We start from the raw sequence: 121896 nt of genomic DNA on the forward strand, positions 1-121896 counted from the left end.
GCTAGAGCATCATCATCCTTCATCTAGGACGTCGTACAATAGATTTAAAAGCGTTCAATACCTGTGTATAACACACAACCTTTTAATTGAGTGGTGGAGGTCAAAACTATGCCATAAAATATCACTCAAACTGGATCCTTGTCCATGTTTGTACCTGTCGCAAACTTGAGGGAGCGGTTGTAGCTTGGCAGTCTTTTCCACGGCCCTCCTACTTTCTCTCCTGCTGCTGTCTCGACTTCACATTGGCTGGTATAATGCTCATACAGCCGTATCATTTCTGGACTCCAGGAGGAGTTGGGCAGGCTGAAGTCCCGGGACTTGGAGAAGAGAGACAGAGGGAACGTCTGCCAAACAGGGAACATAAAGTAAAGAGTTAGATGTCTTGAGACAAGAGATCTGTACATCTTATTTAAGCTTGAAAAGAAAAAAACCCTGAAACAAACGCTCTCTGAAAGAAGCTTGAACAATAGAAAATGTATGTGGAGTGGCTAATTGCACTAGTGGATTTATAGGACATATACTGATGTGAATACTTTTTTTTTTTTAGGAATTGAAGGAATTTCCTTCTGGGATTAATAAACCATTTCTTTACCATTTATTCTAGTATATCTAAAGGAAGTATGCATGTTCTCACTGTGTGTGTTTCCTCCAGGTACTCCACTTTTATCCCACAGTCCACAGACAGGCATGTGAGGGTTAATTAGTGACCCTAAATTGCCCCTGATTGTAAATATGAGTGTGGAAGAGGAAGAGGCTTAATATATGTAAGAGAATGTGTATGTTTGAGCATATTTTCTGTCGAGGAGATTTCTCAAATACATTTCTAGAAAATGCACAACTATATTACATTAAAGACTTTTGTTTTCAGAAAGGTCCATTGTACATACATTGTTTGTTAAACGAAAAAAGCTTTGTTTTACTTGATTCTAATGAAGGCTCCTGGTCATGCCCCTTGCGTGTCTCTAGTTTAACCACATAGCTGTGTGTGTGTGTGTGTGTGTGTGTGTGTGTGTGTGTGTGTGTGTGTGTGTGTGTGTGTGTGTGTGTGTGTGTGTGTGTGTGTGTGTGAGATCAGCTAAAGGTAAAAGTACAGTCACACCACAGGAGAAACACCTGGAAGGAGAGGAGAGGTCAAACACACACACACACACACACACACACACACACACACACACACACACACACACACACACACACACACACACACACACACACACACACACACACACACACACACACACACACACACACACACACACACACACACACAGAGAGATAAACAGCCATTCATGCAGAGCTCCCACCTACCGCGATGGTCCGTACACAGGCGGGTCTAGAAGAAACGCGGGCGGACGGATAATTTAGTCGAGTCCCCACGAGTGGAAGAGACCCGAGGCTTTGAAAGCCTCTGAGAAGTCGCCCGAGATGTGTTGACATGATTTACAGGACTGTGTGAAAGCTGGACAGAGGCTGCTAATAATAATAATAATAATATTAACGACACTGACGTAACTCCTCACTGCTATGTAAGCTAATGCTGTCCCTGCCCTGCCGGTAAGAAGAGCTATACGATAGTATTATCCAAGCACATGTTTTAAACGTAGTAATTAAATTATATCTTTAAAAAAAACAAAAAAAACGAGTTTTACCGGTGACTTTCATGTGACACGATCCTCAACGACTGTCAACTTCCGGCCACGCGAGAGATACTATGGGAGGCGTCACAGAGCTCACGTGCTTTACCGGGTGGATAATGATTGGCTGTGAGGTAGAAGCTTGCCTACGCAATGGAGACGTTGTCATGGCAACCGCCCCCTGCTATATAACGCATGTGTGGAGGAAAAGAAAGTGATTTGAATCAAAATATGTTTGATTTTTGTGTTGGAACAAACAAGAAGATGTATTTTCCCTATAAATGTACCATGAAATGACTGTGCTGCATATACTGTGCTAAAATAACTAAATTTAAAAATTTGATTACGAATAAAAGAAGCATAATAAAAACCACTGCAAAAGAAAATTATTTTTGATTCTGGAGGCCATTTAACAGTTGATTTATTCCATCATAAAATACGTTTTTTATTGATATATGACACATTGTCATGTGTAATGTCATTTCCCATTTATTTCCATGAGCAAAAAAGAAACTATTCATAATAAAAAGAAATAGGTGAATCTACAGTCTCTTTTTTTAATAGTCATTTTCATGACTGAAATTAAAATAATGAAATAAGTTTTATATTTAAACAATGTGTGTAATAACAGTTGCAGTTGTCCATTTTTTAAAATCGGCTCCTAACAGCACTATGTGTTAAAGATCAGGAAGTCCTGCATTCAAGTATTCTGACTATATAGGATGAGGATGTTGGGGATTTCTGCAGTACAGAACATAGAAAACTTCTGCTGATTGTATGGCACCGGTGTCCCTGAGCCCCTTTTCTGTTTTGATTCCATTAGCACTCAAAAAGTACAATGCTACACTTGAAATGTTCTTGTAAAAACATAGACTTCATAAATAATTTTGTTTTAATGAAAGCCATATTGGACCATGTGAAAGTGCCCATGGGCCAACACGGCCCTTTATAACTTTATTTTAGTTGGCACTTAATATGGAATAACCTTGTCATTTTCCCCACTGAACCTCCAGGGATAATGTTGGGCTACTTTAACAGATTTTTATAGGATGCAGAAAACAGAGGCTTTGATTCATCCACACATTACAAAATTTGCTTGCGTGAAAAACAATCATGCCACCAATGAGTTAAAGATGGGAATTGCAAGTTGCATTTGCTTCTTTTGTTTGTGCCAAAGATAAAATACTACATTTTAGCACAGAGGGCATAGGCAATATGAAGGTGGGCCTTGTGTTATGATTGGCCCTGGGCACATACTTTGGACTTGTCTTATCTCTGTGAATTAGCCTTTATAAATGATTTCCAATGTAACAACGGTGACAGTTGACCTTTCAGCTATATGCTAGTTCACTGTGTCTGTGTTTGGAATAAGAAAATAACATCCTGATACAGCATGTATTAAAACTAATGCTTTATTAACGTCATTTCATACCAGGTTAGGGATAATCTGAAGTGCATTTGATGTTTGTTTTGACCGTATTTAGGCCTCAAGCTTCAATAATCTATTCTGCACCAGGGGGCGGTATAGGAACATAATATATTACTTCTTTTTATTTCATTTTAAATCCCAAACCCAATTAAGAGATCAACACAAAAATGCAAATCGCGCATCTAAATATACAGTTATTGTCTGGTTCAGTAAAAAATACAGTTGTTGATCTGTTGGAGGGAAACAAAATGTCATGTTCATATATCTCACAAAAATAAATGGACAATAATTAACCAAACAGAAATTCCTCAAGTCATTGTAAAATGCCAAGCCCAAAAGATGATGTTCAGTGTTGACTCAACAGATTTTCACACTTGAACATCTGAAATGATGCCATTATTATGTAGGTGCTCTTTCTTTTTTGATGATCTTGTACTTTACTCATCATGGCCGTAACTCAGGTTTCATGAAGGATCAAAGCATCCAAAACAGACATGCCTCAGGCATTTATGTAAACATACCAGTTCAACCAGGAGGAGATAGTTTTGACAATAACCCTGTATAAAAGTGCTTTACAATGACAAAGGACCAGAACCACAAAATTACAACACAAAATTATGAGAAACAATGCAGCCGTTCCCACGTCAAATCTCCACACCACTTCAAATAACAAATTATTAAAAAAAAAAAAAAAAAAAAAAAAAAAACATGCTTCAGTTTGTTAAAAGTTCACTGTGTGTGATGAGCACTTCTGGGCGACTTCATTTGCTTGGTCAGATAATTCCACAAAGCTTCCTGTGAAATGAATAAGAAGGAAAGAAAAAAAAAAACATTATTTGAGTAGTTTTAATTGGAAAAGGTTGTCTTCAATTTGAATTCGCATCCACAAGTCTTTATGTAGTTTGTCTTTTTTTCTGTGAAAGGAATCGGCATGAAGCAGTGATTCATGCTGGGAACACCGAGGGTGTACTTCTGCACACAACAGGACCATATTAAATGAAACTATTAATAAGAAATAAAACATCTGCAGCGGCCCATGAAAAACTAGTTTGCAATAAAGAAGAAAAGCCTGAACATTGAATCAGTCAGTAAGGTAATAGTTTGTTTTTATCTGAAAGTAAATAGACAGTACTTGGTAATGAAGATATTGCTTAACTATTTAGTCCAACATGGCTGAAATACTTTTAGCAGTGGTGTAAATGCAAAGTTTATTAAAGTAACAAGAACCATGTGTGTTCAACTGCATGATGTTAGATTATACCCAGATTTATTGTACTTTGAAACCTAATAAAATAAATACAATTGAAACATAATGGAAGGAGCATTTCAAATTGTGGTTTATCTGGCAGGTCAAGGTGTGTGCAGTACCAAAATGTATTTCCATTATTTACCTTATCGAGTTACAGATATTTTCAGAGACTCTATGAATAAAATATACAGATATCAAAAAGGCCCAGCACAAACACTAGTGGAAGGATTCTGACCAGCATATACTTTGGTACCTCAAGGACCTTCTGAACTGATTCAAATCACGGAACACTTTTACTCCAGAAGAACTGATGTTTCCAGTCTCACCTTGCTTGGTCCTTAGTCGTGTCTGCAAAGGCACAAATAGCTTTGTCTCGATCCAAAATCTGCTGTTTCAAGCTCTGAATTTCTTGCTGAGCTTTACTTTTGGCTGCCAGGTGATCACCTGACAAAATAAGATAAAAACATGAGTACAAAATGAGATTTGAAAAAAATAAAATCGTTAGATGGTGACTTCAGGCTGAAAACAAACCAAATTTTTCAGAAATATCAAGAAGTTAGGAATTCTGATGGCAGCTTGTCATATCTGGTAACACAAGTTTTTAATTATGCGAGTATAATTTGAAGAGAGGCTAATAATCTGAGGAATTCAGCTACGTTCACAGGTACGTTGCTTTTAGTCTTTCTGCCTTCAGTCTTTTCAGTTCATCCAGTCTTCTTGTATTTGACCTGTTCTCCTTTTTGGATCAGTATCAAGCAAAAGCTTAAGGAATAATGGTCTTACTCTGTTGTTTAACACTGGCACTCTCAACTTCGGTCCTCTTCTTCACAGTGTCTTCCTGTGAAATGAGCAAGGAAAACAGATTATTAGAACGCGTATAGAAGACATATATACATAACAGAATAAAGGCAGATTTACTTAAAGGTCAAGTTCATAAGCCTACTGGGAGGTCTGGAGGGACAGAGAGAAACCTTACCTTCTGCTTGTTGCAGGCCTGCAGCTTCGTCTCGTTCTCCTTCATCGTCTTTTGAGCGAGTTCTTGTTTCATCTTCAGATCGTCCACTTTGACGTTGATGGTCGACAAAGATTCCTTCAAGCTCCTGACATTGGTCTTCAGGTTCGTGATGTCGTCCTCCTTCTTTTTCACCTCCTCCGAAGTCATCATCAGGCCGGCCTTGATGTTGTGCAGTCTGAACTCCCGATCCACGGTCTGGAAGAGCATCACGGCCATCACGACCAAGCCGAGGAAGATGAGGATGTGGATCAGCTTCATGTTTGGTTATGAAGACCGACTGGATACGGCAGAAAGGGTCGTGACCGGAGACGTGCTCGCACCGGGAACATCCGGCGTTGTGCTCGCCGTGTTCAGTCGCTCGGTGTGTGCGTTCGGTGAACCTGCTCTACCTGCTCGACCGGCTGGGCGTGACGAACCACCTGTCCCTTGGTAACCCCCCCCCCCCTCGCCCGATGGCATGCGCGTGAACAAACACGCTGCGTGTATTGGATGCGTCTTGAGTTTCTTGTGGCGCAGGAAGAGCGCACAAAGTACAGCGAAGCTCACGCGCTATTTCTCGACAAAGCATGTTCGAAAACACTGTGTTAATATATTCAATGTTTGATTTCACATTGGTGTTTGTTATTCTTGAAGTAAGGTAAGGCAGATATTTATAGAGCACCATTCAAACACAGGGCAGTTCACAGTACTTTAGAAATACAGAAAAGCTTTACAAAGAAATAAAAGAAACATTTTAATTAAAAGAAATACATTAAAGCTTTAAAACTAAATTTAAAAAAAATGAGAGAAACGTCATTAACCACCTGTTTTCCTTTTCTACGCAAGTTTTATTGTTTTCCTCGCATGGGATTGCGCAGTTTATCAACATCAGACAGGGCAATACACATTAAATATTTGTAATTATAACTTCTGAGTGAGATCACCATGTTTGAGAAGTGGTGGGTCAATACTAAAATTGTGATGGTCACCTGTGGGTCACTCGGCATGACCCATCTGCAAGAGGCGCCAATCTGGCCCGCGAAACAAAGTGTGAAAGCGGCATGGCTTGTTTGGTAGAGCAGTTGTCTCCCAAGCAGAAGGTTACAGGTTCCATTCCCATGTCCTTGAGCAAGACACTGGACTCGAAATCGCTTCTATTAAAGTGACTGTGTGAATATGAATAACATCACATTAATGTGAGGAGAAAAATATATCATATAATATTTCTACGACAACAAGTTTTCCAACACTAGCGGACACAAAAGTGAGTCCCGAGTTGGGATATCAGTGATGGTGCTACCTCATTGCAAAAAATACCAAAAAGCCATGCTGTGAGGTGAGTTTGTAAAAACAGGCATAATGCAACAGCTATAGCTGAAGTTAAATAACTCAAATTTGCTTTATGTTGAGATTGCAGTCATTTGTGGTGGTAATTGTTTGAGATTTTGTGAAAATTATAGACGTTTTCGTCATATATACTCTATACTACAGCAAAGAAAAACTATAAAGTTTAAATCTAAAGGTCATTATCGCAGTATTTTTTCCGCTCAAGATGAAATTAGGCTGAACTAACTAGGTGTTTGACACCCCTGATCTAAAGTAAAGGTGACCACTGGATTTGACATCGGCCTCATCAGGATGAGAAGCACAGGTGGGTTGGACTAAAATAACTCCTCTAATGGGAGAGGGCGTGTTTCCAATGACAGCAGGAAAGTTGAATCTCGAACAAGTCGGCTGTCCCAGTGCTGACACCAGGGGGCGCACCTCTCAGGGAGACGCACCTCCTGACTGAGTCTCAGGTGCATGAAGCCGGTGACACCTGGAGGAAGAGCTCAATTTGCACACAACACTTCAGGACGGAGACCTCACATGAAGCAGAACCCAGCAATAGAGGGGAAAAGAAAAATCACAATGAAAGTGTGTCTTATGCTATCCTCTTCATTATTAGTGTCCGTCTGTCTGCTGGCGGTCACGAAAATGCGCAAAATTGAAATGGAAAAGGACGAAAAACAGAAGACGTTTCTGGACATCAAACTTCGTGTGACGCTCGACGTGTGGAGTGAGTATCTGAGGCAGATCGCGGAAATGAGTAAGAAGATCGAAGAGCAAGAGGCTCTCGAGAAATCGCAACTTAACGACCTCAACGTTGTCCAAGGAAAGGCAGGTAGCCTGAACTCGCTCGTTCTGGAATGCAGTGGACATGAGGTGAGAGAAAGACACTGATGTTGAGCTCGTGTTATAATTAATTCACAAAATATAGCATTATAAAATAAAACAAGCCAAAGAGTAGTTCCTCCTTGAACTTGGATCTCAGATGAAGTTTTAACTTTTAAAAAGTTCAAGAAACTTTAAAATAAAATGTACCCTTTGAATTTTCTTTATCTGATCATTTCATGTCATTGTAATATTATCTAACTCACGTGAATTAATGGATGGTTTCATTCGTGAATTCAGACGATTAGATCTGAGTGGCTCACAGAACCTGTTTGACATGCTCAGAACGCAAATGTTGATAAAGTCAGACTTAATGTGAGCTGAATAAGTGGTGACACTGCAGCAGTACTCTGCACCATCATTATATAATTTAACTGCTGATTTCATTCATTGTTATTAAAATTCACAAACTGGGGAGCTAAAGTACACCTGTCTGTTCCTAAAATGAAATAAATGGATCTGCTTTTTCAGCTTGAACACAAGCCACAATTAATCAATTATTATTAATGACTATTAAAGTGAGATTTTCCTCCTTTAAGGGAAAAACTACCAGTTATATGATACATGCTAAATATTAGCTATTATTGGCTTTTCTTACAACGTTTTGATTAGAAATATCACCTGTAAGTTTAAGAATGTGTCTTCAAAACAACACTTCCTTAGTGCAAAAACTCATCATTATGGAGTTAGATAGGACCGTCAAAAATGTAATGCACTGTGGTGGAAATTTGAGCCTCTGTTGATACATTTCCATCCATATTTCTGTTTTCTATACTGATGTGTTCCACTTGGGGTCGTGGGGCACTGGAGCCAATCCCAGCTGACTATGGGCGAAGGCAGGGTACACCCTGAACAGGTCGCCAGTTCATCACAGGGCAAAAAAGTCACTGTGTAGTCTTAGTCTTAAATTTGTGCCTATCTAAATTGTAAAAGTTTCTGATAAATCACTGTTGCAAAGGTGTACTTTGTGGGCATATGCTAGGAAGATTGATAAATTCAGTGTTTTGTTGGTGACATTCTCCTCTTCCACTTGCAGAAAACGTCCGCCGATGAGCTGGCCATAGTAAATACAGAATTAACTTACCGCACAGGTAAATACTGCTTCACTTGTGTTAATGAACAATGTGGCTTTTTTCTTGTTCTTATTCAAATATATTTTGAATCACAACGAGTTAAACAAATCTAGATTTTTGAAAGAAATAAATTGCTTGTACCGTAATGCTTACAATTGCAGCCGATTACAAAAAGGAGCAGGCCAGCTGGGAAAAAGAAAACGCAGATTTGAAACAGCAACTTGCTCAGCAGAGCTTGGTGTGTGACTTTTTGAAACCAAACTCGGAGGCAGTGAGGTATGTCTGCAGAAGCACTTGACTATACTTTAAACTGTTGTGCATTGTGATACTTCTACAGTCACACAGACACACTCTCATTGACGTTTTCTGTGGTTACATTTTCTCTCAAAGGAACTTTTGTGGCAATAAAGTGGTTGGACCGCCCCAGAATGAGCAGCCGAAAGTGGAGGCGCTTAAAGAACAGCCAAAGTAAGAAGCCCCGATGTAGGAGCAACTGTAAGCAGCAGCCCGTCAAGAAGAACAGAAAGCAGGAGGCTCCTAATAGGATATGAGCTACTGGGAGCTGTGGTTTCTGCTCCATTTGCTACCGAAACCTTTTTTGATACAAGCAAGTCAGATTACTTCATGTGGGTTGATTTTAAAGTGTTTATATGGACATTGGTATCGTGGTTGAGAGACTTGTCCTGGTTCTGACCTGATTCTGGATGTATGGTTTACAAAGGCCAAATCTGTGAGGATTACAAACTCAAAGCAGCCGTTTGTCAGTCTGTCTGACAATCAGGGAGTGAGAAGACTGTGATGAATTCACTTAGCCTTAAGGAGATCCTCCGTTCACGTGGTGCAAGTGGTACCAAAGATTGGCTCGTTTGAATGAAGGGGATGAAGGCACTTTCTGGTGTTGGTTTTATGTGTATGTATATTTGTGTAAGATCATTTTTAACAAACTGAAAATATCATGAAATGCTAATATATCCTGCACGCTAAATGTAAGTGTGGAAACAGAAAAGGGTTTGTGTAGATTCTAGAAGATAACTGAACAAATAAGAATCGACAAGTAAGTACATTATTATGTGTGCTATTAACTATAACTCTTAGTATATTTAATTTTTGTCAGTGGTGTAATCACTTGCCCAGGACTAAGAGTGTTCAGAGGGATTTGTGGATATTGCCTCGTTATAAACTATTTTAAGTGTTTTTATGCAGTTGATTAAAACTGATCTTACTTCTGCTTTTACTATAATGTCTTTCATTCAACAGCAGTTTATTGATTGTTTTTTTTATTTAAAAACCATGTTTCCATACCACCACATACAAGAACTAAATTAGTCTTAAAAATGCACCCCAGCATTCATAGCACAGGTGTGGCCGTGAGCACGTTGATTGTTTCACGATCAGGTTCGGCTGCATGTTACTGAGAGCAATGCCCCTATTTTGGATTGAAAGCAATCAACCAGAAAAGGTTTGTCCCATTTTAAAGTGCAAATGACCTGATTTAGACAGTAATCTCCCATATCACCAATGCTTCTTTCAGAAATCTGCTGAAAAATGATCAGTCTCACCACAACTGGAAATTGTTTCCTTTTGACAGCAACTATGTACAATTTTATATTTATGGAAAGTAAAATTGCTTTCAAAAAAGCAATGTAATGTTATATGAAACTGTACTTGCTTTTACTTGAGTGAGGAAGTTGTTGAATCTGTATGTCTTTTTTCCACTTATGGTGCGTTTACACATAACGACAACAAGTCAGGAATGGCACGAATCTCAATTCCTAATCGCGGATCACGATTTTCACCTGAGCTATATGAATTGGAGCAGAGGCGTCATGCGCTGTCACGGACAGTCGCGACCTGTTATGTGTTACAAGTAAAATGACGAAACGGTGGCGGATCACCACGAGTCATTACGCACGGTCACTAATATTATTCCGCGGTGTTGAGCGCTAATGCACACGGCCATGTGCTGCTATGCGCCATTGCGCATCGTCACTTTCTCTCACCGATCTGTCAGGAATGTGGCGAATCGGGAGAATTTGGTTTATACAGTGGTGGATTTTGCTATGAGCGATGTGGGCAGCCACCCGGGGGGCAATCTGTGAAGGAGCACATTGCGCATGAGAGGAAAAGAGAATCACCTCGTCTCTGATGGGTCCCGTGGAGGCGCTGGTGTTCCCCCAGGTGGATGTGATGGTAGAAATGAGCATAAAATTGTCAACAATGGCACATAGGTTGATGCACTTGATGTGTTCTACACCAATGATTGTATTACACTGGACCAGCTTTCAATAAACTGTGTTGTGATCTTTATTTTGTGTTTGTACATGTAAAGCTTTGGAGAACCAATAATCGCAGTGGCATGCGCAGGAAATTATTTAGCGAAGTTTGTAAAGTTTTGGTATTAATGTGTACGCTTAATGGTAATTTCTTACAGCACTTATGTGGTCTCAGCTGTGATTGTGATTGTGAATAAATTATGGGTTGAGGAGAGTTGTTTAATGATTGCGTCCTGTTTTTATCTACATTTGACACATGACCCAACCTTTTTTGAATGTACATGAAACAATTAAAAAAAAAATTTTTTTGTCTGTTTATGTAGCCAACAAGCCTGAAGAGTCTCAGTGATCCACTTTGACCCAAAGCAGGCCAAAATACAGAGCTGCTAAAGGGCGAGAGTCTATATTTGAAGCGAGTGTCCATGATGCTCCTCGTAGTCAATTCAGTTCTATGTTCAGTTTTATTTATAAAGTGCCAATCACAAGGGGAGCGAGCTGATGTTTGTCTGATATCTGGATGCATCCTGAACATGTGACCACCACTCTTTTACTGGTAAAAACACACAGAAAATCACGCACACACGCAAGCATATGATCAATTTAAATAAATCAATTCACCAAATGCCTTAGAACTATGGGAGGGAAATTGGAGTACCAGGAAAAGAAACAGAACTTGAAAACTCCATGAAGGGAAGGCAGGCTCATCAGCCTCTACCTAAACAAGGGAACTCCTCATTGTGAGGTGACAGAGCTTGCCACTACACCACCATCACATCTGTGTCTGATTTACACTGGGGCATACTTTTGGTAAACAAATTTAGAATTTTTTTTTATGTATTAGTACATCTCTGGTGTCTAAGTTAGCTGTGGAGGCTATTAGAGAAGAGAGTCTACAGAAAGCAGTTGTGTTTAAGTCATTTAATGTTCTTGATGATGGAGTTGAAAAACAAAACAAACCATGTTAACATGAAAAAGAATGTCAGCAAAGTAAAGAGTGACACACCCTTGACCAACTGCAGTGTGTTCTCAGCCAGGCGAGCTTCCAGAGAATGAATAAACTTGTGATTTGTACCTTATCCTCATTAATGATTCCAGAGAAATGAAAAAAAGAAACTGGCTGACCTTTAGCAATAATTGTTTAATGATAAATGTGAAAACTGATTCCCAGAATCCCAGATTATGGGAATAAAATTTTGGACAAACGGCTCAGTGAGAGAGAGGGGGGTGCCTGACACAAAAGTCTGCAGGTGGAAAATCAGGTGCTTGAAGAACACCCGTGTATGCACAGGGGAACATGCAAACTCCCTACAGCAGTGGACTCCAAAAGGTCTGATGAACCATTTCACTATAGGTATTATTATGATACGAGTATACGTTTTTTCTGTATATTTTTGAGAAGAAATCATGATGAAAATATAATAAAGTGCAATCAGACTTTTTATTAAAACACACATTTGTATTATTGAATGTATTATAATTGTAATGAAGGTGAATTAAAATAAACACATGAGAACAGTCGCCTTTCATATTGCCTATAGATCCCAGAAGTAGTACGCGGGTCTAACAAAAATAAAAGAATAAATAAATAGTCTGCCCTGCTAATAAAGTATGAGAACATACTATAACACTTGGCCGACAACAGACAGAGGAGAGATTGACAGGCAGGTTGTGAGTTAGATCTACATCTTGGTTGCACAGGTAATTATTAATGGCTGGAGAGACTATCACTGAACAAAGAATCAGTGCTTAGAGATCTCTTCAAATGGAAAACACTATTTCGTCTTTATTTCTGTTGAATGTCTTGCTTTTTGCGTGCATGTTGGAAAATGGAAAACGTCAAACAGGAGAGTGCTTTTTATGATGCCTTCTCAGTGTGACAACTGAACTTACCATCAACTCTGAATTGTCTTTTTCTTTCTTTCTCAGCTCTGTTAGATAACTCCTCCACCTACAACACTGCAGACACAGGGGAACATATTGAATAATCATCGTTAACCTTGTCTGCCTCTCTCTTTCTCCAAGAGACCATGCCTCAGGGAGAGAGAGAGAGAGAGAGAGAGAGAGAGAGAGAGAGAGAGAGAGAGAGAGAGAGAGAGAGAGAGAGAGAGAGAGAGAGAGACTCTTCAAATCACTGGACTCTAAGCTCACTTTGTCCGTCAGTCCCTATAAACTTCACCCTGTTGTCCAGTAAAGCTTCGGCTCCCCAGATCGTCTTTTGGGTGTGTGTGTGTGTGTGTGTGTGTGTGTGTGTGTGTGTGTGTGTGTGTGTGGGTGGGTGTGTGTGTGTGTTCAGAAACCTGAGAGCTCACTGCACCACTGGAGTTCACCTTACCTTGTGGACAACAAAATGTACTTTACCACATAACAATATCTATATTTTAGGGTCAAGGTGAGGGTCAGGCAAGTGTTCTGTGTGTGTGTGTGTGTGTGTGTGTGTGTGTTCTGCATGGATTCAACAGATAAATAAGCTGTTAGTATTCGCGTTTCTTAGTATTGAGTTTAGTATTGACAAGATCCCCTTTCATTAAAACAAATATTCTTCAGAAGAACTCGCCAAAAGGTTTGTGAAGATGAAGTTGGATTCATGAGGTAAACTAATAGAAACAATTATGGACTACTTGAGCTTTCATAAAGCTTCTTCAAATTGACTGATTCTCTGCGTAATGCACATTTGCAAATGAGTGATTTTCTGTCAGAAACAGCTGCATTATTATTTTTTTAAAAGTCACTAAATCAGATATAAAATGATATGCCATCTTGACACTCATTAGATATTAGTAGACAATAAATCATCTATTCAACCAAAGTGAGGAAAAAAACAACCTCTGCGTACATTAGTTATTGATTTCTTTTTTTTATCTTATCTATTGTTCTATCTTTTGTATTAAAGTATTTTGGAGGTATGTTCACCACGCTATTGTCTCTACCAGCGTGACAGTGTTTTGTGATTTCTTGATAATAAAGCACTATGTGACTGTGTCTGTGAAAAATGTTATATCGAATAAAGAAATTTAATAACATAAAACATAGCTGTGAAGTTTGACACTAACTGACTGACTGACTGATTTCTCTGTTTGGAGTCACAGAAATATAAACTCTGAACAAACGTTTTATGGTTAAAAAGTATTCATATATTCTTAAACGGATGTAGTTTCCTGTTTTAATCATTTTTGCCTTACATCAGCCTGTCATCTTTCACTCACACTGCCCTCCATCTGTTGGAGATTAAAAAACTCCCCCCAGGCTCTCAATTAGGCAATCAGAGAACTATCATTCCGCCCCAATAGGCTCGCAAGGTCAGCGTCGTACCAGGAGAGGATACAGAGCTGGACATTCACTCTGACTGATCACACGAGAGCCATTGTTCATGACGCACATTGTCTAATTTGATATGAATGTACATAAATGCATGTACTTGCATTCAAAATAGCATATTGTGTGTCACTGATGACGTTTGATGCGTGCAAAGAGAAATAATAACGCAACAGTAGTTTATCTCAATTAATCAAAAACTGTAAGTCTCCAAACTTATTTCTGGATACAGAGCGCACGCACGCACGCACGCACGCACGCACACACACACACACACACACACATTTTTATGCCCCTTTGTTTTTCTCTCCAGTTAAAAACAAAATGTATGACTCAACCACAAGTTTAATCTCTGTATTCTTTAATAAGAATTATATCTGATGGATGAGCAGAGTTCAGCATGTTGGAGTCCCACACAACCCCTAAAGAGACAAATGTAGTCATAAAACCATTGCTATTTATCCCGACATACAGAAATCATACGGCCAGCCTGCAGTGACCATGATTTTCAGAGTTTATGCAGGTCTGATGTTGCAACTCTTCACAGGATCTGTTATAATGCCCGGATAAAACCTTTAAATATCTGGCAGTTTACTATGAATTACAGAATTAAAGATTTTTTCTGGGGATTTCCATCAAATGAGACTGGCATTCGAAAGTCAAACCAATGCACTTAAACAGATTCCTATGTATAACTATTGTTCTGTGTAAGAGGGACCATGTCTTTCCATTGAGAGATACTGTACTGCACACATCCAGCTACAGTTTGCAGGTTTACACATTAAACAAGTGAAAATAGAATAAGACATGTAAAGACATCTTTGCAAGGTGGAAGATAAGAGGTACAGATCTAAAATGTTTCCATTATTCTCTCAACTGTAAGTTGAGATGCTGTGTTTTAGATTTCAGTGGCTACTCAGCTTAAACCATAAAGAATAACAAGAACGGCTTGAAATATTTGAGATGATTTGAGATATATGTATAATATATGGAAGAGTCTATTTGAAACTAAACTAAACTAACTAAATTAAACCATTGAATAAATATATCAAGAAGCAATGGCAAAACACATACAACAAATAAGTCTCAATCAGTAGAATTAATAAATTGTTATAAAATTCAGAATGATTACTGTACTTCTTTATCAGCATTGATAGTTGTGTTAAAAGTAAACCTTTGACTTATTGTGCAGGGGATTGAAAAAATATAATCATTTGCATTTAAATTTTGTGAAACTGAGACGAAAAGATGTACCGTACACACAATGAGTAATATCAAGTGCAGATTATTTAACGGCTTAAAATGTATCTTGAGGATTAAAGAAGTATTCTAACAAAAATGTTATCACAGTAACTATAAAAAAAAAAAAGTCAAACATTTCTGAGAAAGACTATAAATTTTAAAACATTTTATTATGTGCTTGAATGTTCCGAGTGGACATTGTCAACAGGCTTCATCCGGTGACTTAGTGAAGTGACCGTCATGCTTCACGTTTGTCCTCCCTACAGGCGACAAACCAAAGTCATTGGGCTCCGCATCTGCACTCATTCCTGTGAGTGTGCGAGTTCACAGTAGGATGAACATCACATCTATTGATCAGGTTAATGTGGGAGGAAAGGCTGCAGGCCACCGAAGCTGATCAATATGCCCGTAATTACATGCAGCGCTGTGTGTGTGTGTGTGTGTGTGTGTGTGTGTGTGTGTGTGTGTGTGTGTGTGTGTGTGTGTGTGTGTGTGTGTGTGTGTGTGTGTGAGTAAGGTCCCCCCCCCCCCCCCCCCCCCCCCCCCCAAAAAAAAACAAAAAAAAAACCCTCACAAGATTGTATATAAATGCTGTCCCAGTGAGGAAAAGCTCACTAGCTCACACACATTCACCACTTCATCACTTTTTAAACTGCACACACTGACAGAATAAAACTTTTGGGGGGCTCATAATACTTGTGTTTTTTACCAAGATTTCACTGACGGGACACTGAGGGGTAAACGAGTAAGTATCTTTATTTTTGTGTGTTTTTTTGTGACTTTGGAGTGATTTTCCCTGAGAGATGTTGGTGTTCTTTTTTACCTTCTAGATCTCACCTCTCCTTCTCCTACTGTTACTGTTGTTTCCCCAACAATACATTTTTCCTGAAGCAAATAGAGAATTTGAGCATCTCTAATCCTCTATATCTGAATGACTTTCTGATGTCTAAGGTTACTCCGGTGGTGTCTGCCTCTCCTTTGTACTGAACAGGTTGTTCAAGTGTTCCTCTGTTACTTCCATTGTGACACAAACCTGCTGACTGTATGACGTGATGTTGCTCTTTCATTTCTTTTCTGCTACAGGTTTTTCCAGTCTGCGGGGCTCTCTCCTACTTGCTGGAGGCTGTGTGATATGTTTGATATTCGGTTGTTCTTGTGCTTGATCATGTCAACTAAATATCAGACATATTCCTACAGAGTCTGGCACTGTCTTCTGAACCTCTGAACGAAGGCCTGCAGGGTCAGCTCTCCAGGTAAACGGGAATTAGATGGTAACCTTTACAATCATGTTGTTGGCATGTTTGACGTCGGCCCTTTTGGTTTCTTTAAAAACGGCCGCGCTTTTATATCATGAATAAAGCAATAACATTGACAACGTCTTGGCATTTGTAGTTGTTTGTTACGATTCTCTCTTTATGTTTTCAATGTGTAAAACTAAAAAAGCGACATTCCAAAAATCGTTTCTAGGTTTGCCTTTTATTCTGTGACACACCTCCAGTCAACCTTACACTAAACTGACAGCCGAGGCATATCAAGTTCTTTAAATGGTTTTCTTGTGTGCCGAACCTCCTGCTTCATGAGCAAACAGGTGCTACTGCTATGATGACTGGCCTGATCTGACAACATTGTTCGCTCAACTGGGATGAGGAAATGTCAAATCTGTCATTCCTTCCAATGAGGAGAGGAGAGGAGCCTGTATATCTTGTTTAGTTTATTTCCTTGTTGATCAAATAGATTTTTGTCATATTTTTGTGTGTGTGCAGAACATAAATAAAGTCCGAAAACATGTTTACACTGAGAGCGATTCACTTTTGTCTCCATAAACCTGATTCACATCTGCTTGCACTGGTCATGGTCAGCTTCATGTTTCACCTATCTTCCTGTTGTAATCAATTAGTCTTAAACAGCAACATCGTGCTTTTGTATTATTAGCTGATGAAGAATCCTCCCTTCCACTTCAAAGGATTTCTCAAAGGACAATTTTATTATGTACGTGTCTCTAATCAACAGAAGCATATAAGTGACTTCCACATGTGCACAAGCCTGCAGGAGCACTGGCTGTAAAACTAGTGGCGCTGATGTAAAGAATAATAGGCTTTGTAATTAAATATGTTACTTTTTCATCCGGTTCATGCAACTCATCTATTGAATTCAACCTTTAAGTATATGTTGCAGATTTCAAGCCACTGAAGCATTGCCTCAAACCCTGACGAAAAAAAAATAATACATTTCAAAAATAGATAATACAGAGGATATTAAAACGTGACTGCATGTGATGTGCACAATGTCCTCTTTCACATCATTTACGCCGTCCAAAACGCCGTAGACAGCCTAAATGATGTGAGCCAGGAGGACGTATCAGCTGTACGAGCTTGTTGGAACTGTAGTCATATTTAAGGACACATATTTTAAATGATCGGGAAGTTTGCGTTAAATCCTAAAATAACCTCATTTTTTTGTTCACAAGTATGCAAAATGTGAGCTGAGGTGAATCGTGTGCTCCCAGATGACAGGGTGGGGATAGTACATGCAGATGATGCAATCTTATTGAAAGTAGCAAACAATCCCAGTGTGTATGTCACATACAAGAGCACGTTATCAGAGGACTCCGGGTGGGTTGTTCAAACAAATCCCAACACAAAGAGGAAAGTCGAGCAAACAAAAAGTGAGCTCAGCAATCCCTCAAATATCATGTCTGCTCACATCATTTGGACACAAACCCCATAATAACACACACCAAGAGACTTCTAATAGAAATGGCTAATCAATCATTTAAAACCATGTTTCGACTTTTGCTATTTGCATGATGGGAGCAACAACCTGGCCTTTCTGTGGGGGTCAGAGGTTCATGTATGTTCTCATATACAGACAATAGGCCGCTGGCTGGTTGTCCTATAGATGGTGTTCCCATCCAGATCCACTGATAGGGTCAAACGGCACCTCCTGAGACAAATGTTATCTGAAAGCGTGCACAGTGTATACTCTGGATCACTGTCTGTGCAGCTGTACAGGAGGAACATTCTGATAATATGGCTCATTTGTGTGTATTTGTGTGTGCGCGCACACTTTGTCTGTGTGCCTGCAGTTGTATTAGTTAAAATGAGAGAGGGTGGGGGTGGACAACATGCAACAAAGGCAATAGAAATGAATGTGGAAATAAATAAAAAAGTCACGCTGAAGCAGTATAAATATCTGCGACCACAGGGAGAAAGAGCATCAGTTCAGTAGGGACTCTGAGAAGGAGACACGGGGAGCCAAAAGGGGGAAAACAGGGTGAATGAAAGGAAGAGGAGCAGAAAGAGACAGAGAAACAGCACGTTTTTACACGTAACATCGGAAACTTCAGGACAGGTGAGACCAACAAAATGAATTCTGGAATATGTTCATTGCTTCCGTTTCCCTAACCATTGCACTAATATTCTATTTTCCCCAGAAATGGCAAACACGGCAGCAGTCCTCTTGGGTTTACTCTTGTTTCTGAGTGCCAGTGTGCCATGTTTCTCTGTATATAACGGTGGGGAATGCTTTTTCAACACTAAAGGTACAGTGTGTTTCAATACTAAAGGTACTGTGTGTGTGTGTGTGTGTGTGTGTGAGAGAGAGAGTGTGCGTTATCACTTGGCAATCATCTGTAAAGTACTTTGAATCAAACTAACCAATATTGCCTTTCACTTCTCTGTGCTGGATTTAAATGTCAGTCTGTAAATTTAACGATCAATTCATATCAGATTGAAACTTGCAATTGCTCACAAGCCACTAAAACTCTCAAATTTTGAGAGAACAATTTTAGTAAAAAAAACAACAACAACAACAAAGCTTATATAGCGAGCATCTTATTGTCTTCAATATGTATCATATATTATGGTGACAATAGCTGTCGATTACGCATAGAAAGTAATATCTATTTTACAGAAACAATCCCTGTGAGTAAAATGCTGTCAATGCAGTTTCATATTTCCGCACTCATCTAAGATATCTGAACTGAGTACTTCCTGACAACTCTTGATATTTGCTGTAATGGAGACCATCTTCACAGTGACTGACGTGTCTTTCAGGGAGCTGTGAACATATGGGACAGGTGTATGGGATAGGCGAGAGCTGGACCACCAATGACTGTTACCAGTGTGTCTGCATGGAGCCTTTTGGAGTAGGATGCTGTGACCAGTAAGATTGTCTTTTGGCACTTGGAAAAAAAAAAAGCTTCTCAGCATATTTGAGTGTGTTGGCACAGTAAATTAACTCCAATCTTCCCCACAGAGAATCCAAACCTGTTGATTATCCAGACTGGTGCGAGATCATCCGTAAGCCAGACTCATGTACCAGCGTTGCGGTAATGAGAGTCAATCATAAGCTGCCTTGTCTCTGGGGACAAGGCCGCCTGAGAACGGCTGCTAGCAAACCATGGAAATCTGACAACGATCCCTTATTTTGAGCTCAGTCATGCCTACAAGAAGACAGCAATAGAGCAAATGTGATGTCACTATCAATCCAATAAATAAAAGACCATAGTTTTTTTACATCATCACGTTTGTGAGTGGCAAAGGTATGCAAATCCTGCAAAACATGACTACATCTCTGGAGCATCTTTATGTTTATTATTTCACGTTATATCATATCAGTGTTCATGATTGTTGTCTGCTGCTGTTTAAGATTTGTGTTAAAAAATTAAATAAAAACTTGATGTCAATTATTCGGCTTTGTCAAATGTATCTCTCTTTATTAAACCTCATAGGATTTTTTTTTTGATGTGTTGCTGCTCTAAATTGTAGTTTACTGTGTATAGGCAAGCAAAGTAACTGTAACTAGTGTCCACAACATCAATTCAATTCAATTCAATTCAATTCAATTCAATTGTATTTTTGTAAATACAACGCAGTCATCTCAACTCAATTTCACTGAGTAAAATCCAACACACACACAAGCATAGGCAATGGTAAGAGGGAAAAACTCCTGCAGAAACCGACTCAGAGGTGACAGCTTTCTGCTGTTCTGGTTGGAGGTTAGAGGATGAAAGAAGAGAAAAGAAGAGGCCGACATCAACAACAATAACAGATCAAATTGCACTGCCAGGGGAAGTGGATTGTGGGAAGGGATAAAAACTCTGGACAAGGTACCAGTGGGTCTCAGTGCTGTTCTGTGATGAAAGTCCATTCACTGTTCCACTGCTGTCATCAGACGTGCCCTTGGTGGTGGCGCTACAGTGTGGGCAGGTGTGTCTCGTCAATATAGAACTGACAGGCATTTTTTTTGAATGGCTTGAATTCTCCAGACGTGAATCTAATAGAAAACCTCTGGGACCAGCTGAATTGTCATGTAGAGAATCGCAAATCTGTAACCCAGAACCTCAGTGACCTGAGGCCTGCTTTTCAAGAAGAGTGGGATGTCATGCCTCAGCAGCAGACAATAAGTTGACTTGTGAACAGCATGAGACTTCATTGTTAGGCTGCAATTGATGCTCAAAGGCAAGTTATTAAGAGATTTTCTTTTTTTGTGGTATACCCACCACTGTTGTTGGCTGTGGTTTCAATAATTTTTTGCATGCTTCTACTTGAACGTCCTGGTTTCATATCACTGACTGTAGCATTAAATTTTGTGAGTTAAAAAAAAAAAGAAAAGTAAGAAAAGAAAACTTACACTGGCGGATTTACGGAAGAGAATTAGGACCACTCACCGGGGGAAAAAAATATATAGGAGAACTTTCATACAGAAATGCAAAGATGACAGAAATTAATGAATGGAGTTTTCTTCTGAAGAGCACGGCGCAGGGTGATGACGCAGCGGAAGCGCGCGCAGCACTCCTCCTGCTGATAAATGTCGCTGTAAAAATCTTATTTACTGATAAAAACGCTGCCTTATTCCTGACAGAATTATTTCACACTCGAGAAACAAGAGGGGTTGAGATGTGGATACTGACTCCTGTGCATCCTGGAGGTAACTGGCGGTTTAAAGATTTTACTCGCACTGTGTTGGCTGGTCAAAGTGAAACGAAAGTTAACGAGAACTAAAACACTGAAGGTCCAGATTTATTATCTCCAAACTGTCTCTATACTATATAATCTATAGTCACAGTGTAGATCTGCGTTTAATCTTCAAATGCGAGAGACACGACAGTTTTAATCCATATGTCGATGCACTTTGGTGAGGTCTAAGTAAACTTTCAGATCTGTTTCGAACACATAAACCACACTGGCAGCAGTCGTGAACTGATGTCCATCTCTTTAATAGAAACTATGGCTTCTTTAGATTTTGTGCTGTTATTCGTCCTACCATCGTTCAGTTTGGGCTATAAATTTATCACCTGATATGTTCAAGACACCAGAGCCCTTGTCAATATTTTTAGGTTCTATCACAATATAAAAGTGATCAACCATAGTAATTATGCTTTAAAAAATGGAGTGTTATATGAATTTAAATTAGTCACCTCAATAAATGTGGTGGTAACTTTAAAAAGATTGATATATCCATATATAAGTACAGCATGTAACTGTACGTTACAGTCTTGTCAGTTAAGTTATGGTTGAACTTTCAAACTATTAATTAGAATGGATTATAATTACAAAAAAAGAGTATATATTAAATATGGAAAATGTTTTTGTCAGCTGATCATATCTTTGCCTGTCACATTTAAGTGTCCGTTTAGATTTATGTCTTTGACTGTTACTTTGTCTGAGTCATCACAAATAATTTACCCTCTGTAACCTCATTAATAAAAACTATAGTCTTTCACTTTTTTGTCAGTGTTAGAAAGTGTTAGTGAAGAGGAAATGTTATTGGACAATAGCAGACTCTGAGGTTTTTCCCTTCTGATGTAAACCACATGTAAAAGTACAATGCTTGCTCTGAAAGAGCTGAATTGTATTTGCATGACAGATCTTACATACTGCCTGATAATTTGTGTTGGTAATATTCCACATGCTGTACTGGGCTGGACTACTCAAAGATGTTGGACTGTTTGTTTTGTCAATATTAAAATTGAGCTACACAAGTAAACAAGAATTTTGATGAGTTATTGGGGCTAAGTTGTGTAATTATATAACTTCATAAACTTTATATCGTCCAATACTTTGAGTTGTGGAATATCAATTTGAGTACATATCCATTCATCTTCTGTACTGTTTTATCCAACATAAAGCTGTGAGGCAACAGAGTGTATCCCAGCTGACTATTGATGAAAGCATTATACATCCTGGACAGGGTGTCCGTCCTTCAAAGGGCAATTAAAGAAAGACAGAGATCACACATTCCCATCCACAGGCAATTTAGAATCATCGGCCAGCTTCAAACGTATTTTTTAACGTAGAAGCAAACAAGAGTCCCTGGAGAACCCAAGACACACACAGGGAGAACATGCAGACTAAACACAGAAATACGGTGAAGCTCACAAAGTAAAGTTTCTTTTTAACTAGTTCCTCACTATGCAGCCCTTCAGTACTAATATAATAATTATATATTGATCACACAATGTAACTATATGTACTTTCTGAAATGTTTTGTCAAAGTCCCAGTAGTAATGTCTGCAATCGTTGAAATATTAATATCAGAGTGTTTGATTTTCACTTATGTCGTGCTATGTTACACATTCTGATGATTAAAAAAAAAAATGTTTAAAGACAAAAAGCACTCTCTGGGATTCCAGATTCTGTCACAGAGAGCAGAAATCATACTTCATAGAACCAACATATTTACAGAAGAATTACTGACTTAGAACATTTCTGCTGTGGCGAGACGTTTCACCACATTTCCCAGTCCTACAGCTAACACATGTAGATAAATCCACAGGACATTCATCTGTGAGAACGTAGATAACGTGCTGTGTGCCCCTCACAGGTGAAACCCACTACCTCCTCTCCACTAAAGAGTATGTGGTTGGACGCAAGAACTGTGACATCCTCCTTCCCAGTGACCAGTCCATCAGCCGGGCCCACGCTCACCTCACCGTTACTGACCAGGTGAGAGAAAGATGGGAAATACACGAGTGCTGTGTCAGAGGAGCCACACCACACACATTAATATAGTATAAAACAGAACAGCTTGACACTCCTCTGTATGATCAGTTGCAATGTTAATGGACAAAACCAAACCCGCAAATCAAACATGGCTGAGATCAAATATCACCTTTTCACAAATTTACCTGGAATTTCATATATACAGTATATTATCCATCAGAGAAATAATGAAATTAATTATTTATACTACCATGTAGTTAAGAAGGTTGCACATCACCATAAATTGTTCACGTAGTAAGTTAACGTTTTCTCTGTATTACATAATCTTAGTAAAAATGGTTGAAAGAGATAAGTGGCACATGGGATTCATTGGGAGTTACATTTACCTGTGTGGTGACACCGCGACACTGAAGGTGGCGCTGTTTATAAAACTGACACCCACCTGCATCTCCAGCTGTAAATAGAGTGTTTAATAACAGACATACAAACAAACAAAATAAACAAAAATTTAAGTAATACGTGCATGAAAAGAAGTTTTCCATTTAGAATTATCGGTGCGTGATAAAACACAAACATGCAGATCAGGATCAAAAGTGCTTCACAGAACTTACAGACATGAATGAACAAGAAAATGCATTTTAAAAGAAATAACTCAATGAAAACTTAACAAGAATAAAATGAAATATATAAAAAAAAGACAGAACATTGTGATTTTCAATTTCTGTAAGTTTGAAGCGCATAAAGTACTTAGAAAAGTGTTAATAAGACAAAGGGAATGTATAACTGACTTTGAAAACAGGTAGTCTTGTGTGTTTGCTCTCATGCTGACAGTTTCATTGGTTTTTCTCATCAGTGATTGCTAATTGAATAGAATAATATAGGACGGTGTGTTTTGTCTAATGGGCTTCATTGTTGTCTTTTATGTATTCTGCTTTTAGACGCTGACATTAAAAGACACTTCAAAGTATGGAACCTCTGTGAACGGCAAGCCTCTAAAAGAACCGGTGAACCTGAAGTCAGGGGACGCCGTCACATTTGGTGTTTTCGAGAGCAAATTCAGGTTTGAAACAAGATTTTTCAAAAATAGTATTCAGATCTTTCACCAATCTCTTCAAACTTTTTGAAATCACAATTTTTATTTTTATTTTTAATGTTTTCACTTGGCTTAGTGTGACTCATCAGAAGCCGGTGGTGTGCTCCTCGTGTTTGGACAATGACGGGAAGGCTTCACTCTCTCAGGCTCTCTCAGCGTTTGGTGGGAAGGTGGTCAGCAGCTGGACTCAGGACTGCACCCACCTGGTTATGCCCTCTGTTAAAGTCACCATCAAGGTTTGACTTTATTTATTCGTTTATTTTACCACTGATGGATATTTTCTGAAAGTCGTTTTTTTTTTTTTTTTTCATTTTCAAAGCAAATTGAATCAGGTCCACTGGACTTGGACATGTTAGATCTTCTCTTTGTTCAGAGGTTGTTTAGTTTCACCAATATAAAGGTAATTCACTGTTGACGGCATCGTACGGCAAACAGACAGCAGAGAAACAGAGTGTCTCAGTTTCCCAGAAACACCCGACACATCAGCAATGACAGCGTTGGTACGTTTGTTTTCTCTTCGCTCTTTCTGAAGCAAGCTCTTCTTTTCTTTAAAGTACCTCTGGGGGAGACACAAGTTTTAAGTGCTTCACTCAGATGCTCCGGTCTGTCCCAGGACGTCATTGTCATCACGTGTACTCATGAATTTGAAGTTACCTGAGCTCTCCTACAGTTGATTAACAACAACTTAGACTAGCTAAATAAACAGCATGAGCTGATGAAGCTCCTTGGAAAACGGATCAAACATCCTCAAAGACATATGAGACACATTGTTTGTGTTGCATACATGCTCCCTCATGCTCTTCATTTTACTCTACTCATGTTGACAATGCATCACCTTCACTTCTACAAAACACTGTTTCAAGAAGTTTTCCGCTCCTGATCATGTGTTCATGCAGTTTCCTTTTCCTCGTATTTAGACAATTTCTGCTCTGTTGTGCTGCCGTCCCATCGTGAAACCAGAGTTCTTCTCGGAGCTCCACAGAGCAGCGCAGCAAAAGCAGCCACCTCCCAAAGCTGAGAGGTACAGAATAATGCTTTGTGATGATCACACATACTCACACACGGATGATGCTGGGCTGGACATCACCTGGTCTCCTCTTTTATTTATTTTTTAGCTTTGTGCCTGAGATTGATGAGCCCAGCCTGACTAAAGAGGATGTTAAACTTGAAGTGATTCCAGGTCGCAAGCAGCTTTTCAAAGGAAAGACGTTCATTTTCCTCAGTGCCAAACAGGTTTGTTACTTATTCTCTTTGTGATAATCCAAAGTGCACATTATGCTTCCCCATGCTCCGGACTCCTCTGTCGAGGGGAGATAAAAAAAACATGGATGAACCAGAACCGTCTGCAACTAAATAGCTCAAAACCATATTAGTTGGCACGTCCGGTCAGATGTGATTATCTTTTCGAGTCACGACATCCCACTCTCTTCAGCTCCTGTTCAATTCGACCCCCAACTCTCCATTAAAGGCCTCTGCAAAACATATTTCTATCACAAAAACATTGTGCCTCGGTCCAACACTCACCCTACCTGACACCAAGAAACCAAGATCTCCTCCTGCCTGGGCTGCTGCGATTCACTCATTCACATCAGTCAGAACAATGCTGCTTCCCTCCACTTGCCCCGTGTTCCTGTTCGAATACAGTACGAGATCTGCCACATGAGCGTCCACAGTAATCCCCTCATTACCTCATACCACCACAAACCACAACACACTCCCTTCACTCCAACAACTTACTTCATCTCCACAAATTAACGATTAAGGCTGAATTTTATTGAACTGTGTCATGTCGTTTATCCTGTTGTCATGTCACTGACTGCTGCTCCTCTCTCATGTTTGCAGTTGAAGCGACTGAGTACAGCTGTGAGTTTTGGAGGCGGCTCAAGCCATCATCTGGAGGAGGGCTCGTTGCCCCGCGTCCTGCTGGAGTCTCCCCAGAGCTGCGTGATCGACTTATCAACAGCCGCCTCGCAAACCCTGCTGTCCACCTCCACAACCGAGTGGGCAAACTCCGTGAAGAGCATTGTTCAAAGGTTTGAACGTTGGTTCCTCTGTGCGAAAGCACTTGAGAATCAGTTAGTTTCTGTAAATACTGTAAAGCTTCCTCCTTGTGGTCATTCTTTTTTCTTTGTTCGTTATTCCACTGACACAGAAAAGGTCTTCGAATCATCACAGAGTCCGAAATCGGTTTGGCTGCCATCTACGCTTCCTGTGACAATTATTGCAATCCATCCAGTCCAATGGGAGAATCAGGTATGAAGGCAGAGGCCATTCTATTGTGTATGACTAATGTTTAATATAACACACACTCTCAATTCAGCCTGTTTGCCTTGATGTTTCTACCAGACTGTGCAAAATACTATGAATGTACCACACACAATGTGATTTTCAACATATAAAAGTTGTTTACCTTGTGTCTGTGTTTACAACGTTTGATTATTATCAGATATTATGTATACAGTCTTGCCATATTTTCTTCAATCCTTGTTTTTCTTCACATTAGATTTTGCTGTAACTCTAATATCTTTAACTTTCTCCAACGACTCCTTGGTACCTGCATCCGATCTTTCCATGGCAGACCCAAACAGGAGCACTCTACAAACCATCATTGAAATACTTTTATTAGGATGTTGCTCATGCTATTATTTTTAGTTGAGCACCTGAAAAACACCGTGATAAAGCAATCTCTTGTTGTGATCGCACACATCAGCTCTTTTTATTTGAAATAACAGTAAATCAGGCCTTAGAAATTTTTTCATTTCACTTTTTTCTTTTGAACTTCATTATGCTTTTTCCATGTTTATATCTCTTTTTCTTAATTTTTATAGAGTCTTTAATAAAAGTCAACCCAACAATCCCGAGTGCGTCGCTGTCACAGAGCGTTGCCGTGAATGAGACGGTGCTGCCTGCAGCAAGTCAAAACGCCACAGCTTATGCAGTGAACACAGAGGCATCTCAGAGGTACTGAAGGATTCAGACACTCTTCTTGTCATCATGTCATATCGTTGCTCAAGCTTTGCATTGTTGTGTTTGATCCAGACGTACCATCTGATGTCTCTAATCTTGCTCTGTTGCCAGGACTGGGGTTTGTGACGAGACCGAGACGGTGACGGTAGCAGAAACTCCTGAAAAGAAGCAAAACCCGAACACTAATCCACCTCCCAGATCCAAGTTTGAAGCTCAGGGGACAAACACGCCGTGCGTCGTGGCTGATACATTGTGCTCATCAGTGAACTCTACAGAGAACATCAACGCACACCATCCGACACTTGACTCCAAGCTCCTGGGTTGGTCCATTTAGATATTGAAACTTCAATTATCTAGCATCTCTTTTTCTGCACTCTTTACACAACTCACTGGCTGATTCATAGTATCAATCCACTGTTATTCTTCTGTTTTCTTTTTGCGTGAAAATCAGTCTTAATCGGATCAGATTGAGTACTGATACAGAGTACTCATTTGTTAGTATTTAGTATTGATAAACAACCTGTAGTGTCATTAACTCTGAGTATTTTTATTCCATAAAGGACTACACCTCGCATGATCAGTGCCACTTAAAGGCCAAAACAGGAAAGTCAGCACACACCTGCGAGATAGATAGTTTGGTAATGGGTGCACATTATTTAATTGTGTCAACAGGTTGTTTTAGGTCCTGGTATAGGCTCACAGTTTCCATTCAGGTAATTGTTCACAATAATTAAAAGGAACATAAGTACATATCATTGATGTTGCTGACTCTTTCATTTAATGTTAGATTCCGTTAATTTAGATGAAGTCTTCTCATGTTTAATTCATACAAAGTATCCAACGATGCAATACGATCAGTGATCAAACTATTTTAGAAACATTTTCAGTAAGAGGGGCTGTTTTGACCTGTATACAGGAGCTTATTTTCACAGGTATTCAGAATCACATAGTCTCTTCATGTAGTGTTGGCACAGTAATTAAATCTCACAGTTCTGCCTGTATGCCATACTGTCCTGCACTCACTGTGCACCCGTCACAGTGAAGATGACCTGGAAGGAGTTCTGGAGGCCGAGGGTGCCGCCACCTCTCTGTTCTCCATACTGTCTTCACAATCCAATTTTAAAAAGTTACAGTGAATTACAGAAACAGTTTCAGAAAGTTGGTCTGCGAAACTATGCTAAAAACATGGATAATCTATTTAACATGTAACCTGCTAATGTTCTAATGACTTTATGCACAGCTATACTCCACAGTAAGACCTCGTCGTCCTGTAAAACAAACTCCAGAAAGTCAACATGGTGCAGCTGTCTGTGTTTGACGTCATCGTTTTGTCTTTTTCAGGTGGAGGAAGTGGAGAGCTCAAACGTCAGTCATCCGCCTCCAAGACCAACAGAGGCACCAATTCATTATTTTTTAAACAATCTCTTCAGAAGCAGAAGAGCTCCTCACAGGCCTCCCCACAGAAACAGTCAACCCTGACTGCTTTCTTTCAGTCTGTCAACAAGAAGAGGTAAGCATCTTGATCTTGATCTTGAAGAGTAAAGTTTTTTCTTATCTCACTGAAGTGAAGAGAAAGTAGTGATTGTACTCAATTCATATTAGCTGGAGCTATGTGATAGTAAAGTTTATTTCACTGATCTCCTAGTGCAGTGATTCCCAAAGTGTGTACGACTGCCTCCTTGTGATCGGCAGAGGTATTGCAGGTGGTTCGTGACAGATCGTTTACATTAAGTTACATTAAATACATCTGACTGTATTCACCAAGTTGTGTCTTGAAGTTGGTTTTCCACTGGATGGTGAGGTGCCCTCTGACCTCAAACCGACATCTACACAGCACAGTATGCAGGGTGTAAAACTAAATGAGTCGCTCAACATATTCATTGAAGGGGACAGTCACAAGGCGAGACATTGAGTGCTCCCCTTGGCATTAATGGAGTGTTTCGATTGTAAATCCTTCATATATTTTGCTAAATTTCTTCATGATGTCCGGTGTGGATACTGTGAAATTGAAGGCTGTCATATATGTATTTTCTAGACGGTAATAAACTCTGTGAACACTGTTTGCAGATTTTTAAGTGAGCTTGATTTTTGGAATGGCTGCTGTAGTGGTATATGGAGCTGCGTGTCACCAGGGGGACCAGGGTTTGAATCCCGGTTGCAGCAGGGAGGATATCTGGCATCAACATTGCAAACACTTCGATGCTAGTTTCAATGACTTCCTGTGGCAGCTAAACAGATCCGTCTTTGTAAGAGGAAATTATTAACATTTCGCAAAGGCAGTCTACTCCCTCTCGTCACATTGTGCCCCCACAACTCTCACATTGCACCTGCTTTGCAAACATTATTCACTTGATTGATGTTATTGGCTGTTCGATTACTCAGCTCTGTTTTTCTCCTCTTCTTCAAGGCCTTTAGATGACGAGCTCTCTGCTGTCATGTCGGAGCCGAAGCGGCACGTTCTTCAAGTGCCCATAACTGCACAAGCATCAAACTCCTCAAGCTCATTTAAACCTGATACGGCAGCAGATTTGTTCAGGAGGCAATCAGAAAGTACCGCAGAGGAACCCCAGAGTAAAAAGAGGAAGGAGCTGGAGGAAGAGCTCCGTATGGAGGAACTGGAGTCTCTCATGTCCGTGGATATGGACTGCTTTGACGAGCCGCTTGCTGATAAGGATATCCAACAACCAGAGGAAGTTTTGACCAGCTCAACTGAACAGGAACAAGGTTCACACTCAGAGAAGTTTGAATCTTCAAGCAAGAGGCAAAGAGTCCACCCAGAAGAAAATGGATTGACGAAACGGAGGTCGCAGGTCGACCTTGAGAAAGAGTCAATTTTCCAGAAGGCCTGCAGCAAACAGCTTCCTGTGTCTGTTAAATCCGAGCCGCTTCATGTGACTGATACCATGACAACTCGTTCAGAGTCCTCGAAACCTCCACAGAAGAGCTCTGCTGGCACAAATAAAAACACAACACCTTTTGAGGATGATGAGGCATCTTTCGTTGAGGTGAGGAAAGATGAGAAAATAAAAATAAAAATAAAACTTCCTCTGCACACAAGCTCGCTTTTTATCTCCACCTATGTTTCAGTGTTTTTGCTTAATTTTCACCTTTTCTTTACCTGCAGGACTTAGAGCTCCTTCAAGTTGAAAATACTCTGCTTAAGGAGGAAACCAAGACCCCATTGAAACCTGTTCAGCTCAAGCAGGAAGTCCAAGTAAGGCAAAAGAAAACCAAAATAAACTTTGACAGCTTCTCTTCTGTCTTTGATCCACATTTTGTCTTCAGTATCTAAATGTCCATAATATCTCTGTGTTGTTACTCTACAACATGTATTACACAGTTCATGTGTTTATACATTGTAGTGTCGAAAAGTTCCATTACACTTAAACAAGGCACCAAGATATCTGAGTCAAGCATTTGCACTCCATTGAAACCTGTTTAGAAGTTACTGCAACCACCTGACCCAGAAACAACAAAGTCAGAATTGTGTTGATTTAAAAGATCTCCATTATTTCACATCTTCTGTGTTCGCTGAAGTGTGTGAAGATATTCTCACGAGAAATGACATCTAAAATATGTGAAGATATTTTGAGTTTTTGCCCTGCAGCGACTTTGATTAGTTCTGTGCAGCACGTTGTTTTGTTTTTTTTCTGTTTTGTTTTTTGCAGGAGTCAAATATTGATGAAGGTCTTCCAAAGAAGCTGGTGTTGGTGGAGTTTCGCTCTCTCACCATCGCAGCTCCTCCCAAACACAAACCTGCACAGATGCACCGCAGCGACTCCGCCAAGAACTTCAAACGTTTCCGCAAGGTCAGAGCAGAGTGAACCACACGCAGCAAAGGCTCAAATAAATAAACCTAAACTTTCAAATTCCCAAAACACCAGAGGGGTTGCTGCCACATGCGGACAAACAGATGCAGCCTGAATATTCTGGCTGTTATTCCTTCATTTGATAACTGAAAACACACTTAATCTATCATTGACTAGTTTAAAAAAACAAAAACAAAAAAACATCAAATAAGTAAATTTTTATTTTGTTTTCTTTGTAATGATTGAATTTGCATGTATTTGACAGGGTGGAGCGTCACGAGCCTTCGCACAAGTCATCGGCGGATCGGACCTGCTGGCTCACAGCCGGGACAAAAACTCTGACCTGGACGAATGGCTCAAAGATGTAGTTGAGGTACCGGAAGACCACAATTAAAGTCGTCTTTATAACTCCGTGATTTAATCAATCTTGACTTTAGTTCACTGTTTGTTACAGGAGGAGCTTCAGAAGAAGCGTGATGAAAGCGTAGGAGACGACCTCTTTAGGTAAGAACCACCATCTGTTCAAAAACACCTCAGAGTTTTTTAGAAGTTTTTAATGCCAAATATGTTTTAACTCCAGATAGTGCCAATACAGTACATTCTGATATGATGTCGCGAGACAGCGTCTCTCCAGCTAAACTGATGTGTCATAGTGGAGTAGATCGCAGACTCACATCTGCCTGCTCTCTGCACTACATCGTGCTCAACACCGAAGCCAACTTACTTCAACATCCGTGAAGACTTAAATCACTGACTTATCACCTTCCGAGTGAAAATTACGGACAAAACCAGCTCAATTCAACATTTTGACCGTTTGTTATTTTTATTATGGTTTGTGAAATATTATCTTAAAAGTAATTTTAATCTTTTTAATATTTCTACTTTTTTTCAATAACATCTCTTCAGATATTACCCCACAGGAAACACAAATTAATAAACTACGAAACTCTACAGTTACAATTAATTATGTTGCTTTTCTTATGCAAAGTATATTTTGTGTTGATTGTTCACATCTTGCTTTATTCACAGTTTGGTCACATAGTTATTCTTCCTCTGTGAATTCAGAGGCTAGAAATAGCCACAATACTTTAATACAGTTAACCACCGAATGTGGAAACATTTAAGTTACTGTGGATTTTTTTTCCTCTCCTAATATTTATGTTGAAATTTACCTAAAAATCCATCACATTCTTGCTCACTGAGCAGTTGCACGCGCTCCATCACTTCCTGCACAAAGACCCAATGTACCGGCTCAGTCGTTATGATAAAGTGAAGACCACATAAATTAACTGAGCATTATGAGAATGGAGCCACTTTGGCTCTGCGCTAACCAATCAGGTCCTTGCAATTCCTCCGTCACAGCGGTTGTCGTGGCAACGGCAGTGATGTAAGCCATCGCTGGCGTGTTTTCTTTGACTAAGCAGAAAAGAGACAGTCTGAGATTGATTTTGTGTGTGTCAAGGCTGAGCTGTTTGATCACTGAGTCATGCTCAGTCAGTCATGCGTAGCTGGAGAACAGACTCTGGCGCTGAGACAACAGAGCGCTCCTGGTTTTTTTTGGGAGGTCTGAACCGCGTTTCCAGACGTGGTTTTATAGGACGCTTGTTTGCTTTAAGCTGTTCAAACATCATCTGTGTTTTACAGCTCCTAATTTGGGCTGTTTTGATTGTTTGTTCAAAATGCCTCTAAGGACATTGAGGAATGGTCCATGAGGAATGTTAAAAGCTCGTCCTGACAGACAGACGTATGAGATGCCCTCTTTTCTGTGTGTGTGTGTGTGTGTGTGTGTGTGTGTGTGTTTAGGTACAACCCCACCAAACTAACCAAGAGACGATGAAATGCCTTCATTTTTTCATCCTCCAGAAGAAAATTCATTTCAAAGGCTCAGGACTCCAGAAATAACTTCATTTATCACTGCTGATGTCTGCGTCCGAGGTGCCGACCCTCGTTTTGCTCTTTACCGCGTTCTGCTTGTAACCGTATTCTTATACTAACGAAGTCACTGACAGCACGAAATGTAACACAGGAGTCCGAGTTCAGGTTTTTTGTTTGTTTTTTCTCAAACGTTTTATTTGTCAATAAAAAATATTGCATACAAAACATTAAAAACTCTACATGCTGAAAGCAGCTTTTCCTCTGTTTTGAAGCTAAGACCCAAGCGAGTTCCCTGGTTTTTAGCAGAACTACAAGCTTGAGGGGGATTCAAGTGTTACCATATTGTAAGCGATCTCCAGCAAGCCCGTCCTTCAGGCACTTTACTACATCAGAAACTGCTCTGATAAGCAGTCCTTATGCCTCACAACTATTGCCCTCTCTGTGGAGACTATCCAGGTTACCCTGCTCCTTCATAAAGGTGAGCGTTAACTCGGCATTAAGCATTAATTGTGCCGTAAAAGAACTCTTGGGGTTTTTTTTGTTTCTTTTTTTCTCCTAATGGCTGCAGAGTGACCAAAGGAGTAAGGAGACTGGCAATTCAATTAACCCCAAGATTATTGAGTGTGTTACACTTGCACACACTTGTACGTGCAACTTAAATCAGTTTCTAAAATTCTTACGCGTGTAAAAGAATTTTAAACCATGGACTGACATAAAATAAAAAATTGCAGGAACCAGTGATATAACTGGACACTGCCTCACCTCCATGTAAAACGGTCATATTTTTAGAATTTGGAATAATAATCTGAGGTTTTAGTGTCACCCAGTCCCCTGTGGAGGCCTGACTATTCCCACATTCGCTCCTTATAGCACTTTATTGTCTTCTGCTCACAGCAGCTGCTGCTCGGCCATGGGCCGTGCCTGCATGCATATATTCAAGATTTTTATCCAAATGATATTAAGAAGTCAATGGAAGCAAAAAAAGAAAAGCATCAAGATATAATTCATTTGAAATTCAGTGGTTAACACCCAAGTATCAACATTTTCAGTAGTTGTGTGGTTAGTAAAACCTAAACAGTAAAGCGCTTGTTTATTCTGTTAGTGGAAAAAAAAAAAAAAAAAGAAATATGACTATGTAACTTGTTAGAAGAAGATATCCTCCACACAGAGATAAAATTGTCACATCACAGTAAACAAAGCAAGAGCGGCGCACGGTGAAACGATGCATTTTGCGTCACGTTTGCTTAAAAGCCTGAGAAGGTGGTAGGAATGGAGAGTAGATTGCTACTGCTACTACGGTACTCACAACTTCTGTTATTTGGCACTTGACAGAAAAGCCACTGCTGTTTACTGTGACAATGTGTTAAAGAATGGCAAAACAATTCAAAAGATACACACGTGAAAAACTGGAGCTAAAGAAAACAGTCTGCTTGGGGAGTTTCAGAAATGACTGTGGAAGAAATTGGAGTCATCTCTCGACTATTAAAAAATTGCATTTGCTCAGTGACAAATCTGTGTTTATTTCTGACATGAGGTGTCAGACTTTTATAAAATTTCACGATACAAGAACAAAAACGGCATGTGGATGCTAAGCTCTAGTTTAAATGGTTTCATATCGGACACTGAATTGTAAAAAGGGCAAACTGGGTTTCCTGATTTGCAGTTTAAAGCCTCTTTTCACCGTGTGGCTTAGATTTTTCACGAGTTGGCTCTGATTCTACCTGAAACTGAAGCAAGACATTCTGCACCAAGCATTGTAGTCCTAGATTTACAAGGCATGAAGTTCATCATTTTTAGAGATCAGCATTAATAAGTAATATACAATTAAACTAAAAAGCTATAGATTAAAAGAAAGTAACTAGTGTTTCACCAACAGATTCTTTTTACTACCAAAGAGCTGTCACAGTGAATGTCCATTTTTATGTATCTATTCTTTTATCTATCATTATGAAATAATAAAATGCTTATAGTTTCTCTTATCAGAAGTTGAAATTGACCAGTTTTGCCTTTTCATTAGGAAAAGCTGAGAATAAAGAGTTAAAAGTTATGACAGTAAGCAAAATTTACTTCCTAGAGGTAATGAAGTCAAACGAGAAAATATAAATAAAAATAATATTCCTGAACTTGAAGGAAGCATCTACTTTCAGTTACTAAAAAGAAGCTGGGGAGAAAAAAATGCAAAAACTAAAGTTTGTTCGGGAAATTTAACCGATAAATTTGCAACTGAAGGTGAAATCGTCTGATCTGCAAGTAAAACAATTTGCATAGAAAGCCTTTCAGCTTCCATATAACCAAAGGAAAGGGTCAGGTGTTGCTTTGGTTAATGGCTTTTTCCGATTTTATATTCATGGCTCTAACTAGCCTCAATAGCAGCTAAAAGTAGAAGCTTCCTAAGTGAAAACAAAGAGAAGGCTCAATAATCAGGAACATCAAGTCTCGTTTGTCATCAAGTTGTTGGTTCACAGGTTTTGAGATGATGTGATCTGTGTCACATTGCAAATACAACTCAAGTCTGAGTTACAGGAAGGTTGTTTTCTCTGTGAGCGACCATCACTCACCCTACAAACACATTATGTTTCATGGATTTAAGGGGAGTAGCAGGATTTATTCGCAACTGCTCCCTTTCACAAAGGCTACAAGACTATGTGAAGCATGTTCAGAATCAGGATAAGTGTTATTACTAATGGATTGAAGACACATGGTGAAAGAATAAATACCCCTGATAAAAAAAAAAACAAAGGTCCCGTTCAGTATAAGGTTACAGACTGATGAGAAAACATTGGCACACAGTAGCTTGGACAGATGGAGACTTCACTGGAAGTCAGACAAAACTCTTGAAAGCTGTATTTTGTTTCTTTCGAAACTAATTTATACATCCTTTGTCTTTTTGGTCTCGAAAAGTTTAACAATGAGGAGATGACACTGCATTAAACCTTTTGAAGACTAAAACCCCCTCCCATATTGATAAAAGACTTTTAAATCGGTGCTTTAAGACCAGCGTGTCAATCTTTCCTCATCGTTTCAAATGAAGTTGTTTCCTCCATTGCTGATGAGCTTCCCTTTGCTCTTGAGTCTCTTCAGCAGACATGAAGCAATGCCTAACGCACCACCCTTTAAAAAGCGAACAAAGTTGTCTCCCACCAGTGGCCCCATGGCAAACAGACCTGGTTCCTTGCTACACTCAAAAGTGTAGGGGTCTATGTCAATGGGGTTTTGCTTGCAGGAGATGGGTTTTGTTGGATCCTGACCGAGGTACTGGCCCTGGCCCTTCAAGAAAAACAAGTTTGGGTTGGTCCCTATCAGTACCAGGGCCATGGAGATCTTGAAGGCCTTGAGGGAGTTGTTCCCTTGCAGCAAACACTTCATGTCAGACTGGAAGGACACCACACAGTGGTCGGAGAAACTTGTGTAGTCAGGAAACAGGCCGACACTATCATTGCCGGCCAGGTTGCCTGTGGCCAGTTGGGGCTTTGGGCACATCTTGGCACAAACTGAAGAGGCAATACTAACTGACTGGGGTCTGTTTGGAGCAGAGGAGGGAGCCACGTTGTTGTAGGTCTGGGAGCACATCATGTTGTAGACTTTGTGGTACTCTGGGTACAGTGTTTTGGGCAGTTGCTTAAAGATGAGGTCTGGGTCGTCTGTGCCCTTACGAAACACGTGCAGAACTCTAATGTTGCTGTTGCAAGCACACAAAACTGCATCAGCTGCACTTAAGCCAGCACCTACAATCAGAACCGGATCAGAGTTCATGTCCAGTTTTCGCCGGCTCACAGCCAAGCCAAGGTCAGAGATGCTGTGGAACACAAAAGGTAGCTCCTCCCCCTCTACACCCAATCGAACTGGTGCATCAGATGCACCAGTGGCCAGGACTACGTTTTCAGCAAACAGGGAAAAGGGCACATGTGTGTCATTCTGCACCTGCTGGTATCCCCTGACCTCCCATAGAGCCGCCCCTCCTCCACCATTTACACACTCTCCTCTATTTCCCTCAAGTCCCTCATTAACGCCATCTCCCACCCGTCCATCTCCTTCAGCTGGGTGCCCATTCTCCACACTTTTCCCCTCATTCCCCCGGCAGAGTTTCTGGACGGAGGTCACATAAGTGTTGTCAACAAAATTCTTTTGGAGCCCCTTTAGCTTCACATAGTTACGGTAATAAGAAGAGATCTCCTCTGGGGTGGCCCTGTCATTGGTTACATCCCTAAAGAGGAGAGGAAGACAATGAGGGAGGACAGTGCAAATATAAACTTGACGAGGAAGCCGTACCTACCTGCGTTTCCCACTGGTCAAGTCTCTGTAGTTGACCCCAGGAAGCTCCATCCAAATGCCAAGACTTATAGTGAGCATGGAGCCCTCCATTGCCTGAGAACATACAGAAAGCAGAGAAAGAAAATGTAACTTTAAAGTAGGATAGAAACTTTTAGATTTGATTTACAAGGTAGATTACTTGCAAAAGTATGGCCGACCACACATGGTCACTTACATGCCACGCTCCTCCAGGCGTTGCCCTCCCGAGAACCAGATGTGGGATGTGCTGCTGCTTGTCCCTCCTCCACTGAAGCACAGAAGGAAACTCGTAGCCAAAGTCAGCATTTGGGTGCAGCAGTGTATCGAAAAGCACCGCCACTGGGTTTCTTGACCTTCCCTCAAGCCCTTCACTCAAATATTCCAGATCCTACAAAAGAGAAACACATCCACCATCACATCTGTGCACCGCTGCGATCAGGCGACGTACGCAAGGGAATTGGAGGTTACTTGTTCAGTGATCGGGAGTTGCTTGGTCTCCTGCAGTTTTCTGTACAATATTGGGTTCGGGTGGACAGTTGCTGAGTCGAAGTAGGGCTTGTATCCACTCAGCAGGTAGGACAGACAAATACCTGATGGCCCGTTGCCTAAAATGACCCCAGGTTCAGGGAAATGCAAGTTAATATGTGAGAGATGCAGCTCAGGTGGCATATAGGGCATTTATCAAGGTGACTCATGAGGAGGGTTACAAACAGGTTGGAGGAGTGACGAGGAACTTTGAAAAGGCGGCAGAGTGAAGGACAGACGTTTACCTATGATGACTACAGGGACTGTAGGAGGGTGGTCTTGTGGCAGAGTTGTCTCTTCCAGGAGTGGCATGGCTGCAGCCTGGGCCAAAGCCGGCACTAAAGAGGAAGAGAAAAACTGAAATGTGAAGAAAGCTCCTGGTGCTTGTATAACAGTCTGTTCAACATCCAACGCCAAGCAGATCTGGTTTGTACTTTGTCCCTCCAGTGTTTCCATGTTTCTGGGTCAGATTATTTGAACAGGGCCAGACTGGCTCACTGTCTTTGTGTCTGCCAATGTTGTTGTCTCACATTAGCTTACATCCTGTCTCCATTCACTATCATCAGCTGACACACACACTCTCTCTCTCTCTCTCTCTCTCACACACACACTCTCTCTCTCTCTCTCTCTCTCTCACACACACACACACACACACACACACGCACACGCACGCACACGCACACGCACACGCACACACACACTGAGAGAAAGAGAGAAAAAAAATCCTTTATTCATTTTGTTATTGTGCTTCCACATACAGCCATGACCCTCCCTGTCTGTCTGGGGCTTCACACACGTGGAAACACCTCGCCACAACACAGCGTGCCCCCAGTTTTTTTCTCGCCGTCCCGCCGACGTCCACACGCCCCCTGTGCTATCACGCATGGCCCGCGGCGGGACAAGCCTCTGTTAACCCCGGTGCCGCTTCCCACACAAAAGGGAGTTCTAATCAGATTTATGTAGGCTTGGGTCTGTTGTGAAACGTTGTCGTTGAGCATGTGTAGTGTGAGTATGTGTGTTACGAGACAGTGCCATTGTGTGCCCACTGGGCAGCAAATCCCCCCTGATCACTCCTCCGAGTGGGCCCTAATCCCACCGGGCCTGTTTATGTCTTTACCGCCCTTTTCAACTGCAGCAGGGTGAGAATGTAGTCCTGGCATGCTGACAAGCAAAACCATCACAGCTCCTACTTGTCTACGGACCGACACATTACACACACACACACACACACACACACACACACACACACACACACACACACACACACACACACACACACACACACACACACACACACACACACACACACACACACACAACACTCCCGCCAAAACATCACTACAATAGCAAACAGTGCCCACTTGCCCCACTTTCACAAAAACACTGCTTGATAATCTTTGTCTGACATCCCAAAACTCTAGTTCACCTCTCGCTGCACTCCCCGTGACCAGTACAATCCACTTCAGTTCCCTCTCTCCCGCTCCCCCTCTCCTCCTGTCTGACCTGTGTCTGTGGTCTTTGGTGACGCCTTGTTTACCTTTTTCAGTGAAAGCAATGGGATTCCACACTCCACACTGCCTGCCCCATTGGGAGAATGTCGTGCCCCCAGTTGGCAGGCTAACCCATTGGTCAATTTCACAACTGCCCACAATGTGTACAGTTGGAAAAGCTGTTTGCTCAATTTTTTTGTTCTTTCTCTTGCTAAAACCTTTGTATTGTTTGTTTTGTGCTTATTTAGCTCGACAATTGCTGATCTCTCTAAGTGGAGTTGTTTCCCTTTTCCATGTGTTTCTGCCACTGCAGTTCGACTAGTAAATTGATCATTGTACTGAAAATAATCTTTATTGTACTGTCAATATTCTTTAAGGCGACATGTCCAGCCTTTATTAGCAGGCAGAATAAAACCAACCCATGCAGATTTATGTGACAATGTTATGCTGTATCATGAGACTGAAAACTTCCACGAGCAGCGTGAACTGGATTATTCCAACTTAGCCTCTTTGGACAGATTACATGATGTAACAGTGGTGCTGTTTGGACTTGAGTTACAACTTATGAATGCTCACTCATACGCTTCACCTGACTAAACAGCCACTACCATGAACACATTGTTATTTGATATTGATATTTTTCCTTAACTGGACAGTTTTCTATCAAAATGACTGCTAAACTGTAGGTGATCATACTCATTCTGTTGTGTCTTTTCTTTTTATTGATAACTCCAGGACCCCCTCACATCATTGTGTTTTGTTTTGTTTTATTTGTCTCTCTTGCCTTGTTTATGTAGATATGTTTATTCACTCACAGCTTTTTTTGTGTTCAGTCCATTTTCATAAAAAGTATTTGAATACATATATGTCACTTTTGCGTTAAACAAGACACCAGTGATGACCTCTATCTGAGATATAATCTGAGGAAACGGGAAACTGGGGAGTTTAAAAAGTATAAATAATGAATATATGTTTCAAATAACTGCAATTAATGAATCTGCAGCTGTTTTTGATTTTTCACACATGTTCAGGTGAAAACAAATTCAGCGCAGATCATGCAGGGTCGTTTACACGAAGGAAAAAAGAAAGTATTATTTTACAATCCAGTTAAAAATATGTGACAACAGCCTGGATCAGAGGTGATTCCAGTTCCCCCCTTTCCTATTTTCGTTTTGCAGCATGTAGACGCACCACAGGCTCCCTTTCTAGAACATGGTGCACTCACTGGAGGTGGAGGCTGCACATGGTAAACAAACCGGGCTCCTCGTGAACTGTCCAGCTTTTCGTTCAACAAAATACCAACTTCTGCTTCTGAGAGGATCAATTGTAGTTTTGTTGGTAATCTTCAAATGGTGGAAGGAATGGTCACAATTCAATTAGGGTTTGTTTTTTTGTTACTATTTAATTGTTCTTGTGTGCGTGCTCTGTTAAATGAGTGCTACTGTCTTCTTTTTCTTTTCTTTTTTTCGCAAAGTGAGATCGTTTGCACGGAGCAGCCTGCAGGTCAGTCATGAAATGAAATGAGTTTGAATTAATCGCAGGATGCTGCTGGATCCACCATACACCCTCCTGACTCCCGGCAGCCTGCGTCCAATAAGGCTCAAGGAGCACATGCGACCGCCACCGTGTCACCACCACCATCACCACCATCATTGCGTAATTTAGGTCAATCACACACTCACCAGCATCCATCCAGAGCAGCGTGTCTTACCGCTTTGTGATTTATCTCTTGTCTCCAAGCCGCGTCCTCTATCACGACCCACGGCCGCGTGTATAACCGTATAAATAGGCAGACGGCGGTGGGAGGATCTACCCCGAACTGTCTGGGGTTTTGTATGAGATAATGAGCCAACCTCTTTCTCGTCATCGTCACGCACGCAAACACACACACGCATCTGAACACACTTACCCTCCTACGTGCTGTTAGACCCGCAGTGTTCGGGTCTGATCAGCCTGTAAATGTCGAGTCGTGATGGAGGTAGGGGGGCAGATCTTCTCTTGAGTCTTGACGGCAGAGTGTGAAAGACACAAACCGGGTCCCGCGACTGCTTTTGTCGTCACATGCGCATCTCACTCTGCACCGGCAGGCGTGAGCACGCGCTGCGCATGGAGGAGAGAGCCGGAAGAGCATCTCTCATCTCTCAGCATCTCTCATTTCTCAGCATCTCTCGTCTCTCAGCATCCTCACTTCTATGCGCACTGCGTGGGTTTCTACACTTTTATTTTTAGAGCTTCCCCCAAATGTACCGCGAATTGCGCATTGGACAGTACATTATCCAATATGTGTCTACTGGGCCTGATTTCACACAGACATGCAGTTGTCTGCCCGTTTTATCAGGGACACGTGTCAAAAATAAATCAGCTCTGCCTTTTAATGTGAATGAGTTTTGCTTGAGATTATCAAAGATGTAATTCATCCGCATCAGATGTAGACAATGGGTGGCTCGTGGACTACACCAAGTCCACCACCACAATGTTTTGAGGCCCATGGGCAGGGGTGGAGCTTCAATTGGAGTAAAATCCCCCCCACAGTTGCAGTTGGCTACCGACATGACCAGTTATGGACCTGGCTTGTTTTCCGCCCTGGGAACACTCGCACCACCGCCGAATTACCTAAAAGGTAATGTGAATGAGAAGTGTGGGATTCATATATTGTGTTTTTGAGTTCACAATGAGATTATTCCTGTTTGTTTTCATCACAACAAACTAAATGAGTATTATACTGACAATATTATTGTGACTTTCCCCACGTGCATGAATAAAGTATACATCTATTTATCTAAACAATGGTCGGACTTATACTGATCATGGTAAAAGTACACAATCACAATGATCTAAGATGCACACTTATTATTATTATTATTACTATTATGATCATTAGTTGTTGTTTTTTTCATGTTAGACCTGCCGCTGTGGAATAACCCTGAAACAAAACTGTCACTGTGAATGTACATCTAGCCTACGTATATTATTGAATTTAAATGATCATCTACGCATACGCTATGATGTAAATACTGAAAGTCAACTACCTCATGTTTACCTCATCATCCTTTTGCACTATTCATCACTGCACTATTATCTATTCTCTTGTCTTGTACATATTAGTCTTTAATTACTTGTTTATATATTTTTAGGGGTTTATTGTTATTATTTAATGTTTACATTTGTACAAGGAGAACACGGTCTACCCAAGTCAAATTCCTTGTATGTTAAACATACCTGGCCAATATAGCTGATGAACTGGTTCTGATTTATTTTTTTCGCGACTGTGGGAACACCGGAAGCTGAGTCCAATAAAGTCCCGCCTCTCCGCTGTCTCGACCAATGAACGAACATGGATCAATAACTTCCGGTCCTTCACCAAAACATTTCCGCACATGTGTGCGAGCAGCTAGCTGTGGTTACAACTCAAAAACTGGCAATAAACGCCACTGACGATGGTCCACCTCAGCAGGATCTGCCTCCGGAAGGTTAGTACTGCAGTAGAAGATGAGTATATTACAAGATGGTTATTTTTTTATAATGTTTGACAGCAGGAATTGTAGCCGTCAGTGTAAACATCACCGCTGTGTGACATTGTAAAGCTCAGTCTGTGATGGTGTCAGTTTTCTTACTGTCAAACAGTATAAATTAAGCTGTTGCTGTTATTTAAGGTGCTGTTCAGGTTTATGCTGTTTTTTCTTCTTTTTTTTACCAGTTGTGTTTATGCAAAGCTCAGAAAAGATTGACGTTGACATTAGTTTTTATGCAAACATGTAGAATCAGCCAGTCGGACGTATGTATCTTTCATGCAGGTTAACGAAATTCAAAACCTGTACTAAGAATGATAATTGAATGGAAAATGAATTACAGAAATATCTTGAGTGCAAATCAAATGTTGCACACAATTAACACATTTAAAGCCGTTAAAATAGTTCAAAATAATAGACTTAATCATAAGAAAATTAAGTTTCTAATTGATTAAAAGGCAAGCCAAGAAGTCAGATAAACCTTTTTTTAATGTGTTGGTTAATGACTTTGATTTAACTGTCCAAACGTGTTGTTTTCATTCATCCCTACAAAAATTATATTAGTTTTATTTTAGATTCAAGTATTTTATTATTATTCTGTTTGATGCGAGTCTCTGGCTCCTGTTGGAGTGATTGCTGGAGTTGCTGATGTCTTATGTTTCTGTTCCTGTATAAAGTGTATTATTTTCCCACAATTAAAATAAACAAAATAAGCTTTGTATACAATATGAATAGCTTATCTTACATATCTCTGCTCGCTTATCAAGTGCCTCTCGAAATCAGATAGCTTTTTCCTTTTGGAGTCTTTCTTTTCCAAATATCCCCCTACCTTAACGGGTCTCGCTGTTTCTTCTCAGTATGGAAACTTGGTGGATAACCTGCGACTGTTTGCCCGTGGAGGCAGTGGCGGCATGGGTTTACCTCGTCTTGGGGGACAAGGCGGGAATGGCGGAGATGTTTGGGTTGTGGCGGCCAAAGACTTGACCTTGAAGAGGATCAAGGACAAATACCCAGACAAACGTTTTGTGGGCAGAGTCGGAGCAAACAGCAGGTTTTATACAAATTCAGCATTTTATTTAAAATCTTGCAGCATTATTGACATCACCCGAATTTCTGAGAGATTCTCTTAATGTTTTGTACTACTTTTGTTGTCACGGGTTAATCAGAGCTCCTTTTTTCTTTTCAACAGCATTCGAGCTCTGAAAGGAATGAAAGGGGAGGACAAGGAGATTTCAGCTCCTGTTGGAATCACTGTCACCACTGATGATGGCAAAGTTATTGGTATTTTAAAAAGTCTGCTGCAATATTCTCTTTTGTGTTTGGATTCTCTCACTCTGGATTGGTCGAATTATCCAATGACCCTGATCATTAGATCACTCCTGCCTTTAACAAGGCTCACATTTTTCCAGAACAAATGAAAAAAAAATTGTATTAGTTTTTTTGAAATAAAGACAATAAACATCTGTAATAATCAGCTGATGCAGGTACCTGCATAGTGCTGCCCTGTTGAACTTTTCAGATATTTACTGCTCACATACAGCTTCATACAGTCTCCAGTGACCTGAACCTTCTCAGTTTAGCTCCTCTTCCATTTTCTTCACTGCCATTAAAGCAGTTCAGGTGGAGAATTATTAAGCTTTTGAACCGTTTGTGAATAAAAACATCCTGCACCTTCTTGTCCCATGATCCCTGAGGCCTTATTTCTGTTTTAATCTGACTAATATGAGAAAAGTAAAAGCCCTTTTGATGTGGTGAAAACCCTTTCTTTTTTCTTCTCTCTACAAGGTGAGCTGAATGCTGTGGGCGATCGCATTAGAGTGGCAAAAGGAGGGTCTGGTGGCTGTTTCCACTCTGCCTTTCAGCCCAGCAAAGGGCAAACTAAACACATCAGGCTGGACCTCAAGCTCATTGCCGACCTCGGCCTTGTGGGGTGAGAACAGAAAATGTTTTTATCCTGAAACATGCAATTGATATATGATATTACATTCAGTCCGGCATACATTGCCTCATTCCATTTCTAAAAACAAAATGTAGTTGTCACGAGACGAGCAAAATTTTGAGAAAAGTAATAATTGGGGAGAGAAAAAAGGGTCAGGTGTGGTGGGTTCACAGTCATCCAGGAGGGATATTACAAAATTTCTGATTTGAAGGTATCTTAAGTATTCATTATTTTGACAGTAGAATTTGAGTAAAGTAATGTAGATGGCATTTGGGAATTTTTTTTTTTTTTTAACATTGCATATAGGTAGGGGACTTCTACACAGTCAACAGTATAAAAAATAAAAATGTATAAATCTCTCTTCAGATGTCTGAGGGAGCATAAAATATTAAAGAGGTGCCAGACAGAAGAACGTGTCTGTTTTGGATAAAGTCAGTCTGATCGTGCTGTACGAGTGTGGTTGCAAAGGGGCTTAATCTTGAAGCTCGAGTTTTAGATGAGATTTTGAGATCAGAGTTCAGTTGTGATATTGGTCTGGAAAACCTCACCAGCTCTAAGTCTTTCCCTTTTTTTTTGAGAAACTCACATGAGCATCCTGATTTCAGGCCCATATTTACAACCACATTCACTTTCTTTGTCTTTGTGAGTCATCACCAGGTTTCCAAACGCAGGGAAGTCCTCACTCCTGACGGCTCTCTCGAACGCCACGCCGCAAGTCGCCAGCTACGCATGTAAGAACGTGACACTACACATGTCTGGAATGTGTTCCCGGTTGTGCTTCTGTTTCAGCTGAATATGTACCAATTCAGCATTACTCTTACTAAAGGATATTAACATTGAAGTAAAAACTCTGGGAGATAAAGGTTTTGGAAGTAGTTTTGTTTTTGGAGTTTGAGTTTCTGCTGCGCATGCCAGGTTGCTTTTCTGCACTTTCTGAAATCTGTGTTACTAATTTCAGTCACAACCTTGAGGCCGGAGATCGGGAAAGTGATGTATGAAGACTACAAACAGGTGGAAATACTCATCTGTGCTTCCATCTCCTCTCCCATCTCTTTTTAAATGTGATTTATCAGATTTTAGTGGTTTACCTTTATTCTGACAGATTTCTGTGGCTGATCTTCCCGGACTGATTGAAGGGGCTCATATGAACAAAGGCATGGGCCACAAGTTCTTAAAACACGTGGAAAGGACCAAGCAGCTATTATTTGTGGTGTGTAGTGACCGACCACACACACACACACACACACACACACACACACACATGCGTGAGTGTCCGTAAATAAAACGTTCTGCGGTGGTTTGTATCTCTGCAGGTAGATGTCAGCGGTTTCCAGCTGGCGAGTAAAACCCCGTGCAGGTCGGCCTTCGAAGCCGTGCAGCTCCTCACCAAGGTCAGTCTGAAGCTGTGAGCCGAGACTTTTGTACTGCTCTGGTGACTCCTGGAATGATTAGTGTTTTTCATCCTCTGTCCTCTGTGGCTGCTGCCTGAAGGAACTGGAGCTGTACAGAGAGGAGCTGCTGAGCAAACCTGCGTTACTGGTGGTGAACAAGATGGACCTGCCCGACGCCGAGGACAAACTGGCAGAGCTGAAGGAGCAACTGCAGAACCCAGAGGGTATTTCCGTGTTCTTACTAGGGCCCGGCCGATACTGATTTTTTTTTTTAGGGGCCAATACCGATTCCGATGTTTAGGAATAGAATAATTCAGATAACTGATATATTGGCCGATTAACTTTTCTAGTGCTGAGGTGACGCGTCAAAGTAAATACTGTGATTAGTCACGACGTGCGTCAGTATGTCACATCAAAACGGTAAAAGCATGAACACAAGGACATCAGAAAAACATTAAATTTCCTTTTTATTAGTGAAAAACCAGTGTGAACCTCGTCAATCACCCAACTTTTGGCAGATTACAATAATTCTCTAACGGCTATAATCGGTCAAGCCCTATTCTTTTCTCAATCTTTAATAGATTTTTTTTTTTTTTTTTTAAATAAATGTTCATTTATTAGATGTGTAACTTACTGGTTTAGTTATGATGCCAATGAGCTGATGGTTATTGTCCAAAAACACCTCTAAACCTAAGGATTAATCTCCTCATTCAACTCTGTATTCAATTTAAGGCTTTGGACTATAATCCAGGTCGCCAAGACATTCAACTTTGAAATTATTTGAAATTAAGTTTTCTTTTAATCTAGAAAATTTGTGTCTCAACAAGAGAGAAAATATATTAATAAACAACAAAGGAAAACATAATGTTGTAAAGCGTCGGCGGTCATCTGATCAGTTGAAAACATCACAAATCAAAAGCTAAACTCATTCTATATAGTCTAACTTACTGTGGGTTATTTTCATATAAATAAATCTAATAAACCCAATGTAATCATCTCAGTGACTTCAAATTGTTGTGGTTCTGGATGTCCAGCTAACAGCCACTGCTTGCCGCCTTCTCGGCTTGATAAGTCATTGGAAAGAAAGGTTTTCGGAGCCAACGGTCTCTGTTCCGCTACATGTCGGCTTCAGTTTCTCTTCTTTCTCCTTTACAGAATTTTCTGACCTGCTGCCTGATGACATGATACCAAAGAACTACTTGACCTTCAGACACGTGGTTCCCATCTCCGCCCAGACCGGCTTCGGCATAGGTGACTTAAAAAGCTGCCTCCGACAGTCTCTGGAGCAGGAAGCGTTCACGGAGGTTAAAGGGCTCCATCAAGAAAAGCTGCAGGCGCTGAGGAGTCAGTCGCACAAGCGTTTGTGATGCACGTGGGCAAAGTCACGCAGCTCAGTGTGACATAGAGAACCTGATGTCAGAGAGGCCGGAGTCTCTGTGCTGAGTAGTTGAAGGAACCGTGAAGTGCTGGATAAATATTGTCTTCTGAGTGACGGTCTGGAGTTTAGGCGGCTTCGCATGAAAAGAAGACGAGAGCGGCCGTAACGCAAAGTGACACTTTATAAGTGCAGTTAGAGGAGCTCCTGTGAGCTGCATCCTGCTGTCTTGTTTATTCAGAGAGGATCAGGCCTCTAAAAGCAGCGTGATGGTTCCTTCTACATCAAGTGAATCAGAAGAGAAGAGGTGCATCTATCATGCTCTTACATGAATGCTTTTTATACCTGCTGTATCCTGATTGGAACCTGATGCCTTCACAAAGGCCCCGTCTTTGTTTTAATTATTTGTGTTGTTTAATAAAAGAATTATAAATATACATTTTCCTGCTTATTTTAACCAACAATTCCCAAAAAATTTCATCCGAATAATTTTTTGTTTTTTTTCCTTTTGATTACAAGAAGAGATGTTCAATCTCTTCCAACAGTTGATTGTTTGATATCAAAAGTTTCTCATGATGTGGGTCGGGGGTTGACACTCAGATGTGACTGTTTACTTCAGAATTTTTTGAGTTATATTTCACTCTGTCCATATATTTCAAAACGTTCTATAAATATACTGTAGTTTGAAAAAAGTTTCTCATGATATGGAGGAACTTTACCACATCATAACGTGAAACACAATATGTTTTCACATTTTATTTCTTTACATTAGGATTATAAACACAATTCTCAGAGTGAAACTTATTTTTTCATTACATATGAAATGAAATATTTAAAGGCTTTTTTTTCCCCAATATCAAAATTTTTAGCTTATGAGCAATAAAAGTCAAGTATATCAAACTATTACATACAAGATCAGATATGTTTCCTTTTTGTTGTTCAACCAGAGGCTATAATATGACAATTGTTTTGAAAAGCTTGAGCTTAAATGAAATTAACTTTCTAATATTGTAATTTATAATGTATGTCGACTAACATGGCAATATATTATCAGTCGTTGCTTTGAAATCAAATGATGTGAAACATTGTCGCAGTATTAAAAGTTTCAGGTTGTAATATTGTGTTTTGTACAGGAGCAACACACCCACTTTATATTTCACATAATTAAGTACCCATATGACACACCTTCCTGCCTCAATATCATAAATTCAAATCTACAAATTACTTTCTAAAAGTGTAACATTTATTATTTGTCTACCAAACAAGAATTTCTCACTATTTTAAAAGGTAAATCACATTTTGCTAATTAGTTAATGCTCAAAAATCTGACACAAAATGGTGTACCCTAAGAAATTAATTTGTAACATGGTAGAAAGCCCAGGAACATATGAATAATTAACTTATTTTCTTACCGTGACTTCTGAAGTTTTTTTTGCTGCACCCTGAGTATTTCCTTTAGTTTAAGTAATGGCAGTGCACACGTGTGTTGATGAAAGTTTTATTTTATATTAAATATATTACAATACTGAATGATTAAGAGAAAAAATATGGGCGTTGATTTTTGCATTGTCAGTCTGTACAGCATACAGGCAAAAATAAACAATAAAAAAAACTACAGAACTGCAGTATTTGAATTAGTACAAGAGGGTTGTTTTTTGGGGTGGGGGTTCCCGGAGCAGAGTGCCGATGGCAGGATGGGAGCACAGGGCTGAGACCGGGTGGTCTTCCTGCTCCAGTTCACAAATACATTCAAGTCTCTGGCCTGGACGGAGCTGATGGGCCCGTCTGCGGGAAGGTGGGACTTTTAGCAGAGTCAGTGAAGCTGCAGATTTTTTTGACAGATGTATAATCACAGCAATCACCGCAGCCTCCCGTCCTTCCCTGGGGGGTCCTCAGAGTGTTGTGCAGTGCAATGTCCAGGACGCCGGGACGAGGGCCTCGCCGTAGCACAGTGTTACGATGTTAAAAACATTTCTCAGGAGTACAATAGGGGCCGCCGGACACTGACCAATACTTTTAGGAGGACCAGAGCGAAGGCAAAAAGCTCAGTCGAAGGCAGGTCTCATTCACAACATGTGTCCCGACCTGACATCATACAGATCAGGAGATGCAGGGGGAGAAACGTGTCACAAAGTAAACTCAACATGTCTCCATTCAAACTCATCAACACATATAATTACAATAATGCACTTAATTACTATTTCAATAGTTGCTGTACATAATGCTGAGGAAAAGAAAAAGTGAACATTACAAAGGTACTTAAAAAAGATACTAGTAGCAATATTAGTCCAATATTGTGAAGTTCATATTACCTATACAGTCCTAATGCATACATGAATTACAAATGTAAAAGTGCCAACACTGGAACGAAAGCTAAACGACGGTATAATGACAAACAACAGTTTTCTACACAAGGTAGTGTGATGGGGCCGAACTGTACAGAGAACTTACTGCCGGGGACTTTAACTGGCATGACATCAGTCAAAAAATATGCAATTTTCAATAATCTCTGAACCCCGTGGCCTCCTGACATGAACGCTGGAGTCTGTGGCACACAAGCCAGACGGGACATCAGGAATAAGCAATGAGTCAGGGGGAGGAAAGTCTTTCAGTGACATGCTCGTTTCCTGTTATGGTCCCACAAATAGCCTACCGGAGAAATAACTTAATTTTGATATAGAACTGTCATGCTGTTGGTCTCCACAAGCTCAAACAGCAAGCACTGTACAGCATAAGTTAATCATTTACAAGGCTAAATATCTCAATCATCACAGCTAAATCCAAAATGCACAGTTTAATCACAACTTTTCCAGATTCTGGCTCCGTTCTCTTTTTCAGCCACATTCACCTCATCTGCTCAGGCTCAGGTCGCTCCCTGAGCAAAACAAAGGGAGCAGATTGGTCAGATTTATCCAGAAGGAACAAAACAAATCCTCATCATTGGAAACATTTTTGCAAAAACCACATGAGTGAAAAGTGGCATATCTATACCTACACCAAACACATCTCAGTCCATTAATCTCACTCAGCAATGGCACCGAAAACTAGTCAAATTTGGCTAAATTAATACTCATCAAGATTCATCTCAGTCACGCTCATATGTGCCACAATCAGGACATCTGCGTGTGTCTCACACAGATGGATGAGAATGTGAGAACAATAATAATTAAAAAAAAAAAAAAAGAAGATCACTTACATTCTGCATTGGATGGAGAAAAGCTATAGAGGTCACAGTCACAGAGGAGGAAATAATACAAGACAAAAAAATAGAATAGAAACCCAGACAGAGCAAAGACTGACAGGTCTCCAGGATAAATTTACAGATCCAGCAGAAAAAAAGAGGAGAGGCTTTCCTCTCTATCTTTTCATTTTTTAAAATAAAAGCAGACATACTCTGTGTATTTTACTGTACATATTTACACACACACATACACACAAACCAACCACAATGGGGCGGGGCGGGGCGGGGCAGGGCGGAGTCCATGTGGTGGGGTGAGGAGCTATATGTGGTGATACACGACAGGTTTCAACTATCAGCCGACAGAAGGTTTTAAAATCACTGCCCCTCGCATGCTTCCCCTTCAGATCAGACCGCCGCCCTTCTCGTCTTCTCAGTGGGAGGAGGACGTGGATCAACGGTTGTGTCATGCATACAGTGTGGGAGTTTTACGGTGACTTGCGTGCGTCAAAATGAAAGCCCACCTTGTAAAAAAATAAAATAATAAATAAAATAAGTGTGACATGATGGGATGCTCCTGGCTCCACTGCTCTGGCGGTGGAGCTGATGGATACAGTGTGAGGAGGGTAAAAGGTTCCAGGGTGGGTGAGAAGGAGAGGGTCTTTCAGTCTCTCTGGTGAGACCGGGGCAGACAGGAACAGCTCAGTCTGAGCTCCAGCTGGTCTGCAGTGGATGTGGAGCTGCTTCTTTGCCGGCGCGCCTCATCATCTTTTAGAGATCCACTCAAAGACGCCATGTGGCGAGACAACTTCAGAGATACTTGTACACACTAACTCAACCACACCTGTGCCTGTTTCCTGTCCGGTAGAAGGGGAGGGGGTGGGGGTTGGGGGGGCTCCCTTTCTCTCTCGCTTTAGTTGCTTAGAGTCAATTTTGCTTCATGTTTGTGTTTGTCATTCGTAGAAAAGGAGAGACAAGTGTAGTTCTTTAAGGTCCTTTTGCAGATTGTTGTTATATTGAAGTCTCCCACAGCTGGAAAGAGAAGAAACAGACTTTGTTCCATTTGGTTCGTCACTTCATACCTGTTTCTCGAGATGTGGTTCAGAGGTGTTGCTTTTTCATAACACTTTAATCGATTCAAACTTCCAGCAGCATTTTTGTAATTCTCTCTTTAGATCCCCCCAGATTGTTTTTAAGTAAGGCTGTAGACCCCCGTTCCAATCACTAACTGCCCCAAAACATTGTGGCAGAGATATATACTGGTGTACACACTAAGATGCAAAAGCAAGACCCTTCAAAATAAGAATACTTGTCAGTTCGCTGGCTCCAGATTCTCGAAAGTGTCTTATTATGGTTATTTTTCATAAGTGCAAATAATTTTGTTGACAACCACGGGATCGGGTAAGGCCATTTGAATTTTCAAAGCATGCTGGAGGGAATTATAGCTCATTATTGTGACGCACACCTACACACTCCTCTTGTCTCTTTAGGCTGAAAGAACCACAGACAGACAGCCCATCTGCCTGTGGTTCCATGTACAGTCTCCCATGTTTCTGATCCAGATCACAGCCCGTTCATCTCTTTTTACAAAGAGTGATCTCCTCAATCACATTTACTTTGAACATAGGACACTGATATTTCTGTTTATGGGCCTACTCCAAGTGTATCCATGAAAGATTAAATAATGAATGATGTTTTGGAAATTAATATTGCCATCTGTCTGATGCGTAAAGCTTTATTTCTGCCCACTTGGATGTCTCAGTCTGACCTGGCCCAGTTTGTGCAGGCCAGTGAAGAATATCCAATGAGTTTTGTTTATTTATGTTTAAATGATCTAGCCTGGTTGTGGGTGATACTTGCCCTGGCGCTCTGCCGGTTGGCTTTCCTCTGGTCGTCGGGGAGAGGGGGCATGGGGTACGGGTATCTCCTGCTGGACGCAATGGATCCTGTGGAGGAAGTGGGAGACTTGGCAGGCGATAGCGTCCTGAGGAAAAACAAGAAGGACATATTATCCAACTTTTACTGACGAGCTGGTGTAGGATTAAGTTGGCCAAAGACACAGATAAGTGAATGAGGTTACATCCAGGAAGTCGGGCTAATGATAGATCTGTGACTTTGGGCAACATCCTCCTTCAGCTGCTCCAGTTAATCAGTTTTTAACTTCCTAAAGAGAGAGGCTGCTCTTAAAAGCTCAGGCTGCTGCTCACTCGAGAGACAGATAAAGTAAATCCGTCAAATTAATTCAACCCATGCTTCGCTTTTAAGAACGGCCTCTGTGCAGTTTACTTGGGTAAACGGGAATACACAGGTCCCAACTACGGTGTGGCTACAGTCACAGTTCCCTTTAGCGCTTGTGTTCCATTCGTTTCATCAAGTACCAACACAACACCAGCCAGCAATGTGCAGGTATGAAACTCTCTTCCATCAGCTGAGCTGGTGCGTTGTTGTGTTGATGCTTTCGTGTGTTTAAAATGGTGAACGCTGGGAGCAGTGGGTGTGATCAGGTGACTGAGACAGCAGATCAGACCGGAGCTGGGTGAGACCGACACGTTGAGAACCAGAGCGAGACGTCCTGTTCAGTCAAACAGCCGCAGAAAACCTGCTCCACGTGTTCCCGCCGCTGCTGAGCAGAAGGTCCCAGTTTGGTCAAAGTAATGGAGAGAATGGAGCAGCAGGGCAACTGGTTCCAGAAGTAGATCTGGGAATTATTGATATTTATTTTTAAAAACCTGAATAACAATCATCTGGGCAGGCTGGAAGCATTTTCTACATATAACTTGGAGATGTACATTGTTTAGGATCACTGTTGTCTACTGCTTGATTTAAACCTATGAACCTCTCTTGTCTCCTGCGTTTGCTGTGCTGGAATGACTCATGAATTGAGAGTTTGAGTACATTCTGATCACACTGTAGTTCCCTGCAAAGTGCACCGTGTCGGGTGTTTAGCCTTGTTAGGTGAGACTGAAAATGTAGGAAGCAAAGCAGGTTCAGTCCACAGGGAACTGAGTAATGTCAACCGAAGAAATGAACAATATTGTAAAAGGAAGTTGATAAGTGAGATTACTTGTTAGTCACCTGGGCCTCGTAGAACCAGGAACAAATTGAGCTCAGAATTTAATCAGTGCCTAAATAGAGTATGAGCACATATTTGGAGTGAGTAATGACTTCCAGAAGATTTCGCTTCTCTTATTACACTTATAATAATGTCATAATGGGACAAACAAGCTAAAGCTGTGGGGGGAAAAATCTGTGGTGCTTATGTTACCATGGTAACAGAGGAAGTAATTAGGCAGCAAGGAACATGTCTTGCAGGAATTAAGAGTTTGTTGGTTCAAACAGAAATTTGGCAGAGAAAAGTTTTCTAAATGGATATTTTGTGTATATGCCATATATATATATGGCATATATACACAAAAAAAAAAAAAATATATATATATATATATATAGCATCTCCAAACACTTGGATCATAGATTCAGGTGTGAAGCTCGACTGGAAAAATGAAGAAGAGTAATAAGGAAGATATTTGTTGAAAACTGTACTGAAATAGTGACATCAATGAAAAAGAAATGCTAAATGCATCGTAACTTACAATCAGCTAAGATTCAGAGACTGATGCAAATACATGTATCTAATCAGTCTCAATTCTGTTCTGCTAAATTAATCCTGTAGCTTGCTTTAAGGTGGTTGTTTACTTTATTTTCTTTATTATTATTACGGACTATTTAAAAATCAAATGAATAAACGAGTCATGCTGCATTGCTGATGACTTCTGTAACCAGCCTCCATGTCGCTCCATCATTTTGAACCGTTTCCGCCCTAAAGTACACGTATTAACACGGGGAGGGTGAAGTTCAGCTACTGAACACAGTGAAGGTCTATAGAGTCCAGATTTGTTTGGTTTTCAGAGGTAACAGCGTGGGAATGGTGCACTACAGAGACAGCGTGGCCGTGACCTCGTTAGCAGACGCGGCGTCTGTGATTATCTATAGACCTTGGACACGTTTGGAGAGTCGACCTACAGTTCGTCACGACAGCACAGTGATGTCAGAGCAGCTGCGTCCGTAACGGCGGGCTCGGCCGTGACATCACACTGACGCCAAGGCACACGAGGTGAGCGGGGCACTGACACTTACTGACAGAACAACACTCAACATGCAGGCGTATAGAGACTGAGGGGGGAGCAAAGAAAGGGAAAAGGAGAAATTAGGAAGGAAAGGGCTGGATTAGAGTTGTAACACTAGCACAGGCAGTTATAGCGAGATTAGATTGCGTCAATATAATGAAGCAGGAAAAAAAAAGCAAATTAAAATGCAACTTCAATTAAAAAAAATAAATAAATAAAAGGCTGTTGTCATCTTATTCCAGGAGGCAACCCCATATATGGTTTCAAGGTTGCAACATGCCAGCTGCTGATAAACCTTTCTCCGACATATTATTCTGAATAAAATAACCAGATTGACACTAAGATCTTTCTCTGCAAACCACAAATCAAACCAAAAGTGAGGGAGCCTGAGACAAGCGTGTGGGGAACGGCACGTGGTCTGAGGTTATACCTAAGGAAAGGTCCTTGAGTGTTTTTATTCACATCTTCTACCCATTTAGTTACATCATAAAACTCAGTTTTGAAGCGAGGGGTTAAATACCTGTGGGAGGGGGGGAGGGGGAGGTCAATGGACACAACACAAGGAGAGGGGAGAAAGGGAAAAGGAAAGAAAGGAATGAAAAACGACAAGAAAATATCCAGAAATAAGCGAGTGTTGGGGAGGAGGAGAGAGGAAGAGGAAATATTTTAGGAGAGCAGAGCAGAGCAAAGATATTCTGAACAAGAGAACATGGTGAGAAGATGGCGGACAGACCTGCGTGTGGTTTCAGATGGCAACAACACCATGAAGATCACAAACAACTGAGTGGTGTGTTTACGGGCTCAGCAGCATATCGGTCACATCATTCCAAGCAGGCAGCTTCTCGCCAATCAGTCAGTTTCATGCTCATAATGAGAACAGGTGCACTACACACTACTTCTTATGCCAAGACCTTCAAAGCAACAGACAAATAAACCAACAGGTCGGGAGGCAGCCGACGCACTCTGCTCAGTGCTCATTCACAAACAAGTTAGTTTTTTGGGTTTTTTTAACACAGGAAGGTTGTTGTAGAAGTGCAAACTATTTAGAAAGTCAGCATGATCTCAGTGCAGGGTCTTGTGACTTACTGGGCTATTTGTGAAATCCGCTCTCTTTGTATCTCTTTTTATCTCAATGTACTTGAAGTAAATGTTTCCTCCTGATTTGTTTATGCTTTACATTAAAAGGCGAAGGATTGTTTGATTAAAATAGAGGCTGAAAGCAACAATAAAAGGATTTTCCTTCACCACTTAAGTGGTAAATACTTGAGTTCAGGGTTTATCTCTCAGTGTTTTACACTTTTATAGAATGACATATGTCCCTTCAGGATAGATAACAGTGTGCTTTGCTTTTGACAGCTGTAGTAAAAGTAAATCTTTATATCGTGTCTGCTATCGTTACCCTAAAGACTATCTTATCATTTGAATTTGGCTGTATTACAATTACAATTTATTTAATTCTAAAAATGCATTTGTTTTTTCAAAAAATCCTTTTTTTTTTTTTTTTTACCTGAACTCATTTCTTTTAATCATGACTTAAAAGTTAGGCTTTACACTGACCCCCAAATCTTGTACTGCATCGCCCGCACAATTCAGACAGCTTCCCACCATGAACTTACTCTGTGGAGTTCGAGCGAGCACGGAACTTCTTTCCTTTCAGTTTTTTACGATTACCGCTCAGGTTTCCTGCAGATAGGTATGACATGAACACACACTTCAGAAGCAAATCTCTACAAGTACATGCAAAACATTTATTGAAACGGTATTACAGGAGACAGGATTATAAATAAAGTGGTTTTACCCGCAGAAATAACATCGGTGAGTCTGTTCACACATCAAAACTGATTCCTCACAAGGTGAAGCACCGGATTTATTTTTCTCAATCTACCACCCACCTCAGCATTGTGCAGAGATGGAAAGAAATTACGTAAATTTCGTAACGGGAGAGACTGCAACTGTGCAAATCTAAGATGCAGAATAATTTCTAATACATTTTGAGGCAGTGAAAGAAGGCAGTATATGTTTTCTCCAAGATTTTGATATTATCTTACACAGTACCTTCAACCCTGCCATTAGTCTTTCTCTTAAATTGGCTTGCAGACGTTGTGCTGTGTGTGTCCATGTTTTAGTTTATTTAAAGTATACATTTCTATTGACAGCTCTATTAAAGTATAATAGTAGTTAGAAAGGATTCCTGAAAATTCAACTCAACTACAACTACTGTTATTAAAGATGAATCAATATCTGATATTTACATTAAGAGTCTATACTGTTATTACACTGTGATGCTTAAAGAAATGTACACATAAAGAACAATGTTAAATTCTAAATACATTCAATCGAAGGTTATTGCAACAAAAATGCTGAACGAATTCTATATTGCTATGGATGTACTCAATGGGAATTGGGTTAAACATATGATAGCTACAAATTACAATCATGTGTGTAGTTGCAGTCACTTCCACTGCTGTATTATCCGTGTGTAATGCCTGTATATGATGTGCATTCATGATCAAAGATTTTGTGTCCACATAGTTTGAGACAGTAGCTCTGTTTTTATTTTGGAGAAACTCCACACTGCTCTGAATCATTCTGGAGTGCGTTTTTGGAGAACAGAATTCGCAGTGTGCCGGAGTTTGAGTGTTACCTTGCCATGAGTTGCTCCTCGGTCGCCCATTTTCACAGATGTCAGCTATGTGTTTGGCATCTGGAATTCTCTCACTCCATGAGTGGGACAGACCATTAGATCTACACGCACGCACGCACACACACACACACACACACACACACACACACACACACACACACACACACACACACACACACACACACACACACACACACACACACACACACACACACACACACACACACATTAAGTGTAAAACACACAGTTCCTGTCAGATGATGAAAACCTGATGCATACATGTCAACAGGTAAGTGAAGAACCAGATGAAATAAACTACGATTCATGACACAATATCATCCAAGCATTAATTTCTTATATTTCATCCATTGTAGGGTCACAAAATACAGTATCAAGACAGATGATTATGACATGAAATGAGAATATAGATCATTTCTTATTCAACAAAATGCTCACAAATGTAGACGTTTTGGTTTATCTCCCTAAACAAGTACAGCACAAATGAGATGTTGAGTGAAAGCATGATGTAAACACACACCGAGCTCCACTAGATAACATGAAATTCCTCCACATCTCCACACAGACACACAAGCAGCTGCAAGCGAACAGATGAGTGATGATGAGATGAGAGGCACACCTGAAGCCAAACACTGAGATGTTCTGAGAGATGGATTGGATGGAGGGAGTGAAGGACAAGGTGCGAATCTGCAGGTGGGACAGGCAGGCTGACCTCTTCTTGGAGCTGCAGCCGGAATTGGTGCTGACGCCTGGTGGCATGTCACTGTAGAATGAATCTGCATCCCCCGGCTTGGTGACATAATCACCAGGGGGCGTCGGCCTGGGAAGAGGAAAGCTTTTTTGATGCTGCAGAAGTGAACAATAACCACCACCAAAGGAAGTACACATCTTTGCTAATCATATCTCATTGGCTGCATCTCATTTAGATTTGTTGAGGGTCCATGTAGGGAAGAAATGTAAATTATTCTTATTCTGCACCTTTAAGCATTGAAAAGCATTTTGTTGAAAGCATCAGTCTCTGAAGTGTGTGTTATGATAAAGACTGATATGATTTTAGTAGAGAGAAAAAAACGTTTGAGGTATATTGTTTTGTTTCTGGGATTATCATAACTTTTATATTTCTTCATCACATGGATGACATGGAGTGCACGGGTGCATCACAAAACATTACAAATATAAAAAATAAAAGTTAAAACAGTAAACACTGTATGCCTATGTTTACTTTTAATACTTAGCTAAAGTGAGTTTGAAAACCTGCTACTTTTACTTAAGGTTTTAGACACATGACAGAAACTGGCCTGTGGCACTATTGTATGATATTCATGGGTAACAATGATCTATAAAAACAGTTTTGAGGAAAAATATTATAATATCAAGAGACTACCAAACCTCGAAATGCACTGAGATGACCCACAATCCTAACGTGATTTAAGAGAAACAGCTTTCTAATACTACAAGTAAAAAAGAGAGTGAGAAAAAAAACAGTGAGCAAACCGGCAGAATCTTCGATGGACCTCAGACTCAACGTAACGTCTCTGCTTGTAGCTCCTGTAAAAAGAGGAATCTCCTTTTTACCCCTTATTATTTACATTTCTTTGGCTTAACCGTGTCTGTTTATTTCTGTATCACACATCCAAGTTGCAGATGCACTCACTTGTAGCACCAGGCAGTCGCAGCCATTATCAGGGCGAGGACGAGGATGGAGCCTGCTATGGCCCCGATGATGATGTTGGTACTGGTGATACCTGAGACAGACGGGGGACAGGAGCCAAATGTGTGTTAACTGGATGAGTGGTCTCTTTCTTCCTGAGTAGTGAAGACACATGGGGATACACAAACCACAAAACACTGCAGCTGAACACAAACCACAGTACATCCAGCAGGAAAAGATCAAAAGGAGGACAAAAAGGGGGAATAAACTGAGAACCACCACACTGCTGTCCCTCTTCAGTATCACTGAAGGGAACCCACATGTGTGTTAGCTTAAAACTGAAAATAACCATCAGAATTGGTTGTTTTACTGTTTACTGAGAGTCATCATCAACCGAACGAGGCGGGCGGAAGTTGGCGAGAGAGCGAAGGAGGAGCACGAAATGACATCAAGGACAGGACAAGTACAATGAAAAAAGAAACTCAAATCTGACCTCTAGTCACTCCGTCAAAGACATCGGCCTGTCGACAAAGAATGAGCGTGAAAAAAAATGACAAACAAAAGAATGACGTGCGTGGTTCAGAGAATACAAATGCAGCTGGTTTTAATGAGCAGACAACACGTGTGCTGAAATAAGCTGGAGTACAACAAACAAACAAAATGACAAAGAAAAAAAAATTGAAGTATCTGTAGTGAATGCCAGAACAGGAGAACTGAAGGCGATGAAGTAGAACTGAAAGAGTGGAGAGATACAAGTGTATCCTGCATGGTGACAGGAGAAGAGGCTGGAAAATGGACGGCAGAGTGAAGGGGAGCAGAGGAAGTAGGCAGCGAGAAGCTTCACAAATAACCACCTGAAACAGACGCAGTGGGTCCAACCACCAGGTAGCTGAACGGGGACATGGAGCTGCAGTCCTCTCCAGTCCATCCCAGGTAGCACACACACTTCAGCTCACTACTGCAAACCTGCAGGACGAAGAACAAACAAAAACTTAGTTTCACAAACTGGGCAGACTGAATCAGAGGAATCTCTTTTACTGTGGTGAAAAATGCCATTCAGAACGACATAAAGGACCACTTTGATTTAATGCAGCTGGAAATTATGATAGGTATTAGTTGGGAAGATCCAAATTTATAGTGCTCGCAATCATAAACAAACAACATGGCCGCCTCCTGCAGGGCTGCTTTAGTGCAGCTGTCAGTGTGCACCGAAAAGAGACAAATAAATATTCATGAAATTGAACCTCAAGAGGTACAATCTAATTTCCCAATATGCACATTTGGTGTAAATCAGTCGCTTTGTTCTCTGCCATGAAAATATCAAGCAATTAATAACCGATGCTTTAAGTGTTTGGAGTTACAAAACAACTTTCAAGTCGCTAATGATGGCACCGTTGAGTTGCGAACAGCTAAACAAATGGTTGCTGGTGTTAGTGTGCTGGATGCTGGTGCGCACCCCGTGTCCAGAGCAGATGGTCTTGTCAGTGCTCCCGGGGCAGGTGCTGAAGTTAAACTGTTGAATGTTGAGACACTTGTGATTGATGCAGATGCTGTCGGTCCCACAGGCCGTCCCATCCTCCACGTATCCCAAGTCAGTGTCTCCGTCGATCAGCACGTGAGCGCCGCTGAACAACAAACATGAGATGCTCAGTGGAAGAATGATTATCATGATGATTCTTATTCTTATTCTTATTATTTCTGATGTCCACCTGCAGTCCAGAGAAGCACTGTGTCGGGCTACGGAGAAGGAGGTCAGACCTCCCTGCAGCTCCCCCAGTCTTGGGGCAGGTGAGATATTGGAGCACAGCAGGTAACCGCAATGGACATCCCTGAAACACAGAAGTTCAAATACAGATAGTCTGGTGAGGAATACAAACTCAGACTACCTGCCATGACTAACGCAGAAGACTGGCTCACTGTTTGTTACACTGGATCCAGGTGTCCTTGTCCTTCCCACAGTTTCCTTTCTCAGTCCCTTCAATGTTCAGCTTCTCGTAGCAGAACTTGTCAGCCGCTGTTGCCTCTGAAGGAGACACAACCACTTTTAATTAGAACACTTTGTGAGCCTTATACTGTAAGAAGTACAAAGAACGAACAAAGATTAATGGAAGATGTTCGCTGTCTGCAAGGCAAGAAACTTACTCTCTCCCCAAATGTACTTGCACTGTCTGTCTTTGGTTTTGCACCTGCCATTGAAGCAGCGACCCTGTTGAGAAAAGAACGATTATTCTCAGTACAGTGTCAGAAAATAAACGTTTAGGCTGAGTCACAGCTTTCAGTTTTCGCTAATGAAATATTGTAAAAATCTCATAAATACGTCAAACGTCTTACTTGGTCTTTCTCACATGTGTAGCCGTCCATTTTGTGCACGTTTTGTGGACACTGCAATAAATGAAAGATGCGTCAGAAATGCTGTGAAGTCAATACGAGTATTGATGCGTGTTTATAGCTGTAGCTCTACAGGACTGTGTGATGGACTGGTACCTGGCTGGAGTTGCCTGTGCAGTTTTCCGGGATGTCGCAGTCATTCACTGCATCTCTGCACACGACTCCTGCGTACTCCATCTGCAGCAGCAGCAGCAGCAGCACAAAACACAGATCAACACTTGTGTTCCATTTGCAAAAGTTTAATCTGAAAAGTTCTCTGTTCCCGCGACTTTCTATTGAGACGGTTAATACATTAAAAGTTTTATATTTAAAATTTTACAGCTTGGCTACTTTAAAATCATATAAGTATATAATTGAAGATCAGGTAGATGGAAGTTTCTACATGGCTGAGGCGTGCTTCAAGAAGCCTCGGCTGTCAGTACTAAAAACTCTCAAACACTTCTGTATATTATGAAGTAACAAATTACAAATACTCAATTTAAGCAGTATTTTTGGGTACTTTTTCATAATTTTACTCATACTGAAATCATGAGTCGCCACTGACTACCACAGTTACAATTTTCACAACAATGCGTTTTACTTGACTATGTTTACTTTGACTACTAGAAATATGTAGCCTGGCCTGTTTTGTACCTGGCAATTGTTGCAGCAGCGTCCATCACTGCAATTGGAGCCTTGAGTCAGGGTGCAATTCTTACAACAGTTCTCTCCTTCTTTGCCACACTCCTTAAAGATAAACACACAGAAAAGAGCATATTAAAAGAGAAAAGAGGTCTCTGTTGATCATCTCCAGGATCACATTAACTTTGGGTGACCTGTGCTGTGATTTCTCCAGTGGTGCTTAAGTGCATCAAATTACCTCCTGTTAGATCAAATCTGGCACAATATCTTGTTTATTTGTCGGGTAATTAGCACATTATTTATTATAAACTCATCCTCCTGCCACCGAGTTGCACTAATCCATTCATCTACAGTCCATTAACTCACCGCCGGACTTCCACAGTCACACTCCTCTCCGGGCTCCACAAAGCCATTGCCACACTCAGGGGGGTCCAGCAGCTACGAAGGAAAAAGGCAAATTCAAGATATTCATACATACGTGTGTGTGTGTGTGTGTGTGTGTGTGTGTGTGTGTGTGTGTGTGTGTGTGTGTGTGTGTGTGTGTGTGTGTGTGTGTGTGTGTGTGTGTGTGTGTGTGTGTGTGTGTGTGTGTGTGTATACCTTCAGAGGTTTGTTAAACAGACAGGATCCGCCACCACTGTTTAAAAAGTTGTGGTACTCCTCCACATTGCAGTCGGAGAACTTCTTGGGCAGGTAGTAGCTGTTTAACAATATCACATTGAACAATGTGTAAAACTACGAACAACAGCCTCAATAGATATTAGTATGAGAGAAAGTTTCCTCCTAAACATCACTAGAAGAAAAACACTTAACGACTGGTGTGGAAAAAAAACAGTTTTGAGCTCTTTTATTCATATAAATTATATTTCTTGAACCCTTACACTAAACTGTATGTTATAATTTTTACAATGTCCATAATCACTGGTACATATATTGAAATGACAAGTTTGTTGTATTGAGGTATTCTTACCATGAAGATTTAAGGTTTTGTTACAGGTTTACTCACAGTTCAGAGGAGATCCATACAATAACATGGGGACAGATACACAGTACACCTAATATAGTGAGGATCATATGAAGGTGTATGTGAGATGTGAATGGATTGAAAGATGCATCGTTTTTACTCTGTCCCGAAAATGAAACTTAAAAATGCAAAAGATAAAATTTTGAAACAGTTATTGCATTATCTTATGGAAGTGTGGCCAGATGAATATTTTACTAAGCTGGTAAGAGCAGAAGTCATCCGTTTTAAAATGCTCCACTATGGTATAATAACAATAACCATAATAATAATAACCACAACCATAACCATAATAATAATAATAATAATAATAGTAATAATAATAATAATAATAATAATAATAATAATAATAATAATAATAATAATAATAATAATAATAAGAATAATAATAATAATAATAATAATAATATATTGCATTGATCTGGTTCCAATCAAATACCCGGCTCTTTTTTTTTTAATTATCTTAAAGATATCAACCCAACACTGAATGGCACTTTGAAATCATGTTGATTATTTTTCAGGCACATGTCAAACTGTAGAGGCTCTGACGCTGTGGTTCATTATGACTGGCAGCGGAGACAATGCAATAACAGAGAGACTCATTCAGAGACGGTCGGGGGCTGTGAGAGGCTTCTTCACATTGTAATGTGAATAAATGAAGCCGCCTACAATGATGATGGGTTCATAAGGACCCAGTGATGATACCTTGATGACACATGAAGTGCACTACAATATTTTAAAAAGATTTTCCGAAATAATTTGGGCTTAAAGTTGTCCCAGCTGTGACGTGGGATTTAAAAAAAAAAAAACTCTTTAGCATCTAATTTTGTGCCACTGCTGAATCTTATCAAAATCTTGTAGTTCGCAACCACTTTTGAACAGTAAGAAGGAATAAAATAAAGGTGAAACATGCTTTAATGATTCTATAATCAACAGAAAAAGTACAACTGCTTCCACATAAAAAAATACTATTAGTCATGGTAAAGAGGATTTGATTTCACAGTTTAAGACCATGGAATCAAAATATGTATCAGAAGGCAATGCAATATTTGCCATTATTGCAGTATTTCTTAATCAACTCGCTGTTCTCCCTTGCTCCTACACTGCTGATTTAAAAGACAGTTTTAATGTTCAGAGACTTGACAACAACCCGCTCACCGAGATGTGCTGGGAAACATCTAAAGCCTTTTGCAGGGGGCGTGACAAAGGTAGAACCAGTATCAATAAAGTGCTGTACTTCCTACTGGTCTCATTTATTAATATGTACTCAGCCCTACATACGTCCTTCACTCCTTCGTTCTTTGTTTTACACCCTGCAGACTAATCATCTTGTTATAAATGAAACTGATGAGCTGAAGTGTCTAACAGTTGGAGATCTTTTCCATGTTTATGTTTTTTTTTTCTTTTTTGAAGAGTCGTCAAAATCTGCAAGAATAAACCTTTGCCCGTATGCCAATTGCTTGTTCCTAACTTTTTTGTTTATGTATTTACAGTTGTTGGGTTTGCTTCCTCCATGGACCCTGACTTGGTCAAAGAGAGTAACACTCAGTGAGCCTTGCAGTGCAGATATCAATATATTTTCAGGCCTCTAATAGGAGATTAGGAGAATAAAACTATGGAACTGCTAAATGACATATTCCTGCTGCACAGGTGCAGCAACTGAAGACTGAAACGAATACTTGGCTCAATATTTCTTGGGTGCTGCTCCCAGAAAATACATATTTTGTCCTGGTTTCAAATAAAGGTATGAATATACAAAACAAAATGTAATAGTTTCCAAATCCTAACTCGACCTTCATGCACATTCAGCCAACAAAATCTGTGTTGCTTTAAGACCGCTGTGTCTTTCAAGGTCATCCAAGGTGTAGTTAGGATTTTTAGATGTCCAACAGAAAGCTGCCACAAACATACTGAGTTGTACACATAAACATGTAAATGGACAAGTCTAGTCAGATGCACACTCCTGCACAGACAATCGCACACAGTCGCTACACCCTGTGAAAAAATGTGACAGCAGTTAGTAGCATTGATCAGGTTGCGTATATCAGTCATGCATGTGCTGAGGGATAAAAACAAAGTTCTGTCATTGGGTATGGCTGAGGTCGCTCATTGAATACAAACGTCTGAAATACCATTAATGTGATTTGAGGAAAGCAAATGGGGGCTCAGTACATTTACAGGTGATCAGCTCATAGAGCAGCATCACCTGTCCTTGGTCATATGACCACTGAAGCGGGTTTGTTATGGTGAGCCAGTAGAAGAGGATCTGCATGTGGGACAACGGGGGAGTGTACTGTTACAGAGAAATGAAGAGACAAATATTGACTTAAGATGAGAATGACATTGCAGACTGTATCAATCGGTTCGACATGAACAAAAGAAAGAGATGAAATCCTAACTTTTGAATTGCAGAATGGAAGAAAATTCCAATAAAACCCAAATAAATCACATTTTCTTTGCTGATCAGCTGGTGACATCAGCCCAAAACTGAAACATACACATTCACTACATGTGAAATCATACAAAGTGATTATGAAAAATACAGCCTGTGTATTACAAAGAGGACATCAAACTGTATTTGTTCATTATCATCTAAATAAAAGGAGAAGCTAGGGCCAGAGAGGGCGTGTTGCTGTTAGATGAGATGGGAAAGGTTGTGATGACTGACAACCTCCTCCGAGACAGCCATTTGGTTCAAAACCAGCACAAGCAACGCTCGAGCAAGCTTCTGCTCACCTGCTGTCCCATTCGGGATAGAGGAGGAACGCAAGAAGTATTTAAGAAGAGGTGTATTCATACACACAGCACACACATACACACACATTCATGTGCTCACATTGGCGCAATGCCAGGCAAGCCTTGAACACATTTAACACATATTGATACAAACACTGCTGTGATTTCTGCATGACACTGAAAACACAGAACATACACAGACTGATAAATAACTCCTAATCGTGGTAAGAAATATATTTAAAAAAAACATTTCTGCCGAGAGGAGATAAAATAAAGTTACATAAAGAAGATGCAGTGGGAAGATTTGACCTGGACTGACACCTGGTGGTGAATCTTAAAACTACAACAACATGCCAATCAACATGGGATACATCATTTTTAAAAATAGGAAGAAGAATTTCAGCAGTTTAACAATTTCAAATGTAAATGTACATTTTAGAGATAATTATACTTATGATTAAAAAATGGGGGGAAAAAACTGATATAATGAAGTGTCATTTAAAAAATCACGAAACATAGTGATTACAGATTAAATTTAAATACTGAATGTTTTGTTTTCAGAACTTAAAAGCTAAAGCTGGTATTAAAACAGCAAAAGCTTTAAATATTTCAATTTATGTGTAACAAATCAAAACTATAAAGGCTTACATTTTGAAAATATGAGATTTAAAAAATTGTATTGTATTCTAACTTTTTTTTTTTTTTTTTTTTTTTTAGATTAGCCAATTTGTCAAATTTAATCACAGTATCATCGCTTGACTTGCTTTTAATTACACAAAGAAAGGACTAATTACCCACAGCCAGCCCTAGAGTGGGCTGGATGAGATGTAACATTTATATTCATACCTTGTACTGACTCAACTCTGTGGTGACAAAAACAACTTGAAGTCTGAGGAGGAAGTGCTCCTAATACTCAGAGATTGTTTGAAAACTGAGTAAACAACATCAGTGAGGGATGGTGTGACTCTAGCTGAGAAGTGAAAAAAAAAACTTTTAAGCAAACTTACCCAATGTCCTCCATGATGCAGCCTGCCCAGCGATCGTCACATTTACATTCACCTGGGAAAAACAAAGCAGCAATGAAAATGTGGCTGTGAAATAAACGTGTTTCTAGATAATAACAGGCTCATCAAGGTTTAGCTGGGTACCATTGATGATCTTCTTCTTGTCAGAAAAGATGCCAATGTTCTGTCCAAGAGACTGAGCGAGGGTTATGGCCATCTCGTTCGCTTTCCCGTACTAAGAAGAAACAATAAACAAAATGGGAGAGGAGGGAAAAAAGAGAGAAACAGAGGGAGAGTGTTAAAAGCATTCTGGAAACTAAAGGAGATCATGAAAACATTTCTCGTTGAAGCACACAAATTATTTAACTGACTCTTCAGATTGTAGGTTTCCCTCCCAAGTTTTCGACGTTATAAACAGTTGGCACTGTTATAGAACAGATGTATAAAGTCTTTATATATTCACTGAAACTACTGACTGTTAAACTTAATGTTACACCTTTCCATTTATGTATATTGCGATGTAATATTATTAAATAGATATCAGAATAGAGAAGGACAGAAACCAGATGGGTTTCTGCTTAGTTTCCATCTGCAGTTGTAGGCAGGCAAGAAAAAAAGATATAATATTAAGATAGTTAAAAGAAATTAAGAACAGGAAAGCAAAGTGCTGAAGATTTGTCAGTAGTTCAACACTTGAGTTAACCTTAATTTTACACAACAAATGTGGAGGAAAGAAACACTTAAAATGCATAACCTCCACAACTACATTAAGACATTTGAAGAAACAGCAAACTTTTATCTGAATAAGATTTGTTTGAAGTTTTTCTAAATATAAGCTGGTTATAATTCTAAATGTTCTCCATCACACCTACAATAAATTCAGTTTAAAGATATTTTATTTAAACCAAAAACACATAATTTTGCCCAGTTTTTTTTTTTTTTTTTTATCATTATTTATTATAATGATTTTTAGTTTTTGTTCCTTCACTTTTAAGGACTCTCCAGATGTTGCATGCTCTGCGCTTCAAAACCACAGTTAAATATATACAATTGAAGGAGTGATAATGCATCATATGACAGGAAAACATGTAATAAACTGAAATGTAATTCACACAACTCACTTCATTAACTCCTCCTCCTTTAGTGAGAGAACAAACTCCCCCCATGTAAGATGCTCCACCCAAGCTGCTATGAAAGCGATTCCCTCTGAAAAAAAAATGGACAGCTTCAATTTAAAAAGAGCATCTAAAAAAAAAAAAGGATTAAAAATGTCCATTAGTTTAGATCCAGACTTACGAGAAGAGGTGAACGGAGTCACATTTCTCCTTGATGAAATCTTTTCTGTACTTCATGAACTCCTTCAGGGTCACCATGGGATCGTCGTCGATGTTGAACTTGTTGTCTGCTGACCAGGTTTCCATGGCAACCAACACAATTCGGGTGTTAAGTTGTTCCTTGAAAATCTGAAGAATGAAAGTATTTTTGCAGTCACACAGTCATCATTTAAAGATCAGTTGGATTGAAGTTTTCAAAGTGTCTGTATGACTGAACGGATCACAAAAAAAGAATAATGAAATGATGTGATCAATATTTGAAAACATTGTGAAAACTTGCTTGCAGAACAAAGAAATCATGTGACTTGACAATTTTCAGGACCGATGATACCAGATTGCATTTTTGAAAGAGAAAATTATAGGCTTACAAAACATGAATAAAAGTGAACATTTTCTGGTTGTGCCGGCACTCCTTTTCCCCAAAACAACATTTTGGCATTAAAATTGGTCTGAACGTGGTCCTGAAAGCAAACTGAGGTTGACACCCCGAGCCGATATTATTCTGCCACCTCACAGCCACACATCACTGGGGCCCAGACAGTCAACAAGGTAACAGTCTGAAGGACAAACCAGCCATGATGCTGGCAAATAAAAATGTTTGCTTTCATAAGATGGGAGTCTGCTGGGGCCTCGGGCTGGAGGAGAGAAAAGCATCCACATTTAAACTGGATGTCGATAGTCTCCAAAAAAATAAAGCTGACAAAGCAGAGGGGCAGTGGTCAGGGATATGTGTGTGGTTCAGCGTCAATCTGGCCACAAACCCCCTCTTAGTGTCTGTCTCTGTCCACTTGCGTGGGGAGTTCCTGACTCTAAAAACTATCAGTCTTACAGAGGACCGTCCTGGTCCTGCATGTTTTCAATGTATTCCAGCTCTAATACACCCAAAACTTTATTAGTGTGTTATCATGAAGCTCTGCACGAACCAGCATTGCAAGCTGCTCATTAAAGTTATAACAAACGATGAGATAAAGCTGAAACCATGCAGGGTGGAGGCTCTCCAGTACCAGGACTGCCCTCAGACGGTGATGACTCTGCTGCTTTCCATCTTACTCTGTTTTGATTTTATGATGTTGGTTGTTCACATGAACTCTGTACTTTCAGTCAAGTGCAGAAAAAAAATTCAAACAAAACGATATTATGGAAAGTCCAATCTGCAGCTTCTCTGACGATAACGGGTGTAACAACTGCCTTTTGAATGAAAGGAAATTGCTATTGCGATTAGCTGAGGGAAGCAATGTGTCAAACCCAAATACAGCCGGCTTCATATGATCATTTTCAAGGGCACTGCAAAACGCATGACCTCTCCGCAGCCTCACCAGACGATCGGCTTACAGACCTGACCCTGGAGCAGGTCAGATTTCAGTAACACGGCGACACGATGCGGCTACACATAATCAAACACTGGAATAACTGCAGCAGTGGGAAGACATGACTGCTTCATTTCTCTGAAATCTGAAAACTCTTCGCTGGCTGGTTATTGGGCCGCTCACAGCAGAGTAGAGGCCAGATGAAGAGAGAGTTTGGTTAAATGAGAAATCAGTGCAGTGCGTGCTCAGCTGGAGTACTCGGGAGTGCTTGTGGCAAGCTTTCCAAGAAGAGGATCAATACAGTTCTTACCACGTCAGCTATATTGACCACTGTCTTTGCATTGTTATTTGTGTGGCCCACGGAAATCCGATGCTTCTTATACTGTAGAAGTAAAAAACAGAGAGACACAGAAGAGTAAAGAAAAAACAGATGTGATTCATAATCGGGAACAAATACAATTTAAGCCGTTAAATGTATAAAGGTACACTTTTTTTTTTGCACAATCAGGTTGGTCCAAATGTCACTTCTATTATGCGACAAACAGAATACTTTCAGTTTCAGTGGCTTTTAGTCAACGGAATTTGATCAAAGCTGTGTTCTGAACAGTAAAAGCACCATTTGAAGTGCATACTCCTACTTTGATTATAAAGCAGAGGCTTCCATTGAAAGCTTAACTTTACATCTCATATACATGCAAATGTGCACATATGAATGAAATACATGTATTTCCTTTTATCAACTTGATTTTCATTCGAAGCCATTTGGACGTCTCAGCTGTCAACTTGACAATCTCATCTCATTCAGACGAGAGGTGAAACATGTGCAAGAATATAAAGCAGATCCAACCGTGATTCAACCAGACAAACTGGAAACTGAAAGACTGACAATCTTCATGGCCTGTCTCTGATAAATCTAGAATGAAGCCAGAACGAAGCAAAAGCTCACCATGAAATGGTCGTTGATCACCATCAGCTCAATGTATTTGGTCTCATCTTCAACACTCCGTGACAACCAAGCGGCCTGAGAAGAGATGACAGTTTATTCATAATAATGACAGACTGACTTTTCTTTTCATTTTTCCTCAACCAAGATGGCAAAGAGTGAATATTTCAGAGCAGCACTGTAAACAAAAAGATTGCAATGACTTAAAAGAAGCAACAAATCAATAAGTATGGACTTCGCTGAGCTAAACCTGGTTTGTCTGTTTGCAGGATGGGAGCAGCTCTGAAGGCTGAGAGACAAACAGCTGCAGACATCTGACTAACTCTGAGGGAGACAAGGATGGAAGCAGCCTCTACTCATGTGATAAATGATTTATGAAAAAGAAGAAGAGGATAAGATGAAGAGGAAGAAGAAATGTATCGGGTGGAGAGCTGTGGTGTGGGAAGAGAGGTAGACAACCATGCAGCCTCTGTGTCTTTGGGAATAAAGACTAACATGTAATGAGGTTCTGATAAACTGCATCATCAGCACAATTATCACTTTATCTTGCACTCACATAAGCACACAGTGGGCCCATCGGCTAATGATTATGATTTTCCATCTGCTGTGGACACGGCAGACTCATCATACCTGTCTCTTTTTCCTCCTGTGAACATCTCGTGAGCCTTGGAATGGTGGGCTTGGAAAAGGCGGCTCTGGTAGATCACCTAGCAATCAAGACATTAATTGCTATCAGAATTCAATGTTAAACCAAATGGATTAAAACACAGCTTTTATAAACAGTCCTAATTATGATTCTATAAATAATAATTTCACATTAAATTTGAATCTTCAGCAATCATCTTACCAGTGAAGAGGTCATTGACTCCATCTTTCCTTGCAGATTTGTAAACCATGTGAATGTGAACGTCTCCCTGGAAGGTTAAAGCAAAGAAAGAAATCCCAGAAAACTCAATGCTGTGTATACCACAAAGCAATACAATTATTTAGTTCATTTTTCATTATACCCATGAAGTAGTAAACATTTGAACACATGAAAGTCCATTTTTCACCTATATTTCTGATGTACTGCTTATAAACAATAATTAAATTTTTTTTTTCAAAGAATCCAAGCGTTGTATGTTTTAGGATTTAAGATTAGCTAATAAGGTATGAACATCAAAAATAGTACACAAAAAAATATGAAATATTTCATTGTACCATATGTTTCACCTATTCTTTAAAAAAATAAAAAGGTTTAGTATTAGTATAAAAACATTCAGCATATAACCTTTTTTTAAATACAGAATTGTACCTATCTTTAATTTGCTCTGTACGTATTTTCAAATCATTTCTACCCCCTTTTTCTCTCAAAATGAGGTTTATTTAAATTTATTAGACAAGAAAGCGACGCCCAAAGCGAGGGTTATAGACCTGTGAGATCACACCAAGGGCACAAACACCCGACAGCCTCAGCAACGCCCAAAGCGAGGCACCTGTGAGGCATCGCCGAGGGCACAAACCCCCGGATAGCCTGTTTACGAAGTCGCCTACTGTAAAACAAACAAAAAAAATAGACCGACTTTAATCGCGTTTAAGTATGTAAGGACATAACGAGCTGAAATGCCACCCCCCGCACTGTAAAGCCACCGGAATAACTGCAAATATCAGGTATTGTCCGCCTATTTTAAATGTAGTGAACGAGAGGGGATGCAACAGGATAGCTCACTGGAATGCTAACTCTTTAGCCACCTGCTAACAGGCTAATTAAACATTTCTGCTTATCCCTTTGACTCGGTCATTCGATCGTGGATATACAAATGTTAAAGATGTAATGTGTTTTGTGCATATATGGACGATTTAAAGAGGTATGAGAGGTGTAATTTAGCACAGCCTGTTAACCTGCTATCTTGGGTTAGCATAGCCGCCTGGTGAGCTAATGACTCAGTCACAACAGTAATGTCTGTTTTTAACTAATAACTGGTTAAACAGCTGTTATTACACATCCACGATGTCTGCTCTCTCTCTCTCTCTCTCTCTTAAAGTTGGATTGAATACAAAGCGTGTCTAATCCCTGCATGGACATTGTGCTAAAGTCATATAACCGAGGTTATTTGTAAATGTCCATCCATTGGTTTCAGCCACTTGATTTATTAAACAAACAAGAGTCAGTTTACCTAATCAGACTTTTTAGAAATATAATGGACTTTTTTTGAGGCGAAAACGTGTTAAAGAAATACACCAGGCTTAGAAAAACTGATATTACAAAAAGAAATTATGATTGCCTAATGTAAATAGTTACAATACATAGAAGTGTTTACAATCTTAAAGACCATACAAGTCATAGTACTTACTGAGTTTCAGTAAATAGATAAATCAGTCATGGACATACTGACACTACGCCAAAGAAAACTTAATCCAGCTCCAAAAGTGACAATACGCAGCCAGAAAATGCTATTAATATTCTTGTTTTTGGGAATGTGTCGAAAGCAAAGCAGCTGCAGTCCGTCTAAAAGCAAAATAAAGTAGCATCGTCATGGCCGGTTACAGTTGTCAGTTACTCTTGCATGCAGTCAGAAAATGAACGCTGCAGCAAACCTCTAATTCAATTGCTTATTGTTCAGTTTACAGTCTATGTAATGCACTGCTGCATAGACACTCTTTACTCTGCAAGCTCAGCCACCAAGTCATTCCCACATTGTTTGCTGATGAAATGAGAGCATTGTTTCTCAGGGACAGCAGATATTGGGTCAACTGCTCTGTGGTGAATAGAAATACAGCGGGGTAGCCCAGAGCTGGGTCACTCTGTGGCACAGTTAGCGTTCATCTATTGGAATGGAGCCACTTGGGTAAGCTTGAATAGCCATACTTAGTTTTTTTTTCTGGAGTTCTGTTTACAAAACTAAATATCTTGAGTTGAGTGTCATTGCTTGCTGGTGGGATTTTCCATGCATAGGTCTTCATCTGACTTATTCTGTCTATCCAGGAATAGGAACTCTCCCTGCAGCCTCAGTTCCTTCGAGCAGCGGCCAGCCATGTCGTGCCGGGACATCCACGCCACCAATGCCTTTGCCTTCATCATTGCCTTTGTGTCGGTATGTGGGATTGCTGTGGCGGCGTTAATCCCTCAGTGGAGAGTAACCAGACTCGTCACCTTCAATCGCAATGCCAAGAACGTGAGCGTGTATGACGGGCTGTGGTCTAAATGTGTGAAACAGGATGGCTACTCAGGATGTTACTACTATGATTCAGAGGTATTATTTTTTGAATTGTCTCGGTTTCTTTTTTGACGTCCAAACTGGCCATAACAGCGATCATATCTTTATTTATTTTCAGTGGTATTCTAAAGTGGACCAGCTGGATCTACGCCTCTTGCAGTTCTGCCTTCCTACAGGCCTGGCGTTTGGCTCTCTAGCTCTGCTGCTGTGCATGACGGGGATGTGTAAGACCTGCTGCTGCTCTGAAAAACCTGAACCGGACATCAAGACCCTCCGATTCCTGGTGAACAGTGCGGGCTGCCACCTGGTGGCCGGGATGTTCCTGTTCTTGGGCGGAGCGATCGCCATCGCACCCTCAGTGTGGTTCCTGTTCCGCACCAAGGAGATGAACATCAGATACGACAACATCTTCTCCGATGGCTTTGCTGTGTATGTGTCCATAGGCTGCTCTGGGGGGCTGATGCTGGCGGCGCTGCTCATGTTCATGTGGTATTGCATGTGTAAGAAGCTGCCTTCACCCTTCTGGTTACCTCTCCATTCAATGTCTACCTCTCCGTCCACCCAGCCACTCACTGCCAACGGATTTCCGCCGTCCCCAGTTTATGGTCAGCAGCCCTTCCCACCACAGACGTTTCCTCCCACAGTGATCGACACTCAGCCGTTTCTGCCCACGCAGGCTTACACGCAAAGTGTAGTAGCCCCTGCTGCACCACAGGTGTACATGTCTCAGCTCTCTGCTCCAGATGGGTACGGGTCAGAGGTGGGAGGCACTCAAGCTTACAGCTACGCTCCGTCTCAGAGCTACGCTCCGTCTCAGAGCTACGCTCCCTCCCAGAGCTACGCTCCATCTCAGAGCTACGCTCCTTCCCAGAGCTACACTCAGTCTCAGAGCTACGCTCCCTCTCAGGGATACGCATCCAGCTATGCTGGCCATCGCTACTCCACCCGTTCACGGATGTCTGCCATCGAGATCGACATTCCCGTGCTGACACAGCCACAGTGAGATGAGAGAGGCTGACAGCCTCAACACATTGAAGGCCTCTGCTCATAAACCTCCGTGAAATTCACCACTGATAAAACTAATAGACTGTGATGGATGGAAGTTAATAATATGAAGGCTATTTACAGCTTCTGGAGTGATGGCTTCAAAAACTAAGTCAATCCAGGTCTGTGTATTGCTGATTATGGAAGATGAAAGTCAGTCAAAATAAGCCTGGAGATACAAATTGAAGGATGAGTTTATCGTTTTTAAAAAAGGAAGAAAAAAAAAGATTATTGTAGCACTGGTGCAAACACACACTGCATTCAGCTTAGTACAAATAGAAAAAAATAAACATATATTTACTATAGTAAGAATTTAACCACCTGCTCTGTGCCACTATTTAACCTTCATTTTGCCACCACTTGTTCCAATGGACCAGCTTACACAGCAGCTACAAGCAAACAGGTAACAATCACTTGAGATTGAAGGTTCCCAGCTGGTCCATGAAATACTTCACTACTGTTACGTCCATTGTCGGAGCCATTGCCTTCAAATTCAAAAGACTTCTGCTTGTTTTAAGAATAGGGTGTGATGGTCCACTGTGATCACTACTGAAGACACAAACACACTAAATCCTGAAGACAACCACTAAGTGACGCCTATATGTGTTGTAACATGAACTGTTAATGTCAAAGCGGCCTATGAAGAGCAGCTTTTATAGTTTTTTTAAATGCACTAATGAAGTGAATATTGTGCCAGTTTACATTGCCTTTGTTCACCATTCCTGTTAACCTTCAGTATTTTTTTAATGTTTTTGCATATTTCCTAACCTATTCACTGTATATCAATACATTTATGTCTTACGAAGGAAGCACTAAACCAACGGTAACATCATGAACACTAACAAATCATATCAGATCTTGTGTTTGGTCTTAAGAGATGTTTTTTTTCTTTCTGCTATCTTGTTGTAATTTTGCTTACTTAGCGGGAAGCTTGTTGGATCACTAATGAAATGATCATCGTTCTGATTTGGCCAAATTGAAGTTTTGCCGCTATGTGTGTTTTTGAGCACTGATCAACATTTTAATTTTGTCTTATATTGTGTGGTTCTTTAATGTTCAGGTCAATTAAATTGAGACTTTTTTTTTCTACAGAGTCTGTTTTAAATAAAAAACAAACAAATCACAATGCATATGTGTGCCGGTGTCTGTGTATGAGGCATCAGTCTCATTTATGCTGAAGGAGAAATGTGGATAGTCGGCTGGTTGATCCTGATCATCAAAAACTAAGAGATAAAACTGAATTACAAATTGTGGATGTGATTAAATTAATATTTTCAGTTGGAATAATTTTTTTTTTTTAACTCAGAAGTCTGGGGTTCCACCAGCCGATGCCTCTTCAACGATCCTGACATTTTAGGTTACTTGGCAGTAGTGATGTTATTTGTCAAACTTAGACCAATGTTGTAATAGACATTAACACAGGTTTTATCAGGACTTACACTACACTCAGTGGAATCAATAATCAAATGTGCATGAGCCTTCAAAGTAAAAGTTGGTCTTTATTGTGCAGCAGCCAAACTGGTCCAACTTTTGAGTCTAACTTAAAAAAAAAAAATAGGAGAAAGTATTGTCCACCCTTGTTTATTGCAGGACTTCCTAATGTTTTCATTCCATATTATCAGATACTATTGTTATTTGTCGCTGGGATCAACCAGCATTTAAAATCTGAATTCTCCCCATGTTAAATGTTCAATCTGAAATCTTTTATAAGTCTTTGCATAATAGATAAGAGGCACTTGCAGTTCTTGTCCCCTCGGGGAAATGTGTCTGGAACGTCTGTGTTGTCACATAAAGCTGCTTGAGAAGAAAAAAAAATCAATTACAAACAAGGACATTAATAATCCTCAACAACTCTTGTGATTTTGCACTAAAGCTTATTTTATCATTTAAAATCTTTTCTATGACCCCGACCATATACAAAGTTTTAAACGTGTTTAGACTCTCAGTGCTGTGTCTTGTCGTTAATGCAGGTCGAGTGAACAGCCATGCTATTATTGGAACCGACTCCTCCTTTGATGTGACACTAAAGACTTCAGTGGTTGATGGTTAATAAGAACCTAATTAAAAGGAGCGTGCAACAGAGCTGTGTCTCTATGTGTCTGTGTCTATATTTGGAGCACGTATACACTCTGGTTGTCTTTATCAGAGCAGCAGCCGATGAGTAAACTATTGTGATAAAGCATTTTTCTTTGTTCCCCGGATCGTCACTCGCAGCCAATAATCTCAGCTTAAAAATACACACACACACAATGTACGGAGTCGGCAGGGACGGTGCACTGACGGAGATTAAGGGTCTCCACAGATGGCTTTCATATGTCCTGCTGGAGCGACTCGGGGGCGGGGCCTGCGTTGCCCAGGGAGACAGTACCTCAGACCCAGACTGCTGGCTCATGAATACTAAGCAGGGAGGAGGGCGAGCACGCCTTTCATTCCCGATCCGTCTTCTCATGTGTGAATGAGCTGGTCCAGGGGAAGTAACATGAAGTTGGCTTCAGGCCACAGGGAGAACCCCCCCACCTCCACCCCTCCTTTTTTTTTTTCTTCATCCTACCAGTTCACACTGTCAGGGGTTTCCAGCATCAGCTACCATAAAAAATCCTCCCTTTGGCATCTAATGCAAACACCCCCACCAAAATAAAATCTGCCACCACCCCCCACCATCCACACACCCGCCTCAGTGCCTGGAAACTCCCTCCCCCTTAAACCCTCCCCCTCATCTGCAGGTTTAAGCAAACAACATCTGAGCACTGGAGCAATAATAATAAACAAACAAAAAATATAATTTGGAATAGCTTTTTGAGACTTTAACAATGTGAAACTCAAAGTGTTCAAAACGCAGCGAATTTCTCCATTTGGTGGATTTTGATCTAACACACTTTACAATCTGAGTTCAGATGTACCCATTCAAGATCAGAATAAAACAGCTCATTTTATTAATAACATCTTTACGGTGTGAAGTTAAAATATTACAAAAATATTTCTTCCAACAAATTTGTACTACTTTGACATTTTGACCTGTTAGAATGAAAGATTTCAGATTTTATCCATATTTAAGTTGTGATACTAATTCAGTATACTTTTTGTTTGGTGCTAGATATCAAATGTTTGCATTAAACTGACAGCAGATGCAGCTTTCTCTCAACAGCAGTGCTGGCTTCAGATAATTGTTGGAGGTGTGTAAAATACATCCATTCAATTTGACAATTTATTTTCTATTATTCTAAAAATGCAGTATGTTTATAAACATGGACATTAACTCAAGCCTTAAACATTGCATCTTTCATGTGTTATCACAGTATTAGCCGGATTCCAAACAGTATCACCATATAGAGTGTATTTTTGTATTTACTAAATATAATACCCATATAACAAGGGAGAACACAAGTCTTCTTTAGTGGCACAGCAAGAGACTATTAGAATTTACTGTGTATGTTGTATTGACTCAGTTTTAATTATAAGTAATGACAGGGTAGTCAAATAGGCACTTCTCTTTAATAAACAATACAACCTCAACAAACGCCTATGAACATATAATAATTACCTTAGTACAACAATGCAGAAAACAATGTTTTTATTCATTTTAATCATAGCTTTTATCAGACTTGGATCATGATGCCACACTGAACACCCACACTAACACTGCACATCATCCTCAGACAGTGAAAGGTGGGTGTAGCCAGAGTGGCTGTCAGGTGCAGGCGGGTCTGCAAAGGTTTCTATAAACAAGAGGGCTAAGACATATGGTGTTTCGTGTATTTGCAAGTCAGCATCACACACTGTCCGCACGCACCGTGCTCACACTTTACACAGAGCAAAATGCACCGGCCGCACAGCACCCGGGAACATCACGTTCTCTGCTTGAGAACTTTCATAATGGCAAAAAATAAAAAATAAAAAAATAAACCCCACTTTACTCGCCATGGCTGTCGACTTACATACAAGCCAGTCTGCATAACATGGTAAGATACTTTAAAACCAGTTCAGCTGTGTGACGTGACAAGATCAGCTTGTACAGGACACATTTAGTTAATGTCCTGCAGAACTTGTTCTGCCTTGGCAGAAGAAAGGCAGATGGATTTAACATATGGCCAACAGGAGCCGTGCTGATCAGCCTCCAACGGATCCTTCTTCTCCCCACTTATTTTATTTTCAACATCAGAACAACCACAATTAGCATTGCAGGTACATCAGAGGACAAAAAGCCTCTGCATTCAGTCCTGCTACTGTCTGATAAAGAGTGACTTGTGGCTGTTTGTCTACATCAACAAAAGCACAACTGAGGACACAACCTCACAAATAAGGAGCTCTATTGAAAGAGCCCCTGACGCACTCAAGATGAGGAGAGCTCTTAGGTTTTCTAGCAGAGCTTTATGTGTTTGGGGGTCCGCATGGAAACCAAAGAGACTGTCGTCCAAGAGACAAAGTGAGAGAGAACAGTGGTGCACTGAGAGGAATTCAGAGGGGGACGACAGTCCGGAAGGACCATCCAGAGCCGACTGAGGAGAAACCAGGACAGAGCTGTCCCTCAGCACTCTCATGCAGACGGAAAATATCAGACAATACCAATCCCGCCAGAGGAGGTAAACCACCACAAGAATCAAACGTCAACAAAACATATTTGACAAAGTTTACAATGTAATGATTTAAACAATAGAAACATGGCCAAAGATAATAGTTCAACAAATATTGACATTTTTTGTTCAGATGAGACAAAAACCTGCTCTGATGTCTATTTGTCAGATATTAAGTACATTTTTAAATCACAATGTGACGTGCAACAGATCACTGTAGTATTCTGTGCACACTGGGCATGCATGGATTACAATGCAGGATGCTGGAGATATGAATTTAATATTAAAACTAAAAGAATTTATTAAGCACAATAGTATAATCAGTGAGTGTTTTAGAATAAAAATCCATTTCCGTGGCTTCTAATATTGCCGGCGATTGAGGCAAAGTTCGTTTTGGCGTCTTCTATTTGTTTCATGCATAAAATGTGTAAAAACAGATGTGTTTTATTTGTTAAGTCTTGAAGAACTATACAAACTGAAGCTAAAATCACCTCAAAATGTAAATATTGAGTAAAAGTGTTCTTCTATTAAAATCACCTGTATGCTTTTATGATTCATTTCTCTGCAAACTACACAGTATATTGTATTTGTCAGATGAAAGTAAAACATATACCACTCAAACTTGAATAGACTTTTCCTACATCATTAATTTTGCTGAATTTTTGAAGATAAAGAAAACAAGAGTCTATCAAGCAGAATACAAGTCTAAACAGATTCGCGATTCAGTGCACAATTTATTTGAATTGTTGATTTGTGAAATTAAATTTAGCTTTGTAGTTGCGATTGATGTCTTGCTTTCAGCTCTTCATATGCGATAATAAGTCATGTAGCGCTTGCTGTATTTTTAATATTTGATACAAAGCAGCGCTCTGACCCAATGTCTGGCATGATAAACTTACAAAACAACTGTGCATTTTACATCGCAGTGTTTGTGTGAATGACCAAAAAAAGGCGACTGAGACACTGAAACTGTGTAGAGGAGTGCTGCTGCAATTTCTGAGTTAAGATCTGTGTGTGTGTCTCTGGTCTCTTGAATAATTCAGTCTTTCCAGAAAACTCTGGAGAGGAATGTTGGAGGTAGAGGAGAGATGAAGAAGAAAAGATTGAAAAAAGAGAAAGCAGTTAAAAGAAATTAAATAAACCCAGTGGGCTCAAGCACTGCTGTTGCCCTTTCTCTGTATTTCTAATTTTTAAATTAATTTCTTTGAGACATTCCACACCTCCACACTTATTCTGATGCGCATAAGTGTCCATCAATCCATCTTCAATAGCAATTCCTCCAGGTCAGGGAGGACACATTGGATCTGATCCCAGCTCATACACCCGGGACAGATTGTCAGCCCATCACAGAGAGACAATCACACATTCTCACATTCACGCCTGTGGATGATTTAAGAAGTGCCAATAAACCTCAAATGCATGTTCTGGGACTTCAGGAGAGAACCAGAGAGTAGCCACAGAAAATACCACACACATCATGCAAACTCCACATAGAAAGGATATAGCGTCACTGTGACTCAGTCGTGCTAACCACTACATGACGATGAAACAGTAAAAAGGATTTGTAGTTATTTCCCTTTCCTCAAATCTTTCGTGCAAAAAATCCTAAAAACGAACAAATTTTCCTCATTTATTTTCTTTCCGGCTCTTGAGACACAGCTGGCACCGAATGTGTCACATGGTTATAAAACTTAACTAGGTCTGTGTGCCAGGCTGGAACAACACACACACACACACACACACACACACACACACACGGAGGTCGTGACCTCTCTTATCTGGTCCCATTTGTCCCTTAGTGATTAACACCAGACACTCTATTTTTCTGGAGGTTGTAATAAGACCAGGAAAAAAAAAAAGCCTCACACACACGCACATGCGTGCGTACGTACACACACACACACACACACACACACACACACACCCACACACACACACAGCATCAGCAGTGTGTGCGTTCCCTCTCATGCTCAAGGCGTCTATCTCAGATCTGTCCCTTCATTGTGACCATAATGCCGGTAATTGTTATCATCTAATTGTCTGTGAGCTCGTCGGCTGTGTGATGGCTTTGTGACCCTGCAAATCTCCCTGTCCTGAGACCCGAGGGCTGTGTTCTCTGCTCCGAAAGGAAAAGTGGCAGCAAATGGTGCGTGATCTGTAACGGACTCTCATTTGTCTCAATCTCATCTCTGCAGACAATAACAGACCCCCGAACAAGTCCTGCAGTACTAGGAAGAGTATTCTCACCAATCATCCTCTCCACACAGTCCTACTGTAAAGAGTGCTGTTTGTAAATCAGCTGGTTTGTTGACAATTAAAAAACATATAGACGATGGAAATGTGCACGTTATTAAGTCAAGTAAGAACCACGTTGGAGTGATAACATCCTTACATCACCAGAACAATAAGTGGAATGCACCATGTTTTGCTCTGACCCAAGTTAGTTGTAGATCTGTGAAACAAACAAATGGCTCACAGTCCTAAGGGATGTCCTTGCAAAGCACCAACACAACAAGAAGAAATTACATTCAATAAAAATAATTGCTTTATCTAATATATTCACAGGGGATCACAGTGCGAGAGTAACAGACACAACACAGCACTGTTGCCTGTAAGTAGAGTTCAGTGATGCAGCAGGAAGAAGTAGCATTTTTCTTATTGCCAGATTATTATGCAATCATTTTATTGGTCCCGCCTACTCAAGATTATATTGACTATATGTAGCCACAGAACCGAAATTAGTTTGACACTGCTGGCATCTTAATACAAATGTAAAAATACAACCCCAGCACTCCTTTGACTAGTTATATGATCATGCACATTCCAGCAGGGTCCAGTAGCAGCTGGGGATGAAACAATATGGGGTTACAAACTAATACCTGCCCCCCCCAGCAGAAAAAAAAAAGAAAAGGAACATCAGCAGCTCCTTGAAGGTTGATACACAGGTTTACAGAGTACTTACATCACTGCTGCCCTGTCCTCCAGGTTCAATCAGGTAGGTGTGATTGCCATCGAAAAACATTCCACTGACAGAGAGAGAGAGAGAGAGAGAGAGAGAGAGAGAGAGAGAGAGAGAGAGAGAGAGAGAGAGAGAGAGAGAGAGAGAGAGAGAGAGAGAGAGAGAGAGAGAGAGAGAGAGAGAGAGAGGGAGAGAAAGAGAGAGAGGACAAATCAGGTTTCTGTTGTTTTATTCATCATTGAAAGAAATAATGCTCCCCCTCAGCGATCACTGTGATAGATTAGTCACTTCAGCTGTTGCTCGGGGTCTTAGTGTATTAATGAAGCATTTGTCAGGGTAATAACTGTAATATCCACTGCCCTTCCACCTGAAACATTTTTGTGTTTCAGGTGATGATGGGCATCATTTAGAAAAATAAGACTTTATGTGCACGACCACTCACTGTGTATTGAAAAACTGAAAGAGGCCGCAACACACACGTTATAATTGAGGAGCAATCCTTTCTGAAAGTCACATCATCAGCTCTTCTTCAAGCAGCTGTTTTGCTGAAGGTCTTCTCGTGGACGCTCGTCCGCCCGCGAGCACGAGCACGTGACTGGATGTCATCCATTAATTAACTTTATCTGAAGCTTTTAAAGAGATTGTTCAGGTCAAACTGTGAAGTCATGAGGGTGAACATGGCAGGAGACACACAATCCATCTTTCTCTTCCAATCGTCTCTCTCTCTCTCTCTCTCTCTCTCTCTCTCTCTCTCTCTCTCTCTCTCTCTCTCTCTCATCCTTTTTGTTTCAGCCCATCTGGCCTTCAACGCGGAGGCGTCACCTCCAACACACCTGGTCCGGGTCCACCAGAGCACTTACAGCAGATTACAGACGCCCACATGTACACAGACAGAAAACACGGGCCAAAGTTTATTTTAAACGGAGCGTAGAGGAGAACGGAGCACTTATTAAAGTACTTTGAATGTCTGGTGATAGTCTTACCTCTCAGGAGTGAGGATTTTAACTGCACAAGGTACAAAGTTTTAATTCTGTTTTCTATGTGTGGAATTGTCCTCAAATCTGGCTGGAAGTTGGACAGATGTCATGATAAAAGTGTCGATCTGTTCCAGGTCAGTTGAATCGAACCAAGTTTATAAACCTTAAGTGTCATTTATTTAACCCATTGAATAACATTCAGCTGTTTATTTAAAATCTGCAGATAATGTCTGACCTGTACATTTACTGTTTGGTTAAAAAATAAAGTCAGAAAATTTCAGGGTCCTTCGTCAGAACCCAGTCAAAGATTTGGTAAAGTTTGAAAAAGAGGTTTTTAAAATGACTGTACATGTTTTACAGTTCGGCTCATCTGTTGCCTCCTGGACAAAAACATTAGCTTTTAGCTTGTATCAAGTATACTCTTGAGAAACAACTTGCAGTGAAGTATTCAGGCTCTTAATATCCAGCGTGAGTCTCTTCCAGTCAAAAATCTCAAACTTGACTAAACGGTTTCAATCGGGAACCGGAGTTATTGACGGAGGGACTTCATCTCACATGATGGATGAAGCTGTGAGCAGAATCCCTCAATACGCCGCTAATAGCCTATTGCATTGCAGGGTCAGATTTCTGTGTGGGTGTGTGCATGTGTGTGTGTAGGACAGAGACAAGAGAGACAGAAAAAGAGAGGCCGGGGAGAGCAGGATGCATATTATGGTAAACACCTGACTCAGCATAAGGGGAAATACTCTCCCTGTAATGTCAAACCCTCTGACACCACGATGAACTCTTGTGACTCCCTCCATTCTCCCACGTCCCATCCCTCCTTCACGTCCACTTCTAGAGTCTGACTGTAAAGCAGCAGCCATACTGTAATTAACGGCTAAACAATACGGTTTAAATATAACAGATAGAAACACTGATTAATCTCTTCTGTCGCATTGCAAACTACTGTGTCCAAACCACATAATTTCCCTTGCATGCAGCACACTCATCTCATTTGCACTGGATTAATTAATTTGCTCCTTTTCATTATTCTGCTTGCACCACTTCTTAATTTGCTGTGTTGACAACTTTCTTTTCCTATTGCCTCAAACCCACAGAATATGCAAACTGCATTAAAAGCCACCAGTTAGATGAGCTTATGCAGCAAGTATCAGTCTGGACTGAATATTTGTTTTTATTTAGCCTGGTAAAATTGAAGCAAGACATATTAAGGTGGAGACTTATGAAGAATAACCACTTCCATCACAAATACTTGTATATACAAAACTGTTTACGTTCTTGTCTTTGTCCAATTTTTGGGGGTAAAATTCAGTTTCTTGTTCAGGAGAGTGTGTGAGCAGCTGTGAAAAATGTTATTACATCTGCTTAATTATTCAAAGCTTCTTTATTTTCCCTCACTCTGGCTTTCAATACATAATAAATCACTGCTCTCCATGACTGCTCCAGCACCTCTATTGACTTTGTATATATAGATACACAGACTCCAAATGGAGACACACAGAGCTGCTGTGTTTCTCCCAGAAGGCGTGTTTTTGACCCGTCAAGCTGACAAAATGCTGTTTTGAAGAAGAAACTCTAAAAATATCAACGTTAGTAAAAAAAAAAATACAGCCAAGACGGGAAAGGTAGACGAAAAAGCAGAAAAGAAGAGAAGACATCTGCATGTGTGGACGATAACCTGTGTGACGAAAACCGCATAGAGGCAGGGAAGTCTGGCTAAAAACTAATTATACTGACCTAATGAATAAATGGGAACAAAAGCCTGGAATCTGAACACACCAAGGCAACAGCAGTAGTTCAGAAAAACACCGGCAGGCACATCGAAACAGTCACATCCATAGTGTTTGCACTTACTGAAGTCCATGGCAGGTCGACAGAGCCACAAAAGAGTGGGGGATGTCTCTGACCTTTCCGTGATAGTAGCAGTGCTCGCCTCCCTGGGTGCAAAACAGAAACACAATCGGATCAGCTTCAAACACACGGCCGCTTTCTAAAATGTGAAATGTTTCTTTCATTATATATTCCATCAGGAAATGAGTACAGAGCAATGAATCACACACAGTTCATTGGTTGATACACTCAAGTGCAAGTATGATCTGGCGGATATATTTGCGTGATTTGAGTGGACTGTCCGTGTGTATCTGTGTTATTTTGCACTATGAGCTTAACCCCTTCACGTCCTACCATCTGTGTTAACTCCTCTGTGACTTCACTCTCCTCCATCACAACTCCTCCGCAGAAGGAAGCCACACCATCGGTCACAAGAAGAAACTTTCCATCTCTGTCGACCACTAATTCTCACTTTCTGTGTGCGTGCGTGTGCCTGTCTGTATGCGTGTGAGTTGCATCTCTTCCTCTTCCTACAAACACACGGTTATTGTCTATAGACGTGTATGATGTCAAAGTGTATAAGTGCTCTGCAAGCATTCCCTTCCCTGGTCCATTTCTTGCTGCCTAACAGCCATTAGACAGGAAGCAGGTCTCCCCGAGGAAACGCAGCTTTTATCAGAGGATCAATTTCTGCTCTCTCGTCTGACGCAGCGCACAGCAGCGCACCGCTCCGTCCACTTCAACATCAGCACTCTCAGCGGGCCTCATCCTCCTCCGTGCCTTATAGGTGTGCCCACAGGGATGCATGTATACAACAAATGTACGAGGATATCTAGAACTATAAGGGTTATTATTATCCTGCTGCTACAGCCTCAAGTGAGAGTTACTCACTGGTTTGACTTCTGTGGAGCGAGTTCTCTAAATGTTTCTTTATGTATTCTGGGGACAAAGATGCAGTTATGTAAGAAACGTTGGCCAAAGCTGGAAACAGCTGTCACTGTATTGTATAATGTATGATCAAGTCTAGCCACTATCAAGGGGTCAAGCATACAGCGTTTTGGCCAAAACTGGCACACCAGGCAATCCCAACTGCAAAATATAACCTTGCATGATGTGAAGAATTACACAGACGATATTAACTGTACTTCATAGAGATCAAAAGTAAGAAGTGTTTTCAGCTCGTCCTGGGGGCTGTGACTGTTTCAGTCAGAGCAGATAACTTAGCACAGCACTAAGACTCGGGACTGAACAGCAGATAAAAGCATTGACAGTCGTGATGCTGCAGTGAAAGCCAGATACTTCACTACTATCAAAATAGCATGAGCCTGGAAGAGACACTGTGATGCCGAGATGATGAGAAAACATTCACACTGTAAGCTTTAAAAATTGTGCAGACATGGGAACGACGGGCTGTCACCAACATTAGTCTGGAAAAAACACTTTTGGAAATTACATTTTAAATTGCAGTTACAAAAAAAAAAAAAAAAAAAGTGTTTTATATTTACTAACATTATCAGAATGGACTCATTACATCTTGCTCTTAAAACACAGAAACCGATGGAGTTGCCATTACTTACAGGAATTATTTTACTGATTTGGCACAAATGACAATCAATTTAACCCCTGAACTGAAATTGGTTTGACGTAACCTTTCACCCTTTAATCCTGTCGGACTGTTTGTTTGCTCTGGCTCAGCTGGTTGATCCATCCTCCAATTCCAAGGCTGATGATTTAACTGCAGCTCTGCCTGCTCATGTCGAGTTACTCTGTGATAAAACACTGAACATCAGGTTTGCTCCAGATGCAGGGCGGCGCTGTGGGCATCCATACAGTTTGTAACTGGTAAAGAGATTATATATTTTATTTCATTATTTACTCTGTGTCTTGTTGTTTATATAATTTGTATAGCATATTTTTTTTTCAATAATAGTTGTTTGTTGTAAGTTTTTTTGGGGGAAAGTTCTTTACTGTTATTATCAAGAGATGCATCATGGAAAACACCATGAGGTTATGTCCACCTCTCAAGGGAAAACTGTGTGAATCATTTGACATTCAAGGAATTAGATTTTATAACACTAAGTGACGAGCAGCAACACTTTTTCTGTCTAAACTCATTTTCTGAACCTTTGGACCTTTGAACCCTCTGGAACAAAACATAGGTTCTGATTTTCTATTTACTCTCGTATCCACTTCTCTTGAAGATTAATACTACTCACTGCTGGAGCAGAGAGATGATTAGTTGTATACAAAATTACGACTGAAAACTGAAAGAATCAACTTATCTGGTCCGTCATGTTAACTCATTCTCATATATAAATTTTCATATTAAAATCCAGTCATTTATAATTGTGGGATTTACAAACTGAATGATGTCAAGGTAAATATCAATGAGGTAACTTTATATATGAAGAACGTATTTCTCATATTGCATTTCAAATCTACTCATACAGCTTTCTTATAAATCGTTCGCCCAACATGGTGTTGCAGGCTGAAGGTGATCCTGTATGTCCACAGTCGGCTGGGCTCTGCTCCAGCTCCCAAATCAGATCAGAATAGAAGGTGGATGGATGGAAAAATATTCAGGAAATTTTTAAATCAGGTTATAGGTAATATCTTTATTCCATTTTTGTTTTAAGGTATCTTCTGCTCTCTAACGTGACACACGAAAGAATTCACATATGATCAAATGTTTTATTTCTTGTCAGGGGCGATTTTCTTTAAAAAGTCGTCCTGCTTTTATGAAGTCAGACTGAACAGTTGTTGAAACCTAAGTCTAAGCATTCAAACTGAAACTGAAAGTGAGGGCATTGGAGTGTATACTATATGAATGTGAGATAGTGTGTAAGGAGCTCCTTTACATAATTTATCATCATTGAATAACGGGAGCAAAATTGCATCGGTCATGCTGAGGCTGACTTGTCTTTTTTCGAGTCGTGCTGTCACAGTTATCTTACTCCTACCCTGTCTCTCAGCAACAAATAAATCCTCATTTAAATCCTATTCTCACAAAATAAAGAAGCACATCATAGCATATCTGCTTGTATCTCTCAGTATTGTGTCGCATATCTAGGGGTGTTGAAGAGTGACACATGAGTAAAGCACATTGAACCTAAGCAAGCACAAGTACTGTGGCGTAAAGAGAATCAAGATGTTTGTTGGATAAACCTAAACGAAGCTGCAGTTGACAGAAAAATGGTTGGATAAAGAGACAGAGAGCGAGTACGAAAAGGAGAGACGGAGAAGGCTATTTATAAGTGGTGCTGTGCTCTACTATCCCAGCGTCTCTGCTCCTCCCGTCGCCCTGAACCTTCTGCTCCACTTCTCATCAAAAGAAGAAGAAAAAAAAAAAAAAAGGAAACACCCAAAGCCAAGCACTGTGGGTACATCCTCGGCCAGGGTGTGTCACGAAACTGGTCAGATCCGCGCTCTCCGAAGGCATAAACAAGGCTAATTAATCATCTGATGGAGGCAACACAATGCACAATGGAAACGTTGAGGTGAGACACTTGGTAAACAAGTAGGACACTCTGTCCTCTGGATGTCAGGAAAAGTTAGGATAAGGAAACTAGAGTGAAAGTGGGGAGAATGTGTACAAATAACATGCTACAGTGGTTGTTTCGCTTCATTTTGATCTACTTCGTTCTGATTGTTTTTACTGAGTCGTTCTATTTTATAAAAGATGATGCACACAGTTCATTGATGCGGATACTGGATTCTTCTCTTTGTTAAAAATATTGTGATGTTGGTTCGTCGAGCACGTCTCGAGTCGGCCTTATTACTAATAACAGTGCCGCACTGTGACGTGGTGGATAACGGTCTCACCTCACAACAAGGAATATCCCCAGTTCAAGACCAGTTGGTGAACTTTCTGTGTGAACTTTGTATACATTTGAGGCCAACTTGTCACTCCAAAGTGCCGTGGGAGAAAATGTGAGAGTGTGTGATTATCTGTCTCTCTGTGTTTGATCTGTGATGGACCGGAGTGTACCCTGCCTCCACCGATAGTCAGTTTGGATCAGCTGCAGCCCTCCACAGTGTAGAACTGGATAAAGCAGAATTGATGGATTTATTCATAGGGTTGGAAGAAGCGAAACCTCTGAGTCCAGAATGTTTCGGTCTTCATTATTTTACATGGGAATTATTTAAGGAACAAAAATGTTTTTTTGCACAATAAAATATATTACTTTGGGCAGCTCATTTTCCTGATGGGTATATTATGGATTACTGTCACCAAAAAGAGCCAACAAATTATCTCTCCATTACAGACTTACATTTTCTATCACCGAAAGCCGTTGCATTGTGTTTGCTTCAGCTGAAAGTTGAGTCGTGTTTTATTCTGAATGTGAATGAGGGATTTGTGCTGCGTTACCTGGAATAAACCCAAGTGGAAGACGACAGACGGCAGAACTTCCACCACATTTAGCCCATTAATATAACGTATTTGACTGTTACGTATGGACGACATGAGGGGATAGGATTGTGACCCAGAGAGTGTTACAGTGACTTATCTTTTTAACCTCAACAGGGAGCAGAGTAACAGTTAGTCAGATTAAACTTGCTGAAAGGAGGCGTTGATAAATAATAAAAATGACAGGTTTGTATTCTTTCTGAATATAACAGACAAGAATAGACAAATGGACTGCAGTTGTAATCTTTGAGGTGAAGTGATTCAAGGTTTGCTTTGTAACAGAGGCTATAATTACAAGTACCCATATCATATCATATAATACGTGGTGTCATACTTTGAATAAGTCTCTGTAAAGTATCTAATATCTTGCTAATCTCCTTATTAGTGGTGTAATTCCTCACCATTATAATCTCTCCACTTATGTAATGTAAGACGACACCCCACGGGGTGTCCGGTAACTTAAAGTGTAGATTTCAGAGGATTATCACGGCAATCTTAATCTCATAGTATCTGAAATTTCAGGCCACGCCCTCAAATCCACCAGAGTTCCCAGAAATCTGAAAGGAACAGACTAAAACTGGTTGGCCGAATGGTGTGGGGTTTGACTCAGCATGAAAATCAACTCATTGATTAACCAATAAAAGGCTCGGAGGGGGAAGAAGAACAAGGAAGGTCTACAGGAAATTGCAGCTGCGAACAAATCCTCTGAGGTGCCGGTTAAGCCACTTTATGCTGTCAGGTACACATTATACCATCACAGCATGTTATCAGACATCTGTATCCCTGCTGTGCTATTCACCTGGTTTCATTGCTCAAACTGTGTCTGGCTATGTTATCTCTGTAATGCTATCTGATGGGAATTTACAGTTAGAATAAATAAGAGTTTCTAATTTCTCAATGTCACACACACTGGAATTGAATGTCCAAATGCAAACAGATTGGTACATTTGGTGAACAACAAGCATTTCACGTCTTAAGAGCAATAGTCATTTTCATAAGCTCTATTTGTATGGACCATGCGTACATATCATGCTGTGTTGACCTGACATTTATTGTGTGATTGCTGCATCCAACAGCCGTGGAAAAACTTTGGAATGATGCTGTGGAATGTAAACATCTCCAAATAGAATAACTCAAACGTGAAGCGCCTAAACATTCACTCTCAAGTGAGCTGAAGCATTAAGTAGAATTAAAGTGACTTAGGTGTTGTTTTAAAGTTGAAATGAGCTTGGGGAATTACTTCATGTTAAGTCAAACAATGATCTATGAAAAGCAAATTAACAGATTTGCTACTTTAAACATTTCAGCCAGAATCCAATGAAAATACTGAATCACATAGTACTGATGTTTGAAGTTATTTTGTTAAACAGATTCTACCTATTAATGTTTTCACATTTTTGGGGAATGTAGATAATAATGGGTGGATGATGAATTGAGAGAAAAGCTCAACTTCTGCTTAATTTGATGAGCTGTGGTATGTTCAGTTGGTTAGTTGAGTTGCAACTAGTAAATATGTTGCCTTTACAGACGAAAAAGTGAAATCACAACTGTTAAGAGACATACATCTTCAAGCAAGACTACCAACACAATAATTCCACAGGTAATTGGGGGGTGAAAGCTATATAAAATAAATACAAAGTCTACCAGTGTGCCAGCTTGAGTGTTGGGTGCACGAGAGATTTATTGAATCTTACAGTGGTGATGACCGTCTCCCCGTTTTTTGACAAATGCCTCTCCTCATAGCTTGAAGACAGAAGATCACTGGAAAGAAATAGACAAAGAAGAGGGGAATTAGAATTCTAAAGTGCATGATTTTCACTCAAATGTCAATCATTTGACCAAGTATTCTTGTGTTTGTATTCTGTCTTGCAGAACAGAGCTTTAGAGAATCAGACTGGCTAATTATGTCCAGCATACAGGAACAGAACTATTTCCTGCACACAAACACAATTATACAAACCCAGCCTTCCAACAGATCTGTGAGAGTGTGTATGTGTGCGTGTGCATGCAATGAAGGACAACAAAAGGTCAGTAAGTAGTAAAAGAAGCCACACTGGCAGAGTTGGGAGTAGGCAGGAAATAAATAGAGACATAAGGGAGAAACGAGTGGCATAAATTCGAGCAAATCAGTGAGTGTGTGCTTGCTCAGCAGAGCTGGACACTTGAATCCCAACGGAGATACACACTGCAGGCCCAATCTGAGACAGAGATGTATGAGCTCAAGTGCCCAAGCACAGCGTATTGCACAGATTTGCACCCAGCAGTGTTGTAATGAATGGTGGGGGGGGAAGGATTTACACTGTGATATGGCTGAAAGTTTTAGCCTTGTCATACACATACATACACATACATTCAGAAAGTGAAGGTCTTTTTAAATTATACATTCAGCGGCAAGTAACCTGAGTATATACACACAGAACACTATAAATAAGCTACGAGAGCATCCCAGGCATAAAAATCAATCATTGCCATCATCTTCAAATCACATCATTTTGTTACATTTAACTGAGTTTTTATTGGACGGATTGGATCGCTTTTCGAAACTGCTGCACCCCCGGCAAGACTGCTCGGAGTATAGAAACTGAGATGGAAAACGTTCAACAGAAACAGTATGTGGGATCCAAACAGCCCATTTCGCCGCACTGAACCTGAGAGCCGTCAACCTCCTCCAACTCCCCGTCAACAACCAGACACTGACAAGAGACCCGTAGGTGGGACAGACTTTCACCTCGTTCCAGCCGGCGGGCCACGGTGATATGAAGAAAAATATGACAAAACTCCACGGACAAAGACGTGTGTTTGTTCCCCAACTCTGCAAAGGGTACATGCAGTATTTGTATAGAGATTTAGGACTAACTCGATATGAGAATAAAGGTCATGTCCATTCCTGACGTACCATTAAATGAAAATCCTTTAGAAAGGCTGAAACCACAAAAGCAAATGAGTTTTTTTTTTTTTTTTTTTAAAGGCCCTGCCTTTTTTATGCTTCTCAGTACTGAGCTTGTTCGAAGTGACTGAAGATATCATCTTAATAACATGTTTAAAAGTTAAGATCAAGTTGTAAGTAATTGCTTATACTTTTAAGCTGCTGGGTGATGCAGTTTTCATGAAACTCTACTGAAAAGCAAAACAACAAAACTAACAACAACAACAAAAAACTCTATGGATATACACACTAAAACTTGTAGAAGGAATTGGTACCATATGGCAAAATAAACTTTGCTAAACCTTAAATTTTTAGAGCTTAAATCTTTATTTTGTTCTCATCAGATAACTGAAATCTGTGCAGTGACACTCTTTCCCTTTTCTCTGCACTCTGCTAATTGTTATCACTACGACCATGTTTCACTGTAGACTGCCTTTCAATGGCAGAAACAATCCACCTCGTTATCATCCTGAGCTGCTTCAATTCGGTTGTATAAAATATAAAATATGGCGCAGAGAAAAAATGCCGTGTGTCATCCTGGAAAATCATTGTCACAGAGAGCAAAACAGCCAGTGATAGTGGACATTTGACGAGATGATCTCAACTTTAGGCCCTCATGATAAGTTTTTCCTAACTTGAAACCATGTCTATGTTCATTCTGGTTTCCAACCATTAGCATTTCCAATCAATTTCAGAGACACCGTATGTTTTGTAGGCAACCAAACGAACTTGAATCAATCAAAACATCTGTAAAATTACTCAATACGTCACTCAAGTATTCATATCAATTTGACAGCAGGAACTGAATAGAAAAACATTGTTTTCCTCCGCTGATATACTGCATATATTATGGGGATGAAAGCCCTGACAACACACCGACACTCACAGGGGAGGTAGGTTGCTTTTTGCAAAGACTAATGGGCAGTTTGCTGTTGCAAAAAAAAAAAGATGTAACCAAGGGGGAGCGAGCAAAAAAAAATAAAAATAGAATAGCTATCAATAGAGGGAATAATGAAACAGAAATATGGGGCAGTGAAATTCAAATCAAAGATAAAGAAGGTGAGAATACAGAGCACCGAGCTCTGACCGAATTCCCCATCATGCATTGCTGTGAAGCTCAATCCAAAATGAAAAAAAATTCATATGCTTTGACAATGTGTAGAAAAGGCAACCCCCCCCCCCCCCCCCCCCCCCCCCCCCGACCCCACCCCAACCTCGCTGTACACGCCTCACACCCTTTAACCCGAGTTCACACGTCACCCCTCTGCAAATGTTCACAGTACAAATTAAACACGTCAGGACTCCTGAGACACGAGTTATGCTTCATCAACATTTTACATCAAAAAGATGAGACTTCAACTTATTCATACGCTCCTGTGATGAAGACGTTGAAGGTGCACGCCAGTCTCCGGGTCACAGTCAAGCGCAGTTAGCCTTTGTTCTGCCGGGATGTGTGTTTAAGATTCAGAGCTTGTGATCTTTATCCGGGCTCACGCCGAGCCCAGACGGGGGGAGCAGGAGAGAAGCATACTGAGGCAGCAAGGCAGACACACGGGCCTCTAATGGAGGACGCTGATAACAGATTCCAGCTTTAATTGTTGCGGGATTTAAATAATTTATTTGACAGATGCAAACTTAGCTGCGGACCCATCCCCCATGTCACCGACACGCAGAGACTTCTCCACCAGCACGCACTGGAGCCTCCCTTCATGTTAACACGGACTCATTATGTAAATATGTTAACTGTAAGCACCTTCCCTGAATCTTCCCTCTGATGTGCGAGCAAACAGAAAACATCACAAACATGAACTTAACTTTGATCCTTAGTTTAGCCTCCTTGAAATACATTTAGTTAACTTTCAACATAAATTTACTCAGTAAAAATGGAGGAATCACATCATCGAAGACGTCAAGATAACAGAAGCATATAGTGGCATTGGTGACCAGATTTGAGTCAGATATATTTGTGGGGCATCTTTCTGTGCATGGCAGATGTGTGTAAACAACAGAGACAAAGAAAACAGCACCCACAGCTTTTGCTTATATCACGTCTCATTTTGAGTCGAATGTGCTCTTTCTTGTGGCTCATGGCTTGTTGAAATAGTCTCCTCTTTCTCCACTGTACTGGAGGAGAGTTTTCTTGGCCCCGTTGCCACGGCAACATCTGTTTGAGCGCGAGCGTCCAGCTGTCAATCAGGCCTGGAGGAGATGCTGGAGGTTGATCCACAGACACGTCGCTTTCAGCTGGAAATAATGTGTCATAGCCGACGTCAAACGACCATTTACATGGTAATCACATTCCCCCACCTCACTTTCTATACACTTTAATATCAACCTACCTACACACACATCCAGTGTTGGACAGCCCTCCCCCAGGAAAGAATTAAAAAACCTGGAGATTAAGACACGTCATATTTCCAGCATTACGTGATGATTTTACGGAACATAAAAACTATGTTTTATTCTCTTAAAGGAAACATTTCTAAGACTGAATTCACTTGAAGTGGAGCCATTATTGTAAAGGTTATGACAGGTGCAGACTATATAACCACATATTTCAAATCAAGGCATCTCACCAGCCAGAGAAGATATCAGCTTTATCTATCTATTGCTGCAGATCCCAACAGCCATTACGAGGAATATCTCATGTTAAAAATATTATGACGTCAGACGTTCAACTGAATTCTGCTACTCAGCATGAGCAGCATGAGTGTTGAAGCAGCTTGACAAAGCAATGTGGGGGAACTCATATCCTGTCACACTTTGAGAATCCCTGCATAAAAGCATTTTGGTGCAAAGTTGCGCAGGCAAAATACGTCTGCTGAGGCAGCCTGGTTCGATCTGCTGAAGTGAATTACACTCAGAAACTAAGTTCCTGTGTGGTCCAATATTCCCGTCACGATCTGTGTCACCAAGCACCACTGCAGCCTTGGGATGAAAATGAGCACAAAAAAAGCAAGATTGGCAGAACTAATGTTTATGGGCGTGCATATGCGCGTGGGTGTGTGTATGTGTGTGGATTGGCAGAAGTATTGAGGTACCAGGCTTTTCATTGCTTTCACACAGTCCTATTCAAACACCCTTCCTAATACACCCGGCATCACAAAACAGAAAATTAACATAAGTAGACACTGGGACAAAAAATCTAAACATTTAACTGGATATATTCCCATATCCTTACATTGCGGTCATCGAATGAACTTCTGCTCCATATATGGATTTGCCATTTAACCCGGTAATAAAAGGGCACCGCCACACAAAGGACTGAACATGTGCTGCGTCAGGCGACCGTAATGAGGATGGGGGAGTGCTGAGGAAAACCAGAGGCAAAGCCCGAGAAGGGAAACGGATAAGTGCAGTGGATAAAGCAGAAGGGGATCCACTGAGATGTCAAGGTGAATAAGAAGAATAAGGAAGTGAAAAAGAGCGAAGCCAGTGGGAGGGAGAGGGGCTGAGGTTTCTCTTCAGGGAAAGCTGCAGCTGCTTTCACCTGCCCACCAACCCCCATTCGCCTGCCTCATCCCTCCCTCCCACCGAGGCCTCATTAAAGGTCTCCAGGCTATAATTCATTCACTCTCCAATCACTTATCAGACGTGCAATTCCACCAGCAAGCTCGCAGGGATCCGAGCTTCTATTGCACAGGGAATACTGATGCTCACAAACAAGAAATGTTGAGACTAATAAGACAAAAAAAAGAAAGAAGAAGAAGGAAATATCCAACAGAAAGCTGAATTCCTTCCCAGCCATCTTGGGCCCAGGATGGAGTCGATTCCATGGCACGCAACATGCCGACCGAACAGAGTTGACTCCTAAATTATGCAGAGACTTGGGATGTTGTGGGCACTAAAGAGAACTTAAAGATCTGAATCTGTGAGAACTTGTGGATGGTTAGTGAGCTCCACGTAGAGAAGGTTCACAGAGACAAAGAGACAAGCTTTTCATAAGATATCAACATGGGAACAAGCAATCGTGATTACTTTCACTGGTTAAATACTGAAATAATTCCCCTTTTCTGTCCATCTGTAAAGTGTTTGTTGGATATTCTGGTGGCCACTAATTCATCAGATTTTTTGGGAGGGGAGATCAATTTTGTTAAATAGTTAATCTCTTGACAGTAAATCAGACTTTGAAATGGTTTTTAGTCAGCATGACAGAAGAAAAGCAGTAAGCTTTGAGAGACAATAGTCTTTAGAGGGGCATTAGTATCTTTCCCTGCTGAGCGAACAACAGTCTTCCTCCTGCTTCTGTCTTCAGGAGGAGCCGGCTCCAGGATCTTTGTCTCCACTAATCCTCCACACCGAGTGAGACGGCTCGACGGTGGAGGGAGGGAAAGAAAGGGAGGGAGGGATAGAGTGGGGAAGAAATGAAGGATTATCAAGAGATGTAGAGGTAGAAAAAAGAATGATGCAACAACAGTGGCGTTGCAGTATCTTCAACACAAAGCCTGACCCTCAGGAAACAATCCACTTTACACTTTCCCGTATTGGTCAGACTATTTGAAAACTCTTGTTGGTCCATCTATGGAAATGGCATATTAAGGCCCAGTCAGCCAACTGTAAATGAACAACACGAAGCCGTGCTGCAGAATAAACGCTGCAAGAAACAGTTTTCAGACTGTTTGATGTCTCATTACAGGCCAGATATACGCATTGTGAGGGAGTTGTTGTTTAGTTATAGTTAGGACCCCATAAACACTTAACACAAGAAAATATCAGGCACGCTTCATCGATTCACATATCAGCTTCAACTCAACTTGAAACCAGGAAATTTGCCAAATATTCCAACAGTGAGATAATCAGAGGAACCATGTTTCATCTCACTGACCAGCATTTCTGGTCAGTGAGATGAAACAACCAAAGCCAGAAATATTCCAAACATGAATACAATTCAACGAGTCGTGGGAGCATTGGCATGAATTAAAATCCCAACAGTTTACAACCGATAAATACCGGCAAACGTCTCCAGATTAAGACACCTCAACACGTGTGTGTGTGTGTGCGACGACAAGCAGATAATAAACAGAAGCCCTTGTTGAGGCGATAGAGGGAAAAGATCGATGGCGGGGGGGGGGGGGGGGGGGGGGGGGGTACTTTGATCATGCACTTGTTGTGTATTTAGCTGGACATCCTGCGCTTAGTTAGTCAACCATCCCAGAAGCAAGGGTGGATGAAGGACATCCTCACATCTTAGTCTGTCCTCTTCTTTCCCTCCATCGTCATCTCTGTCTTTCTGTCCCTCTCTCTCTCCTCTATTTCTTCCCTCTCTCATGCACACGCTCCAATCTCTGTTTTTCTCATTAAGTTCGCAGTAAATCAGATCACGCCTCTCTGCTATAAATTACAGACCAGGCAACAGAGGCAGGGAGACAGAGATAAAGGTGGAAAAGGAGGAGAAGAGTGGAGTTGGGTTGTAGCAATGTCAGGATGCAGGGAACGAGACATGGCTAGATGATAGATGATCCTGCGATGGGACATGAGAGGGCGTTAAATCATTCACATGTAGAGACGCAAGGTGCATCCACATGTACGGGCAAGCGGCGAGCACATAAATACAGGCAGACACACACACACACACACTCGCACAATGCTGAGACACACACCAGTATCGCAGCCGCATTAACACCTTTCATGTTCCAGAGACAGCCGGGCACTTCTCCACATTTCAGGATTAAATGGCAAATACCACAAAGTCCATTGAAAGTCAAACAAAACCATAAAGAACACCACTAAAAGTCATTTTGATTCTTGTTTTTGTTCACTAAGAGATAATTGTTGGGTAAAAATACCAACAACTCCTCCCACTATGCAATCACAAGTGAGAGGAGATTTTTTTTTATTTTTTTTTAAAGTCTGGAGTTCCAGAAGGAGAATCCCATTCATTTGACACAAAAGACACTGTCAGATAGCTGCAGACAGCTGACATTTACAGCAGTGCCAAGTGAGTCTGGATAGGCAGGAAATTCTTCCTGTTGGATCATAGATGCAAACAATGAGCAATATGTTGCAAAATATCTGGTTCTCTTATGAAGAAAAAGGAAGATTGTGATGATTCACTGCACATAAACAATTAAAGGGAGACATCCAGGAAGCAAGAAATATCAACTCACAAACTCATCCTCAGTGTTGCAATAATGATGCTTTTCCATTTCAAACTGGTACAAGTAAAAAAAAGAAGCATGAATAGCAGGTTTAAAACTTGCAGGATTGCCATGGCAACAAATCAAAGTGCATAGAAAGAAATGTAAAGGTGTCTACAACTTGTAAGTGGACTTTCAAGTGGAAAACCAGCTTCCAAGAGCAACAGCTTACAGTTCATGTCTCTTTACAAGACAATTAAACCTGCAAGGAGAGTTTTGATAAACATTAGGTTTGGAAATTTCAACCTCAACTATGATGAGCTTTTACGATACCCTGTGGAGCTTTGTGACCATTAATGGTGAGGGTTTTTAAGAGAGGGCCCCGATTCTGCTTGTATTTTGGGCATGCAAGACGTCTCCAAGGCTCCAGGCAGCACAGCAGAGGGAAGGTGAAGAGAAAATAAACGACAAGAAGAAGGGTGCAGGATGCCGCAAATAAAACTTCAGAGTGATCAGACTGATAATCACACATGTGCCCAACACTTATGGCAGATCACACGTGTGCTAAAATCTGAATATAGATTCCCTCAATATGACCAAGGAAGCTGCCAGTTCAAACATGCTGCTGACATTGGTTGAGAGGTAAACTGGACCCCAGACAGATCGCCAGTGCATCAGAGGGTGAAGACGTAAAAGACAGACAACTGGTCACTCACACAAATGTGTAGAGTAGGACTCGTTAACAGCCAGAGTTCATCCCTGAAAACCAACACAGGTACAGGGAGGAGATCCAATTCCATGCTGTGAAGCAAGAGTGCAAGGCACTACAAATAGTTCTGCCCTGAAGGCTGTCTGGTGTAATGGAATTAAAGATCCAACAGATGAAGACATAATCATGATCCTCACTGCACTTTTAGAAGTGACAGTAAAACTGATATTCAATTTCAAATCATCAGTGTGTGTGGATGAAAATGAGAGAAAGACACAAAGTGTTGGCCTTTATTTGTTTTGTCCTATTTGCTTAATTTTCCCCCTACTCATTATTGATCCTCCCTCTTTCTGTCTGAGCCTCATTTCTTCCAATCTATTCTTGTTATCTCTAATTAAGACAACACTTGACGTGCCTCTCGTGCACCTGAGACCCGACGAGACGAAACGCACACAAACACTCAGCAGCTTTTCAGGGTTTACGTCTTACTGAAGACTGCAATGGAGGCGACATTGACCACCCCCCCCCCCCCCCCCACACACACACACACACACACTGTGGCCAATGCACAGATGCACCAATGCATATGTAGACATTCATCAAACCACTGAACCATGAGATGTTTGGTTCGCTGAAAGTGCCCCCATGGTTATATCAGCCCCCACCTCCTCGGTGCATGAACACAGTGCCTTCACAAAGATGAATAATCCATTTAGCATTGCCTGTAATTGACCCATAGCATTAACATAAAGAATCTGTCTGCATGCAAGAAAAGCTGAGCGACACAATAGTATAAATAATTCCTTTAGTGCCCGTCTGTGTGGACGTTGCACACGAGGAGAGAGAGAAGCCCTCTGCTCTGTATGCTGCTCCAGTGGCTCATTTCATAACAGTGTACAGGTTATGAAACTCTCTCGTCTCAGTTGGGCCTGCCCACCTGTTCTTCTCACCGTCTGCACTCAGACACTACTGTCATACGTACATAACCTACATACTGCGATTATACTAAATTACACAGACATGTTCTCATTCACTCTTTAATTTTTCTCAGGCACACACACAGATAACCACACACACACACACACACACACACACACACACACACACACACAAGCAGAGCCAGTGTTTAGCTGTCGGTTGTCATACAAACACAATCTTATCACAGATATAACGTAGTTTTTTGCAAAATATGATGAGCAGAGCTTGAATGGAAGTAGCTGTTTGTTTGTTGTTGTTTTTTTATTTCACCAGAAGAATTCATTATGTGATATCATAGATTAAAGAAGTCATATACACGCAATGTCTGGCTTTTTGTTAGTTTACTGGCATTTTAATGATCACTTAAGAAACTTCTAGACACTCCCAAAACTGTTTACCTTATTGTGAAATTCATGGTTTCTTTTTTTTTTTTTTCCATGTTTGTTCATGAGGTTTAGGCTTGTACTTCTCTGGTAATAGAGTTATATGAAACATTGTACAAGTTCACCGGTCAACTATTTCCCATCCGCTACATGATGGACAATGCACCAAAACCATTAAGCAGACACACGTGCGCACGCTCCTCTTTAATGTTACAGCACCATCTATTATTCAGCGAGAGCAGGTGGGAGGGGTGGAGTAAAGGCATAGCAGGGGCAGGGTTGAATGGAGAGTGGGTGTGGGGCGGTCTGGGGTGATGACGTGTGCACGCATGTATGTTTCTGGGTATGTGTTGGAGGTGAAGATGATTAAAAAAAAAGAAAGAGGAGACGACCCCCTCCCCAACCTTGAACACATTTTCAGTGCACTCTATGAATGGTGAACTGCAGGCAGCCGCTTGGCTGGAAGAGTGAAGGAAGACAAAGACCGAAGGGGAGAATAAAGACACACACGCCCCCTTCTTCTTTACACGCCGTGGCACACTTCAGATGGGAGGCCAGTGTCAACGTGGGATGTTGCTAATGAAAAGAGTCCACACTGACATTATTTTTTTTTTTGCCAAGAAAGGCAATTTTTCAGTTAAATAATTGGAGAGTTCTCTCTCAACCCTCTTGCACAGATTTGATTGGTGCCCAATATTCAGAAAAAGAGCATGAAAGGGATGAATGGTCCAAACACAAGAGGTCACATCTCAGAAACTGTATTAAAATTGGTGAAGCCACATTCGAGCACAAGGTAATTGGTGCTCATGGATAACATCAATAAAATAAAATAAAATATAAAAAGGAGTAATGCAGAGGCAAAGCCAATCTAATAATAATATATACTCATTTTAAAAAGAAAATGCTATACTGTGAGAAAGGTAATTTTTCCCATGACTGAATTCAAAGGGTGAAATATTCACATATTTAGGGTTTATTGCACATATATATTTTAAGTCATTTGGTTGTTGTTTGAGCTTGTAAGTTATGAAAATTAGGAAAATCATTCATTAGATAACGAGATTATTTAATGAGATCTGATGCTTTTCCTAATTTTGGAAATAAATGCCACAAATGTTGAAACTTTTGTGTTTATATGAATGAGTTTGCAGTCATGTTTGCATATCTATGAAGCCACATTCAAGCACAGCATCATTTTGAACTCAATGTTTTAAGTAAAGTAACACAATAAGGCCGACATCCTGAAGCTTGGCCAATGCATACAGACACATCTCCAAAAAATCAACCATTAAACAGATATTTGATTTGTCACCAGTTTCTACACTCGAGGCATATAAAGTCCATTATACTGCAAAGTTTCAGGCATATTTTTAATGATCACTGTGATAATTATGGCCTATGATTGTTAAAATTTAAAAAAAAAGACTTTATGAGATATTCCATCATTTTGAAATGGTGTAGTATGGAATTTAATGAATTAGAAGTTAAAAATATAAAAAAAATGTGACAAATAATAAGAGAATAAACTAACTTTTCCACTGTATTCTATTGTTTTGATGTACAGCAAATCTGCCGTGTGAGTTTACTATGTCAGCATGCAGATATTTGTTATCAGCAAACAGCATAGCTGAGGGTGGAAGAAATCCTTCCAAACAGGAAAAATAAATTCCCTCATGATGATATCAGCCAAAAAGCCGGATGATCACCAAATCATCCTGTCCACTCAATACAAGTGTTTGCATAAACATTTATTTTAACAGCATCAATTATGTAACATCTTCCCTTCTGAAAGTTGAAACACTAAACTACACATTTACATATAACAGCTAACATGTGTCCCAAAGCCACAGAGCATATGAATCTCTAACGAAACACCAACACTTCCAAGTACAGTCATTGTTATTCAGAGTCTGAAAGCAAACAGTAACTCCAGGCAAAGAACAGGAGACGGTGATGATAATATGTAATGTGGCACTGGAGACACGGTTGCTTGTGGCAACAGTACAAAATGCACAGCAGTGGACTCACTCATTGATCAAGCTGGGAAAACCAAGTTTTGGTACTGGGAGCCAAGAATTCCGCTACAAACCACCTCCCATGCCTGTACCCACACACACCCATCAACTGAGTTTATTCTGTCTGGAATGAAAGCCATTTGCAAACAAAATCCGTGTGGCTGTCAAGCAGGGATCAGTTCACAGGGGAGTCAGGTGGAGAAGGGACAGAGGAGAGACAGCGGGAGGAAGGATCTGGGGCGGATTTACTGAAAAGCAGAGAAATGAAGATCTTCCCACCTGAGAGGTGAAAGTCGGAGGCACCAGAGCAGTCACACACACACTCACACACAGCCAAAACCAACAAAACATTCCTACAAATTAAAGAGATACACACACTGCACAGCAGAATTACCCAAGTCATAAAGCCAATGCCAATAAGTATATCTTTGAGTATGAAGAAGAATTAGGAGTGCTAGACGTGATGGCATGGCCCCCACAGAGTTCTGATCTGAACCTCATGGTGTTTGCTCAGGATTACATGAAGAGACAGAATAGATGGAGCCAGAGTGACATGTGCAACACAATCACAACAAAAACACAGACCTGACGAAACAGCTACCGGCAAATACATCCTATCTAGTGCCACAGCAAAGGGGCATCACAAAACCATTTTATAGAGAAAAGTAGAGGTCACGGATAGCTGTCGGCTTTACATGCAGATGACCGGCTGGCCCGTGTGATTTTGGTAGCCTTCATTGTAAAGAGGCTAGAAATAGGAAACCCCTGATATTTACACATGACGGTTGCAATTGTTGAATATTGATTCCATAGGTTAATAAAACTCACACAACATCTCTCAGATGCTTAACTGATCATTATTAAATGTTAAAAAAGCTCCTGAGAGTGTGTGTGCATGCTTGACATACTTATATATACAGTGTAGGAATCTGCATAAAGTTTATATAGACGATGCTTTCATAGCCATAGTGGAGCAAAGCATCGTGCAGCGAGCTGCAGGCAAGCATGTCCTCAAAACATGGGAATTCCTGCAATGTAACACTTCACTCCGCAGGAGAACAACTTGGACTGTATGTGTGAGCTCAGACAACCTTTTGGTATAACTGCGGTGTGAAAAAGTGCAGAAGAAGAAAACAAAACATAGAAACAGGCAAATTGCAAGAGAAAAAAAAAAGTGGATAGGAGAAAAAAAAAAATAGAAGAGAGGAGCTCGTTTTCCATCAGCGCAACTGTGATCAATATCAGTGTCTGACAGGGCAGCGCTCCAGCCTTTACCGTAAATCTCATCCTATTATGATGGGAGCTCTAAATCACACACAGACACACAATAACTGACCTGCTGCAGACATACAAACACACACACACACACACACACACACACACACACACACACACACACACACACACACACACACACACACACACACACACACACACACACACACACACACGCACACACACACACACACACAGACACATAATCTCAAACAGCAATCCATGTTGGTACAAATCAACCTTTGATATTTATGTGCTAAGTGCAGTCAAAAAAAAGAATAAAACTGGACATGAGGAGAACTGTAGAAGTTGGAAGGATATTACATTTGTCCAGCAACAAAACAATGATTAATTTCAAGTAAAACACTGGAGTCAGCGCTGGTTTGCTTTGCAATGTGTGCTTTGAGATTTACACTGAGATAGTAGAAGCATGTTATTCAGACATGAGAGAATAGCCTCTGGCTCCTGCTGGGTCTATTTCTATAAAAACATGAACATTAAAGTAATATCATGAGCTTTACAGAGGAAAGCATGTGGCCACACAGAACAATAAAGCAGTCAGAAAATAAATAAAGGCAATGTTACAGCCCTTCATAAAACAGCAATCTAGTAGAGCAACGCAGTACGACAGATACACATGCAGTCAAGAACCAGACAAACCGATTTAACAAAGTCATACTCACTGGTTCAGTTCCACATCCAATATGAACTTTCTACAGAAAGCGTCAACTTGAAAGCTTGCTTGGGCCACATGGTTCACCTAAAATGTAGAGAAGACAAATTATTTACCATGAACACATGTCCTATCGTTCTCTCATCACTGTTCATGATCACAACATGAATCAATTCTGAGCTACATTGATGGGCAGCTGGTACGTCGTTTATAAGCATCATTCCACAGTGAGAATCAAACATTTAACATCAAATACCGCCCACTTGGGCTCAATCACTGTAACACTTGAGCTACAAAACATGAATTCTGTTCAATTGATCTCAATCACACATGTTGACAGTACAATGTCACTATTATAGAATAAAAATAGATTCTCTGTAGAAAATGTTTGTTGAAATCAAACTATTTATTTTATGAGTCTCCTTGACTTTGGTCTGGCATGCAGTACACAGATGTACATGTCTGACTGGATGCACCAAATGTGATTGATTTAGTTGGAGGGGGGTCAGATTCATTCCAAGTGGTGAGCACATATGGTACAGGCTTCATTGCACAACCCTCCGGTCACAGAGAACTCGCCATAATAATTCCTGTAGGTGCAGGGAGAGTCCCAAAGCCAACCTTAAAGACAACCCACCCTCCCCCTTAAAGCACAGCCCACAGGCCACCTTCATTATGGATTGGACCCTGCATGTAAACTAGTGGAGGAGGGGTGTGTGTGTGTGTGTGTGTGTGTGTGTGTGTGTGTGTGTGTGTGTGTGTGTGTGTGTGTGTGTGTGTGTGTGTGTGTGTGTGTGTGTGTGTGTTTTGTTTCCGTTTCAGGAAGTGGCCCTGTGCTCACCCAAGGGTGACCTTAGCCCGTGATGTCCCCAGTGACCACAGAATCTATTGTTTGTCTGAGTGTGTCTGCGCGTGGTCAATGCATACATGAGCAGTTAAGTGTGTGTGGGTGTGTGTGTGTGTGTGTGTGTTCGGTCCCACATTATGAAGACATCCAATATGGCAGATTGGATGCATGATGGAAGGAGGTACCAATAATTGTGCTTAATGAAAGTGTATCCCAGCTTCCTACATTGATTCTTGATGTACAGTGGACTGAACTTTCCACTCATGATTGCCTGAGTATGACAGTAAGTGCTATCAATGCTCTGCACACAGAGGCAAGTGGGAAAACATACAAACCAACACACACACACACACACACACACACACACACACACACACACACACACACACACACACACACACACGCTACATCAAGAGTTAGTTTTTGTCCCACTATCTCCTGAACTTCGCTTCGCTCCTCGAACGGCGTTTTTGTCTGAGACTGAAAATAGGCGCGGCAACAGAAGCCTATAAATAATCTCCACCGTGTCACACATCTTCAGAAGTATCTGACAGATTTGTTTTTAGGCCGTTGGTCTAAAAACAGCCAATAACTGATCAAACTTTGTGAAAGTGACAGCACAAGTTTTGACTCCCCGGAGTAAAGAAGATTCAGAGCAGCATTCAAGTCAAAGATGCCATCACTTCTGTCTACTCTCCCTCTTCCCTTGGATGTCTTCCTCACATGCGATGTGCATTTTATAGCGCCAGTAGATCTTTGAGGTTGGTCCTGACTGCCTGTATGCAAGCTCTTTATAAACTATGAGTTAGCAGAATCCCGCCCTCGCCTTCTTTGTGGAAATAAACACATTTACACGGCGATATGTGGGACATCAAGGGAAGGAAAGCGACTCATATTTGAGTTGAAAGTGCTCTGTTGTTCTACAAAAATGTGTTTCCTGGCTTTACAATCAAATTAACAGCGAGCCTGTGTTACAAACCTGTGACGAAACTAGCATTAGCATCAAAATGAAAATATTAGATCTGCTGGCAGATGGTTCCTGCTAGGTTGTTTATCAATCGGGCCGCAGCTCTCGGCTGAGGTGTGAGAGAGACAAAGGGTTAACACCTCCCTGTTCGCAACCATCTGTAGCCCTCTCCAGTCTCCAAACCCTGAATAGGCTGGCCTGCACAAGCCCAAGCTATACACATTAAAAACACATGACTGGTTTACACAACACTAATTGACTCATCGCTCGAGAGGAACCCAGCAGACACGCCGTTTCACAAAACTGACAGTGACCAGTTAGAGTGGTTACCGGTACTCCTGCACCGTATCTGTTCTCACTGATCGGACCAATTGGTCGTGGTAGGCCCGCCTACTGCTGGAAGTTTTTATTTATTTATTTTTGACAACTACCAACAGTTTTTTGCATAATTTTGTAACATGATTTTGTGGGTGGTCAAGCTGTAAAAGCTGTAAAACAAGTTTAACCCATACATAGCCGACCTGCAGGAGTGCGCAGTGTTGTGGCTGTGAGAAGGTGGGAATTAGATAACTGAAGATCCAAGAATAAATGTATGTCCTTAGCTAAATGAATGAATTATTCTGCGCACTTCCTTTTCAAACCACATTCCCTGCAGAGTTTTGGAGTAAATAATGAGCCATTCATGAGACCTATATAGACACAACTTGTATTACATCTGTGTATGGTTTTGTTTAGTTTACAATATAGTAGCCTACTAATACTACTAAATAATAACAAATTGATTTGTGATAATAAAAAAAATATATTTTGGCTGAAAAACAATATATTAGGCACCCTCTTGTAGAGATTGTTTTTGTATTGTAAACTATTCTGTTAGAGAAATCTTGTTTTGTCTCATAAAGAATGAAATGTAATTTGCAGTCTGTGTTCGAGGAGGACCTGTGTCAGCACTCTTGGAACCCCCGTGCTATGTTTGGTGTCCTTCCATGCAGACTCAAAACAATTTTAGCCTTTAAGAAGACGCCGTCTGACTTCATAGTTGGACAAACTCCTGGACAATCATGCAAAGGTTGCACAGTGACATTGTCTCTTCTTGCAAGAATAATGTAATGAAATTGTCTTGAACTTTTTCAAATCGCTCTCAATCTGTTTCCTGTGTATTCTGTCTCCCTGAGGTTTTGTCCTAGGAAACTTCTCCTGACATATTCTTAACACGGAGTGTATTTAACATTTTCCAACTCATGGACAGTCACACTATAATCATATCTGACACAGTAATAAACAAGGTTGCTTATTAGGAGTTGTATATTATTCATAAATGAAAGGGAAATGCTGCTCAAACAGATAATTGTGACAGCTGTCCAGACAGAAGTTATTCCTAAATTATTAATGTTCCTGATTGAACAGATGACAGTTTTTGAGGATTTCCTAAATGCACATTGTGCTCACTGCTTTTAAATTAATTCACATTTGATGCTGAACATACAGCTAATGACCCATTTTACACCTGCAGACAGTGTAATTAGTGCAGGCAGTCCCCGTCTAAACGTCTCAGTGCTTCTCTTTGTTTTGTCGGTTATCAACTAATTTTTCTTTTTTTTTTTAACACCACCCTCTGAGGACAAGCGGGGCAGGAGGATAATAAACAGGCTGTAAACAGAGGAGGCTTCCTCCTCCAAGCATGCAGACGTACCTGCGTGGAGACTGATCCGGAGCCGGAGCTGGCTTTCACCCTGGTGCTGATGTGGTCCTGGGTGATCTGGCTCAGGTTGTGTCTGCTGTAGAGCAACCGGAGAGGCACCGTGTCCTCCTTCCCCACGAACCTGCCCGCATCACGAAGAGCCTTCCAGCTCGACGAGGCGTCTCCTGAACAACACACAGGAAAGCACATTATTATCCCACCTGCTTCTTCTCCTGACATGAAAACATCTCCATTATAAACACTCAAATGTCGATCTGTTCTTTGTTTGGGTTTTTTTTGTTTTGTTTTTCCTTTGATAACATCAAACATCTTTCAGGCTGCGCGCATAATGTAGATGGAGATTATAAAAGCAAAGCGAAGCGGTGATTGGGGAAATAAACACAGGCCTTATTACTGATTTCTGCACAATAATAAACGATTAAAATATCTGGAAATTGTATCGTTTACCGTTCCGGACATCGGCGCTGCTCTGGTGACCGACGTGCATCAATTGATAGACGCACAAAAGGGAAATCCACCATCGCGGGCGCATCATCGGCATCATCACCTTTTCTGCTTGGAAATTATAAACAATGCGGTATTCCAGGAGGAGGCTCTCCGGCAGGGGGGGGGAGTCCTGCCTTCGCTAGGGGAGCTTGAAGCCGGGACTGATCGTCTGGTTAGCGCAGTCCCACTGATGGGGGGCCATCGGGGTGCGTACGGGTCTGAACGCGGAGCGCGTCTGAGCGCAGCGAGACCCCGCGGATCAGCCGCACGGAGGAGGCGAGGAGGAGAGAGAGACACCGGGAGGGAGGGGGGAGGGATGGAGGGAGGGGGAGGGCTGGGGACACCTCCTTAAAACACATCCATGTCCAGCGGCTTACTGCAGAAAGCCTGTGCATAAATATGAGCGCAGGCAGGACGGAGGAAAAACTGCGGGCCCGGCCCTCCGTAGACAGGACCGACCGACTGAAGCGCTCCCAGCGTTCAATTACAGCAGGAGCGCCATTTCTACACAGTTCTGTTTGTTCCCGTCACCGTGACTCACTCCATCATCTGCCAGGGCTCCCAAAAAAAAAAAGCTAAAATCCCACCCCCATCCTGGGAGAAACGAGGAGCTGACATGTGATAAACAATCTCGGAAACTGGACCAGAGAGAAACGGTGTTTTTCACTCCCTTAAAATGAATATTAATTTGTCTTCACTTGGCCTGTCAGAAAACATCATCGAGCCCAGTTTTCACACTGCTTCCTATTTCTTTTCCTTTCAAATTCTTACTTTACTGACATGGAAGAGGAAGATTATTAAGGATACCAGAGGTAATGAGGTCCGACTGTTTAGGCCAGAAATGATCATCAATTGTCAGGGAGAGACAATGACATTTAAATAATCCTTAATACCAGAGGCAAGGGAAAGCAAGGCAGGATTATTTGTATGGCATTTCAAGGATGCCATTCCAGGTGCTTTACATCAATAATGTTCATGCACAGTTGGCAAAAGCAACGAAAGATGAGTGAACAGATAACAGGAAACAGGAAACAGGCAAAGATCAAATTATCAGGTTAAAAAAAAGAGGAGAGTGAAAAATAAGCTAAAGAGTTCAAGAGTTAATGATACAATAAATACTTACTTTTCATTTGAAAAGTTCTGCTTGATGTTTGCCACATAAAAATACAAGCAGCTTCTGCATGTTTGGCTCTGGCCTGAGAGGTCTGCATGGATCATAAAACTGTATTCTAGGCCTAAACCAGATGTCAAGTCCACTGAAGACATGTTGATGAACTGTGGGGGGGAAATGGGAGTTCTCAGAGAAAATGCACACACCCACTGGGAGAACATGCAACTCTGCACAGAAAGGCTTCCCCTTGACCAACCCAGGATCAAACTCTGGACTGCTTTACGTCTCATTATGAAAAACATTCACGTTATACCTGAAGCTTTCATTTAAAGCTTGACAAAGATATATAGTCCAAACACCATCCTACAGCCGTTTGTGTTTACAACAGTTCCATGCACACAGGTTGTATATGCACCTCTTTTCATTCATCAGAGATCTGATCGTGAATGTTTAATGTGTGTGCAAGCCTTAAACATACTTTTTTTTTTTCTTTAAAGCAGAAGCTATGTGGACATGGCAACAACTGCAATGTCTGCACTTGAGTGCTTCACACATTTAATTTGCAGTATTATGGTGCTTGTATGACAGTGATGTTTCCGAATCTAGAGATTATCTCACCAACACTAGAACTTTAACTGCACAAGTGACTCATTTGAAGCCATTACTGTTTTTCTAATGTACACGCATGTACTAGTCTGTTGCTTGTATCCCATATATTCACAACTTCATGATATTTTGGGACCAATGTCTAGTTATTTTACTTGAGCAGTACACATTGCGGACGGAAGACACCACATACTGCTTTGTTACTCAATTGTCATTGATGTGGACAAAACATTTCAGCGCCCTCTGGTGGACAAACTATGTAAAGGCGTTTCAATGTGGAAATTGCCACATGAAGCACCTGTTGTTGGTTCCTACCTGAAGTATAGATTTGTCATGCCAGAACCTGCAGCTATAAGAGAGAAAACTGCTTTAGTAAAATAAAGTTTGCAGGATTTGAAGCAGACTGCAAATCAAACTGGAGGTAATGTAACTCTATCTGTATCCAATACCGCCTTACCCTTTTTATTCGCAGTATCGATGTGCTCATACCATCATTTTCTTAATGCCAGTGGCAGAGAGACTCCCATCTGACCCAGTGCATCCATTTGAGAGGAGTGATGGAGAACAAGGGCACTATGCTAATGCACTAAAAGCAGAGGAAGGGAGATGCTGAGCTAATGCATCAGAAAGCGTGCACACATGAAGGGAGGTCATAAAACTGCACTTAGGAAGAATCCTGAAAATGTCACATTAAAATGCCAAACACCACGCGCTCAACCTGGAGGTCGTTCACATCAACACACATGCACAGAAACTGCATGTTTTTTTTTTCAACAATGAAATAAATGAAATTAGTTCTTTCTGTCTGGAAGATTAAATTAATCTTAAGCTGCCTTTTATTCAGACGTTAATTTAAATATACATAGTATTCAGGAGAAAGACCGCGCGACCTTAAGTAATTAACAAAAACAATTTGGAAAAATCAAAACATAAATATTTTCCCCCAGTCGTGGAAATGAAATCCATCAGCTCAGTGACATTTCTTTCCTGTCACTTCAAGAACAGGAGCATCTTTTCATATTCAATACAAATAGCTAAAACTAAAGAAGGGCCACTTTGTTAAACTATGTCAGAAGTTTAGAATTACAAGGTTATAATTACAGATTTCGCCTGATGAATACTAACCCACCAGAAAGTAGATGAAGAGAACAATTACAGAGGGAGTTGAATTATTGTAATACTACATGTAGCAGATCTCACTGTCAGATAAGTGGAATGGATTCACTGAAACGAAGGCAGACATGTTGGCTTTCAACTCAGAAATAACGTCGGCATTTCATTAACCACAATAAAGAAAATATCAATCTTAGCTCAAAGTTTTCTAGCTAAAACATACTGAATCCACAAGCAGCTGCCACTGTTCTCATGCGATGGAAAAGTGGACGGATTTGTTTGCCAAAACATATTTTTACACAGTTAGCTTGTTTCCTTTCGACCACAGAAGTTCTGCGCAGGAAGTCCGGTTTATCAGATAAAATTATTTGTCAACTCCTCATCCTCAAATCCACGAAACTCCAAATCCATGTCATCGCTGGACTGAAAACATTCCCACAGATTGAATATGGAGGCCACAGGTTCAGCGTTGGTCTCAACTTTCCGTCTTTTCTGCTTGTAAACTCTGATTTTCCTCTTAAGTTTCTGCACTGGGGAGATTTCTGCAGGAAGGCCGCCTTCTTTGTTTTCTGAGAGTTTCACTTCAGTCCCTTTGTCTGGAAATAGGTTTTTATTGTGAATAAAATCCAACAGCATTGCATCTGCGTTCGCCTGAGGTTCTTCCCGGCCATTTGCTGCACCACAGATTCCTCTTGACGACACGTCATGGACATGAGAAGTGGAGCTGTTGTGAGGTTTTTGGTCCAGCGGGTCAACATGACCAACTCCGGACGGAAGAGTGGAGAAAACATCACCACTAGGGGGAGCCGTTTCCAAATTGGACTGGGAAACTTTCTCCTCCTCAGCTTCTTGAGTGCAAGAAGTCAGCGAGTTCTGTCTGCAGGGCCGTTTACGTGCAAGATGTTTCTGCTTTGAGTTGTGAGAGTGAGCATAACGATTCCTCCGGTCTTCGTATCTCAGCGGAGGAGAGTCAGAGGGTGATGCCGCTTTCAAATTGTTTTCCAAATATGACGCTGCACACCCACCAGCACCCTGCAGGGTCTCTTCTGCAACAGTCTCAGGTTGCTTACAGGGTCCAGGAGCCATGATAACAGAGGAAACGCTACACTTTGGCCTGAAAAGAAGCAAGGCAGTGTTGAAATACGCACAGAGGAATACACATATACGTACGTAGATAAAAACAAAACGCTGATGTAATACCCTCTCGTTTTGGCATTGATAGGAGTGAAGTTGTAGGCGAGAGTTGAAGTCAGCCTGTCCACCACAGCGTACTCTTTACTCTTAGAAAAAGCCTTGTGATGTTGACTCTGCAGATGCTGGACAAACAGTCAAATGACAAATCTAAATTCATCTGCTCAACAAACACCGACACATGGAAATATGCTAAATCAAAATTCAACACAGGAATTCTTCATTCATTTTCAAAAGTGACCACAATGATTAACTGAAGAGAAAATCACAAGAGATCAGTTGATATCAATTTGCCTAATAACAATAAACATGTGAGACTACGACAAAAATGTAACACCGGAATATACAAGAGGGTAAAAAATACTGAATAAAATAGCTGAGCGATCAACTCAGATTATTTCAGGTGGAAGAGTGGGATTCACTAATCTTAATATATTCAATTGAGAAGAAAACAGGTTAATTAAAACCAATATGGACTTTGACAAACAGCCTTGGAAGTAAAAGACTAAACTAAACTAGAGTTTTTTGAATTGTTCAATGTCCCAAACAGTTTTGCTTAGTCGAATTACTGAGATTGATTTATATGTTCCGGACAGAAAACATTAACTTTTAGCATCTCTAATGAGACGACTTACCACAGTGAGGTTGTCAAACTTGATCAAACACCCTTCGCAGTAGCCGGCTCGTTTCTTATCCTTGTTCTTCTTTCGAACTTGACCTTTGACCTCATTGGCTGAGGCTTTCACACGTCTGTTGGCAGAGGAGCCCAGAGGAGGTAATAAGATAAAATAATAAAATGAGGTAAAAACAGCTTTCGGACACATTTCTATTCAGTTTAAACGATGAACCATGTGTTCGTTATGGATTCTTGGTATCACTGTTGGAACATGGAGGAAAACACACTGGAGGGACGGTAAATTGTAGTATTTAATTTAATCGGAGGGTCTTTGGGTTCAAACACAAAATGTGAGCCGATTTCTGGAATGAAACTGTCAAAATCCATTAAGTTTAACCACAAAGTCTTACATTCCTAAAAGCCACTTTAGAAATCATGAGATGAACAGAAGCATCCTACCCGTGTCCACGCTGCTTGTTTCCAGGAGGATCTTTGTCCTCCAGACAGAAGGGACTGCAGGGAGCCTCAGTCTTCAGGCTGAACTCGGGAATGCTTTGCACCGTGAGGTAAATTGGACGATAGTGTCTGAAAAAGGAAAAAATATATATATTTTTTTAGTGCCAAGCTTCGAGCAGTTCAAAACGAATATATCTTCCTTCACAAACTTTGGCTCTCTCACCTGCTTGAATCCTCCACCTTGATGAAAGGTTTACTGATCTTTCCAGCTGAAATCACCATTACTTATCAGAGCGTGTTTTCACAGAGCAACGAGATGAACAGAATCCAGGAAGATGTTTTACCTTTGCATTTGAGAAGGCCTTGCTTTGCAGCTGACTCGGCTCTGACCTGTTACAACCACAGCAAAGCAAGTTCAAGAGAACTATGTGCCAATATAAAATGAAGGCCAAACAAACGATTGGAATTTGAAGAATAATGTATTGAAAAGGTTAAACTCACGTTCGTTTTCACAGACACCTGACTGTCAATCGTCTTTTTCTTCTTGTGAACATACGCTATTACATCTGCCAATTATCAAAGAAAACAAAAACATTAAGAGAGAGGACTAATTAAGTATAATGGAACTATTTATTTTTTATTTTTTTTAAAGGTGAAACTGGTCCTGCATACCATCTATGTAGAGGATTTTTACACCCCACTCTAAAGCATTTGACAGGATCTTGTTTATTTGTACCCTCTCCTGAAAACAAATAACACAACATTAGCAGAGAGGTAATGAAAAGTGCTCAGTCACTCATTGTAAAACTGGATACTTAATTGTGTATATGTGCTACACCCAACCACCAAAATTGTTATTAAAACATATAAAATAAATTAAAAAAGAAAGTGCTCAGTAAATAACATTAGTGTTTATTTAACAAACCTGCTCTTTCACAACTCTCTCCACCAAAGACTTTCCTCGGCTTGTGGCAAACTGCTAGACAAGACATGGAAACAAATAAGATTCACGACTACAAAACTACTCGGCAATAGAAGTGTACAAGATAGAAACCCGGAAAATAAAACACTGTGGACTCACCGTCTCGGTTTGACCCTGAATCTTGCTTTTAGCGTTCTCTCCATGGCTGCCAGGATGGCGCTGGACTGAGCGAGGGTGTGGCGAGCTCGGTCCAGACTCCGGGCTGGGGACCGGAGACTCGTGTCTGAAGCAGTGCACATAGCGGGCCTCGCGCTTGTTGGACACCAGATACCGAATCTCTTTACTGAAAAACTTCTCCACCGTCTGAGTAAAACACAACGACAGGGTGAAATATTTGGAAAGAAGCTATAGAGGTGCATGAAAGCCATATCGACATTCACTGAATCGTTTTCCTCCAGTAATAACCACTGATACAACTCAGTAATACATCATTTTCTATTTTTATATTGCATATAATGTACCAATGCATACAAATATTGGAGAGGTTCAGCCTAAACTTTGGGTTACACGCATCATGTCTTCCTAAACTTGGTATCAGTGAAGTTGCCACAAACAAAATCAGTTTCTCGCAGGGACAAAAAGAAAGAAAGAAATATACGTTGTCTCACCCCTCCCAGTTCTTTGATGTCTCTCTCCAGTGTTTCTGCTGTTCTATTTGATGGTAGGTCCAGGTAAAACACTTTCCCAGCAAAAGGTTTGACTCTTGCAGAAGAGGACAACTGTGATTTTTGCTTTGCTGGATTAAGCGCAGTCTTATCACCCGTGTTTACAGCTTTTCCTAAAACAATAAACAAGGATTAGTCGCATGACGAAAGGAAACATAATGTTCAGTGTTGTTATTTGCTTGTGTGTGTGTGTTCGTTGGCGAAGGTAAAAAGAAGCAAAGCAAGTTCACTTTGAAACCCTGAAATAATTCTGTATATATCCTGCTGCTGAAATGTTAAGACTTAGATTTAATCTTGATTACAAGAGTTGTTCTTTCTGTGACAAAGACATTAAAACAAATATTAATTTGACTGTAAATTTAGTCATTCATTTTGGGTGGATTTGTAAAACTGGTTGTTTGGGAAATTCGACAATTGTTCTGACCTTAAGAATATGTTTTATTTGTATACTTGTTAAGGATTCCATTCATGATTTGGCCTTTAACACAATTTTAATTACTGTAAGACCTTATATACACAAAAATAGATTTTCATCTTGGAGATGTATGGAGAAAAAGAATACGTACTGTCAGACCGTAGTAGAGGACTTTAACCTTACAACGTGACTGTGCCATATATATTTTGAGAAATTTGTAATTAATTAAATTTATTTTTTTAAAGATACTGTACCTACATCCATCAGGAGTATTAAATCAAACAATAGAAAACTATTCACAGGTTAAGAACATTTAGACAGCAACTGTCAAAACTGAATAAGAAGGGATTCAAAACAAAAACAAGAAAAACACCTGGATATAATTTGGTCATATATTTAAAACCGTTAATAAAACTTTACCGTGCCATTGAGCTCCTGTTTGTCTCTGCGTGCGTTTCGGCTTCATTTTCAACCAACATGCCCCATAAAGTCCTTATTTGCGCCTGCATTTAAACACATATTATTACGAGGAGGGGGAATAATACGAAAAAACAAACTTTCGCCAACAAATAAATGACTAATGTGACACGGGTGTGGACAGAATAACCCGGTTTAAACGTTTAAAAGGCAGACTGGACTTAACGTACGTTTACGTGCTCCTCGTTTCCTGGTTGAAACTTATCCGGTGAAGTCGGGGTGTTTACATTTTTAAGATAAAGTTGGTAAACGCCCTCGGAGCTGTACTCCCATGTTTGTTACACACAGAAGAGCTGTTTATCGACAATATGGATCCTATCGTGACAAACTTTTAACTCTTTCTGCAAACGTCTCTTTCCCGCTTTAAATCCAGCGTTTGCTATAGACGACGCTGCCAGGTTGGACACTTTCCGCACATACATTTTTTATTGATGGAGTTCAATGTTTACTAAAACCTCATCGTCGGTTTGCTATTAATTCAAAAATTCTTATGAATCTTATTGTATAGTTTTAAAATAAGCTGTGTCTAAATGAGTTTAGAGAAGGTTTAAAAAAATACAACGAATTGTTGCATTTTTACGGAAAACGCACTTATATGGCAACTGAGAAATAAGTAAACACAGTTATCACGTTTTAAAACGGTGTTTCCATATTGTGTGAAATTCGTTTTTTATGTAACAAAGACATATGACCGATATTTTTGTTTGAAAAATATCAGTTTGCTCAAAGCACGAAGTCATTCTTTTATTATTGCGTCACGGACGTAATTTTGAAAAAGTGAGAGAAAGTGCTCTGCTGAACGCCACGTCGCTACACTGAGCTGCTCAGCGAGTTACGTCTCCTTCCGTCACACACGTGTTTCAGTTATGTTTTAGTTTTAAAGTCGCGGGACACTCTTGCCCAAACCTTAAAACCATCAACTCCTAGAGGGATGTCTCTGTCTGCTGGGGAAACTACTGTCATGGTCTAGCAGCAGGTAGGAACTGAGCTAAGCTGGCTAACCAAGGTTAGCATGTTTATGTCACGTAACAACAACGCAACGAGCAGCGCAGCGACTCCGCAGCCAGGATGTACCTCGGTCATCAAGGCCAATTACGAGACGTAGTTTACCCAATGCACTCATGGAAATACGTCTGATGTCACGGTGTATTCGCAGTGTTTTATGAAGACAGTATGAGTGGTCAAAGTCCTGCGTCTTCCTCCGCGAGTGGGGGCATCACTCCGCTCCAACAGATGGTGGCGTCCTGCTCCGGAGCCGTCCTCACCTCGCTCTTCGGTCAGACACTTTTTAATATTTCTGTGTGGCGTGTGCTTTAACCGTTGATTTGATTTGTCTCGCAGAATTGTACGCACATCGACTCACGAAGTAGTTTAACATCTACATCGTTCTGGCTTGATCAGTGATGCAAATACACAGTAATTTTAGAAACGGTCAAGAACTGCTGTAGCCTAAGATTGTCGGAGTCTGACACCGCATTTTCTGATATAAAAGACCTTGAAAGGTTTTGTTCAATCAACACATCCAGACTATCTCAACAAAAACGGAATATTTAAAAATTTGCGGAAGTAATCCGTCCATTGAAATTCTTATCTTAGAGTGCAGCATTTTCTTAATAAACAGCCAAGAAAATGTTTTGTTTAGTCCCACAGAAAAATACAATATTCATTGACAGACACCACAGCCAGTTATTTGAAGTTTCACTGTAAACGTGTCCGTTTCTCCTGATGCTGGGACAGTGGTGGACTGGAGGACATGGGATCATAAGGTTGCAAGTTCGATCACCACCACATGTCACTGACCCTTGACCCCCACCAGCTCCCCAGAGTGCTGTAATGTGGCCTCACACAGATGGGTCAATGTTTATAAAAAGGTTTTATTAATGTATGATTAGTTTAACTAAGATTTATGCCCGTGTCCTTAACATCCAAGGTCAATACTTATCTGATTTGCCACCAGGGAGGTCTGAACAAATAAAAGATTCACATAGTCAGTCTGACTGATCTCTTTCTAGTCATTTAAAAATATACAATTCATTGGCACATGGACTGTAAACATTTTGATAAAGTTATCCTTGTTAATTAAAGTGATTCAATGAGGGAACAAAGAGGTTTATATCATGTTGTTTCTTTCTTCAGTCACTCCTCTGGATGTTGTGAAGATCCGACTACAAGCACAGAAGAATCCCTTTCCTAAAGGTTGAATAAATGTTGATTTCTACTGTTTTGATTCAGTCTCATGTTTGTTTGGATATAGTTGATGTAAAAATTAAATCTAACTCATGTTTGTTTGTTTTTTAATCTTTAAGGCAAGTGCTTTGTTTACTGCAATGGACTGATGGACCACATCTGTTTGTGTGAAAATGGCAACTCCAGAGTCTGGTATAAAGTTCCCGGTCACTTCAGTGGCACTCTGGTAATAATTTATGTTCTTGCATGTCAATGTTTTTCAGTTTACTGTGATAATTTGTATATAAAAGTTAAATTCCATTATCAAACACATTCCATGTAATGTTTGACTTGTATACTTTTATTAGAACAACTTTAAAATGAAGGTTATTTTTACTATTGTGTAGAAATGTAAAGTCTTAATGTTGTGGGTAAACTGTTGAACTGCCCCTTCACTCTGCAGGATGCCTTCGTCCAGATTGTTCGACATGAAGGAATCAAGTCGTTATGGAGCGGTCTGCCTCCCACTCTGTGAGTGGAACGTCTCTTACAACCGTTTTCATTCCTTCATTGCACTATGTTGCTATGTTGCGCTGAATCTGTGGTCAGTCAATAGTCATTCAGCTTGTGGCCGATGTTCTCATTAAGGACGTTTTCCTCTGAAGTGGTACAAATTAATGGAGAGCAAACAGAAACTCATTTACTCTAAGTACTGTCACTTGTATTGTGGCGGCTGTGGCTCAGCTGGTCGTGTGTCGTCAAGGTTCAGTCATGTAAAGCGCTTTGATACTGCTGAAGCATGAATTCATATTGCTACATAAGTGAAATGTTTTTTTTGTGATCGACATTTACTTGCCAGGAGTGCTTTGTAAGCAAAGTCTGATTTATGTCTACATCGCATATGATCTGTTTCCAGTGTGATGGCAGTCCCAGCGACAGTGATCTATTTCACGTGTTACGACCAGCTGTGTGCAGCACTCAGGCTGAGGATGGGAGACCGCGCTCAGGAGGCGCCGCTTCTGGCAGGGGCAATAGCTAGAGGTGAGCTGTCCACTGTTTTATCACAGACTTTTGGCTCATACAGTCAGAACTTCTAAAAACATCTGTTTAAATTTAAAAAGAAAAAGAAAGAAGACCGCTCAAACAAACACGGTGTGTTCTGCACAATAAGAAGTGATGAGCTACTAGAATGCTGGTCAAATCTGGAAGATGCCCCCTCCACTTTTTATTTATTTATTTATTTTTACCAGGAGTTTTTAGATACATTCAAATCAAATAGCTCCTGGAATCGTTTCATAAGTAATAATACATAAATAAATAAAAGCTGGTTATTTAATTGCCACATTAATCTCCAGAAGTAACTAACCATGTCTTTTATCCTTTTATCTCACCTCGTCTTCCTCTTCCATGTGTCAGTGGGGTCGGCGACTGTGATAAGCCCCCTGGAGCTCATCCGCACGAAGCTGCAGTCGCAGAAACAGTCGTACCGGGAGCTGACGACCCTGATCGGCTCAGCAGTGAAGACGGAGGGCTGGCTGTCTCTGTGGAGGGGTTTGGGCCCCACGCTGCTCCGAGACGTGCCCTTCTCTGCCATGTACTGGTACAACTACGAGCTGGGAAAGCGCTGGCTGTGTGAGCGGCACAACACCAGAGAGCCCACGTTTTCCATCACGTTCACATCCGGAGCCATGTCTGGATCTGTAAGTTCTTCAATTCCTCTGTGTTTAAGCAAAGCTTTCAGCCTTTGAGCGAGCATATTTATTACCCAGAAAACAAGGTGACAAAAGCCACTCAGAACTCTGTGAACTGCAGTTTGTTTCTTCACATATTCCCTTGTTTCAGATTGCAGCTGTAGTGACTTTACCATTTGATGTCGTCAAGACGAGAAGACAAGTGGAGCTCGGAGAGCTGCAAGCTAAACAAAGTAATCATGACCGGAAGAGTTCTTATGCAGTAATGGATATGTGGAGAGGCTGTGTAGTGACTCAGATCGTTTCATATAAGAAGAAAAAAAGTTATTCGGTGATGATTTAAATGGAAACAGATGAAGCAAACAAATCTATATGAGCACAGGCTTTTATTAGTTTGGTCCATTGTGTATTTTGAGAGTTAAAACAAGGAAGAAAGAAGAAAATGTAAACAAAAATTTCACCTATTTAAAAGTTGTCCTCACATTGGAATGAGTGGTTGGAAAGCCCCTTGCCTCTCTAGGTTAGTGATGTAAAAGGTTTATCGGGTTTAAACAAACTCAGATTGAGAACATGAAATCGGTGTTCACCGAGACGCACAAGCTCGTCTGGTTGGACTGTATTCACATATCAGGCAATTTCATCACAGCCGTTGTGTTTATTCTGTGTGGAAATTGTTCATTTAAAGCTGACTGATTGATTTTATTTTGGTTTTTTCCTGTCAGTGTCGAATCGGCTCTCGTCGTCCACCTTCAGCGTGATGAGCAGGATAGTGGCTCAGGACGGCTTCAATGCTCTGTTTGCAGGTAAACATTTCCCTGAATTATTGATCCATTCAAGTAAACGATAAGCCATTTGTTCCATCACTCTGTCTCTTTCCCAGGTTTTCTTCCCAGGCTGATCAAAGTGGCCCCGGCCTGTGCGATCATGATCAGCACCTACGAGTTCGGAAAAGCCTTTTTCCGTAAACACAACCAGGAGAGGATAAGTGGGACACTTCGGACCTGATGGATTTCTCCCTGACATGAACAAACACCACTACAACCACACACACAAAAAAAAAAAGCAATATTGCCAAATTGAAAGCAGAAATCTTGAGTAAAGCGATACTACTCTCTGGACCGGGCTATTTAACGCACAGACTTTGTATTAATTACTTTTTATCAGACTATTTATAATCAAGATTTCATTATGTGTTCTGCTAAAATCAGTCCTAAACAAGTTGTCTTTGTTTAAACTAGTGTTTTTCAATGTGTGTGAATTATCTCCCCTCAACTACAAGTTTGCTGGTTTAATCACAACACACTGTGATAGTTTGCTGAGAGATATCCCCGACATAAGTTTTTCAGATTAATATTGAGGGTGTAAAACCTGTGGATCACTGTGACAACCCCAGAGGAAAGCCGCCAAAACCTAACATAATATCCATTAGTTTGACCTTAAATTTGTGTTTTAACTTTTATAAGTTTCTTGTTGTTTTTTCCCCCCCATAATTTTAAAATCATGGAATGCCATGACCACATTTTCCCTGCGGCCATCCCATTAGGACTCTCTGACCACCCCACATACACACACATTGAAAACTACTCCTTTAAACATTCAAATCTCAGACATTAAACGTATTTAAGCAGCCAGCAGATGGCAGGCACTATTTTATTAACAGTAAATAGTTTCCCGTCTGTCTCACTGGAGTCAATGTGCAGTGTGCCAGAAGTACTTAAATCAGAGATGTGAGATTACTTTTTAATTTATTCCTCTTTTGTCTCCTCTCGCCTCTTGAAACTG

At 40.7% G+C, this 121896-nt stretch overlaps 11 protein-coding genes across 19 annotated transcripts in view; 6 read left to right on the forward strand and 5 right to left on the reverse strand.

Moving 5' to 3' along the window:
• Positions 1-1710, reverse strand: part of them4 (thioesterase superfamily member 4) — a 5460-nt gene extending 3750 nt beyond the window's left edge. The window contains exons 1-2 of one of the 2 annotated variants that reach the window (XR_013935637.1): positions 1309-1710; positions 155-344 (exon numbers count right to left, since the gene is read on the reverse strand). Coding sequence is in view for 1 of the 2 variants with exons in the window: in XM_080471879.1 (XP_080328005.1) it covers positions 155-344; positions 1309-1437 (319 nt within the window). In the remaining variant the exon portion in view is untranslated. The remainder of the gene's footprint in view (positions 1-154; positions 345-1308) is intronic. The other variant, XM_080471879.1, reaches the window with a different exon arrangement.
• Positions 1711-2552: 842 nt separating this feature from the next.
• Positions 2553-5694, reverse strand: LOC308114185 (uncharacterized protein). The gene is made up of 4 exons (XM_080470872.1): positions 5289-5694; positions 5096-5150; positions 4639-4756; positions 2553-3858 (listed from the first exon to the last, which is right to left on the reverse strand). Exons 1-4 carry the CDS (start codon positions 5583-5585, stop codon positions 3837-3839), a joined length of 492 nt encoding a protein of 163 aa, XP_080326998.1. The 5' UTR covers positions 5586-5694; the 3' UTR covers positions 2553-3836.
• A 1435-nt stretch (positions 5695-7129) lies between these two features.
• On the forward strand, positions 7130-9666 carry LOC308114888 (uncharacterized protein). The gene is made up of 4 exons (XM_080472131.1): positions 7130-7511; positions 8557-8611; positions 8755-8869; positions 8984-9666. The coding sequence occupies exons 1-4, from the start codon at positions 7176-7178 to the stop codon at positions 9063-9065; spliced, it is 588 nt and encodes a 195-aa protein (XP_080328257.1). The 5' UTR covers positions 7130-7175; the 3' UTR covers positions 9066-9666.
• Positions 9667-18855: 9189 nt separating this feature from the next.
• On the forward strand, positions 18856-19852 carry LOC308114920 (prostate-associated microseminoprotein-like; the record flags this gene model as incomplete). The annotated part of the gene is made up of 3 exons (XM_080472186.1): positions 18856-18961; positions 19476-19584; positions 19678-19852. 3 exons carry the CDS (start codon positions 18856-18858, stop codon positions 19850-19852), a joined length of 390 nt encoding a protein of 129 aa, XP_080328312.1.
• Positions 19853-21182: 1330 nt separating this feature from the next.
• Positions 21183-34215, forward strand: nbn (nibrin). Its single transcript, XM_080471671.1, has 17 exons — positions 21183-21351; positions 23248-23369; positions 24305-24426; positions 24536-24695; positions 25377-25480; positions 25575-25692; positions 26302-26492; positions 26612-26712; positions 27288-27420; positions 27538-27746; positions 28768-28936; positions 29834-30431; positions 30551-30640; positions 31095-31235; positions 31501-31608; positions 31690-31739; positions 33039-34215. Exons 1-17 carry the CDS (start codon positions 21321-21323, stop codon positions 33070-33072), a joined length of 2481 nt encoding a protein of 826 aa, XP_080327797.1. The 5' UTR covers positions 21183-21320; the 3' UTR covers positions 33073-34215.
• Positions 34216-36131: 1916 nt separating this feature from the next.
• osgin2 (oxidative stress induced growth inhibitor family member 2) lies at positions 36132-38255 on the reverse strand (the record flags this gene model as incomplete). Its single annotated transcript, XM_080472342.1, has 5 exons — positions 38171-38255; positions 37869-38005; positions 37597-37788; positions 37384-37475; positions 36132-37314 (listed from the first exon to the last, which is right to left on the reverse strand). Exons 1-5 carry the CDS (start codon positions 38235-38237, stop codon positions 36132-36134), a joined length of 1671 nt encoding a protein of 556 aa, XP_080328468.1. The 5' UTR covers positions 38238-38255.
• Positions 38256-42777: 4522 nt separating this feature from the next.
• On the forward strand, positions 42778-48742 carry gtpbp10 (GTP-binding protein 10 (putative)). Its single transcript, XM_080470917.1, has 10 exons — positions 42778-42885; positions 43782-43975; positions 44114-44205; positions 44710-44854; positions 45521-45594; positions 45822-45874; positions 45966-46073; positions 46177-46254; positions 46355-46478; positions 47410-48742. Exons 1-10 carry the CDS (start codon positions 42853-42855, stop codon positions 47619-47621), a joined length of 1113 nt encoding a protein of 370 aa, XP_080327043.1. The 5' UTR covers positions 42778-42852; the 3' UTR covers positions 47622-48742.
• A 7694-nt stretch (positions 48743-56436) lies between these two features.
• Positions 56437-108892, reverse strand: adam22 (ADAM metallopeptidase domain 22). Of its 2 annotated transcripts, XR_013935615.1 has the most exons (30): positions 108587-108892; positions 108131-108303; positions 104634-104710; positions 91282-91348; positions 85204-85286; positions 82373-82436; positions 71446-71512; positions 71229-71305; positions 70602-70676; positions 69966-70037; positions 68311-68477; positions 68136-68220; positions 67159-67249; positions 67018-67069; positions 62854-62953; positions 62620-62691; positions 62266-62358; positions 61729-61809; positions 61576-61626; positions 61387-61450; positions 61162-61267; positions 60954-61073; positions 60701-60869; positions 60099-60210; positions 59738-59765; positions 59248-59338; positions 59088-59141; positions 58306-58413; positions 57576-57676; positions 56437-56614 (listed from the first exon to the last, which is right to left on the reverse strand). XR_013935615.1 is itself a non-coding variant. In XM_080471331.1 (29 exons), the coding sequence occupies exons 1-29, from the start codon at positions 108681-108683 to the stop codon at positions 56544-56546; spliced, it is 2640 nt and encodes an 879-aa protein (XP_080327457.1). In that variant the 5' UTR covers positions 108684-108868; the 3' UTR covers positions 56437-56543. The 2 variants fall into 2 exon arrangements, 1 of the variants encoding a protein (XP_080327457.1); XM_080471331.1 differs by lacking the exon at positions 59738-59765 and having other exon boundaries at positions 108587-108868.
• cldn12 (claudin 12) lies at positions 72083-75969 on the forward strand. 3 transcript variants are annotated; one of them, XM_080471332.1, is made up of 4 exons: positions 72083-72248; positions 73311-73426; positions 73564-73831; positions 73914-75969. In XM_080471332.1, exons 2-4 carry the CDS (start codon positions 73413-73415, stop codon positions 74796-74798), a joined length of 1167 nt encoding a protein of 388 aa, XP_080327458.1. In that variant the 5' UTR covers positions 72083-72248; positions 73311-73412; the 3' UTR covers positions 74799-75969. The 3 variants fall into 3 exon arrangements, with proteins under 3 accessions (XP_080327458.1, XP_080327460.1, XP_080327459.1); XM_080471334.1 differs by lacking the exon at positions 73311-73426; XM_080471333.1 differs by lacking the exon at positions 72083-72248 and having other exon boundaries at positions 73295-73426.
• Positions 108893-111143: 2251 nt separating the features above from the next.
• Positions 111144-116650, reverse strand: dbf4 (DBF4-CDC7 kinase regulatory subunit). Of its 3 annotated transcripts, XM_080471010.1 has the most exons (13): positions 116428-116650; positions 116201-116283; positions 115309-115478; positions 114800-115003; positions 114644-114694; positions 114391-114460; positions 114220-114284; positions 114063-114108; positions 113942-113987; positions 113722-113847; positions 113282-113396; positions 112656-112771; positions 111144-112569 (listed from the first exon to the last, which is right to left on the reverse strand). In XM_080471010.1, the coding sequence occupies exons 2-13, from the start codon at positions 116244-116246 to the stop codon at positions 111810-111812; spliced, it is 1815 nt and encodes a 604-aa protein (XP_080327136.1). In that variant the 5' UTR covers positions 116247-116283; positions 116428-116650; the 3' UTR covers positions 111144-111809. The 3 variants fall into 3 exon arrangements, with proteins under 3 accessions (XP_080327136.1, XP_080327137.1, XP_080327135.1); XM_080471011.1 differs by having other exon boundaries at positions 116201-116650; XM_080471009.1 differs by lacking the exon at positions 116428-116650 and having other exon boundaries at positions 114644-114697; positions 116201-116287.
• slc25a40 (solute carrier family 25 member 40) lies at positions 116483-121241 on the forward strand. 3 transcript variants are annotated; one of them, XM_080471014.1, is made up of 10 exons: positions 116483-116655; positions 117414-117533; positions 118394-118453; positions 118564-118670; positions 118887-118954; positions 119340-119464; positions 119840-120123; positions 120266-120347; positions 120837-120917; positions 120995-121241. In XM_080471014.1, exons 2-10 carry the CDS (start codon positions 117431-117433, stop codon positions 121117-121119), a joined length of 1035 nt encoding a protein of 344 aa, XP_080327140.1. In that variant the 5' UTR covers positions 116483-116655; positions 117414-117430; the 3' UTR covers positions 121120-121241. The 3 variants fall into 3 exon arrangements, with proteins under 3 accessions (XP_080327140.1, XP_080327139.1, XP_080327141.1); XM_080471013.1 differs by having other exon boundaries at positions 116521-117233; XM_080471015.1 differs by lacking the exon at positions 116483-116655 and having other exon boundaries at positions 117080-117533.
• The last annotated feature ends 655 nt before the right edge of the window (positions 121242-121896 follow it).

This window comes from Lipophrys pholis, assembly GCF_963383615.2.
Source record: "Lipophrys pholis genome assembly, chromosome: 9".
Classification (NCBI taxonomy): domain Eukaryota; kingdom Metazoa; phylum Chordata; class Actinopteri; order Blenniiformes; family Blenniidae; genus Lipophrys; species Lipophrys pholis.

Bases quoted from the DNA above. Each gene is read 5' to 3' on its own strand.
- adam22 (XM_080471331.1), bottom strand. From the start codon at position 108,683: ATGATGCCGATGATGCGCCCGCGATGGTGGATTTCCCTTTTGTGCGTC. The intron at 91,349-104,633 runs GTGAGTATGACT...ATTTCTTTCCAG, and splicing joins TTGGATGTGGAACTGAACCA to TGATCTTCTGTCTTCAAGCT. The intron at 59,142-59,247 runs GTGAGTGCATCT...CTCTTTTTACAG, and splicing joins GCGACTGCCTGGTGCTACAA to GAGCTACAAGCAGAGACGTT.
- gtpbp10 (XM_080470917.1), top strand. From the start codon at position 42,853: ATGGTCCACCTCAGCAGGATCTGCCTCCGGAAG. The intron at 46,255-46,354 runs GTCAGTCTGAAG...TGCTGCCTGAAG, and splicing joins CCGTGCAGCTCCTCACCAAG to GAACTGGAGCTGTACAGAGA. The intron at 46,479-47,409 runs GTATTTCCGTGT...TCTCCTTTACAG, and splicing joins GCAACTGCAGAACCCAGAGG to AATTTTCTGACCTGCTGCCT.
- nbn (XM_080471671.1), top strand. From the start codon at position 21,321: ATGTGGATACTGACTCCTGTGCATCCTGGAG. The intron at 23,370-24,304 runs GTGAGAGAAAGA...TTCTGCTTTTAG, and splicing joins ACCTCACCGTTACTGACCAG to ACGCTGACATTAAAAGACAC. The intron at 31,236-31,500 runs GTCAGAGCAGAG...TGTATTTGACAG, and splicing joins ACTTCAAACGTTTCCGCAAG to GGTGGAGCGTCACGAGCCTT.
- dbf4 (XM_080471009.1), bottom strand. From the start codon at position 116,246: ATGAAGCCGAAACGCACGCAGAGACAAACAGGAGCTCAATGGCACG. The intron at 114,698-114,799 runs GTGAGTCCACAG...TGTCTTGTCTAG, and splicing joins TTCAGGGTCAAACCGAGACG to CAGTTTGCCACAAGCCGAGG. The intron at 114,109-114,219 runs GTGAGTTTAACC...TGGTTGTAACAG, and splicing joins AGGTGTCTGTGAAAACGAAC to GTCAGAGCCGAGTCAGCTGC.
- LOC308114185 (XM_080470872.1), bottom strand. From the start codon at position 5,585: ATGAAGCTGATCCACATCCTCATCTTCCTCGGCTTGGTCGTGATGGCC. The intron at 5,151-5,288 runs GTAAGGTTTCTC...CTCATTTCACAG, and splicing joins AGGCCTGCAACAAGCAGAAG to GAAGACACTGTGAAGAAGAG. The intron at 4,757-5,095 runs GTAAGACCATTA...TTATTTTGTCAG, and splicing joins TGCCAGTGTTAAACAACAGA to GTGATCACCTGGCAGCCAAA.
- cldn12 (XM_080471332.1), top strand. The intron at 73,832-73,913 runs GTATTATTTTTT...ATTTATTTTCAG, and splicing joins GTTACTACTATGATTCAGAG to TGGTATTCTAAAGTGGACCA.
- slc25a40 (XM_080471014.1), top strand. From the start codon at position 117,431: ATGAGTGGTCAAAGTCCTGCGTCTTCCTCCGCGAGTGGGGGCATCACT. The intron at 118,454-118,563 runs GTTGAATAAATG...TTAATCTTTAAG, and splicing joins GAAGAATCCCTTTCCTAAAG to GCAAGTGCTTTGTTTACTGC. The intron at 120,124-120,265 runs GTAAGTTCTTCA...CCCTTGTTTCAG, and splicing joins CCGGAGCCATGTCTGGATCT to ATTGCAGCTGTAGTGACTTT.
- LOC308114888 (XM_080472131.1), top strand. From the start codon at position 7,176: ATGAAGCAGAACCCAGCAATAGAGGGGAAAAGAAAAATCACAATGAAA. The intron at 7,512-8,556 runs GTGAGAGAAAGA...TTCCACTTGCAG, and splicing joins TGGAATGCAGTGGACATGAG to AAAACGTCCGCCGATGAGCT. The intron at 8,612-8,754 runs GTAAATACTGCT...TTACAATTGCAG, and splicing joins AGAATTAACTTACCGCACAG to CCGATTACAAAAAGGAGCAG.